Source organism: Scleropages formosus, chromosome 9 (assembly GCF_900964775.1).
Source record: "Scleropages formosus chromosome 9, fSclFor1.1, whole genome shotgun sequence".
NCBI classification, from domain to species: Eukaryota; Metazoa; Chordata; class Actinopteri; order Osteoglossiformes; family Osteoglossidae; genus Scleropages; species Scleropages formosus.
This window is the reverse complement of record NC_041814.1, coordinates 26,178,995-26,308,618: the sequence shown is the minus strand read 5'-3', so window position 1 is coordinate 26,308,618 and position 129,624 is coordinate 26,178,995. Positions and strand designations below refer to the sequence as shown.

Here is a 129,624-nt window from a genome sequence, read left to right as displayed (position 1 = left end):
AACTAGTGTAATTGTCTATGATCAGATTTATTTATTATAATATGGTCTAAAACCAGAATTAGTTTTTTCACTGCTCACATGCATTGGAAACTTTGATTTGAACTGATCAGTCACGCTACAGTATAACTGTGTACTGAATTTTTTACGCAAAATAATACAGTGCTAAAATATAAAACAGAGCAGGATCCTGTAGATACTGTCCTTACCCATGTAATGAAAATAAATTAAGCACAATTAGCATATATTTTAAAACCTTAAATGGATTATGCCATAAGATTAACTGTGTTTAATTGCAGGGTCAATCCATCTGACTTATTTCTCATTTTCTATTTATTGCAGTTTTGCATTTTCAAGACGCTTGTCTCCAAAGTGACTTCAAATCTGAATCTGCCTACAATTATCTACCCATTTTTAGAGTAATTTAGGATAAGTACCTTGCTCAAGGGTACTGCAGCTGGAGGCCGAATTCAAACCTGCAACCTTTAGGGCCAAAGGTGGCGTCGCTGACCATTATGCTACCAGCTGCCCCGTAATTAAATGTTTCAAAAAAATATTTGGAAAAATACATTCAATTAGACTTTTTTTTTTAAGTATCAAAAAGGAGTATAATTAGTGAGACTTTAAACAGTTAAAGAACATAGTGAAATGAAAATATGGACAAAATATTTTGTATGTCCTCAGCTGTAGAAAATCATCTGCTCAATGAATATAAATGTCAGTATTTGGAAGGAAAGTGAATAATCAGATGTTTATACACATGAAATACGCGTGTTTATACCCTGCTTTCTTATTTATTATAGAGGTGCCTTTTATTATAAAGAGTAATACAAACTTCCTGTCCTCTATCAAGGAGAGTGTGTTTTCACTGTTGTTTGTATGAACTTTTTTGTGGGTTACAGGAGCGGTGGGTTCAGTGCCACGGGGGCCGGGCCCTCGCTGTAGGCGTGCTCTCGCTCCCCCCTCTTACGATGAAGTATTTTCCTGTGCCGTGAGCCGCCAATAATACTTTACACACCAGCAGCGGCACATATTTACATGGCAGCGCTTGGCAGGCTGGCCAGATTGAATCCTTTCAGCATCACACTTTAAATAAATCAAGCCACAGGAAAGAAAGTACACAATTATTGTTTATGGGAGAGTGGGCGTCCTTATCTACAAAGCAGCAGAAATCCTTTTGTATGTGGATAAGGGCTGGAACTGCCGGCACGGAGATGAAGACAAAGCGCACAGATTTATATGTCTTAGGAGAGATTGCAGGGGAATAGTGAAATTTAAAAAAAGAAGAAAAAAAATCCCAGCAGGGTCAGTTTTACAAAAAAAAAGGCACTATATTTGATTAAGTGATTTTTATTATAATGAGATGCGGTAAGAGCGGCAGACGCTCTCTGATGTCATCAGGTGGATCCATGAGCCACAGTTAAAAAGATTTCCGAGATAAGGGCGTAGAACAAATAGCGACATCGGTCTTGTTCGGAATAATTTAATGTCGGCGTCTGAACACTTAACGCCGCCTTATCAAGCGCCGCGACGTCAGTGCCGGATTCATCAGATGGGCCTCTTCTGTGAACGCCTCTCGCACTGGAGGAGATTTTGTCGTGTCTCTCGGGTTTGGAGCCCCCGACTCCTCCCACCCAATAATTGAGTTATTTTGGAAGTACGCCCAAGGGAGACGGAAGGCCTGGGGGGCGCGGGGCAGGTTGTGGGGTCGAGAGGTGCAGGGGTGCAGGGGAGAGTGGTGCTGAGGTCCCGCGAGGACCTGCTGGGCCAACATCTCACCCCATCAGACCCAGTCTGCAGATAAGGCCAAGACACCTGACAGTGAAGGAAATCAGAGCCTGGAATACAGAGGTCGAGACCAAAGCGGCATCATTTGCAAATAATGGAAGTGCAGCTGCATGTAGGTGCATCAGGAGGTGAGGGGGCAGCAGGGGGTGTATAAACTGGGGGGGGGTGTTGCCCTGCAGTCGGCGGACCGGAGTTGGGAGCTCTGGTGGACCGGGTGGCTCTGTCAATGGACCAGTCTGGGAGCCCTTAAGAAAGGTACATACCCTGAAATCACTGTAAGTGGCTTAGAATACCAACTTAACACTGTAAGTTGCTCTGAAGGGACAGTAGGTGGCGTTGCGGTTAGACGTCCTTTCTTACGCTCAGAGGCCCTGCATCTGAATCCCACCTCTTGCCGTAGTACCCTTGATCATGGTACTTACCCTGAACTGATGCGGTAAAAATTACCCAGCTCTATGAAAGGGTAAATAAAAGTATCTTTGGAGAAAAATGTTGAATAAATATGAGTAAATGAAGGAGAACAGAGTAAAGCATCTGAGTAAATAAATAAGAGCTCGTGCTGATACTTCGGGCACCGAAAGCGTGTCCATGTAATCTGTCCGAAACTCGGCCCTTTGAGGGGGTAGATGGCCGTGGCGAACGGACCGATGATTTCGTTGTGTGAAGAGAAACGAAAGCACTTCTCAGCGGAACCCAGGCTGTACTGAGAGCTGCGCACAGCTTCAGCCGCGTCTTTCTCGCTGTAAACTAAAATAAACGGGTAAATAACTGTCGGTACCTTAACATCGTGAGTCGCGTTGGAGAACAGCGTGAGCGAAACGAATAAATGTAATGTAAATGTAAACTCAATTTGCGTTTTGCAGCTCTGTTATCTTGCTGCGTCAATCCAGCCCTGCTTGGTGGCATATCAGTGGGCGGGACCTTGCTCCCTGAATTCTGTACCTGCTTGGGGGGGGGTGGGGGGGGTGTACGTATTGTGTTCCACTAATGGGCCCCCATTACTAGGGGTCACGCTGGTGGGCTCGTAATCCGCTCAGCTTGCACTGGCAGCCTGCACCTCGAGGGGATTGGGTGGGGATGTGGGGGGGTAGGGGTATAGCCTCCAACCTCAGATTAAACCGGGGGCACAGGATGACAGGATGTAAATGAGTCCGAGCTGCTTTAACAGCCTGCTGACTCAATAGCGACCGGTCCCCGATCCAGGGGCCCCTCGGCCTTTGAGCACTCGGGGGGGGGACACCGGGTCGCGTCCATACAAGACTCCCCCCGCCGGCTCTCACATCACGGCGGGAAAAACACCACGGCTCCGCGTTTCGGAACGTGACGAAGCACTGTGTGAAAAGACGCCGTCGGGGCAATCCCTGCTTCGAATAAACCGAGAAGGATGTTTACTCGCGCCCTCAAACACAAAGGATCGTTTGCAAACAATGAGCAGGGTCCCTTCCACGATTAACTTAATCAGGGGCCCCTAATCTTTACTTCTCATTTACTGCACTTCATGACTCAAAAAAGTCTAAAAATAGACACCATAGTAAGTAAGTGGGGTAACGTAAAATAAATATTTCGCGGCACAGAAATGTGGTTTTCAACATGTTAGAATATAATACGTGTAACAGAGTGTAAGGTGAAGTAAAGCATTATTGTTATTTTGTTATATAGGACAAAAATATAACATTTAGCCAAAAATTTATTACATTTAGCTCATAGCTTTCTTCAAGATGGTTTGTACACTAAGCTTCTTAGAATTATTTACCCATTTAAACAGCAGGGTAATTTTTACTGTATCAGTTCAGATTAAGAAGCTTAGTCCAGGGTTTGGCAGCAGGAGCAGGGATTTGAACCCAGGATCTTCTGACTGTAAGGCAATGACTTTGTCAGCTAGATCATCTGCAGGGCCTGGAAAAGATGACACCACCCCCACCCCCCTTAAATACAGCTAGATGTTTTACTGGAGTGATTCATGGTAAGCATGCTGCTCAAGGGTACAACAATAAGCCTCAAACTGACAACCAACAGGTCACAAGTCTCCTTAAGTAACATGTAGCATCCAGGAAGGAGTTCACAGCACAGAGTCGTGGTGCTCAGGCGCAGAATGAGAAGTCCAAGGTGAGGATGATGTCAGTTAATCAGCGTTACATCCAGAAACATGAAGGAGCCTCGATGTCCCTTCCATTCAGAACAGCGTAGACAATTTCCAGTAACATCTATCGTGCGCTTCTCCTGGAACATCTCCCGTTTGAGCATCATCCCCGCAGCAAAGCTCTGCTCCCAAACACATCCAAACAAGAAATCAAACGCAGAAAACAGAACCCACTTTCCCCCAGCTTGAGGGATTCTCTGCCTTCTTCAGCACTGTAAAACCAGGTACAAGCTCTCATGTGGGAGATGGGACTAATATATGGTGTATCCAGTACAATGGCACATTGTGTCCCCAGGACTTCGGAGAACAATCCCCTTTTAGGAGATATAATGGGCATTGAAAAAGGGCCGTAATCCCTGATTGGGCTCCAGTTCCCTTTCTCATACGTGTGCTTCACATGACAGAGCAGATCAATGAAACCTCGGGGACTTTGTTATTTTCTGCAAGTGAATAAATTAATAAGTGAGTGAATGAAAGAGTGAATGACACTTCATTAATCAAAGAGGGAAATTCTCTTTGGATGCAGCAGGATACAATATCAATATACAATATGCGACATAAATAAACACATGTAAACACCATACATGTGCACACGGACACGTAACCAAACATATACAGAAATAAAAAAAATAAGTTCACAGGTCAATTAATTACTTAACGCTTATCTCTGTCTAGTTATTTATCCTTTTTAGAAGTGTAGGACAAAACCGCCCTAGGACAAAAGGGAGTTTTGTGTGGACCCCCCTCCCCCCGTTTAGCTTGTGATTATTTTTTATTAATTATGCTGCTATTATCGATTATTTTGTGGGTATAGCTTTGCACCTTTTTATTATGTGTCATTTTCAGCTGTCTACCCTGAATGTATCCTTTCCGTATTATTTATTCTCATCTAATATTAAGCTAAATGAGCTTCCAGTAGAGTGGAATGCATATTGTTATATTAACATTTTGTGTAAGACAGGTATGAAATATTAAAATATAAGAAGAAAAAACTACACCACGACTAAGTTAATATACTGGATTTTAGAATTAATTGTAGCATTTTAAAAACAGACCGGCAGTGATTTAAAACACAACAAATAATATGTTTATAAAAAGAATGAAGCAGGGTACAGTAAGTTGGCTGTAAATTTGAACCCAGAGCCCCCATCCCTATTTAATCAATATACAGGAAAAAGCCTCGGTGGAAACTAACATTTTTGTACTCATGCTGCGCTGATTTGGTCCATTAATTGCGCTCATTAGCGCTTCTAACAAGGCCGTCAAGTCCGCAGTGGGGGCCGATGTGAGCTTGTGGATTCCACTCCACCCCACTCCACCCCACTCCACCCCACCCCACTCCATTCCACTCCACTCCGTTCCATTCCGCTCCATTCCATTCCACTCATCCTCGCACTTCGACCGCAGTTACAATTTATTGAAGCGTCAGCTCTTCTAATAACTTTTAAAGGATTCGAACTTCCCAACCGTAAGGAAATGACCGAAACGATGGATCATGTCTGTTAAAAATATAATCTAGCAAGTTTTAACACTCTGACTTTTTTTCATCTAAATCTATATGAATGCGATCTTAACGTAATTAAAAATCGACAAGGTATGAGTTTTATAAACCAAAAAGATGGTAATCTGTGGCCAATAATTCTGTCTCTGATGAACCATCATTATATAATAGTAGCGCTGCTGTCTCACAGCGCCTGGGTGGTGCCATAGGACGTGGGTTCGATCCCAGCTGTGTGGAGTTTGCATGTTCTCCCTGTTCTGCGTGAGTTTTCTTCGGGTGCTCTGGTTTCCTCCCATAGTCAAAAGACATGCTGTTCAGGTTCACCCATAGTGTGTGAGTGACAGTGAGAGTGTGTGTGTGTTCCACTGATGTATGGATGAGTGACCCAGTGTAAGTAGTGTATCTAGCAGTGTAAATCACCACGGTGAATAAGCTGTGTGGGCTGATAGCACTACATAGAGTTCATTGGAAGTTGCTTTGGAGAAAAGTGTCTGATAAATAAATAAATAAATAAACAAATAAATAATACAGACACACACACATTTTCTGAACCACTTGTCCCATTCGGGGTCGCGGGGAGCCAGAGCCTAACCTGGCAACACAGGGCGTAAGGCTGGAGGGGGAACACACCCAGGACGGGACGCCAGTCCGTCGCAGGGCACCCCAAGCGGGACTCGAACCCCAGACCCACCGGAGAGCAGGATCAGTCCAACCCACTGCACTACCAAGCCCCCCTAAATAAATAAATAGAAATGTATAATAAAGCGATGGCACTAAGCATCGTTTAGCCCGCAGGACACATTTCTGTACACTGGACAGATGTTTCAGTCTATAACACATAACTTGACAGTTCATGAAAAAACTGATGTTAAGGGATTAATAATAGCATGTAGGAACGCTCTGTAATTACAGTTAAAATAACAGTCAAAAGCGCGGTAAAATGCGGCAGGAATTCGGGAGGCTTACAGTAAAATATAATAAGAATACAGGACTTAAATTCAACGCCTCATTTTCCTATGTTTGGCACCGTTAACATCATTAAAGTCCTTAAGCTGTCAAGTAAACATCCTCAGTAAGGTAAACAGCCCCGGTGGCGCCCGCGCGTAAGATAATCGAGTGAACGGCGCTCGCGCCCCCTTCGCGGTTTTGGAGGAGCGCGCGCCTCAGCATCGGCTGATTGAATTATCCCAGGTGCGAATCGCTTACACACACACACACACACACACACAGAAGTAGCAGGTGCACATCACCTGGGCTTTACCTGACACCAAATTACATATCCAAAGAGACATTTAGGCAGTACGTCGTAAATCGGGGGAAAATATCTCATAATACCGCAACAAAGTACAGAACAACTACATTATATAGAAGTAAACAAGCAAAGAAAGTCATTTCCATGAACCGCTTATCCTGGTCAGGGTCGCAGCGGTCCGGATTCTATCCCGGAATCATATAGTGTGGGGCACTGTACACTCCGGACGGTGTACCCCACCATGTGAGGACAATCTCACACACAGAAGAAATAATTTACAGCCTACCTTAAACACGTCTTTGGACTGTGGGAGGAAACAGGAGCACCCAAAAGAAACCCTCGCGATCAAGGGGCGGACACGCAAACTCCGCACAGTCAGAGTCAGATTCGAACCTACGCCGCTATAACACGAACGATGCATTATTACACTCCACTTTGACAGCTACTGTAGATCCAAATGGGAAAACAATAAAAAAGGTCTAATATTGAGTTCTTTCTTAGTGGATTATATGCAAATGAGTTGTAACGTCTCGCTTTTTAAATAGAAACAGCTGGTGGTCGGAAATCCGCGGTCTATCATAATCATTACAGCTGGGGCAGCGGGCAGTCGCTAAAGCTGCGGACTTCGACTTGCCCTGGAAGATCACAGGTTCGAATCCCCCTTCCTGTTATACTGCCTTTCACCAAGGTACTGAACTGATAGAGTAAAACTTTACCCTGTTATGTAAATAAGTAAATCACTGCAAGTCACTTTGAGAAAAAAGCGCGAGCTGAACATGTACATATAACGGTCATGAAACATCGGTATGTGTGCGGGTTTTTCTGGTGGGAAAACACATGAAGGACCTGAAGCAGCACGAGGGTGGGCTGTGTGTCTCCTGCCTCCCCCGTCCGTGTCCCAGAGATCCAATAAATTAGCCTATGATTTCATACAGAATGTGGATCTGCGTGGAAACAACATGATGTGCGGACCAAACAGTGTGTTTGTGCGAACACACACGGGCGTGGGGGGGTACAGCAGTAGCTCGGGGGGTAATTCTCAGCGTGGGCACCCTGCGCTCCAGCAGCATTTCTTTCCTTCCTGACCTTTCCCAGTTTCCTGCCCCAGTCTTATCGCTCCCAAAAACCTTACAGGGCACCGGGGACGCGCCTGAGGCCGCGCACTCTGCAGTACTTTGTTTTTACACCGTAGCTACTCTAAAAGAAGGAGGAGGAGAGTGAGCAGAGCCATTGCACAGCATCTGAGGATCCGTCCGGGACTGGAATGAATGAATGAATGAATGTACATATACACACGTGACTACACGTTCGAGTCCTGCTTGGGGTGCCTTGCGGCGGACTGGCATCCCGTCCTGCGTGTGTCCCCACCCCCTCCGGCCTTACGCCCTGTGTTACCGGGTAGGCTCCGGCTCCCCGCGACCCCGTATGGGACAAGCGGTTCAGAAAATGTGTGTGTGTGTGTGTGTGTGTATGTGTGTGTATGTAGAGAGGGGGCCATGGGGGGCACGGTGGTGCAGCGGGTTGGACCGGGTCCTGCTCTCCGGTGGGTCTGGGGTTCGAGTGCCGCTTGGGGTGCTTTGTGTCAGACTGGCGTCCTGTCCTGGGTGTTTCCCAACCCTCTCCAGCCTTACGCCCTGTTTTGCTGGGTTTGGCTCCAGCTCCCCGCGACCCCGAATGTGTGTGTGTGTGTGTGTGTGTGTGTATGGGGGCAGCTGGTAGCCTACTGATTACAGCAGCCTTTGGATCCAAAGGTCACAGGTTTTTATCCCCACCTCTGGCTGTGGTACCCTTGAGCAAGGTACTTACCCTAAACTAGTCCAGTAAAATTATCCAGCTATAAATGGATAAATACTTGTAAGCTTATAACTGTCCTAACTGTAACCTTAACATTGTACATCGCTTTGGAGAAAAGCATCTGCTACATTAATAAATGTGTGTATATAAATATATATATATATATATATATGACAGTGTGTAGGCCTATACTTACACCAGATGTGTCCAGTCCAGATGTATTTATTTAGTCGTTCTCCTTAAATTTTACCATGTTCCTCGGAAGTGGTTTAATCCACTTTGAATTTTCCATCGCCTTATCTGGCAATGTAACCTAATCTGCCCGACTGATACCTTTTTGCCCGGTAAATATTTGTAGGTCCCGTGGCCTAATAGAGCAGTAAAAAGGTGCCTTGATCATGTTTGTGAGAAGTGCTGTAAAATGGGCCTTGATGGGTTCAGCGGAGCCGCCAAAGGTTGAGGTCACCTGACGCATCACCTGCGATTTTTTTTTCCTTCTTCTTTTTTTTTTTTTTTTTTTTTTTTTTTTTTTTTTTTAATGTAATGGATAACCAGCCCCGCGAGACGCTTTGATGTCTCCGCTGCCATTGATTTCTGTTATTTAGGATATAATTAAACAGATATTCGTTTCCTGCAGACCCTCAGCTTTCTGGAAACGCAAAGACTTGTCATCCCTTATCATGATCATCCTCACCAGCAAATACATGTTCTGAACGATTGGGGAAAATAACGAGGCAAATGAAGAAATAACGAGACTGAAAGAAACTGTGAACGAAAACACATTAAAGAGGAGTAAGAGGGAGACGACGCACAAAGCAAAAATAATAAAGAAATGGTAATAAAATCGAAAATAGGCGTTATTATTATTGCGTTAATGTGGTCAATTCGTTGAAGTAGATTGCGACAAGAAGAAGAATAACAACAATAATAATAATAATAACAACAATACGTTTATTGTTATTGCTGATATTATTTATGTAATAATGCTTTTAATCGTTTGATAGCTGAAATAATAGCAAATGTGCTACATTTGAAAGTCCGACAACACATATAAAGTACAGGTTTAAAAAAATGTAACAGTTGCAGCAGGAAGCGAGACAGGTTTATTCTGTATTTAGTGTTAATTAATATATTTTATTAGACGAGGAAGTTTAAATATAAAAATGTGTGGACTTTACACTGAACAGGCAGATTGTCAGCCGAAACAGGGGCTTAAGTACTCCAAACTTTTCAGTCAGTGTATCATTTGACCAAAAAAAAACAATTAAAATGGGAAATGATTATGTAAACTGCCTTGTCGAACAGATAATACTCCGGGATTAAATTATTGTACAAACTGATATTTTTTTTCCTTTATTGCTAGGGGGTTGATGATAACGGGGTATAAGAATCCGCGGCGCCGTGGGAGAACTCCGCATTTCACACCTGCAATCCACTCCTACTTCTCTCCAATTGGTCACCTGTGGGTTTAAAGCGGGACCTTCTTCAGTGGGCTCCGCACTCATCTGCTCGGGATCAAAGGTGGACTGACCCACTCATCCTCCTCCTCCTCCTCCTCCTCCTCCTCCTCCTCCTCCTCCTCCTCATCATCATCATCATCATCATCCCTCCATCCCTCCACACATGTACTTTGACAGGAGCTTCTCCGGCTTCCACGTGGACGCGCCAAGCCTCTCCGGTGCCGCGGCGCCCCCCGGCGGCCCTTCCAGTCCCTTCTCCATGGACTCGGGATCGAACTGCTCCAGCCCGGAACCCAAAGCCGAACCCGAGACCAAGCCGTCGGAGCCCCGCGTGCGAAGGCCCTTGAACGCCTTCATCATTTGGACCAAGGAAGAGCGCCGCCGCCTGGCGCAGCTCAACCCGGACCTGGAGAACACGGACCTGAGCAAAATCCTCGGTGAGTGCAGCGATGACAGCTCCTTTGCTCATAAGGGGGTGGGGGGGCAGTGTGTGGCGCACGCGCGAACTGAAGTAAGTGCGTGAATACCGCTTGAAATAAGGCGCGGGGGCTCGTGCGCGTTCATGCGCTCGGCCCTGGTGGTGGCGCGCTGAGTTCCTCCGAAGCTATAACACTGACTGTTTTCTGAGCGTGGGTTTCCTGCCACAGTCCAAAGACAATGCTGTACAGGTTCACCATAGTGTGAGTAACAGAGAGAGTGTGTGTGTGTGTTCCACTGATGTATGGATGAGTGACCCAGCATAAGTAGTGTATCTAGCAGTGTAAGTCACCGCGGTGAATGAGGTGTGTGGGCTGGTAACACTACACACGGAGTTCACTGGAAGTCGCTTCGGCGAAAAGCGTCTGCTAAATAAATAAATGAAATGTACATGCAGTGAAAATGCACGGGCGAGCGTGTCCTCGACCGTGAACCGAGTGTGTGCCGCTGTGTCTCCGCAGGCAAAGCTTGGAAAGCCATGTCTCTGGCCGAGAAGCGGCCTTACATGCAAGAAGCGGAGCGCCTCCGCATCCAGCACACCATCGACCACCCCAACTACAAGTACCGCCCCCGCAGAAAGAAGCAGGCCAAGAAGACCACCCCGGTGCAGGCGACCGATGTGCCGTGCCCGGAAGACCCCCGTGAGCCGGGGTACCTGATCCCGGAGCAGTGCTGGCAGCAGGGCAGGCGCTACGTGCGTGGCTACGATGCAGAGACCCAGCTGTACTACACACAGGGCCCGCAGTTTGCCTTGGCCCAGCCCCCGCTGCCCCCTCCGCCCCCACCCCCACCGCAATACCCCCAAGCCGGACCCTCCGAGGGTCCCTCCCAAGGCGAGCAGAGTGGCTGGAAGGGCTGCGTGTGCCACATGTGCACAGGGACACCTCCTCTTGATCTCTATCTGGACCAGATGAAGGTGGACCTTCTCGACTTGGATGCCAGTGAGTTTGAGCAGTACCTCGGGAATGAGGCCCAGTCGGAGTCTGCCGACACCGTCCACCACATGGCTGCCACATACAGGCAGTTTTCATCACTGTCATGAGTTATTTCCTTATGTTGTCCCCCCCCCCCTTTTATGTTGTGCTATTTATTTAAATTATTAAACTTATGAAACCTGTTTGACAGTAAATTAATCTCTGGCCTCTTTTCACAATATGGCAGTATCAATAAATAATTTTGACAAGAGTTGGCCAGTGGTGTGATTTGTAGCCCTAAAATAAAATGTAGTAACTATAATGAAATATTGTGCTAAAGACTAACTCTACCTGTCTTCATTGTGCAGAGGTTTGATTATCTGTGCTGGTTTGATGAAATAATATTTACATATACAGTCACACTAATTCATAGTTGATAATGTTGGAGTGTACTTTTTACATGTTTACTATTCACTCTGTTGTATTACTGCTTGCTTTTATTACGATGAGCATGATTTATTTTTAATTATTCTTTATTACATTCTCATATCTGCGTGCGCTTCTTCTGTTGTTCCTGTGATACGGCCTGCTGTAGAGAGTTCTAGAACACGAAACACCTGTAATGTGGTACTTTTCCACAGCACTAGGGCAAGGAAGCTAAAAGAGCATTTTGATAGCAAGCGCAATACTGCATCATTCTCAGCTTCCCTGTGCCTTGTTATTGAAACTCCGAAGAACCTGCGATTGGAAAAAAAAAAAAAAAAACAAGAAAAAAGATCAATTCCAGCAGAAAGAACAGGTATAGTTCTTTTGAGGCCCTGTGAAACTAGCCTTTAAAGTGATCTCCCGCAGGATTTTTCGCAGTCACTCAGCGCAATTTCCAAATGATTACAAATGTTTATTGGCTGTGTCAACAGTTGTGCTCTACGGTGGGCCGTTGTTGAACTGAGTGCCCACCTATTGGCACAGGCTGCGATATTGTTTCATCCAAGTGAACTCCATCTTCCTTGGCCAGAGCAGAGGGACACAGGGTGGGTTCCCACTCTTCCTGTTTCAATTTTAAACATCTCACAAGCCTTCTAAAAATACGGTAAATATTGAAATGTCTGCCTGGCTTCGATTCTTCTGGCAGCTCACGGTCGGCTCTTCTTTGGGCGCAACGTTATTTTCCTGTCCTGTGCGCACTAGGGCCCACTATCTCGTAGGCCACGACTCGTCCCGCGGGCACCGGGCCGATTGTCCGAGCCAAGCGCTGACGGCTCAAATTAAACAAATTAAAGCCGTGTATTTATATATCAACAGGCAGCCTAAACAACCCGCAGTCACTCATCGTGTCCTCCATCCAAATGTTTTGCTTTCAGACAGCGCTTGGTTAATGAGAGGCTGTGCGGGGAAATAATGAAACAAGGAGAGCTCGACTTGGCTAATTGTGGGAGGAAGGGCTGGCGGGTGGCCAGGGGCGGTGCACTAGTGACTTCTGCTGGGATAGAATAAGAGTTCTCAGTTCTGGCCCCGTTGCGGTGGAACGACCTCCCCTTGTCACTCAGAACTGCTGAATCTCTGTTCACATTTAGAAAGGATCTGAAAACTCACCTCTTCCAGACTCACTTTGCCCATGATCTCTTAAGTTCATGTAAGGTGTAAATGTTCATGATCTAGAACTTAAAGTTCATATCCAGATAAACCTTCACACGGCTACTGCTGTAATATAACCTAAATGTTTATATGAATCTCAAAAAAAAAATTACTAGGAAAGTCATCAGGAATCGTGGATATTCTGAAAGCTTTATGCAGCTACTCATGTGATGAACATTGGTTCATGTGGTGAAAGAAACAAACTGACTGTACTTAAGAATCACACATCTGCAACTATGTCCCTCTTTTTCCTAATGTAATACAGAAATTATATTTTCTATGAGATGTACGTCGCTTTGGTGAAAAGTGTCTGCTAAATGAATAGATTTAAATGTAAGAGAGGGCAGGGCGATGGAGTGGAGTGCCGAGGGGGTGGGCTGGAACCCTGGCTACACGATTCTCTCAAGCGCAGAGGCCAAACTCACAAATGCGTAACCATAATGTGCTTCGTTCATCTCATGCTTTCGTAACCCTTGGCCCGTGTTTTAGCCAAATTTGCCCCATGTACAACTTTGATTTGCCCTGAATATTTTTTCTCTCACCTTGACTTCCACAGCTGGTATAAATTCCAAGAAGAATCGGAGAACCTGAGATAACAACGAGGGAACGAGTTGGTTAAAGGATATAGCTCAACACGAGTTACTCCTCCTGCTGTAGTACTTACCCTAACATTGCTCCAGTAAAAATCACCCTGATGCATAAATGGGTAAATAATTGCATTTTGCGTAGCACTGCAAGCTGTTTTGGAGAGGAGCATCAGCTAAATTAACAAATTTAAATGTGGCTCCAAGCAAGAGCAAAGATTGTCCGATAAAGTCATGTAGAATCGTATCTCCCATTTAATTCAAGGCACTATCCATAAGCACAGGTAGAGTACAACTCCGTAAAACCCGTCATGTTTCCAAATTGTGTTGTTCGTCATCAGTTCCTCTACGCTATTAAAAAATATTTAGCAGGATTTGTCCACAGGCCCCGTGTCAGGTCAAATGCTGAAACTCAAGTGTAAACAACATTTTTCGATTTCCTCTCTTCCACAGCATAAGAAAACGTAATAAGTGTACTTTGTTGTTCCCTTTTAGCAGGGACTGAAGGGTGCACTTCGTAAAATAATCGTACGATTCGTAGGAATGAGGAAAGTTATTGTTTGTAATCAGTGTTTTCCAGGAATATTAAAATATGGAATTTGAAAAAAATTGATTTCTCCTCAGCAGGATGTTTCCTGAATCTACAAATAGGATTGTGTTTGTTTGAATTCCGCATTCTTTGGATATTTTCAGCTGTTCAAAGCCATTGTCATATTTCAGCTTCAGCACTCGAGCCATTAATTATTTCCAGTTGGTCTCATGCTGAACGACCTGAGATATTTGATCACAGAGTGAAGGGTCATGATCAATTCCCTACTCCGAAGAGTGCATCAACAGTAAACATGGTAAAATGCAATGAAACCGATGACCTTGCAAAGTCCCTTGATAAACATGACAAAGCAAATCATTGGCTTGATTGGCTTAACCATGATCTGTGTTGATGTCATCATGTACCGCGTTACCTGGTCTACCACAATAGGGGCATAGCGAGAGAAAGGGGGATTAAAGGGATAGATTTTCAATGAAAATATGTCTTTTTGTGTATGAAACACCCAAAATATGACATCCAATTTTACTTCCTTGTTCCTTTCAGGCTTTTTCCAACTAATATTAACTAAAACCTTCTGTAATTTTTCACAAAATCCCACAATATAAATCCCTCAAATGGAATCTTCTTCAGTTTTTAGCCCTTTGTACCTGATCAATAAACCAAGTCTCCTTCTCCTCCTCAAGGTTATTGGTTCATCTGACACTGTTTGCTCAGTCATTTCCACACATGATGGTTTTTTTGCTTTGGTGAAATATCGATCATAGCTTATTGTCACAACATGGATAACTTGAGTGCTATTCTTTGACATTCCTGACATTCCTCTCAAACCCGATGAAAGCCATTAATCATCAGCATCTTGGAGAAACAATTCAGCGTTGGGGCGTGATAACATCGGACGGCGCTATTTAAATAGGCACTTTGCTGAGACCCCTCTGCTGAACTTCTTCCGATTGCGTGCAGCAGGATCTTGTCACCTCATCAGCGGGCAGCTCACTGCTGGGACACGGGACACTTCGCTGGGCAGCATCGGTCAGTCCGCTGGAGTCTTTGGTCTCACATGGCTCAGGTGCTTAAGAGTTTCTTAAGGTATAGATCTGATCTGATCTGATCTGATGACATCCAGGGGACCCCCAGTGCACTCTGGGAGAAATGGAGCATATCTAGGAAGGAGGGGGTACAAGGGCTTGAGTGATAAAAGTTAGCGATCGTTACCAGAACGAGGTGAACGAGACATAAGCTCATTAGGGACACATAGGGATACTCCCTTATATAGGAACACCTGGTTGTGTAGTGGTTAGAGCTGCTGCCCTTGGATTAGAAGGTCACAAGTTCTATTCCTGCCTCCTGCTATAGTACCCTTGAGTAAAGTGCTTACCCTAAGTTGCTCCACTAAAAATTACCCAGCTGTATAAATGAGTACATAATTATAACCTCAACATTTTCAGTCACTTTTTGAATAAAAGCATCAGCTAAATGAGTAAATTAAGATGAGTAGGAGAAAAAAGTTGTTAAGATATTATTTATCAGATCCTTTTCTTCAGTGTTAAAACATTTACAACTATTTATACATTTATGGGGGGGGGGGGGGTAATTTCATTGGAGCAATTTTTTGGGTAAGTACCTTGCTGAAGGGTACTGCAGCTGGAGAAAAGGCTCAAACCTGCAACCTTTAGGTCCAAAGCCAGCAGCTTAAACCCCTATGCTACTCACCACCCCACCTACACAATACCTGCCTCCAAAGTAACTTGTGTTAACTTTGTATACTAGTCCACTTACAGTGATTTACCCATTTATACAGCTAGGTAATTATTACTGTATTAGTATTATCAATTCAAGTTAGTACCTTGATCAAGGGCACTACAGCACGAGGAGGAATTTGAATGCAGGTGTGTGGAAGGTGACAACCCTAACCACTACGCCTCCTGCTGGCCTTTCAATGAAAGTTAAGTTGTGTGAGCTGGTTAAAGTGGACATGTCTACTTAGAGACTATGTCCTACAGTCCTGAAGCAGCACAAAACATTAAAAAAATCCAGTAGCATTTGCCTGGAAAGAAAGGAAGGGACATATCTGTCCTTTGTTAAGTCAGATCTATTTGCTGAAAGACAATAAAACATGAAAAACAATGTGCTAGTGTACATTTATTCCTGCAGGAAATGCAATGGGCCTTTACAACAGCCTTAGTTTAGCAGAGGCGGGTCGGGGGGGCTCTTGAAACGTGACCTCATCTGTTTCCTGCAAAAAAAAAGCCTTAGGAAACGTCTGCACAATCCACACCTTCACTTAATTACGTGTTTATTGACTTTTATGTAGAGTCCAGTCGGACTTGGACAACATCGCGAAAGAATACATTCAAGTACGGAATATTCATGGGTGGCTACATCTGTCGTTTCCATGGCGATTGCCTACCTACCGTCTTTTACAGCAACAATGGATGCAGAAGAGGATAGAAGTACATTTATTCATTTAGTTGATGATTTTCTTCAAATTGGTTTAAGGAGTTAAACGCTTTACACTGGGTAATTCTTACTGCAGCAGCTCAGGGTCAGTGCCGTGTTCAATGGTACAACGTCAGAGAGGGGGATTCAAACCGGCAACCTCCAAGTACAAAGGGCATGATTAATCGTTAGAACGTTTGCTGCTCCCGAAAGGAAGCACAAATTTTAGTGTATTTATTAGATTTGTTGTTCAATGTGTTTCAGCAGCTATTGGCACAGTGGAGCAGCAGGTAGCACTGGTGTCTCACGTGTACGCACTGGTACAGTGTGACTGGACAGGAGTTTAGTCACCATGTGCTTTACGAGGGTTTCCTCCCACAATCAAAGACACGTGTTTCAGGTGAACAAGTGACTTGGAATTGCACTCTATGACATGGTGGCACGGTGGGTATTGCTACTGTCTCACAGTGCCTAGGTGGTGTGAGAGAATGTGGGTTCGATCCCTGCCAAGTCTGTGTGGAGCTTGCATGTTCTCCGTGTGTCTGTGTGGGTTTCCTCTGGGTGCTCTGGTTTCCTGCCACAGTCAAAAGACATGCTGTTCAGGTTCACCCATAGTGTGTGAGTGACAATGAGAGTGTGTGTGTGTGTTCCACTGATGTATGGATGAGTGATCCATTGTAAGTAGTGTCTCCAGCAGTGTAAGTCACAACAGTGAGTAAGGTGTGTGGGCTGGTAACACTACAGAGAGTGTTGGAAATTGCTTTGGAGAAAAGTGTCTGATAAATAAATGTAAAATGTAAGTAGCAATAACCACTTGAGCCACTAGGTGGAGCAGCAGTTAAGGACTTTGGCTAAAGAGATACTGGAGAAAGAGGGGTGCACTTACTCCTGTCTGAGCTGGGCTGCCATCCTATAATGCTTCAGCAAAACATCAAAATGTACAAGACGGACAGGAATGAACCGATGAAGTTGTTTTGAATGAAAGTGCAGATGCAGTGAAACAATGAGTGCCGAGTCGCGTTGTCTTTGCGTGTGCTTGTTTTCCCGCTCGTCGGGGATATCGCCAGCATTCAGTGTCATAGCTTCCCTTGAGGGAGAGTTGTTAATACTCTGCTTGCTTGTGAGCACGCCACCCTGGTGGTCATGTGACCTCCGGGAGCTCTATTAAAATCAAAGAGCGTTCAAGAGGTTCGCGAAAGGGGCCGATGCACTGGGACCGGAGGGGGTTCGAGCGCTGAGGTAATGTTTTTTTCCTCGGAGCCATGCGCCATCTCCTCTGGAAAGAACGTCAGCCCTCATCCTGTGCGTCCGGCAAGGGGGCCGTGAGTCACTGTTGACGAGCCGACGCGGCGCAGATTGTCCCTCGGACACTCACTTAATGGTTCTAGCAGGCTGCCGGTCTTTCGAACCATCTTGCATAACAACCCCCGCCCCCCCCAACGGTCTTCTCCCCACCTTCCGTGAGCCGACCTGCATGGTCATCGGCGTTTTCTCCAAACAAACGCCCCTCAGTTTTCGGTGAGCCGCCTCAACGGCAGCTCTCGGAGACATTCCAGTGACGTCACGGGATTTCCCTTCGCACCCGCAGCCGGCCTTTGATGTCCCTGTTGTCCGCACCTGAGGCCGAGCTCGGCTCTCGGAGACGGCCGAGTCTGAGCGGTTTCAACGCGGCGTGGTCCCATCGCCGCTTTTCCATACAATGGCTGCCCTCGAGACCCCCGCTAGGAAACAGCCCCCCCCACCCATATTCCCATCAGCCCCCAGCGGCAGACGCTTGTCAGTTGTTTTATAGCCACGGGGCTTTAACACCTGCGCTATCAAGCCCAGCTAAGTAAACCCCGGGCGCTAGAGATTTCAGACTCAGCAGCGGCTGCTCCGCATTCCTGTCGGCCCCCTGTACGCAGCAGCGTAAAGCCCCCGTTTGATCAGCTCAAAGAACAATCGCTGGACCTGACCCCCCCCAACATCCAACTGTCCAGAGTCTAAACAGATCCAGTTTCACCTCCCACTTTTTACCCCAGTAACTCACATTCATTTCATTATTCGTTCATCTGCCACTTTTTTCCAGAGCGACTCACCATTTCGAGCTGCATACACTGATTTGCCTCTTTCTACATCAGGGTAGACGGGGGTGCGGTGGTGCAGTGGTGCAGTGGGTTGGACCGCAGTCCTGCTCTTCGGTGGGTCTGGGGTTCAAGTCCCGCTTGGGGTGCCTTGTGGCGGACTGGCGTCCTGTCCTGGGTGTGTCCCCTCCCCCTCTAGCCTTACGCCCTGTGTTGCCGGGTTAGGCTCCGGTTCCCCGTGACCCCGTAAGGGACGAGCGGTTCTGAAAGTGTGTGTGTGTGTGTGTGTGTGTGTGTGTGTGTGTACGTACATCAGGGTAAATTTTACTGCATCAATTCAGGGCAAGTACATTGCTCAAGGGTACAACAGCAAGAGATGGGATTCGAACTTGGGTCCTTTTGAGTACATGGCCCCAGCTCTCACCACTACACCACCTGCTGGCGGTTGACAGTTAATCGGAGAGTTTGCATACGTGTGTCCGGTTGTGGTAAATTCTCGCAACGCACTGCACCACACTCAAATGTTAACTTCTTGTTTGTTGACACGGTTGCCTAAGGCGATGTACACTGTTAGGTTGGAGTATTGTGTCACTTGCGGTGATTTACCCTTTTGTAGGGTAGGGGTATTGCCACATGGTGAGCGCTCCCATCACTACCCTGGTAGGGAGTGGGTGAGGAAGTAGTTAACCATTGTCTTCGAACCCGTGTGCAAAACACACTGAACTCCTATGCAAAGTGAATTTACAACGCTGTCGGATTTTACCTGTATCATTTCACGGTAAATACCTTGATCAGGAATTCTAGAGTAGTGGAATTCGAGCAGAATTCTTCAAGCTCTAACGATTACCCCCCCGCTGTTGGATTCCAGTTACGACGACCAGCGTCCCCTTCGTTTAACACGTGTTGCACGTCTGCATAAGAGAGCTGTGGGCAACAGCACTTAGAAATTAAATATAAAAGAAAAATCAAATCCATTTATTCAGCAGGAGGAAATGAGGTCAAGTAGCTGCTTGACGGCTCAGCAACTCCTGGGACTTGACCCTACAACCATTTGTTAGAGAGCGGCGCAGCTTCTCAACCTCCACTCTTCTTGCTGGTCCTAAATCTTAAAACGGGCGACCCTGACGGTACTTTTTGTACTGTGATTGTACTTTTCTGTACCCTGTTGTCCCTCTCTCTTGTCCATGTGTAGGAAGTCGGTGCAGCTCCTAGATGGTGATAATAAGGTACGGGGGGGGGTGAGGTCAGCACGTCCGCTTCGATAGAAGATGATCCCCATGATGGAGATGAGCCTTTGGCCCGAGGGGCGCGGGGGGGGGTGCTGCTCCGAGGCGACTCCTCGCCGGTGTTCCCCGGGCTGCAGGACGTGCCCTCACTTCCCATGATCTGAAGGGGCAGCGAGAAGGTCCTGCGTGTCCACCTTTATTTGCGCAGTGTTTATAAAGTCCTCGCTCTATCAGCGGCCGGCAATGCTTGTTATTCTTCCTGTGGTGTTTGTCGGCCCACAGCTGCGTGGTCGCATTTTTTTCACATTTATTTTTATTTTTTTGTTTTTTTTTCGTGTTTTTTTTTTTCTTTTTTTTTTTTTGCAGCAACACAGGAAAGCCAATCTGGAAAACTTCTCCTTGTATGTCATCGGTGATGGCCCAGCCACTGCCAGGTCCCTGGGGTGGCATTTGGTTTGTGGGCTACCGGTGTTAATGGAGGAGGGGGGGTCCCGAACGGACCCCCCAACCCGAGGGATCGTGCAGTGGGCTCCGCTCAAGGCCTCGGGTCCATTATTCGGGCCCCGGTGCGTCCGACTGCTCCCCGTCCACCTTCTTCCTGTGGATAAACATACGAGGAAACGATCCGCCCTGAGGTGGTGACCCCCCCCCCCCCCCAAAGGGGGAGCCCGGCGCTTTCCGAGTGCCCCTTGTTTTCTCAGCGAGCCTTCAGAAAATTCGAGGCCGAGATTTGCACGCGGATCTCCAAATTATTACCGTTTCCATCTGAAATCGGCATCAAGAACACTGTGTTTACACTTGGAGTGCTGGAGACCCGCCAGCCCCCCCCCCCCGCCGCAAACGCTGTCGCACGAACGCCGTTGACACTTCCACTCAAGTTTGAGCACACTTGCTGGAAGCAACTTTTTCTAATCTTCAGCCTTTGGTGAACAACACTGAGCGGGAAATAAGGTACCTCGCCTTCCCAGCTCTTCTTTACCAGGTCCCAGAGACGCAAGAGACTTGTCTGTTGCTCCTCTTTTGCTCTTCTGTCCAGGTCCCCCCATACAGGTGGACCAGGTGGACTCACACTTAGGGCTAATACTCTAAGTTTTAAGGACCTGTGATGGATGGACTTGTGTGCCATCCACAGGGTACCCTGACCCACACCATATGCTTGCTGGATAGGCTCTGGACTGCCATGACCCAAGACTTGCTGATGATGGCTGGATGGATGGATGGATGGAAAGTGAAGTGCCTTCAAAGATCAGTGATCAATCCTAACTGCTCTTAACAAATTTACAGATATATACACTTGGAGGACACAGTTAAGGACACGGCCTTCTAGAATCAAATGATACTCTTAGATCCAGAAGAGGGTCCCCATTCTACCTCTGAGAAGTATAACAAGCTCACTAATGTTTCAAATTGTTTTACCAGTCATAGGTTCTCTTGGAGGAAAAAAAATAAATGTTGTCATGGAAACAAAACAATAACAATTCCCAAATCTGAGAATTTCAGAGAAACTGCACGTTGCTGCAGCCGATGAAGTCCTCAGGCAGGTTTCATCGCGGGGCTTGGCACGCCAGTGGTGCCACGGTTCTTTCTCAAGGTGTGCCCTCCTCTCCCCGCGGACCCCCCGTTCCCATGAAAAGAAGGAGAAATTTCTGGAGAACTCCGGGGGATTGGGAATGACATAACGGGCCAGCCTCCCATTGTATGTCTGAGTTTACAGAGCACGTGAGAACAAGGACAGTAAGCCCCTCCGCTGGAATACAATGGGCTCATATTTATTTATTGCTTAGCGTGGCCCAGGGAGGGGCACCTAGGGCTGATAGTGGCGCAAGGCTTAAGAGATGATGGGGGGAAGGTTCTACCCTCCACAAACCCACCTGGGATAAATCCTCCAGCTCTCAGCCCCCAAAGAAACCCAAACCTCATCCGGTAACTCAAGGTGACCACCTCGATCATTTCTTCGAATTTAGCCAACCGACCATTTACAGAGCATGTGGTCAACATTATTATTGCTCTTTGACCTGTGATCCATGAAGAACTTAGAAGATATAAAAGTTTTTATTGAAATGTGTAAACCTTTCTCTCTCTGTTGTTTTCTTTCCCTTATTGCTCTCGCCCCCCTCCGCCCACCCAGTACTAATGACTGACAGCCAAATTATTAACGAGTAATTCTGAAATGACTTTCTTCCCTCCAGAAAAACAAGTTGTGGGAAAGCAGCAGGGACCCAGGCTCACCAGAGGAGGGAGCTCTTCAAACTCCCGAAACACTTCTGCTTCCGAGCTCCGACGATCGTTATGTCGCCACTCTCCTTCCCTTTCGGTGGAATTGCACATAAAATACAACATATTGATATAAAATGTTAAGGACGATTACAAGTCACGGGGGAACGGCTACTCCACTACACCTCCCGTCTTGAAGTCCATTACGCTTGATAATAACTGATATATGTTTCACCGATCTTTTTCCCATGAGGACTTAAATGCAGAGAGATATAATATATACAGACATTAATACACACACACACATTTTCAGAACCGCTTGTCCCAGATGGGGTCGCGGGGAACCGGAGCCTAACCGGCAACACAGGGCGTAAGGCCGGAGGGGGAGGGGACACACCCAGGACGGGACGCCAGTCCATCGCAAGGCACCCCAAGCGGGACTTGAACCCCAGACCCACTGGAGAGCAGGACCCGGTCCAACCCACTGCGCCACCGCACCCCACAGACATTAATATTTTCAAGGAAAAGGAGGAGCTGTCATGATTACGGTAATATAGGGCAATGTTGTCCCAACCTGTCAAAATACCAACACTTCACATTGTTCTCAAAAAACACCTGTTGCACAGATATCGGTGAAGAGCCATCGTCAGCCTGGGCTGGAGATCCAGAAGATGCAGCAGAGCTTGTCATCGTTATTCCAAACCTTTATGACCCGCTGCAAGTTCTCGGCACACGGCTGGGGTTCGATGTGTGACTGTCACATCCCAGCTGCCTGTTCTGTATGTGTGGTGGAACTCAGCTCTGTTCCAGGTGTGGTGAGAACTCAAACACCTCTATTGGCGCTGGCATGGGGGGGGTGGTCCTACCCCTTTACACCCAAAGTTTTCAAAAAAGATTTTTATAATTTTTTTTGTGTCAGTTCTCATGTCATTCTTCACCTTTCCAGGCAGAGAAACACACCCCGCAGTAATACGTGCTGGAGTAATAAAGTAGTATCGACTGCCACGTGCCCTCAGCCATGCATCCTCCAATCGCACAGAGCTTGGGGAACATGTGTGTATCTCCCAGTGAGTGAAAAATACTGCACATTGCCAGCCTTTCATTTTTGTCCACTGTAGACGACATTTATTTTTTAAGCATATCTCCAGACCTGTACATGTTACAGTGCTGGGTCCAAAAGTGCTTTACAGAGGACATGCTATGGGTTTAATTTATGTCACATGTTCCTTGGGTGGGGCTGAACAACCTCCTAGATATCACAGAAATATGTACAAAAATGGTTTTGCTGGGTCTCAGGAGGATATACACTGACAACTGAACTGAGAGTAGTGAATGAATGAATGAATGAATGAATGAATGAATGAATGAGCGAGCGAGCGAGCGAACGAATGGACGAACGGACGCTGGTCTGTGACCTACATGTGAGATGCCCAAAGCGATCCAAAATTAATTTTGTATGAGAGGTATTACGTGACCCTTATTTACAGGTTTGCGTTGATTGTTTGAAACGGGAGAGGTGGACGTGGAGTGGAGGCTCCTCCGAGCGCAATCCTCCAATCGCAGCGGTGGGCCTCGGAGATTAACGAAAAACCCCAGATTAAATTCTCAAAATAGAGAAATCCTTTTCAGACGAACGCGTGAGATTAGGGAGGGAGAGTTGAGGATAGCAAGCGGGTTGTGCTGCGAAACGGGGGTGTTGCATTCTCACCTGTTCACACCGAGCCAGGCAACGGACCTACAGGACCTGATCGCTTGCTGCACTCCAACCAGACTGCTCTGCTCCTCTAGCTCTGGCTGCTTGGTGGTCCCACGTGCAACAGGTCCAAAATGAGAAGCCTGAATGTTCTCGGTTCTGGATCCAGCGTGGTGGAGTGAGTGCCCTCTGTTCCTCGGAACTGTCGAATCCCTCTCAGCAATCAAGAAGGGTCTCAAAACACATCTCTTTCAGAACCAGCTCTTTTCTGATCTCCTATCTACTCCACAAATTTGCATGATGTCATCTGTCACCATTACCTTTGGATTTCCTACCAATTCGATACGATGCTACCCTCATCGGCGGTGGAATCGGACAAACTGGTTGTACATCGAGAATCAATCGTCTGCATCCAGACCAGTCCACCTGTTGGTGAAATGTACTTTTGCACGTTACCTTGGAGGAAAGCGTCTGCTAAGTGAAAAAATGTAAATGTAAATATAGCCAACAACCCCTTTTAAGGACACCCCGAACGCTGCCCCCCACAACTGTGCTTATTACCTAACGTCAATGTTTAGGTCACAGGTCATCTGGGGGAAAAGCATCCATGAAAAACATTACATGGCACTTCCACGTCATTAATCTTCATATTCATTAAATGCGAGAGTAAAGAATAGGCTGCTAGAAACAAGACGATGCCAAGAGTTTGGCAAAGCGGGGAAACAGGTGTCCGCTGGCGTTCGGCCATTTACAAATACATGGACCTCTCAGACCAAATATAGTCATCCTGCCACTTCCTGTTGCTCACGCGGTTCCCAGTAAGTTCCCCGCCAAGGGCGAGAGCTCGCGAAAGGGAACGTGGCGCCGCGCACATGCAGCTGCTCGGGTCCGAACGCAAAAAACGAGAGGTCGGGTCACGTCAGACCAAACCCCCTCGTTACAAGGGAAACGAGCGGCACGGGTGCGAGAGAGGCGACCGAGAGTTCGACTGCCCCGCTTGGTCCCCCAGCCCCAGGGCCACCTTCCCCCACCTGCAGCTGTAGCCCCTCCACTCAAGCCTGATAGCTCTTCCTTCCTGGCTGCTCACGGCTTCCTGCTCCCGACCTTATCACGGGCGAAAACGTGACACGGGTCCGACTCAGCTTGCCCTCTGCCACCAGCTCCTTAAAAGGAAGCGATCGGCCTGGAGAAGGGGTTAGGGGGTGTCACGTATGTGTGTGTGTGTGTGTGTGTGTGTGTGTGTGTGTGTATGGGGTGTGGGGGGGGGGGGTGTTTACTCGTTGCCAGTTGTCACCTGTGAAGCTGGTCTCATGCAGTTATTTGTCGCAAACAATATGGTTCCCATTTCCCAACCCAAAGAGGAACAACAAATTTTGCGAGTCGGGTTCCATTGGCCGTTCTGGTTTTTCTAACGAAAACACTCGTCGCACACACTGGCAGATCGCCGGCCTTTTCTCATCACCGCCTCTTTCCTCTTCTCTTTTTTTGCTGGCTACAGATCGATGAGGGGACTCCTGGCTCGTTCTTATGCCAGAATAAAAAGCATCCCGATACATCTTGCCTACTCCCCCCCCAAGGGTGCTCTCCCTCCGAGGCCTGGGGCACTGCCCGTGACGGCCAAATACAGGCATAGCAGTAGCATGCAGGTTTCACCTGGGAGGGGTCAATAGCTGAACCCTATCCAAACCACCCAGTAACTCCTCTCCTGGAATACATTTATATTTATTTTCCTAGCAGATGCTTTTCTTCAAAGGGACTTCCAATGAACTCTATGTGGTGTTATCAGCTCACACACCTTATTCACCATGGTGACTTACACTGCCAGATACACTACTTATGCTGGGTCACTCATCCATGCATCAGTGGAACACACACAACCTCTCTCTGTCACTCACACACTATGAGGGAACCTCAACAGCATGTCTCTGAACTGTGGGAGGAAACCAGAGCACCTGGAGGAAACCCACACAGCCATTGGGAGATCATGCAACTCCACACTGAGCAGGGATCAAACCCATGTCTTCTCACACTACCCAGTTTGCTGTGATACTGCAGCATTACTCACTGTGCCATCGTGCTGCCCATATGTACCTAGGTGAAATACCACGCTATCTCAGTCACTTTGGCAAAAGGGTTCTGATTGCCGCTGACGATCGCTCTTATTAACTCTTCACCTGGCAGCGGAAAGTCCTGCACTCATCGGTGGGCATCATGTTAACATCTATTAATTTTGGTGAAGTACCATGATTACTCACTAGTATTTAGCTGACACCTTTATCCAAGGTTACATACACTACTAGAGACAGTAGAGTACACTACCTACTGTCATTCAGACATCAGAGAAACATAACACACAAAAAAATGCAGTTCAGGGTCAGCAATTCACCGGAAACACACGTCTAAAGACTGTGGGAGGAAACCAGAGCATTCACTAGAAACCGATGTAAAGGCATTTGCTATAACGTCGATTAATTACTATTATAGCTGTTAATTAGCAAGCACCTGTATGACACAACTTGCATTGTTTTAACAATTTTATTGCTGGGTAAATTGTACTGTATCAGGTCAGGGTAGGTACCTGACCTGGTACTACAGCAAGAGGTGGGATTTCAACCTGTGTGTTGCAGGGTGATTCTTGTCTGCAGTAAACAATACACCCTTGCAAAGCGATAAAAACCACGAGAGATTAAGGACACTTTTGACTGAACATGAATTCTACAAATATTTAAATTATGACTGATAAATGAAATCAGTCACATCTCTGGTCACTGGGCCACCCTGTATAACCATGGCTATTTACAAAGGCAATACATAATTGTAAAAAAAAAATATCTCAGGGCAGTTTAAATGCACCAAAGAAAATATATTAAAAAGAGACAAAAAAAATTATAAAATGTTAATTCTCCTCCAGTCTGGTGCAATTTGTTGGAGCTTTTTAAGGCAGCATAGTGTTTAGCGCTGCTGGCTTTGGACCCAAAGGTTGCAGGTTTGAATTTCACCTTCAGCTATAACCCCCCTTGAGCAAGGTACTCACCGAATAAAATTGTTCCACTAAAATCACCATCGCTGTATAAATTGGTAAATAATTATAAATAGATTAACACTGTGAGTCACTTTGGAGAGAAGTGTGAGCTAAATGTAAAATGCAATAAAAGATATTGTGTAAGGGGGGAAAACTGAGAATGACTGAAATATACCTTCATATTTGTCTATGTGGTACATTAAAATATTTTAAATTTGGCTATATATATATATATATACAAAAAATATATGAGCGTAATATAAAAATGGGTGCATTCGTAATGGACCTTCTCGTCGTTCCATACAGCAAAAATTCAGCACCTTCATATTTCATATTTTTCCCACACTTGATAATGATGTGTGTTGGGATGAGGCGTGGGGATTTCTGTCGGCGTGCCCCTAGGTTGGCGTCGGGGGCCATCCCCGCCGTGTTGCCGCGCACATCCCGTCCCGGTGCGTGCTCCGAGGCTGCGAGTCCACCGCGTACCGGCCTGCTCCTCCCTGATAGGAGCTGTGTTATTGTAAGGGCGGGGGGGCAATCTGATAAGACCGCGGGCCGCGGTCTCCTGCGATAAGCCTCTGTTTCAGAGGGGAGTGAGCTAGAGGGGGAGTCGGGCTGAGCAAACTCAACAATAAGAACGAAGTTCAAGGTCCAGTCTTGGGAGCTCCGGGACCGAGGAGCCAACCCAGCACCCCCTACACGCTTGCCCTGGTGCTCAGACGGCACAGTTGAGGAGGAGCGGATAGCTTTGCGGACATAGACTGGGGCTCCGTGTGTGTGTGTGTGTGTGTGTGTGTGTGTGTGTGTCTACATGCCAACAGGGCAATGGGAAACCATTCAGCTGAGCCATGTCAGCCCGGTTATGGGTCAGGTCAGCTGGAGAATCCTTCACGGAAAGAGTGCGACCCCCACACTCAGTTCGTAGCTCCCTGCAGCGTATAGAATATCGAACACCTGAAGATGCGGAATATTATTTCTATTTAATTACTATGTTATTTATCATTTCATTCATTTTCTCACTTTAACATATGGCTCAGGAAGCCCTGATTTCATTGATCGGTGGTATCCGTGTTGTTACAAAGTGTGTTTTTCACTTACTTTCATTTCGGAAAGGAAAAAGGAGAAGCGTGTGTTTGCGCGGCTTTCTGTACGCGGGTTTGAGCGAGCGCATGCACAGCTGTACTCTGATTTACTGCGAGATGCACGCCGTTTCGGAGAACAGCGTGCGCTGAATGAAAAAATGTGAATGTAACGTAATAAACTCACACCTCCCTTGTCTTATCACTCTCGGGACTTGTTGGGGGTCCTTGGGGAAGGGGACAGTGGCCCGTTTAACAGCTGTCCAGAGCAAACACAGGCAACTGTGTGCAAATGCCGCGGCAGGCCATTGTCCTCGGAGCACCGTAAAAGCACTGTAAAACCGAGAATGACTGCTCAGTGCTTTGCTTTGATGTTAAAGGGCCGTCGGTCAGTCAAATAACATTTTATTCAGCCGAGTGACTGTCAAGAATAAACCATCACATTTGCTTGATGTGGGGAAAAAATCTGAAACCCCTGGGTCTTGATAAGGAAGTGGCTGAACAGAGCTCCGGGAAAATGCAAAGGAAAAGATGCTGTTTTACAAATTTTTTTTTTTTTTTTTTTAAATTACTCTGATTTATTGATATGTGCATGCATGCATGCATGTCTGTATGTATGCATGTATAAATAAATATATAAATATCATTTTCACATCACAGCACAACTGGGCCAGAGTCTTTGCCTACAGTATCCAGGAATGTGTACACTGTCTCACACCCTGTGCTTCCAGGAAAGGCTCTTGACCATCACAAACCTGTACTGGACAAGTGATTATTGATAATAGATGGAAAGATGGGTTGGTGGATAATATTAATAATATGCAAGAGTGCAGTGATCTAAAGGGAATATTTACATATTTACATGTATTTTTTTATGTATTAGTGGGGTGTGGTGGCACAGTGGGTTGGAGTGAGTCCTGCTCTCTGGGGGGTCTGGGGTTCGAGTCCCACTTGGGGTGCCTTGCGATGGACTGGCGTTCCATCCTGGCTGTGTCCCCTCCCCCTCCAGCCTTATGCCCTGTGTCGCTGGGTTAGGCTCTGGTTCACTGTGACCCTTCTTGGTGTGTGTATATTTATTTATTTAGCAGACACTTTGCTCCAAAGCAACTTACAATGATCTCTACGTAGTGTCATCAGCCAGACACCTTATTCACCGTGGTGACTTACACTGCTAGATACACTACTTACACTGGGTTACTCATCCATAGATCACTGGAACACACTCTCTGTCACTCACACACTGTGGGGGAACCTGAACAGGATGTCTTTGGACTTTGAATAATGTGGGAAAAGATTTTTAATGGGTGAAACTATGAGTATGTGGGAATTGCAGGTCTCTAAGGAGGGACCGGGGCCCAGAAAGTCAGTAACAGGAATAATGAGACAAAAGCCTCATAAGAGACGTGTGGGACCGCAGAGTTCCGCAGTTCTAGGAACGTGAGCGTAAGAGGATGACTGCAAAGTATAAAATTCCATCTGGAATGAAGAAAGAACTAAAAAAAAACTAAAAAATAAGATTATACTGAGACCTCCAAGGTGAAAGCACAAAACATCATTTCCTCACATTGTGGGTGCTGACAGCACAGTGGGGTGGGGCAGGTGAGCGTCCCATCAGCAACATGTCTCGGCCCTGGACGCATTCCCGTTAGCGGTGGATGTCGACCTGTCGGCCTCCCGCCCCACGGTACGCGGAACTTCAGGTGGAGGAAGCTGGGCACGGCGCGCATTTCCTCTAATAGGACAGAGCGGAGGAGGAAGAACGGGCTTCGCCGCCATCGACAGGCTGCTGAGGAGGAACCGCCAGCTCCTCTGCTGTGTGTTACAGCAGGCATTGGCCGGTCATTATGACTCAGAAAAAGATCTAAATTGTTCTAAATTCAAAAGAAAATCCATCGATTTCATTAGTGCTTCCATTGTAATGTGAATATTGCAGGCATGCAAAACATTTTACAGCACTGTAATTAATTATTATGTAGTTGTCCCATCTGTCCAATGCAACTTACACTGTTAAATAAGTGACTGTACAGGGATTTACTCATTTATAAAGCAGATTATTCTTACTTAATCAATTCAAGAGAAGCACCTGTACTAAGGGTCCAATAGCAGGAGTATACTGTACCACCTGCTGCCGCTATTATTATTATTATTATTATTATTATTATTATTATTATTTCATTTAACCAATACCCTTCTCCAAGGAGACTTGCAATGTTTGCAATGTAATGGTCTGTGCACTGAGGTACTTAAGGTTATTTACCCATTGAAACAGCTGAATTATTTTTACTGTGTCAGTTCAGGGCAAGTACCTCAGTCATGGGTAAAATAAATATATATTATATGTTTCATCCATTATGAAACATGTTGAAGGTTATGCTTGGTTTCAGTACATTTATTTGTTTAGCAGACAATTTTCTCCAAAGTGGCCTCCAATGAACTCTATGCAGTGCTATGAGCCCACACACCTTATTCACCAAGGTTACTTACACTTCTAGATACACTACTTAGACTGGGTCACTCATCCATACATCAGTGGAACACACACACTCTCTGTCACTCACACACTATGGGTGAACCTGAACAGCATAATTTTGGACTGTGGGAGGAAACCAGAGCACGCAGAGGAATCCCGCACAAACACAGGGAGAACACACAAACTCCACACAGACTGAGCGGGGACCGAACCCATGTCCTTTTGCACCACCCGGGTGCTGTAAGACAGCAGCGCTACACACTGTGCCATCAGCAGTAAACCATATGCATGTGGACTTGTGGGATTAGGGGGGCTGGTCTTTCGAGCACTGAGAACAAACTGTCAGTAAAGAGGAAGTTGTTGCTTTTACTATACAGAAGTACTATTTAATATCAAAATGTCAGTAAAAATTTAGATGTTTTTTGACGTTGATTGAGAAATCACACATATAATTCATGCCTGTTACTTGAAGAGATTTTTGGCAAATAAATAAATTCTTCTCATAAATACTTCTGAGGTGTTCTTGAGTGCCAAACATTTAAAGATAAATGAAGAAAAAACTAAGTAAACCATCCTGGGCTGTTCATTACATGTGGAATAAAACATTTATTAGGTTATTGGACTGTTGGAAAATAGCACTTAATTGATTTAGATTAACCTTTTGTGAAGATCATAATAAGTGCTATATTTGAAAACGATACCTCCGTTCCAACTGTGGTCACTTGGTGGCCTCACTCACAAGGTCCGTAAAGTCTCAGTTTTTACCCCACTCTGGTGGAATGAGCTCCCCCTGTCCCTCGCAGCTGCTGAATCCCTCTAAGAATTCTAAAAGGTTTTCAAATCCATCTCTTTCAGACACTCTTCTCTCCCAATCTAATGACAGCTGCAGGAATGAATCCTACACTATCTGCTATGATTATCTGTTTATTTGCAATTTGAATGTTACCAGGAGTGATGTGAACCACCAACATGCTGGTGTCAGACAAACGAAATGTGACAGAAAATCTGTGTTGACCCAAGGGCCCTTTTTATGGTTGTTTGCGGGCCTAACTGGGGAGCGGGAGCTTTCCTTATCGCCGAAGCCACGGATGGCTCTTCGTCTCAATGCCCGGGTTTGTCCTGCATCGATTTGAGATGGGAGGGATTTCCTCCCACCCGCCCGAAATCAGAGCTAACCTCTCATCATTGATCGGAGCCTATCCTCATGGCTGGGCACACTTAGCCCCCCCACCTTCAACATTCACGCCTTGGCGAGGCAAAGGCAAGGAATGAAAGGGTGCCGCACGCGACCGACACCTGCGGCATCGATCAGGTGGTGTCCAGGAGGGGACACACAAAGGGCCATTGATCCATCCAGCCTGAGGGACAAGCACTGGCCACTGTCCTGGATTAGCCATTAACTGGGGTGGGTCCAGGAGTGTGTCTGTGTGTTTTTGCGTGTGGGTATGTGTGTGCGCACACATGTGTGTGTCCATGTATGTATGAGTGTGTTTTTATCACAACACAATGTCACAAAGACACAGACAAAAAGGGCCATTAAGTCCTGAAAACTAAAATGTTTATATTCTTCAATGGACTGATTTGGCTTCACACTAAATTGTTTCAGATACAGTTTTGCAAAAAAAGAAAAAACATAAATCTATTATCTGAAATCAAAAAGGGCAAAGAATTTAATCCCTAATCTTATGCAGTTCTTTGCTACTCCTATGACAGAAACTATTGAAAATATACTGTATATATGTGTATACATATATATAGAGAGTTTTTTTGGATTAGCATGGATTACCAGGCCACCAGAGATGTCTGGTTCCATGCACCGTCCAACTTGACAGGTAAAGATTTCTCCATTCATCATGTCTGATGATTAAAATCTTTGTTCAATAGATAAATCCTAAAAACTGTCATGCCAATAATAAAATTTTATTATAATATACAAAATATATACCCTCCAATCGGCTGAATATTCAGCACAAGAGTATTTGGGGCATTATGAGGTTGTTTTACTTCCTGTACAGGTATTTTATTCTGTACAATGGGTTGTATCAGATTTTTGGATCACAAGTTTTAGCACAGCGATTAAAACTTGGGGTCTCAAACACAAAAAGGTTTTCTACCCTCAGTGGCATCACTCTGGCTTTCTTTCTGCATATCAGCACCACAACTGAAAGAGAATATTCAACTGAAAGTTATTATTATTCATATTCAATTCATTTAGCTGACACTTTTCTCTAGAGTCACTGACAGCATTGAGATACTTTCAATTATTTATCCATTTATACAGCTGTGCAATTTTTACTGGGGTAATTCAGGGTAAGTACACTGCTTACTACTTGCTTTCACAAATAAACCACAGACATGTAATTATTAACTCAGCTATTTAAAGAAGGTTAATAATAAAATGAATTTATAAACACGAGTATCCCCACACTAGTGTAAATAAAACCTCACGATTAAATGAAGATCTAGTATGGGACTTTTGTTAATTATGCTAAACAGCAACATTCTGTGACCAAAATGTTAGTGTCTCTGTCTGGGTTTACGCTTCTCCACACTCTATTCTTCCTGCACAGACTGTGGACCTGCAGACCCCACATCGAACAAGTGGTGGATGTGCAGTGTTGCTTGAACGTATGTGAAGCTTGTAGGGAAGGTCATTATTTTGTGGAAAATATTAAAATAAACTTACAAAATCTAAAAAAAAAGAATAAATTACCCTGATTTACACACCTGATCCCACTTACTTGGTATAAACAATACAACTTGGGCTTCACTTATTTTTACACCTGAGCTACTGGTGTGTTTCTACTACACACATTATTTCCTCTAAAGAAACATATGGAATTGTTCATCACACACCTGTTACGTCACACGCAAAACACTGATTCTCATTAAATACCCATTTCGTGGTAAAACGAAGGGACACAAAGGCTTCGCATACTTTCAAGCAGCACTGTATAAATATACAGCAGTAAAGGCAAACTAGACAATCATTTCTGTTTCAGAGTTTATAAAATATTTGACTGTTACGATCATCATGCATAAAAAGATCTTTTGTTTTGGTATTTTAATTAATTTTAATGTGAATACATTTTTTTGAAATCTGGGAACCAACATTTTTTCTAATAGGATAAAAGGGTAATTCAGACCTTCAGAGCAGGAAATTGCCCAACTAGGTCACTTCTTGCCGTAAATGAACCCTGTTACGTGAGGAATGGATCTATTTAGATATTTATCGAACTTACAACAACTGTCGTAAGGCATATTTTAACCGGAATGGGGGTGGCACAGTGGCACAGCAAGCAGCGCTGGTGTCGCACAGTGCCTGGGTGGTGCGAGAGGATGTGGGTTCGATCCCTGTTCAGTCTGCGAGGAGTTTGCATGTCCTCCCTGCGTCTGTGTGGGTTTCCTCCAGGTGCTCTGGTTTCCTCCCACATTCCAAAGACATGCTGTTCAGGTTCCCCCATAGCATGTGAGTGACAGAGAGAGTGTGTGGATGAGTGATCCAGTGAAAGTAGTGTATCTAGCAGTGTAAGTCACTGTGGTGAATAAGGTGTGTGGGCTGATAACACTATGGAGAGTTCATTGGAAGTTGATTTGGAGAAAAGTGTCTGCTGAATAAATGTAGATGTAAATGGATTTGATCCAGGACCCAGATTGCAGGGTGACAGTCCTCACCACTACATCCACCCCTGACCCTTTAACTGAATCCCCACCTCTTTGCAGTTCCCTGATTTGAAACCTTGTCCTTTACAGATCAGTTGTGAAACAGCATTGTGGTCCTTCCTGTTGCGCTGGAGTTGAACTTGATATTGATTTTCTCCGCTTGACTCATTATCCTGCCACCATATTCCCACACACACACACACACACACACACACACACACACACACACACACACACACACACACAGACACACACACAAACCTCAGTCTGCAGATGACATCCCCCATCCCCGGCTCTCTCCAGGTGCCATTTCCCCATGCCTTCTTGCAAATTCTTATCAGCCAAGCGTTCGGTGGAAGGGAAGACTGGACATGCCGGCAGGGTCGACGCGAGGTCAAGTTGCGGCGGACATCATTCCTGGATCCCCTCTCCCACTGGAGAACAATGGCGCCGCTGCGGCAACATTTATGACTTGTTTCTCGCCAGCAGTGAGCCGGGTTGCCGCACAATGAAAAAAGCTGGATCATTCCCTTTTTTACCCTTTTTCATTGTATCTTAGAGCCTTCCACCAAAACCAGAACTTTGTCCCCAGAGGGTGGAGACACATGGAGGAGAGGAGAAGGGAAACACCCTCACTGTCAGAAATGAGTGGACAGATGAAAGATTTTATCTTTTTTCTTTATTGATCAACAACAGAAGAGAACAGCACCGGGTCACATAGAGACAGGAACGGTACACCGAGCGATAACAAATATCCACTCTTACGTAAGGCAACATGCAAATTGTTCTAGCAGGAGAAAGTTCAATACTTGGGTCATCTGCATATTTATAGAAAGAACTTATGATGTCGACCATGCAAATGAAATGCATTTCCTTGCCAGATGTGTGTGAGTAAGCAGCCTGTATTCCGTAACTTCATCAAAAAACAAATCCGGGTTTTCGGTTCCACAAGAAGATAGGCGGGGAACAAGGAAATCTTGCGTTAAAGATTTCCGGAACGTTTTTTAACGGTTGTTCTTTATTTTTATTAACCCCAGGGGTGGGTTTGGGTGGGGAAGGGGGGTGTTCATAGGATGTCATTATATTCACTGTTCACTTTGAACTGATTAAAATAATAATAAAAAAAAAAAATTTGAAAAATTAATGACAAAGAAAGGCTTTTTCTGAACAGCTCAATGAACACCATTCCTCTAACCTTGTATTCCCATTTTCACCATGTTAATGTTCATCACTGTCTCGGCGTCAATCGGCGTGATGTTAAAAAGCAAACCTTCTGAGTAGCTGTTTTAACGGAATGCAAATCATTCCGTTAAAACGTAGACACCGAGAGGTTCCTCCCCTGCTGTAATTTATATGGTAACATCGCATTTGACGCAGAATTTATTTTTTCTCCAGGCCTACTGTATGTTATCGGACGGCGAAAGTTCAGTGCATCCCTGACAACAATACAAGTTTCAAACAGGATCCTTTGTGTGACCCCAATAATGTGATAACGTCCTAAAACAACGGCCCCGTCGCAGGAAGCCAGACATGGTTCTGTCTTCGCGGATAAAGCCATAAAAATGATAAACATGTCACACAATTAGCCGCTATGAAAACAAAGCCACGTTGCTGTGAGGAGCGCCGTCGAGGTCACGGTAGTAAAAGTGAAAGATTAGAAAAGGGAATATTCTGCCCTCAACCCCGTTCATTTTAATAAGGAAGCAGCGTGCTTCCTTTTCGCTCCCAACTTCTGCCTAGCGTGGTGATTTCAGCGCTCGATCGAGTTTCACTATTTATAGCGTTTGATTTACGAGAGGAGGTGTCTCCCGGTGGTCGCTGGGAAAAGCAGGCCGATGACAGATCCGCCAGTAAATCACTGCACGTCTTTAAGAAAAATAATGCTCTTTATTAAATATGCTTTGAACATTATTCCAGAGCTAACCCTCCATAACCCCCCCCCTCCAGCAAAGCTGGAAACGTTGGACAGCAACACACTCCTGGACACACTAGAAAATGGGCCACCTTTCAACCTTGTGATGATTCAAACGAAATGCCCTGGCGTCTCAATTTTGACAAGGTGCTGACAAATTAAACTGTAATTATTGCTTTTATTATTCTTACTATAACTGTATAATGAGCTGAAAGGCCAGTTGATAATAGATAGTTAGATAGATACCCAACTATAGTTAGATAGTTGATAGATACTCAAAGATAATCAACTTTACAACGATTTACCATTTTACAGTTTTATTATTTTTACCGCATCCATTCAGGGTAAGTATGATGCACCTAGACAGTGAAGCACCTGAGGTGCAAATGAACACCGTTCATACCCACAGTCGGCGCAGATGAAATAAAAAAAATATCTTCGGGACAAATATAGCGCCCCAGGAAAAGTGTTAATAATTGGATATTAGATTCCCCTTGGAATAAATAAGAGAAAGAAAATGATTTTTTTCTTATCCCCTTGCTGCAGTAACGCATTGTGTCTAAGTCTCAATAGCAAAGTAAAACTGTAGAACAATAATTGTTTTGTATCAAAATCCTGCATTAAATGTATACATTTACAGTATATTAGCATAGTTTTACATTAGAAAATGTGGGGTATTTTGCTTTTTATGTGATGGTATTTTGTAGTGTTTCATTATGGAAGTACAGATGGTGCATCTACCGTCTTGCAACCTGAAAGTTGCTGGTTTGAATCCCTCTCCTGCTGTTGTACCCCTAAGAAAGGTATTCACCCTGAAGTGATACAGTAAAGAAATTACCCAGCCGTATAAACGGGTAAATCACTGTGAAAGTGCTTGTCTATTATTATGAGTCACCTAAACACAAAGGCAGTGTTCTTATAATAAAAGAAAACATTTCTCTTTTTTTTTTAAAAACTGTCCGTCTGTGACTCATGAACGCCGTGTCATCCCAGCGCAGTCCCAGACACTTTTGATTCTATGTGTTAAGAAAACCGGGATGAGCCCGAAGCAGCCGTGCCAGAAATGTCTTCAGGAAGCTGATTATTTGATTATTTTGCTTAGTGTTTCCTTGTTTTTACTCGTTGACCTCTGGCGGTTCACAAATTCAAAGGCCACCACAACTTTGAGTAGAAGTTTCCAAACAGGCCTGTATTGGCACCACTGGGGGAATATTTGAGCTGTGATGGCAGCTCGGATAGCGCTGTCAGGGGCAGGAGTGCGCGTCCCGCTTGCTGATGCCGCCCCGGCATGTCGACGGGTTTAACCCGCGGGGATTGGCAGGGCACCCAATACCCCCCCCTGCCGTCGCCGTCAGACGGCCCGCGTCGCAACAGGGAACGCTTTGGAGCAAATTCCTCTCCTAGAGCACAATGAGAGGAGAATGTTTTCTTTGGTGTGGGGGTGTGGGGGTGAGGGGGGGGTCGGGGCGCTCACATCCTCACGCACTCCTTCCTCAGGTCTGGAGCGTGCGTGTGCGTGCATGTGCGTGCGTGTGTGTGCGTGTTCGTGCGTGTGTCCTTCTCAGCGCGGTCCCTGGAACCGCAGTTGCCCAGAGGACGTGACCGCAACACCCAGCCCCCTCCCCCCCGGCCCAAGACCGCAGAGGAGTGGCAGCGGAAATTTCCTTTTTCCATTACTTACGGCGCAAGTTTGCTCCTCACTTTTCCATCCGCATTTCTGCATCTGAGTTGTTACATTCTAATTACAATAATACATCCATTTCGCTCTCCAGTGCACCAACTGTAAAAGCTTTAAATACCTGAGTGTGATGTTCTACGTACCGTCGCTTTGAGGCTCTTCAGCCGTGGGTGCGAACCTGCTGTTTGTGCTTGGACCTCCATCTGTAGGTGCATTATGCCACGGATTCCACGGCCACGCGAAGACAGTCGCTGCTTAGAATCAGCAAATCGGACCCGCGCTGGAATCTACAAGCGCTGCTACGTGCGCAATAACTACAGCGAACACGTTTTTGCAGTTAAGATAAGGACCATTCAAATCTGACATTCACTTCAAGTCTCCTGACACCAAGACATTCATTTTTTGTTCTCTCCAGAGCACACGTGTTTTTTCAATGTATCTCCCAAACTGTTCAAGCTACAGCACCGAGTCTTAATGCGCCCTATAGAGGACATTCTACGCTTTCGAATGATACCACACATTAGGAGGTGGGGCTTCCAAGAAATCCCAGAAATATGTCCAAACCCTTTGTTTTCTGGATCTCAGGAGGCTTTACACACATAGGTCCAGGTGAACTGTAACCTCAGTGCAAAGGCCTCTACAGAAAGATTAACAATCATATGGTCCTGAGCGTGTTGTCATGCAGCGTGTGCAATGTACACTGTGACTTCATGTTATATGTCCATATTGATATGAATAAACCACTCAAAGCATCTTGCACATTGTAGGAGGGTTTAGGTTAAAAGCTGGCTCGAATATCTAAAGTTTGAGATGTGGGGGGGTGTCCTTCTAGTATGGAGCAGGATTCATCTTATTCAGTTCATCTCAAACATCACACACCTGTCTCAATCAGTGAAGGGCAAACAGTAACAGCAAGCTGATTACCAGGGTAGAAATTAAAAAAAAAAAAAAAAACAGCAGCTGGACTGCAGACCAGAACATTGCAAGTTCTACTTCTTTTAATTCTTTGATTCCTCTGTCCATCTCACACGAGATTTGTTGAGAATAAATTGCTCACAGTTTTTCCTCATTTAGACTGCTGGGTAATTCTCACAAAGTGATCCAGGGCAAGAACTTTGATCAAGGGCGGAATCACTTGAACCCACGACCTTCTGACTGCAAAGCAAAAGCTCTCACCTATAACCTGGCAGCTGAGTCACAGTGGCTTGCGCTCCCTGAAGAAAAAGTTCATATGTGCCCGCAGATGTCTGTGCACTGTTGAAAGCAGTGGTCCAGACTTATGAATTATAATATATAACAAGAGAGATTAAACTGGGGGTTAAAAATGACCTCAGAGAAAACGTGGTCGGGGGGGGGGCAGCTCCATGTGAGCCCTTGAGAAAAGGTGCACAACTGGTGTATGAGCGGTCAACTTAGAGCACAATGGACCCTTTGGTCCGAGAAAAGAGAAGGATCTCGAACGGTAAACGATCACGGTCCTCTCACATGCACACCAGGCTGAGGTCATACCTCTGCTTCTGATATCACAGCCCGAACCCGACCCCCCCCCAAACGAGAGTGCTGCGTCTGCTGGGAAAGCGGGCCTCGGCAGTTCTGCTCTGCGGTCGTGAGCACTTCCACTCTGTTTGTGGAAGGTGGGGCTGTAGGTGAGTCGCATGCAGGGGGGTTTGAAAGAGGGTTCGAGAGAGTGGGAATCTCAGCCCTGCTGCTCTGCCAAATGTGCTTTAAAGCGTTGGATGCATTCAGATATGAGCATTAGGAGAAGCTAATGCAAGCAGCCATCTGGGAGAGCTCTGAAGGACCTGGGTTTGATCCCCCGCCTGTTCTGTGGTACTTGTGGTCAACGCACTTACCCTAAGTTAATATGGTAAAAAAAAAAAAATCCCTTCTTTGCTTAGGATACAGATCGAACATTTGAAGTTGTGCTGGAGGAAAGCGTCAGATAAGTGAATAAATACATTTAAAAACACATAAATACACACCCACATCATCCAAAACTGCTTGTCCCATGCGGGGTCGCGGGAGCCTAACCCAACCGCACAAGGCTGGACAGGGAGAAGACACACTCAGGACAGGATGCCAGTCTGTCGCAAGGCACCCCAATTGGGACTTGAACCTCAGACCCACCGGAGAGCAGGACCTGGTCAAACTGACTGCTCCACGTCACCCCAACACATAAATAATAAATAGATAAATAAACAAACAAACACACAAATAAATAAATAGATTATTATTATTATTATTATTATTATTATTATTATGTTTTACCACTCTTGCTCCTCAGTGCTCTTGTTAGCAGATATATTGGAGATTACATTTCATACTGATGAGATGGAAAAGCATTCGTACAGTGATACACCTCTAATTCCTCTCACTATATTTAGAACAATACTTTTTAATTATGCACGATTTTCTGTTAATGAAATCATGTTTTGGTTTTAACAGCTGACAGTTATTTGCCAGGCTGCTGTTATTGTTCTTTTTTTCTTTTTTTTTTTTTTTTTTACACATCAAAGTGTGATATTGCAGTAAAGGCGAGGGAAAGAAAGGTAATGTGCGCAATGTCACTTTTCACATGTACGGCCTGGTGTTAAAACACGGTCATCGGCAGGTGCGACAGGAAGTGATTGGCAGGTTGACTTACCTCACGTAAGGTACAATTATAGATCGAGCTGTGCAGCTTTTTCCGCCGCTGGGGGTGTAGCCGTTAATACGCCAAGAACAACTCGTATCGCATTTAAATACACATCGTAGTCCTGGTAAAAATAAAGGTATTGTCACTTTCCCTTAAATTCATTGAAAAAGTCTTGTTATTATGTATTTATTAATTATCAGTTTTTTTTTTTTTCTCCAAAAGGACATACATTGTTTGGGTTGTGCACTAAGCTGGTTGTACTTCATTGTAATGAGTTGCCCATTTAAAGCAGGTAATTTTTACTGTGTCGGTTCAGGGTAAGTACCGTGCCCAAGGCTAGTAGGTAGAGAGACACATGAGATTCAAACCCGAGTTCGTAAACTGCAAGATAGGAGCTCTAAGCAGGACACCACCTGTTGGACCACGCATAACGTAGCTTTAACATATACTGAAAAATCACTTTCAAAATTTTCTTATTTATTTATTAGTTTATTTTGTTTGTTTGTTAATTTGTGATCAGTTAGCCGATGCTTTTCTGCACGGTGACAAGCTACTTACTGTTATTAACCCATTTAAAGAGACAAATTATTTTTACTTTGTCAGTTCAGACTAAAGAAGTAGATCAAGGGTGAAATAACTATATGGAAATCTTTAAATATAATAAAAATTACGCAACGTGTCCTGTTTACAATTGTGTAAATGGCCCAATGGACAGCCAGATTTTCCTTCATTTCATTTCTTAAATGTGATCATGAGTCACCTTAATCTCACAAGCATGCACACACACACACACACACACACACAGAGAAGCCCATATGTAGTATATACATGTGTGTACAGTATGTGTACAGATGCAGACACACCGAAGACCTCCTGCGGTCAATGCCCAACATTCCACTTCTCCTGACCAAGTTAGGAATGCAGAGGTACACGGCCCCCCGGGATGTGAATGGAGTGCGAACACATATACGGCTTCCCGGTGGGCAGCGTGGACCCGCTCCCTCTCCCCCGTGCCGGCGGGGCCGGTGCCATTGTGCGGCTCCCAGGGCACTTCCTCCGCACGCCTTCGTATATGTGTGTAAGAGTGTATATATAGCCGGCGTGGCGACTGGTGGGCCGCGAACGCCAGTGTGTCACCGCTCCCCCTGGAAGGAGGACGGCCCGTGCAGTCGAACCCGGGGCAGGAAGCGCTGGCCCAAGCAGCGGCGCTGGCTGGAACTGAGATAATGCCATTGTATAAGCAATCCCGGTGACCTCTCCCTGCGTCCAGGGCCCAGCGCCTGGCGTCTGCTGCCCCTGGCCCCCACCCAGCCGCGGGGCTCCCCAGGCGCTCGAGGGAGGGGGGCGCCGGGAGGGGTGCGGGGTGGGGGAGGGGCCGTTCCCCGCGGCAGAAGCCGAAGCTGCGGCTCACCTTGCAGAGGAAATCTGGCTGCAGCTCCAGACTTTATGACTTCTCCTTCAAAAGTGCGCCTCCGCCCTGGCCGCCGCGCCCGCCGCTGCGAACCCGAGCACATGTGCGCGTGCACGGGGGGTGGGGGGGGGGGGGGGGGTTATTTAAAGGTACGGTGAGCAAAATGGACGATGACAGCATTATTGTGGAGATCCTGTGCCCTTTTCCAGAGCCTCCTCTCCGTCCAGCTCCCCAGGGGGCGTCGTGAGAGGGCCCGTATTTGTGTCGCCCCACCAAACCCCTCCGCCACCCCCGCCTCGGCTGTCAGAGGAGCGGCCGGCGGCCCTCGACCGAGTTCGCGCTGCGTGACAGGAACTGTCCGAGGACAGACGAAGAAAGCGGGTTCATTTCTGCGCAGGCTGATAAGGGCCAATACGCTCTTTGGGTGCTTTCCGGCCCCCTCGCCTTCCACTACATCAGATGTGTGTGTATGTGCATTCGCGTGTGTGTGAGACACGGCGCGTCGTCGCGTTTGCGGCATCTTACAAAAACAGCGAGCGCGGGGGCCACCTGGGCAGCGCCGGGGATCAAGTGCTCCACTCTCCTGCTGTTGTTTCCTCTCCTTATCAGTGTGTCCTTCATCACGACACCCCAGACAGTGTGTGAGCAAAAACAGTGTCTCACACACAAATACACACACACACCTTCCGCAGAACAGGGCCAGGTCAGGTCAAGGCTGTGACCCCGCACAGGCTCGGAGCTCACATGGCCATAAAATAGTACCAAGTATTGATGGAACCCACTTCTGTTCTGTCACTAATTAAAAAAAAGAATACACACACACACACACACACACACACACAGAATAATGAAAATTTCTTAGTTTTATTTTTTTTTTATCAGCTCAAACCAATATGTTCTGGTTCAGACAGAAGCTGTTTCGGTCGGGGATTTGCGCACGTAACATTTAAATCTGGGAAATACCACAAAGGCAGAAGTGATATTCGCGATATACCGACACTTCCTATATCGGCGAAAACGTTCTCAGCGGTCAGAACGCTGTCTGAGATTACTCTCTGATACGATCGCCGTGGCGACGCAGGGTTTGCAGAGGTGAGGCCTCCCGTGGAGCGTGCCTCAGTTCCCGGGTCATAACGACGGCGTATAGAGATGAGGATGTACCAGGGTAAGGCCTGGGTGAAGCGCGGTACAACCATAGGAGTTGACAATATCAGTCAGTAGCGATGTCCCGCAACTTCTGATACACACAGAATAAATTGTTCTTAATTTTATGAGGGATTAAAAAGGAAAGGGAAAAGGAGAGCGCCTAATAAAAGCACAAAATTAAACAAGAGCGATGCAGGTGGAAGTGTTTCACAGTTAATGTCACTCTCAGGTGAGAGATGTGGTGGCGCTCGGGTGTAAAGTTTCCTTTCGTTTTCTAAACTTATTTCTTCTGCATTTTTATTCAGGCCAGAATTTCCCCTTTGGCTGCACGGGCTGCACTGGAGTGGCTGTGTGTCACGTGTTTGTGTGTGTGTGTGTGTGTGTGTGTGTGTGTGTGTGTGTGTGTGTGTGTGTGTGTGTATATGTGCATGTTCTCCATTTACCGGCCCGATCTGGAGCCTCGACGGCCGAGATCTGAAGTGACACCACATATCTGTAGTTCAGCAGCCAAAACTGCTTTTGATTGGACCGATGAGTTGCAGTTCAGGTGATGCACAGACAGGTGGCGTAGCGGTTAGTGTGTCACATTGCCATCTGAAGGGCCTGGTTTTCAGCGCTGCTCCTGCAATAGCGTTCTATCTTCTATATAGCATTCTTGCTCTACTTATCGCTCCAAACTGACTTACCATGTTAGATTTGTACACAGAAGTTCTTACAGTGATTTACTCCTTCACGCAGATAGATAATTTTTACTGTTTCAAGTCAAGGTAAGTACCTTAACCAAGAGTGCTATGGCGGGGGGTTCAAACCCAGGTTTTTTTCTTGCAGGGTGATGGCTCTAACCGTGCGCTTCCATGTGCTGCGTGTAATAAAGACACATTTTGTATCCTATATGATACATTAAAAATTATGCAGCTGCATAAATTGGTAAATAAATGTAACATAATTACAGTGCTTTTGTAGGACTGTAATTCACCTAAACAAGGGTGTTGACTAAATACTACTACTACCACCACTAATAATAATAATAATAATAATAATAATAATAATAATAACATAGAGGGGGTGCGGTGGCACAGTGGGTTGGACCGGGTCCTGCTCTCCGGTGGGTCTGGGGTTCGAATCCCGCTTGGGGTGCCTTGCGATGGACTGGCGTCCCGTCCTGGGTGTGTCCCCTCCCCCTCCAGCCTTATGCCCTGTGTTGCCGGGTTAGGCTCCGGTTCCATGCGACCCCGTATGGGACAAGCGGTTAAGAAATGTGTGTGTGTGTATGTATAATAACATAAAGCCTTCTAATTATTATTCTGCTTACCAAATGACCACTAATGAGATGTTCATCTGTGAGATACCCACTGTACCCTGGGATGGACTGGCATCCCATCCAGGTTGTACCCTGCCTTGCACACTGTGTTTTTTCAGGACAGCCTCTGGACCACCATGACCCTGCACTGGACAAGCAGTTATTGATCATGAGTGGAAATATGATCAGCTATTGTTTGCTTATCTATTGATTTATCTTTATGCTGCATGTTATCAGTATTGACCTTTGCTTGAGGTACACTGGACCACGGTACCTTCGGAACCAGGTTTGCGGCATTTAACCTGATCTTCACCTGCGGTCTCGTTGCTTTGCGAGAAGCCTTTGAAGAGGCAGGCCCCTCCCCCCCCCACCTGCCCCCCGCCCACGGGCCCCTGTACCATTGTTCTTTCTGTTTGTTTGTTTGAACTGCCCCCTCCACCGATCGAGGGCCAGCTTAGGACACAGGGTGTGTGAAGTGCTGTCACAGAAGGGCTCAGGCTTGTGTACAGGCTTGCAGGGAATTGGGATGGGTTGGGGGGGTGCACACCACGCAGGTGTGTAACAGCAGTGTAATACAACACACTGGGTGCCTTATCTGTCCTGGTTTCCCATATGGCACATTCACTGGATCCTGCCTTTATTAACTGCTAATATCAGTTTCACAAAACTATTCTCTTTTTTTTTTTTTTAGTTACAGTAGCATTTATATGAAATGCTTTCATGTGTTTAATTGTTTAGTTTATTTTTTCAGTATCATTTTATTTCTTGTAAGGCATATAGCATATAGCTCTCCTGTATATGAAAAACTAATTGCAAAAATAATTACTTTAAAACATTAATTATTCATCTGACACCTTTTTCGCAAGGGGGTTTATAACTAGAGGGTCTGACAGCGGCATTCGAACCTACAGCCACTGTACTGTGAACCAACAGGCGCTCACAGGAACACTAATGTGTTTATAACAGAACTCCAACATGAAACAAAAGACATATGAAGAATGTGACCATTTTCGAACTGTAACGATAAATAGGCCTTGGGGTGAATTTACATATGAATGTGTGTTTCTGATAATGTTCCATACATCACCGTGGTTAATTACACCACTAACGGCCTCCGTTGCACCGGCCGATTGGATCAACCGAAAATCAGAACACGAGTCACACAGATCTCCTTGTTCCGCAGTGTGTTCTTCACCGATGGCCTGTGCAGGAGGTGCCCGTCAGCCTCATCTGAAGGGTGTCGCTCTGCAGCGTGTTTAATTTCTCAAACTCAGTTTGCAGATGGGTCCTGTTAATACACCCAGCGGTCAGTGTGACCGTCAGTCCATCAGTGCACTGACCGCTGGGGGTCACAGGGGTCATCATCATCCAGGCCAGCTCCTGCGATCCTCTCACTGTGCATCCCAGCACAGCAGCGGGTGTGATGGTCATTTACAAGTGAAGTGAAACACGCGCAGAGAACACACCCTACTCCGAAGCACAGGGTGGTGCGCTTTGTCGTGCGCGCGCGCGCACGCACGGAAGGCATGTATAATCTGCTTACTTATTTAAAAAGCATTCCTCCATTTTGCCTAATGCAGAAAATAATGATAATGATAATAATAATAATGGCACCCCGGTGTCGTGGGTTTGTGACCGAGTGAGTGCGCGCGCTCCTTTCCCGCCGCTGCGTCCGATGATTTATTTTGTGTTAAAACGCGCAAGAAAGACACCGCAAGGTGGTCACGATCGGAGGGTCGCGATGCGGTGACACGGCGGCGCTGGTGACGCCTCCCTCCGCGGGGGGTCCACCCCCACCCCGTACAAACTCCTCACACCTTCGCGGAGGGAGATCCTCCCACCCCCGCGCCCATTGGCCGCCCGCGCGCTTTTAAAGCGCCTCGAGCCTTTCTGCGTGACAGCGAGGAAAAAGGAACTGTCGCGCGGACCGTCGGCTCGCGCTCGCGCCGCACGCCGAGCTTTGATTCAGTCCGATCGGAGCCGTAACGAGGACTTGTTCTTCTTCGCAAAGATCTGGCAACTTTTTCAGGTTTATTTTCCTTATCGTTTCACGTTTTTTTTTTTTTTTCTTTCTTTCTTTCCTCATCACTCAAATTTTTTGATCTCGGACACAAAGTTGCCCTTTTGCCCCGGGGGTTCTCAGCCGGTCCGACATGAGCAGCCCCGATGCCGGGTACGCGAGCGACGACCAGAGCCAGTCCCAGTCCCAGGCACGGTGCGCGCCCCCGATCATGATGCCCGGAGTCGGACCCTGCCGCTGGACGGACCCGCTGAGCCCGCCGGGCGAGCCCAAGGTGAAGAGCGAGCCGTGCCCGTGCCCGTCGGGCTCCGCGGGCCAGAGCCGTGCCAGGAGCGAGCCGCGCATCCGGCGGCCCATGAACGCGTTCATGGTGTGGGCGAAGGACGAGCGCAAGCGGCTCGCGCAGCAGAACCCGGACCTGCACAACGCGGAGCTCAGCAAGATGCTCGGTGAGCGCGGCCACCCTGATCGGCCACCCTGATCGATACCCTGATCACTTGTCATGGGGAAAATGCAATGGCGCGAGAGCGCGCTTTTTTCGCCGCATTTCATTTAATTTCATTTCGTTTGTTACGTAACTTTGTGGCGCTCATTAAGGAGATGGATTTTTCCCAGGAGCAGAGACTCAATTATTAAATGAATACCGGCGGTGGGGCGCCTCTGCTCGTGAAGGGCTTCACAGAGCAGTGAGTGTAATAACTCTGGTAAAAGCTGGAAATTAACTACAAGAGAGAAAATAAGATCAATGGAACATTAAGTAAAGTAAAGAGTTCGGATGAGGTTAAGCTGCTGGTAGGAAGACACTTGGTGTGGAATGACAAAAAGTTACAAACGCCACCAATCTTCTCTGTCATTTCCATTGATGAAAAGTTCACGTGTAAAAGTCTATATGTTAAAATTATTTGGAAAAAAATGTACGTTAACAGTAACCCTCGTTGTAATATTGCGGTTATTATTCGTTACGGTTGTGCCGTTGTGTGTAGAGGACCACCGCAAGCTGCTTGACGCTCTTGTCTCGTTGTTCCACAGGAAAGTCCTGGAAGGCGCTGCCGGTTGCCGAGAAGCGTCCGTTCGTGGAGGAGGCCGAGCGGCTCCGGGTGCAGCACATGCAGGACCACCCCAACTACAAGTACCGCCCTCGGCGGAGGAAGCAGGTGAAGAGGATCAAGCGGCTGGACTCGGGTTTCCTGGTGCACGGGGTGCCGGAGCACGCGGGCGCGACCATCGGCGGCGATGGGAGGCTCTGCACGGACGGCCTGGCTGCAGCCGGCTACCACCAGCACGACTACCAGGTACCGGGCCAGATCCCTCCGCTAGGGCACTACCGTGATGCGCCGGGGATGGCGGCGCACTTCGAACCCTACAGCCTGCCCACCCCTGACGCGTCCCCACTGGACGCCATGGAAGGCGACCCGGCCTTCTTCCCACCACACGCCCAGGAGGACTGCCACTCCGCGCCCGCCGGCTACTCCTACCACGCTCCGCCCGCCGACTACGCCCCCCAGGATCCCCACAGCAACGCCATGCTGCACAGACACCTGGCCCCGGTGGAGCAGCCCGGGCCCGTGGGCCACGGTGGCCCCCTGCCCGGCTTCATGAGCTGCCCCAACCCCCTGGCGCTATACTACAGCCAGCACTGCGGCCCCGTCCACCCGAAACGGCCGCAGGGCCACCCGGTCGGACATCTGTCCCCCTCGGGCGACGGGCATTCCTCGGAGGGGGTGGAGCCGATGGGGCAGCCCGACTTGCTGTCTGACGTGGACCGCAACGAGTTTGAGCAGTACCTGAACTCCTCCGTGAGGCCCGAGCTGGGCGGCCTGCCTTTCGGGGGCCACGAGGCCAACATGGGGCCCCCCGAGGGCCTCATCTCCTCGGTGCTGTCGGACGCCAGCACGGCCGTCTACTACTGCAACTACAACAACGCCTGAAACCGCGGGGGGGGGGGGGGGGGGGGGGGGGGGGGGGGAGGGCGCCGCCCTTCTTGCCGTGGTCTCGCTCCCTGTCTGCTGCCGGGACTGTCGGCAAAGCACAGCGACGCGATAAAAAAAAAAAAAAAGTTGTGCCACTTTTCTTCCCTCTACGGCAAGGGAGGATGGACGATGTAAAGTGTCGCTTTATGAGTTCAAAGCCTTATACTGCAATGAAAAGCAATAATGTATAATTGGCCGTGTCAGGCTGCGCATGTGATGAAATGTCTCTTCTGAAGCCAAATAGGATGATGGCCTCATAAAGTATTGTAAATAGCTTTTAACTAAGGAAACATGTACAGGTGTATGTATAGTTTTATACTTTTTGCACTTTTGAGCAATAAAAACTCCATGAAAGTGTCTTTGCCTTAAGTCATTCTAGGTGTTTGGTCAAATATATCATTTATGCAAAGCAGTAATCGTTCTCGTCGGTGCCCTTTGAGGGAGTGTGGGGGGGGAAATTCATCTCCCTTTTCTTCACTATAAATCCTATATTATAAGGAGGCAGAAACGTGCTTTTAAATTTTATACGGAGCATAGATAGCGAGATTTATTAATGCCACAGGAAACTACGCAGCATATAATGTGTAACCCATTCTTAAAGACAGGGATATAATGTGGTAAAACAAGGTGATGCATTCTAACACTGTGAAGGGCAGCAAGTAGAAATAAAAGTAGGTTCTTTACTATTGACACAATTAGATCCGAACACGAACTTCTACATTATACATTCTGTTTCATTCTCTCACATTAATATATACATAAAATAATAACTCTACACCTTGAAAATGTATAAATGATTTTGAACATATATAAATATGACAGTAAAGAAGTATCTTACTAACTGAACTGCAATCACCTTGAATAAAAGGTGTTGCTAAATCACAAAAAATAGTAATTTACATTAATATGTGAAAAGTTTATATGTCACCAGTTTGCGGTGGACTTTCTCGGATATGACTTGTAGCTGACGGTGTTTTTGTGGCTACAGGTATTTTTGCGGCTGAAATAAATTTTTTTTTTTTTTTAACGTCATTTTCATCTCTGTCCCATATACAAGTGTCAGGCCTGCAGCTTGTTTTTTGAGTGATTCTTTTTTTTTTTTTTTTTTTTTTTTTTTTTTGCACTGGCAGCAGAACTTGTCCGTGGGGATTACTGCTCAAAGCCTCTGCGCCTACTTCCTGTCCAAGGTATTGTAGAAAGTCATTTCTGAGTCCGATTTACACTCCTGCTTCTTGTTTTTACAGCTTGCAAACACAGTTTATCTCACAGGCTTCCTATGTGAAATATTTTCTTCTTTCCTGATAAATACATGTGGAGAATCAAGTGTTATTCCAGTCAACACACCTATGTTAAACAATACACTCTTGTCACACTCAAAGTCATGTTTTTCATAAGGATTTTGTATTTTAAAAGTCAATACTGTGCTGGCTATAAATTCAAATTTAAGAATATTGCTTTTAAATTGCTGTTGCCCATGTGGCATTTAGAGAATACATAATCTGATAATTAAAATGTAATTAAAAGTGGTGGGAAACAATCCCATCAGAACATTTAGAGAAAATAAATGCCACCACATATAGTACAGTAATTATATATGATTAATTGCTATTTATAATTGTTTTTTTACATCACAACGACATTTTTCAGTTGAAAAAAAAGTGTTTGCATGTTCGGAAAGGGGATTGGGGGTCACTTGCTGTGAGAATCAACATCATTTGTGTTGCTGCCGGTAACTTTTTTATGCCCGTTTTTAAAATTTAACACAATAAATATTGTGCTTGCACTTTGACAGCAAATCGAAACATTGCATTTCCGCCGCTATGAACCTGTATTCCGAGCAGTGCAAATTATGATTCTTTACGTTGAGACATTAATTATAAATACATTTTCTTACACACACATGCCAATAAAATGATGACACAATGACTGACAATTAACAGAAAAAAATGACTTTAGAATTTAGCGTAATAAATCATATACGGACGAAAATGACAAGCTGATCCAGATATATAGATGAACCATTTTAGTCCTGTTAGGGTTACAGGTTATTCCTCCGAGAGGAAGTTCAAAAGGCCCTCCTCTGTCAGGTGACTGACCTCCACCCCCCATCCGATCCTTTTTTAGCATTTTGACAGGAAATGTTCCAGAAACATCTTTGTCTATGCTTTTTGTCACACGTAACGCTTTGAAATCCCCAGAGTGGAACGGGGCAAATAAGTTGCGTTTCTCAGGATGGATTCTGCACGTCCTTTCGGGAGAGCGGGGCGAGAAGAGCAGCGTGACCAGCGCCATTCCCACAGTGGCTCCTCACCAACAAGACCCCTGAATACACAGAAGAACAGAAAAAAACACACTCGAGCAACACGATGCACAACAAGCGCCTGGAACACACAGAAATATGTAAGACTCAAGCAACCGCAAATTAAACTCAGCTCTTTCGACAATGTCGGATCAAAGCGTTACAAGGTCAATACATAATTTCGACTTAACTGATGCTTTCATCCAAAGCCAATTACTACGTTACATTTGTACATCAAACGATCTACAGCAATTTACCCGTTTAAATAGCTGGGTAATTTTCCCCGTATTAATCCGAAGGACCTTGATCAAGCGTACAATAGGAAGTAGGATCCAAACCTGGACCACAGCAGCCCTAAACTCTACTGCAACTTGCTGATAGATAGATAGATAGATAGATAGATAGATAGATAGATAGATAGACACTCTCCAAGTTACTAACCCTAAAATTGCTCCAGCAGAAATGATCCAGCTGTAAACCTGTGTAAATTAGTACAGGATCATAATGGAAAAAGTATCAGGCAGATCAGTGAATATTCACCTTTGGGCTATTTTCCTGCGACTGAGCTGAAGCGGTTTGAGGGGAGGTGTGCACCTCCAAGTCAGAGGGCTCTCGGGACGCCGTGACGGCAGTGTAGACACCACTCTGTTACGCGTTACTGCCGCACGCAGGGGCCCATCCGCACGCCCCACAGGTAAATCTCAGCCCACCCGGAAGGAGGACGTCCGCCCGAATAACCATCGTGTGCGTAGTGTGAGGTTCAAATCCCCAGGCAGCTTGTGGGTGTGCCTGCTGTCACCTGGATCAGGGCTGTAAGACAATCTCCCTCACGGTTCCACCCCCCTAGCAAGGCTGTGAGTGGCAGCGAACACTGATCTTATCAGGTGGGGGCTAATTCAGCTGAGGAAATCGCCCTGAATAAATTTACCAACCTTAACATGGAGCGGATGGGGGAGGGGGCGGGGGGGTGGTGGGTATCTCCAAGACAAACACAGGTAGGAGAAACAGGTGTTAGACAGTACATTCTGCCTGGGCGGCTGCATTCCAGCGGGGCCGCGGACAATGGATGGACACACAGAGCCCAGAGTGACCAAGCTCCAGGCTGGTGGTCTGCCCTAACAGCCCCACCACCCCCACCCTCAGCTCCACCCCCGAGGAGACGTGCATCCGATATGCCCCGGAGGCAGAAGGTTGCGGGTAGCAGCACCGAGGATTACCGCTCGAGTCGTTAGCGCCTGGTTTCACATAGTCACCCCGCGGGGGCCGGAAGCGGTAATCTCACACACCTGCCTTTTACAAGTCCCGGCAAGTTGCCGCCGTTTCCCAGGCTTCGTCCGCGCCATAACGGCTGCATCTTTATTTCTATCTTCCGCAGTCGGGAGCGGCCAAAAATCAGCGCCCACACGAGGGTAGACAGCGAGAACGTGGGATGGGATTCGTCAGGATGGAGAGAGTCGGGTGGCTGGAAATACAGTCGCTGCAATTGTCTAATACAGCGAAACGGTGAACAATTGCAATACAATAAAATAAAATACAGGAAAATAAGAGCTTCCTCTGATGCCAGATGCACTTTTGTTTGCCCCGAGTACTAGGTCACTATCCATGCATTTTCACTAACTGCTTGTCCCAGTCGGGGTTGCGGAGGTCTGGAGCCTATCCTGGAATCACAAAGCTGATGGGTGGGGGGTGACACCCTGGATGGGACACCAGTCCGTCATGGAGCACTTTAGAGAAAAGCATCAGCCAAACTCATCAATGCAAATGGGAATATAAGATGAGTTTAATCAGTAATGCTAATAATGATACCGTCATTATCACAGGCATTTAAAATGGACACATTTGACAGGAGGCACAGGGCAGAGGCTGAAAGAGAGGTGTTGTGTTGACAGGCGCCGAGACAATGTGAGACACAGCCAGCGAGGACAGTCCAAGACGTGGACTCCGTCCGAAAAGCGACGGATTGGCGTCAGGCTCCACGCGCTGAAATTTTTTGCACCATCTCACAGTGCATTTTAGAAGCGTTTCCATGGCGATCCCGGTGCCAGCTTGTAAACATTGGAGGGCTGAGTGGCGGCGAAGGGGGAATGGCAACCAAATGTGGAAACGCGCGCCGTTTGCGTGGATCCATCGGCCAGCCACCTGACAAAAAGAAAACCAAAAAAAAAAAGAATGTATTTTAAAGCAGAGACAGAAAGGGGGTAAAAATCCAAATTGGAACCATGACGTCGTGTTTTTGAGGTAACTGATGACACAACGTAACAAAATTTTTTGCAGTTCTTAGTTGCATTGATTTCTGCGTTGATTTTGATTAGTTAAAGTTTACCGATCACAAAAATGCCAATAGTTCTTGCAGTGTCAGTTTTAGTTTGGTACTTTACAGCCATTGGAAAATTCTAGAAGGCAACAGAACATTCTAGAAAGCACCAGATCCTAAAAGGTACTGGTTTATTTGGGTCTTGGAACCCGGTGCCAAAATTCGCCAGAATTAGCTAATTTCAAGACTGTGGAATATTTTCCCACAAACGGACATACAGTACAAACTAACACCAAAAGTATGATTAATCTCACAGAACTGAATGAAAAATGCAAAAAATGGACATAATACAATTTTTTATTCTGTTTCTGTAACCGGGGTTATGGTCTGATCTTGACCATCACTAGCAAACAGAAGCGGACGCGGGGAAGGAGGTCCGGCTTTGGCTCCGCTCCCTCGGCAAACTAAGAACTAGGCTTCGGATGGAAGGGCACTGCCGAGGGCCTCGAGCCACTCTGCCGCACCTTCATGCACGAAAGGCTCCTCGTTCGATCTAATTTTTTCTACGTATTAGTCGTCGAGAAGCACACCTCCCCCGAACCCTGTGACTCAGTTTGTTTTTTAAGGCTTCGGCTGTCTTGTCTCACAGCAGTATAAATAGAGAAATGAGAAGGGTGTGGGAGGGACAGCAGCGGGGACTCCTCCACCCCCCCAGCCCCCACGAGTGCACCATGCCTGTCCGGTCGCTGGGGTCATCACATTTCGAATGATGCCAAACTCTCAGACATGAGGGTGGGGGTAGGGGGCGCAGATGCGTGATCTCACCAGCTATGCGGGGTCTTGCCTTGCCTTGCGGTGCTTGAGTGATGCTGAGAGCCAGGTGCATGCTGGGTAAGGGCAGCACAGCATGTGGAGGTTAGGGCCATCGCTTTGCAATCAGGAAGAGCTGGTTTCAAATCACTGTTCCTGCTCTAGTACCCTTGATCAAGGTACTTACCCTGGACTGATGCAGTGTACTAAGCTACCGGGGTAAGTGGGTTGAGGATAGGGAGTCGTCTCAGTGAACTCATGGAAAAAATGAGATCTGGGTGTGTGAAAGAGCGGTAAGGTAAAGGCAGGGGTGTGAGACCACACTCATGATTTACATTTACATTTATTAGTCTGGCAGATGCTTTTCTCCATAGCACTCAATGATAGATGAAGAGCTGTAGATGGAGACACGGGAGGTTGTCTGATACCACCCTGATGTTGGTTCACATCACCTGGATGATTATAAATGAGGGGTATTGGTACTGGGGTATTACAAGATTGTATAAGAGGCACATCAATAAGTGGGTATTAATATTGTGTGTGTGTGTGTGTGTGTGTGTGTGTGTGTGTGTGTGCACGGATATCCTTTTTCATCACCTAAATGGTGTTCATCTTTACTCAGATTGACATTCGTGCCTTTTCTTACAACCAACATCATTCGCTTCGGTGCCTTTCTCTTTGTTCTAGTTCTGGAAACACTTGAATTGCGGAACTGAAAGGAACTGGAAAAAGAAAGGAAAAGAAATTGCTCCCAGTTCTTGCTTGACGTGTATTTTTTCCCACAGTCCCGTGAGGGCGAAGGAGAGGCTTGGTGTGAGTAAAGCAGCACCCCCAAAACCCCACCCACCCACCCCCCCCGATCGGAGGGCCAGCTCTCTGGTCGGGACTAGCGGGCACCGTGGTCAGCAGAGGGCTGCTTAGGAGCCGTCCGGCCCGGCGATGATTAGAGGATGACTGCATCAGCGCTGCGCTTCCTTTCCAGGGCGTTTTTCTTCGGAAAGCCTGGGACGCGTGGAGAGCGAGAGGAGGCTCCGGCCCAGTCCTCCTGCTGACCGCTGCGGGGTGGGGCGGGACCCCAGAGAAGGGAAGCGACCTCCCCGGCCCTGTGACCTCCGGTGTCGAGACCCTGCTACTTAGAGAACGTCCAGGAAGCCGTTCCCAGCAGCAGCTCAGGCGCCCGTCATCGCGCCGCGGCCTCACCGTTTACCACTGTCCACCTCCAGGATGACTAACTGGTGCCAGGAACGATGAGCGAGCGCAGCGCCGAAATGAATCATGGGACGCGTGCCCAGAGGGAGCTTCCACAAGCTGCGTTACCTCTTAGGGCACCAGCAACCTGCACACACAAGAATTCGTGCAGTGAGTCCGTCGTCAACCCTCAGATCATCGGAAACAGGATAAGATTGTACATTATTTTATTTTATTATTTAATTAATTTATTTATTTGTCTGTTTATTTTTAGGCAGCATTATATGGGAGCGAATCCATACCATCTGCTCCCTCTTTTATTCAAGCAGTGCGCAAACTGCTAACACCTCCCCCACAGCCAGGAGCAGAGCGGCTGCAGTGGGAGGACCGCGTGCGCATCCATGGCAGCCCTTTAATAAGCGCATGCGGTGCTTCGGGGAGCCCGAGATCCTAGCCGAGTGATGTGTGAGCGAAGGCAAGGCGGCGCTGCGGGGTGGGTGGGGTTAGGGGGAGTCAGTGGTGACCGCGGGCCAAGACGGGACGGCCCCGCCGGGTTCCCTTCGGCTCTCATGTGGCGCAGACGGGGCGTGCGGCGCAGCCTGGGGTTTGGCGGCGGTGCGGACGACGGAGGCCCCCGGCGGCTAAAGCTCGGTTGGGGGGGGCTGTGAACAATGAACACTGCAGAGGGAGAAGTCCCGCAAAAGCAGTTCCCACCAATGTGCTCCGTTTGTTGTTGCCCTGGACATTTTGGCTGACACGTCGGAGCCTTTCCTTCAACTCCACGGCGCTGTTTCTTCACCATTTTCATAAGTCATAACTTTGGTTTGTTCACTAAACAGCTTGCGGTGATTTACTCATTTGTGCAGCTGGATCATTTTTACCGCATCATTTCAGAGTAAGGCCCTTGATCATGGGTACTACAATAAGAGGTGGGATTCGAACCCAACTGCAACGATCCAACCATTGTGCCCCCCTCAATACTATATATTAAAATTCATCACTTCACATGCAGTCCACATTAGAATTACTGCAAAACATTAAATTTTTTTTCCAGAATTTTCAGCTTCATGTATGTGAGCTGATATATCAGGGTCGACGGGCAGCCAATAGTGATTTATATGCCACATCATCTGTGCATTTATGCTACTGTTACTGGTAAATATGTAATGGTGGCCAGCAGGGGGCGAAGCTGTTAGAACCCTCACTTGCCACTTAAAGTACCCACTTTCAAAACTTCACTCTTGCTTTACTGTCCTTGATAAAGGTATTTACCCTGAACTCACACACACACACACATTTTCAGAACCGCTTGTCCCATACGGGGTCACGGGGAACCGGAGCCTACCCGGCAACACAGGGCGTAAGGCCGGAGGGGGAAGGGGACACACCCAGGACGGGACGCCAGTCCGTCGCAAGGCACCCCAAGTGGGACTCGAACCCAAGACCCACTGGAGAGCAGGACTGTGGTTCAACCCACTGCGCCACCGCACCCCCCCAGTTTACCCTGAACTGATAGAGTAAAAAATTAGTACTGGGATTGTGAGAGATGAATGAATAATAAGCCTGGGTGCTAGAATCTGAAAAATATGTTCTAAAAGTAAGTTAGAAAAAAGAGGGGGAGAGCATGCGCAAGCTTAGTGAAATTAGTACTTTAAATTGTACCGTACAGATGCGATTTGGTAAGATGTCGTCCTCAACGTGTGCATACACATCACAAGGAGTGACAAAAGTACAATATGGGGACCACGTGATCATTAGACCGACAGCCGCGAGAAATAGTGAATTTTAACTCTACTACAAAGATAGCGTCAATAATATAAGCGTTACGAGTCCAAAAATAGCAGAAATAGCAATAGACATGAATGGAACAAAGACGACAATGATTGAAAAGTTACTCAGCTGTATAAATGGGTAAATCACTGTAAGGAGCTTAGCGTACAAACCCAACGTTGCAAGCTGCTTTGGAGAAAGGTGTCATATATAATAATAATAATAATAATAATAATAATAATAATAATAATAATAATAAAACATACTGTTCTGAATAGGGGGGTGCGGTGGCACAGTGGGTTGGACCGGGTCCTGCTCTCCAGTGGGTCTGCGGTTCAAGTCCCGCTTGGGGTGCCTTGCGACGGACTGGCGTCCCGTCCTGGGTGTGTCCCCTCCCCCTCTGGCCTTACGCCCTGTGTTGCCGGGTAGGCTCCGGTTCCCCGCGACCCCGTATGGGACAAGCGGTTCAGAAAAAAAAAATACTGCTCTGTTTTACGAGACTCTTAAATTAATACACATCCTGAGAGAGATTTATCACAAAAAGCTAATACATCAGTCAGCCAGAATGAGTTATAAGATGTCGCAGGGACAATGGAACGGTTGTGGGAGACTTTGTCGCTGGGGGACGAGAGGCCCGTCCAGCACACGTGCGCCATTGTGCTCGATTTTGCGAATATCTGCGACTGCGAAACCTTTCCCAGCACACCTGTCCCCGCTTCCTTGGACTCGTGCGTCCTGGTGAGGCCCCCGCACATGACAGATCGCCTGAGAACATCCTCCATCGGAGAGGAAGTGGCCCTCTATAAAATTCACACCACTGTTTCTAAATTCGGAGCGGCCGGTAGGACTGAAAGAAATAGATAAACACAAAGAACGGGGATCTAAATAAAGCGGGGAGGGCAGGGTGTCAGGGCTTCTGCGGTGTCACGGGGGGCATCCTCTGGCTGCTCAGGTGCGGCGCACACGACATCGCGGGACAAACAGGAATACACTGTCAGCCCGGCATCAGACTCGGCGCTAGACACATCTCTGCCAGGACACTTGGACACACGAGGACATCCAAATGACGTTTTTTTTTTTTTTTAAATTTTATTTCAGAATGCCCCCTCTCAGATTTCTAGGTAACATTCATGTTAATAGTCTGATCTTGAATAATGAGCAAAAATACAGAAAGTTTAACTGGAAACAGATCTTGATCTAACAGGTATTGACATACTGGGAATACAGGGAAACATCATAAGTGAATAACTTTCTCATAATTTGATTAGACGATTTTGATTATTAAGTCCCACCTGTAGCCTGTGGAAGTGAGCGTTTCTGATTCAGAGGAAATAGACGGCAAATTTATTGAGAAAATATTACTAATTTCCGTATATGTGGTACGCCGCCCTATCTGCTAGACTTTTGTGCATGATTAAAAGTATAGAAGGATTAAACATAAAAACAATGAAATTAAAATAGATGAAAAGAGAACTGTTTGCTTATGGAATCTGCGAGTCCACCTAGTTTGCTGTTCTCACGTGAAAAACAAGGGCTTGCAGATGGCGAAGAAAATAAATAAATAAGAAATATCTGGATGTCTCCGCGTTTGCTTTTTCGGCCTTCATTAAAGACAGTGGACTTCAAACAAGTCTCCAACACAATAACTGTCATTAAAATAGCAAACAATAAACTTCCACTTCCTTTATAACAGACAGCAGTTTCCTCCCCTCGCCGTGACGGCGTCGCGAGACGTTTCACAGGCCCGCGACTTCACAGGATACGACAAACAAGTGTCTGATATGAGAAATCGTTTCTCAGCTAATTGATCTGAGGACATAAAAGAAACACGGTATTGTACTCAGCGTCTACTGTAAATTACATAGGAGATTATGAGAAAGCAACAGTAAAGGGCAAATACTTTCTTCATGATCTCTCAATACTATGTTATTATTGTTATTACATTGTTCCTTCATTGGAATTTATAAAAAAAAAAAAAACAGCAAACAGGATTTGGCCCATTTTTCCAGTAATTTCTTTTGTAGTAGTTCATGGTAAATACCTTGAACCTTGAACACTGGAACTAGAGCAGTGGGCCTTAAACAGGCAACCTTCACGTCACACATCCATATTCTTCACTCTTTGTAGTTTAACTGCAGTAACTTGCTCATAATTTAATCAGGAACTAAGTCAACAATAATTAAGAATGAGGATATGAAGTTATGATACACAGGAATGATTAGATAAGAAGGGCAAGGTAAACATCAGCTGTTCTTCATGGTGTTACATCTCACCTTCAGAGAGCAGCAGTCTGCTCTTTGCTACTACTGGTTTGCTTTGTCTGTGTACAAAGTGTGAATTTATACCGTAGGACATGATTTCTTGCGTTCCTCTTTATTCATCTCGGGAATCTTTAAGTGAGATGGAACAGAATTTAAGGCACCACCAGCAACAAGGTGGAACATCTAAGTCCGTGTACTTTTCAGGTCATCTTTCCACACAAATGACGTTTCTATCATTTATTCTTGGGAAGACAGTTCCGCCACACGTCGTTTTAGTCTGAGACGCACTTTTGGTCCATGTTAGCACAGAATAGCGGAGAGCAGAAGTACGAAGAGCGGCACGGTTGCGCAGCGAATAGAGCTGCTGTCTCACGACACCTGGGTGATGTGAGAGGACGTGGGTTCAGTCCACGTGGAGTTTGTTTGTTCTGTCTGTGTGAGTTTCCTCTGAGTGCTCTGGTTTCCTCCCACAGTCCAGAGACATGCTGTTCAGGTTCACCCATAGTGTGTGAGTGACAGAGAGAGCGTGTGTGTGTTCCACTGATGTCTGGATGAGTGACCCAGTGTAAGTAGTGTATCCAGCAGTGTAATTCACCGCGGTGAATAAGGTATGTGGGCTGATAACACTATACAGAGTTCATTGGAAGTTGCTTTGAAGAAAAGCTTCTGCTAAATAAATGTGTAACGGCGGCTTTGCGCAGGAGGCGTTTTTCCCGTTGGCCGCCAGGTGTCGCTCCTGCGCAGTTTGCGCGCTCCCTTCCGCTCTTCACATGTTTGCAGCGGCGCTTTAGACGGACCCTAAAAGCGACATAAATCTCCACATAAAGTGACACTAAACACCCCTGGTTACGCTCCGTGCCTCTAATTTATGGCCCCAATTAGCATTTAACAGACTTTGCGAAATGACACAGCCGTGTGTGCCTATTTCTACCAATGCCTGTCTTAGAAAGAAAAAGCAGTTTTCTTAGAACAAAGTCTCAGTTGAATTAAATGGATGTGCGCCGACACGCGCCTGATCTCGCACTTACTGCTGTCAGTCAGTGTGAAAGATCCCGCTGCAGGTCGTAGGGACCCTGGAGCCACTAATGACCCAAAACAATGCCTTAAGGTGGTCTTTTATCAGTCCTTTGAGAGAACACACTGGAATGAACATTAGATCATGTGCTTGTATAGCGAAAAATATGACCTTTTGGCTGATTTGGAAAAGAAAAAGTTCGTGTATTAATTGCAACAAAGCTAGTTTGATAATAATAATAATAATAATAATAATAATAATAATAATAATAGCGCCTGGGTGCTATGAAAGGACATGGGTTGATCCCTGCTCAGCCTCTGTGGAGTTTGCATGCTCTCCGTGTCTGCGTGGGTTTCCTTTGGGTGCTCTGGTTTCCTCGCACAGTCCAAAAGCATACTGTTCAGGTTCCCCCATAGCGTGTGAGTGACAGAGAGAGTGTGTGTGTTCCACTGATGTATGGATGAGTGACCCATTGCAAACTGCTTTGGAGAAAAAGTGTCTCATAAATAAATATATGTAAGAATAACAATACATTTGACAATAAATACATGAAACATAAAGCACTGTGGTCTCAACGTAATCCCTGAAGGTGTGACTCAGGTATATGTCGTTTACCCAGTTTATACACCATTTAGACATTTGTGGCCAGTAGACACACTTGTAGCTCTATAAAAGTACTATTAGTGTCACTGCGTGAGAAAAGCGTTCTATAAAAATAAACTGAATTGAATTTGCGTCACATTTGCCACTTTAATTCCTCTTAACAGACGCGTACTTTCCACTCACTGACTCACTCCGCATGTACCGTGCAGTCCGTTTTTTAAAATCGGTAAGTATACGGCTTAATTATGGATCATTTCAATCAAAGCGATTCGAAGAATTGTCTGTGCGCGTGCCGCGTTATTACATGACAAAATGTATCAAAGCAAAGCCTTGGCAAAGGGTGTTTAACTTAGGGAAGTGTAGTTTATATGGAAATACAGGCAGCGGTCAAAGTCCTACATTTCTGTTGGATTATTATATATCAAATAGCATAATAAAAAATTAAGTATGAATGTTCTCTCAAAGGATGAAGAAAGCCCTCAAAAAAGTCATTTTCGGGTTCCAGTCTACAGAAGCGAGACGGTGACTAAATGTGGGAATTTAACAGCACTAAAACACTACAGAAGCACTACAGTACAAATCATGTGCCGTGTCCCCTGTCCCCTGCTCTTGTACTGTGTTTTACCACAGGCGCGCTAAAGTGCGCTGCCTTCACAACTACAGAATATTATCGGACAAGTAGAGCAGGAAATTGTATATATACTTCGATAACCAATATAGACAAAAAATACACAGTTTATTCAGTTTTGTTCGTATTATTCTTATTCTTCTTCTTCTTCTTCTTCTTCTTCTTCTTATTATTATTATTATTATTATAAATAAAAAACAGAAAGTTCCTTTGGAAAACTTGAGGAGGTCAATTCTTTATTGTCACATTTAGTTCAAAAACTCCATCATGACGAATATAATGTTGGAGCTGTAATTAACATAAAGCACCGCATGAAAACGTATGAAACGCTGCGCTCACACTGATCTAGCGCGCGACCCGCTACAAAACATCCAGAAAGTTCTTCACCAAACGGCAGCGCGGTGCGGGGCTGCGCTTTGAATTCCCTCACATAATATATAACTCAGCTCTCTGTGAGACAATAAGCTCCTTCCCTTTTTTAGATTTTTATTTTTACTTTTAGAAATTCTTATTTTCTTAATTCTCTCATATATACTTCTTTGAATTAACACATCACATCATTGTAAACAATGTTATTCAAAAGAACCACATACTGTAGTAATAGTAAGTAAAGCACAGAAGCATAGAAGTTTAACCGAGGGCAGCATCGCACAATGTTGTAAATTAGCTCCGGAAAAAAACGAATAATAATAATAATAATAATAATAATAATAATAATAATAATAATAAGCGGTAGTAGGTGACTTTAACTGCAATGTTAGTTCAGACCCAAAGAGTTCAGTATGTCACAGGTTCATAAAGTCATGATATTCCGGGATGAAATATTTCATCACACAGTCAACAAAAGCAAATCATACCCAGTGGAAATGAAGAAGAAAAGAAAAGAAAAAAAAAAAGAAAAGAAAAGAAAAGAAAACTACTGTCGGTTACATTGAATCAGTGCAGATTATTCATTTTGAGCCCCACGTCACTCGTCCAAATCCACACACTTCAAGGGCAAAAGAGTCGCTCGACAAACACTGTACAGTTTAATATTTCTTGTTTTGTTGCTTAAAAACGTGGAAATGTACGTTTTTTTGGGGGGGGGGGGGGGGGGGGCAGGATGCAAAATGTAAGAAAGGGCATGGAAATATTTGCACGACAGCAGATAATATATAAGGGCATAAAGATCATTGTAGACAATAATTAAACAGACAGCAGCCTGTCTGTTCCACTGCACTCTGCATCCAACCAACTGAACTCCAAAAATTGACAAACAGTGTTATATTTAAAGCGTTTAAATGTTACATACTATAAATACCACTTCGGCCTGAACAGAATCATTTTGTATTTTTGTTTTTCAGAAATGCTTTTGTTTTTTCTCCCACCATCTACAGCAATGACTTCTGGGTCAAGGTGACAGGGTCACGAAGAAACTGAAGTCCCATTACAGTCCAAATATATATAGGCTTCTTAGAGTCCCGTTACAGTCCTATAAGAGTCGCAGCAGGGTCCCGTTAAAGTCCCATTACACTACATGACAAATCCAGTACTGTCCCGTTGCTATCCCATTATAGCCGCACAAGGTCCACAACAAACCAGTTACAGTCGCATTGAAGACCCAACACAACCCCAATACAGCTATAGTCCAATTACAGTCCCATTACAGTCCCATTTCAGACTCAAAACAGTCCAACTACAGTACAACTGCAGATCCATTACATTCCCATTGCAGTTCCATTACAGTCCAATTAAAGTCCCATTGCAGAACCTAAACAGTCCCATTGATGTTCCTCTATAGTCCAACTACAGTACCACTGTAGACCCATTGCAAACTGATCGTAGACCAAAAACAGTCCAATTGCAGTTCCTCTGTAGTCCAATTACAGTCCCATTACAGTCCCATTGCAGACTCAAACAGTTCAGTTTCAGTTCCATTATAATCCAACTACAGTACCATCGCAGACCCATCTCAGACTCAACATGGTCCTATCAGAGTTCCATAGTCTAGTTGCACTCCCATCGGACACCCAATACAGTCCTGTCACAGTCCGGTTCAGACCTGTTACACACTCACTAGAGTCCAGTTACAGTGCTCTACAGTCTCACTAGGCTCCCACTGCAGTCCTTTCACAGTGCCATTCAGGAACTGGGGTCACACAGTTGACTGTCGCTCCAGCCTCGCCGGCGGTTACGCTAATTGGAGTCATGACCCCCCCCAATTAAAGGAAGGTTGTCTTATTCTCCCCGTGTCCTGACCAGAAACGGATAAATCACTCCTCACCTTGACGCAGCCGCCCAGTCCGGGGAACCGCACTCACTTTCCGCCCTCTCGTTCCAAAGCCAACAGCGGCTGGATGCGGGACTGCGGCGCTCTGTTGTATCAGCTGGGTCCCCAGGGCACGTCTCAGCCAAGTGGAGACAAAAAGGATGGACTATTTTTAAAGAGACGGCCGCGGGCGAAAGACGAGAGCAGCCCGAAGGGAGGGCGCTCACCTGGAGAGAGCAGAGGGAACATTCCGAGGGGTCAAGGTTGGCGTTAATCATGTCCTGGGAACGACATGCCGGTATGTCTAAATTCTGAGAGGAAGTGGAAGTGCGATCCACTGAGCCTGCAACACGCTCTATGAAATATTAAAAGACATCTTTTTTGTTGCAGGGAGTAGAGCACTAAGCCATCTTAAAATTCTATGCGATCATATTCAAGGAAACAAACTATACAGTTAGTCAAAAAGTATCAGCAAGAATGTGTGTCACGGAGTTCAGATATTATTGTGGACTCTTTTTCACTATTCCTTGTATAAATAATGCCATGCAATGCACCGGTATCTCATCCAGGGGGTACCCTGTACAGCCGTGCACCCTGTGCTTCCAGGATAGGCTCTGGACCATCGATACTGAGTGTATGAGAGCGAAAATTGGAATATTAAGATGCCGTACAAATATCGTCTCAGAAAATCATCTTACATCTTCATTGCAATACCGGAACCCAGAATGGTGTTGCAGTAGTGCTGTTCACCTTGCAATCCATAGGATTCCATCTCATGTATGTATGTATGTTAATATGTGTGTATATGTATGTTGTGTTTTTTTGTCTACCCTACACTATAAGCTATTGGAGCTATTGGGAACCAAATCCAAATTCCTAGTACGTGTGTACATACTTGGCCAAATAAATCAGATTCTTATTCTGATTCTGTACCTTTTACCCAAGGTACTTACCCTGAGTTACTCTCGTGAGTATATCCTGCCGTATAAACGGGTAAATCAATGTAAAGTTTCTTATTTGACATTTTAAATGACTCTCGGAAAAGGTGTGAGATGAACAAAGGTTAATAATAGAAGCAGCCTGCATGCAGTCAGTGAAAGTACCGTGGTTGGTACCACGGCTGACTGACGGTTGTTTATACAGCCAAGGGCCTACAGTTGTGCCACGTTTTGAGTCAGTTTCCTCTCTTTGGTTGCACAATGATCTCATTAAATGTAACGTTTCATAAAGTGGTGCGTGCCATGCTGCTCCCTCCGACCGCACGTAAACGGCCAACAGCTGACCGCTCCGTGAGGGGTAACGGCACCAAGCGTGTCGAAGACATCCAATCTGTGGCGCTAATGAGAGGAAGCTAATTGAATCACGTCCGAGTGGCTGAATGAAAGGGCCGTGCGGAGTGATTTACCGCAGCCTAGGCGTGTGCTTATCTCTTTCCAGTCCTTCTGCGGAAAGGCATGGGCGACCCGGGGCAGATTAAACGCTTGGCACCAGCGACAGAATGCGCCCGCGATGGGAGAGGCGGGGTCAGTTCTGTGGACTTTGGCAGGCCCGTCGAAACGGTGTTCATTCAAAAGTTGCACATTCCACTGGAAAAAAAGGTTCTGCCCTTACCACAAAGTATTTGGGAGGAATCTGCAGTGCCCGACATATTTGAGATAATACAGGGGCTATGTCAGCTGTTCTGAAAGATTTATATTTACTTGACAATGTACCTCCCCTGCACCATTGTTGAAGTGTTATCGAAATCACGGCGGTACACCTTCGAAACATATTGTGCGGGTCAAGCGCGTGGATCGTCTCTCTGAAAGTGCTTAAACTTTCAAAATGTAGAGCTAGGCTCAAAATACTGTGCTGCGACGCTATATTTACCGTAACGTGATGAATGCAGTTGTAATTTATGATAGTCCTGTGTCTTTATCATTCATTTTTGTATCTGAACAATGAATTCTGCCACAGCTTTTCCCTAAACACATAGAGATTTCATAAGAAAGCTGATATTTGACAGTACGGATGTGTTCGTATTGGCATGAGGTGAGAAAAAGCGAGGTGTCAATGAACTGCAGTAGTAGGTGGAGGAGTCGCTGGCTGTTTGATATGAGATATGCAGCAACAGCTGGATGAGGAGATGAGAAGATGAAGCCAAATATAGAAATGGGAACAATGCCTACAAATATCAGGCATTTTCTTTTTCCATTAGCTGTAGATGACTTTACGTGAACTCAGCTCTGGTAAGCCATACGTTTCTTGGGGAGATGATAAATAGAGTATGATATGGATTAAGGCAACTAGTAATGCTGGAAAGAAATAATAATAATAATAATAATAATGATGGTCACATTAACTAAATAATTATAACCTAAGTATTATATTCCATTGTTACATTGTTACATTTTAAATATATTTTCGAATGACAGTGAATACAGCAAAGTCTGTTGAAATATACCAAATTTTTTTTTTAGAGGCTTATAAATAACTGATTCATGTAATTAAAATATTTCAAGGCGGATCTGTTATTAGTATTTCTTATTAAAAAAAAATAATTTCTGTGTGTATGATCAGGGTGCCCAAAAAAGAACTTTTAAAAATAACTTAATTTTTTCTTGCACATTGCGGTTGCGAAATTAAACAAACGAAAGCCAAACTGATTTATAAAACATATTGTCAAACTAAAGCCAAACTTGAGTCTCTGTGGTATCCTGTAGTTGTGAGGCCAGGGGAAAATACCCCTGACTTTCCTGTTTACCCCATAGCTATGGCAGGAGTGTGACATCATCCATAAGACACTGGCAAAACTCCCATATCTACCGAATACATAAAACATACTGTTTGTATCGGGCTGTTTAAATCATATTGTTGGCCTCAGTATTTTCCTTTATTATAAACCTTGTCCCTTCTCGTCTCGAACCTAACCCCAACTGTAAACATTGCAGATATTTTCCCTTCGTCTCATGCCCTGCTGGCCAGCAGGTTTCTGGCTGGGCTTCCGGCAGAGTAACTCTTGTTTTACCCTTGAGAAAGGTATTTACCCTACCTTGCCGAGCAGGAGCTGTATTAATTGTGAGAAGCAGAGAACTGTTAGCGCTGTGAGACAAATGCATTAACAAGGTGAAAGGGGGTGGCCCAAGGGTATGTGTGAGCTTCCTGTGTCACAGCGGACTGGGAGGCACTGTACTGGCGTCTATGGGCTTATCCCTGACATCCCGGGAAGCCCAGGCTTTCCAGCCGCATACCATGGCGATGCTATTCAGGCATGAATATTGCAAGCCACAGGATACAATACAAAGTTATGAAGTTTTGCATGATCACTAGTTGTACAAAAAATGAAGGTATTGGGTAATGATGAAAGAACTCCTTCTTCTTATTCTTCTTATTATTATTATCAATGTTATTTGCCATGCAAGGTTAGATTTATCCACTGTTCTTCTTCACATGGCTGCACATACATGCAGTGTGCACATACAGTTCATAAATACATACATACACACATACACACATACATACACCCATAAGTGGCGCTTGTGCTCTGAGCCAATGTCCGGGACAAGAACTTCCTCTGGATGACATCATCTTCCGTCAAGGTGTGTGTTCAGGGTTCTTTGGAATGTGGGGTGGGCGAGTCAGGGGTAACAAAACAGTCACGTGGGGGCTGATGCTGCCTTCCCCTCTGAGATCCGTCCCTGAAAGTCCCTCCCGGTCACCCTGGCAGTGAGGATGCTGAGGGTGCACAGGTCACAACATTCAGACCTGGAATTACAGTGTATGGAAAAAGCCAAAAGAATGGATGGTAAAAATAACTTGAAATTATGGATACATATAAAATGTCTCATACATCTTTAATAGATGCACAAGCATTCATTTAGCTGATGCTTTTTTGCCAAAGGAGCTTACAACGATTTACCCATTTATACAGCTGGGTAATTTTACTGGAACAATTTAGGGTAAGTACCTTGCTCCAGGGTACTGCAGCCAGAGATAGAACTTGAATCTGCAATCTTACTCTACTACTGCTCTAGTGTATGGGGGGGGGGGGGGGGGGGGGGGGGAGGGTATATGCATGTACCACACTGACTCCTACATTGTCATCAGAAATTGGAAAAAAAATACATTATTTCTAATTAAATTTTTTGAAGAACTGTTTCAAAATCAGGCTGAAATTTGTTTTCTGCCATTCGAAAATTCATGAGAATGTCTACATTTTTTTTTCTGCATCACAGAATATCTGGACTTGGTCCATCTTGCTGATGGTTATGTAAATTAGTATATTGGAGATGTGTGTTTCAGCTTGAACATATTATCTGGAACATTACATTACATTTACTTACTTTTTTACATTTACATTTTTTTACATTTTACTTTACATCTACATTTACACTTATTTACATTTATTTACATTTATTTACTTAGCAGACGCTTATTTGAACCCATTAACTCGCAGAACTAGGGGAACAAACAGAAATTTATTTAGAAATTGCCATCTTCACAGGTCTTTTTATTATTCTTCTTCATCTTCTTCTTCTTCTTATTATTATTATTATTATTATTATTATTATTATTATTATTATTAGTGGTGGTAGTAGTAGTATTTAGTCAACACCCTTGTTTAGGTGAATTACAGTCCTACAAAAGCACTGTAATTATGTTGCATTTATTTACCAATTTATGTAGCTGCATAATTTTTAATGTATCATATAGGATACAAAATGTGTCTTTATTACACGCAGCACATGGAAGCGCACGGTTAGAGCCATCACCCTGCAAGAAAAAAACCTGGGTTTGCCCCCCCCCCCCCCCGTAGCACTCTTGGTTAAGGTACTTACCCTGACTTGAAACAGTAAAAATTATCTATCTGCGTGAAGGGGTAAATCTCTGTAAGAACTTCTGTGTACAAATCTAACATGGTAAGTCAGTTTGGAGCGATAAGTAGAGCAAGAATGCTATATAGAAGATAAGAATGCTATAGCAGGAGCAGCATTGAAACTCAGGCCCTTCATGTTGCATTAATATGGGACAAATGGCACTTTTTATACGATTTCTAACCAGGGCAAAACTTGCACCTGTTTTTTTTTTTCAAGAGAATCGCACATTACATTTTGTTTACATTCATTTAGCGGACGCTTCTCTCCAAAGCAGCTTACATTGTTAAGTTGCTAACTATGATTTACCCATTATACATAATTGAATAACTGAAGGGTAAAAGAAAAATATAAATTTACATTTATATTTATAAACTCCATCATTAAAACAACTGTTTACAGTTTGGTTTTAGAATTTTCCTTTTTATACAACTGAGAATAACACAGGAGTAAACTTTGCACAGGTACTATAATTTTATAATTATTCTAGTAAAGCTGTGGAGTTCAGCTCAGTTCATCCTGTAGTCTCCGCTAGAGTCAGTAGGTGTCGCAGTTGCTCAGAAATAGACGTCGTGTTAAAAGCTGCAGATACATTTAGCTGATGCTGTTTTTCCCAAAGCGACTTACACTGTTAAGGTCATAATTATCACAAACTTACAACTACTTACCCATTTATACAGCTGAGTAATTCTACTGGAGCAAGTACCTTGCTCATGGGTGCTACAGCCAGAGGTGGGGATCAAACCTGCAACCTTTAGAGCCAAAGGTAGCACCTCTAACCATTACCAGCTGTTCCATGTACATTACTTCCTTTAGCAGACACTTTTCTCCAAAGTGACATACATCTCATAGAAAACACAGTTTGTGCATTACATTAGCAGGAAGAGAGATAAAACAAAGATCTCCTCATCTGCCTGGTGTTGTTCAGAACCAGTGGAGGACCTCCTTTGCCCTGGCGAGTTTATAGCCAGTAGAGGGCCTCCTTTGCCTGGTGGTCTTCATGGCCACTGCACAACTGCCTCTGCTGTGGTGTCTTCAAGGCCGGTGGAGGATCGCTTCTGTCTTAGGTTGTTCATGGCCAGTAGAGGGCCTCCTTTGTCTGGTGTTCCTCATGGTCTACTGAGGACATCTTCTGACTAGTGGTCTTCAGGACCAAAGCAAGACTTTTTTTTTTCCAGGTGGACCTGTGGCCAGTGAACAACTGCCTCTGCCTTGGGGTCTCCATGACCAGTGGAGGACCTCATCTGCCTTGAGAAGTTCATGGCCAGTAAAGGACCTCCTTTGCCTGTTTCTCTTCATGACCAGTGGACAACCACCTCTGCTTTGGTATTTTCAAGGCTGGTGGAGGATCTCCTCAGCCTTGGGGTGTCCATGGTTAATAGAGAGCCTCCTTTGCCTGGTCGTCTTCATGGTCTACTGAGGATCTCCTCTGCCTGGGGTCTCCATGGCCAAAGGAGGACCTCCTCTGCCGGGGGATATTCATGGCCTCTTTCAGAACGGGCAAAAAGCTGATTAATATTCAATGAAACTGAAATAGTCGGTGGCCAGATATGTGTTTCTAGTGTTGAACAGTAATATCCACCCTGCTCGGGACATGCTTAAGCATAGAAGGTTATGTGAACTTCAGACACGGTAACTTTGTTCTGCCAGGCACACAGTATAATATTTATAATATGTTTGTATCTCAGTTAATTACAATGATGTGCAAAGAAATGAGACCTTAACTGATGATAAATAATGTAGAAATAATAAACTGAGTCGAGTCAGATACATTTGACGCCAACATGTGTTTAGTGGAGGGGCTTTGAAGGTTTAACAAATTTAATACTTTCCCCCAGATTTGTAAAACGTAACTGTGAATTGTCCATTTATTTTAGCAAGTTTCACAGTCCCCCCTAGAGTGCTTTCATTTTCAACTTTTACAAGAATTGGAAGAATTCTTGCACAAACTGAGACATGATGCTCAAAAATAGAGTCTGGTTTAATTTAGCCTTTGGCAACATTGCATAACAGGCCCAGTGTTTGTTATGCGTTTCTGTCAGTGTCGATGTGAGATGCTATCAGCATGAGACGTAGTCCTCAGGAACTGCTTATTTTCATTATCATTCAGTTTTAAAACTCAGATAGTGACAAAGAAAGTGTGGCAGCAAATTTATGCGGAGGCTTTTAAAAAGTCAATTTATCACCTTAAATCTGGTCATGAATGGTACAGCATGAGCTTCCTACAGTATCTTACAAAAACACCTGAAAGATTTTATAAAGTAAACCTAACTGTAAAACTGATGGATAAACTGGCTTTATACAACGTGTGTAAAAGTGTGTTTTATTTTATACATTTGAATTTCATTTTTTTAATCACCAGAAAGATTTGACGGAAGAAAATCTAAAAGTAAAGCTTACGGTTTAAGCGGCATTACAAAATATTTGTGCAAATATGCATTTCATTTTTTAAATATTTAGATTTATTATTTGTCCATCCATCCATCCATCCATCTTCCTCCGCTTTTATCCGGGGCCGGGTCGCGGGGGCAGCAGTCCGAGCAGAGTCCTCCAGACTTCCCTCTCCCCGCACACCTCCTCCAGTTCCTCTGGGGGAACCCCAAGGCGTTCCCAGGCCAGCCGGGAGACATAGTCTCTCCAACGTGTCCTGGGTCTGCCCCGAGGCCTCCTCCCAGTGGGACAAGCCCGGAACACCTCCCCAGGGAGGCGTCCAGGAGGCATCCGGAACAGATGCCCGAGCCACCTCAACTGGCTCCTCTCGATGCGGAGGAGCAGCGGCTCTACTCCGAGCTCCTCCCGGGTGACTGAGCTCCTCACCCTATCCCTAAGGATGCGCCCAGCCACTCTGCGGAGGAAACTCATTTCTGCCGCTTGTATCCGCGATCTCATTCTTTCGGTCACGATCCAGAGTTCATGACCATAGGTGAGGGTAGGAACGTAGATCGACCGGTAAATTGAGAGCTTCGCCTTACGACTCAGCTCCCTCTTCACCACAACAGACCAGTACAATGACCGCATTACTGCGGACGCCGCACCGATCCGTCTGTCAACCTGCCGCTCCATTTTTCCCTCACTCGTGAACAAGACCCCGAGATACTTAAACTCCTCCACTTGAGGGAGCAACTCCCCCCTAACCCGGAGGGGGCAATCCACCTTTTTCCGACTGAGAACCATGGCCTCGGATTTGGAGGTGCTGATTCTCATCCCCGCCGCTTCGCACTCGGCTGCAAACCTCCCCAGTGCACGCTGCAAGTCTTGACTTGATGAAGCCAACAGGACCACATCGTCGGCAAAAAGCAGAGACGAGATCTCGCGGCCACCAAAACAGACACCCTCCGTTCCCTGACTGCGCCTAGAAATTCTGTCCATAAAGATAATGAACAGAATCGGTGACAAAGGGCAGCCCTGGCGGAGTCCAACATGCACCGGGAACAGGTCTGACTTACTGCCGGCAATGCGAACCAAGCTCCTACTCCGGTCATACAGGGAACGAACAGCCCGTAGCAACGAGCCCCGAACCCCATAATCCCAAAGTACCCCCCACAGGATGCCACGAGGGACACGGTTGAATGCCTTCTCCAGGTCCACAAAACACATATGGACTGGTTGGGCAAACTCCCACGAACCCTCCAGCACCCTAGTGAGGGTATAGAGCTGGTCCAGTGTTCCACGGCCAGGGCGAAAACCGCATTGCTCCTCCTGAATCCGAGGTTCGACTATCGGTCGGATTCTCCTTTCCAGTACCCTGGCATAGACTTTCCCAGGGAGGCTAAGGAGTGTGATCTCCCTGTAGTTGGAACACAATCTCCGGTCCCCCTTCTTAAAAAGAGGGACCACCACCCCGGTCTGCCAGTCCAGAGGCACCGTCCCCGAACTCCACGCGATGCTGCAGAGGCGTGTCAGCCAAGACAGCCCCACAACATCCAGAGACTTGAGAAACTCGGGGCGGATCTCATCCACCCCCGGAGCCTTGCCACCGAGGAGTTTTTTGACTACCTCAGCAACTTCAGCCAGGGTAATGGACGAGTCCCCCTCCAAGTCCCCAGCCTCAGCTTCCTCTACGGAAGGCGTGTCGGAGGGATTGAGGAGATCCTCAAAGTACTCCTTCCACCGCCCGAGAACATCCTCAGCTGAGGTCAGCAGCGCACCACTTCCACTGTAAACAGTGTTCGTGGAACACCGCTTCCCCCCTCTGAGTCGCCGGACGGTTTGCCAGAATCTCTTTGAGGCCGACCGAAAGTCTTCCTCCATGGCCTCGCCGAACTCCTCCCAAGCCCGAGTTTTTGCCGCGGCGACTGCCAGAGCCGCGCTCCGTTTGGCCCCTCGGTACCTGTCAGCTGCTTCAGGAGTCCCATGAGCCAGCCAGGCCCAATAGAACGCCTTCTTCAGCTTGACGGCATCCCTTACTTCCGGTGTCCACCACCGTGTTCGGGGATTGCCGCCGCGACAGGCGCCGGAGACCTTATGGCCGCAGCTCCAAACCGCCGCCCCGACAATGGAGGCACGGAACATAGTCCATTCAGACTCAATGTCCCCCACCTCCCTCGGGACCTGGTTGAAGCTCTGTCGGAGGTGGGAGTTGAAGACCTCTCTGACAGGGGCCTCCGCCAAACGTTCCCAACAGACCCTCACTATGCGTTTGGGCCTGCCAGGTCTGTCCAGCTTTTTCCCCCGCCATCGAATCCAACTCACCACCAGGTGGTGATCAGTTGACAGCTCAGCCCCTCTCTTCACCCGAGTGTCCAAGACATATGGCCGAAGGTCAGAAGAAACGACTACAAAGTCGATCATCGACCTCCGACCTAGGGTGTCCTGGTGCCAAGTGCACTGATGGACACCCTTATGCATGAACATGGTGTTCGTTATGGATAAACCGTGACTAGCGCAGAAATCCAATAACAACTCACCGCTTGGGTTCAGATCAGGGAGGCCGTTCCTCCCAATCACGCCCCTCCAGGTATCACTGTCGCTGCCCACGTGGGCGTTAAAGTCCCCCAGTAGAACGACAGAGTCCCCAGTGGGAGCGCTTTCCAGCACGCCCCCCAGGGACTCTAAAAAGGCCGGGTACTCTACACTGCCGCTAGGCGCATAAGCACAAACGACAGTGAGAGACCGTTCCCTGACCCGAAGGCGTAGGGAGACGACCCTCTCATTCACCGGGGTAGACTCCAACACATGGCGGCTGAACTGGGGGGCTATTAATAAGCCCACACCAGCCCGCCGCCTCTCACCTTGGGCAACGCCAGAATAGTGGAGAGTCCACCCTCGATCGAGAAGAGTGGTTCCAGAACCCAAGCTGTGAGTGGAAGTGAGCCCGACGGTATCTCTCAACTTCCCGCACCAGTTCAGGCTCCTTCCCCGCCAGTGAGGTGACATTCCAAGTCCCAAAAACCAGAGTTGGCGCCCGAGGTTTGGGTCGGCCGGGCACTCGGCCCCGACCACCGCCCAAATCACAATGCACCGGCCCCTTACGGTTTCTCCGGCAGGTGGTGAGCCCACCGAAGAGCGGCTCCACGTCGTGGCTTCGGGCTGAGCCCGGCCAGGCCCCGTGGGCATAGACCCGGCCACCAGGCGCTCGCATGCGAGCCCCCCCCCCAGGCCTGGCTCCAGGGTGGGGCCCCGGTGACCCCATACCGGGCGGGGTAAACGAAAGCCTTGATTTTTTCTTCATAAGGGGTTTTTGAACTGCGCTTTGTCTCGTCTGTCATCCAGGACCTGTCTGCCATGGGAGACGCTACCAGGGGCATATAGCCCCAGACAACATCGCTCCTGGACTCATTCAGGCACTCAAACCCCTCCACCACGGTAAGGTGGCGGTTCACGGAGGAGTTTATTATTTGTATTTACATAATATTTACATAATTTTAATACGTTATATAATGTTATATATGTAATATATTAATATTAAAAAAAAATATATATTATTTGTATTTACATAATTTTAATATTTTGTACATGTGTCTCTAACATTCCTTTTCCACTGAAATCAAACTTGTGTTAAGTAGCGGTGTTGCGTTCTGTTCTTGACCATATGGAGACGCTCAGTGCAGTGGGCGTGGCCTTGCAAGTGAGGTAGCTCTATCAGGTTGGACGAGTCGGATGGGACACTCCTGCTGTGAATTAACTGTCCTGCGTGGTGATGTCTTTCTTTACTCTGCCAGCAAACGTAAATTCCCTAATCCTGATTAAGACCTCTCAAATCAGATTATGGCTCGAAAATAAGAAGGAGCCCTGAGCATCTGTGCCTGAATTTAGCAGGCCTCTGAGTTTAACCGCACAGTCCTTGGGTCACTCTATCATTCAAACATGTGCACGAGAACGACCAGCCAACTTGTTGAGTTTTACGCAAGGTGTGGTTACATTTAGATGATTTGTTGCTGCGGGTTTCTGGAGAGAAGCCAAAATGCATACATTCGAATTGATACGCACCTCATAATTTATAACTGAAACACCTGGCACCACAGGTGAGTTGTAATGCAATTTTAACAGAAAATGAGATAGTTAACATAATTTCTAACTTTTGGTGCAAATTTGCTGCGATAATAGAATGTCTAAGTCTAAATTTGATTTTATTATTTATTGATATAAATTTATTCCATTAACGTTTGTCACAATGTATCGATCTATTATTTAATTTACATATCTCAGACTGATTTGGTCGTAGATGACCAAAAGGACCCTTGCTCTCCTATACACCGCCACTCTGATATGAGACTGTTTGCAGTCAGTGCTGGGAGGTGGTGCCATCTACGCCTGCGCCACATTTCCTCCAAAGCCCCCACGGTTTGCAGGCCACGCTTGCATGCTACGCACCGGAGTCGCCGATTAGCGCGAAGATTAAGCCAATTGGTCCCGAAGGGAGTGGTCCTAAAAATAACAGAGCTACATCTGTTTTTCATTACCTGCGATGTCGCTTGAGGGGTGAATACTTGATCAGAACATTTGACTGTAAAATGTGGATTTAGGTAAGTTTTTGCCTTTTTTTTAATCAAAACTACAATTAGTTATTATTGTTATCACTGCATGAGTGCAGGCCTCATTCTGTTTTATTCCAGTGACAATGTACTTATTTGGTGATAAACTTGTACTTTTTTGTAATATTGATATTTTCCCAATTTTATCAATTAACCGATGATAATAAAAGGACAAACAGTTTAATAGAGAGCGAGAATGTTTCTAAATTATATATCTTGGATATAAAATTTCACAATAGCACATCAAGTTGTAAAAGGTACAGTGGGTACATTTTTAGAGTGTAAAGTGTATAGGTGAGTGTGGAATCTCTTTATACAAATCACTATGACAGGGTAAGAAATTTATGAGGAATTAACAGAGATGTGTTAAATTGTGTAAAATTACTGCTCAAGAATATTCCACCTGGAATACTGCTGTAACAGAGAAATTTGGAAAAGGTTTAGTAAAATTTTCCGCAGCTGGAAAACACTAATAGTGACAACAGAAGCACAGTGTTCACAGCCACTTTCTGCTTTTCGTCGTGGTGTCCAGTTCTTATTGTTACTCTAACTTGATGAGGTGAAAGTGAAGAAATAATCAATTAGCACTATCACCAGAAAGCTGTTTTTTCTGTTTAACAATTATAAAATTTGAAGGAGCAATATTTACATTTTTGTCATTTAATAATGTCATAGAATATGTCAGAGTTGTGGCTCCTTGTCAGTCCTGTGAGTCAGTAGCAAAGAAGGTCTAGAGTAAATAGCAGGGAGGAAAACAACATCTGCTATACAAGACGGCATCAACTAGTCACATAAATAATAAACAAATTATTTTCATTTTGCCATCTTCGAATTTTGCTTTGTGATGTTCAATTGTTGTTTCAGGGACCTCAATGAAATATCTTTAAAAAAATGCTATATTAATATAAAACATTGCCTTTAAGTATTCTTTATTGACATAGAGAATAATTTACATTTAGCTGATACTTTTCTCTAAAGTGACTTACAGTGTTAAGGTTACAATTATTTACACAGCTGGGTAATTCTACAGGAGAAATTTAGGGTAGGTACCTTGCTTAAGGGTACTATAGCCAGAGTAGAGGAGTATTGAACCTGCAACCTTTGGATCCAAAGGAAGTAGTGTTAACTATCATGCCACCAGCTATCCCACTGAATTAGTTCATATACTCCAGTCATCAAAAATACCAACTGCATATTACATCAAGCTTTAGTGACATTGCTACACATAAAAGTGTTCATATGTTACATCTCTAAGAACGACAATTTACGTAATTCTACATCATTGGCTTATATTATCGTTTTCTCTGAGAATACAGCATTTTTTTTAACCTGAACCCTCAGTTTTGCTGTCAACTCTCTAAACAGCCCACCTGTGATCATGAGTGACAATGGACCCCAGAACCCACCCCAGCAGGACCAGTTGTCTGGGAGCGGGCGCACTGCCGTGTCCAGACACCCGTACCTCAAGGACTCCATCGCCTCCAAGCGCGTGTCCTTCTACAAGAGCGGGGACCCCCAGTTCAATGCCCTCCGGATGGTCATCAACAGCCGCACCTTCAGGACATTCGACGCCCTGCTGGACAGCCTCTCCAAAAAGGTCCCGCTGCCTTTTGGGGTGAGGAACATTACCACTCCCCGTGGGGTGCACGCCATTCGGACCCTTGAGGAGCTGGAGGATGGCAAGTCCTACATTTGCTCAGACCAGAAGAAGGTGAAGCCCTTTGACCTGGAGATGGCCAGCAGGAAACTGCCCCCTTGGTACAACGCACGGCCAGTGAGCGCACGCCGCAGGGTGATACAACTTGCACGCCAGAACATGAACCGTCCGCTGCGGCGGGATACTACTGCAGCGGTGCGAACACCTAAGAAACTGACGATCTTCCGAAATGGTGACCCCGGGCGCAGACATACGGTCATACTACAGAGGAAGACAATGCCCACATTTGAATCCCTGCTGGACTATGTGTCTGAGCTGCTGCAGTTCCATGTTAAGAAATTGCACACCCCGGATGGCAGGAGGGTAGGTGACAATTTTGGCGTTTCAGTGAGTATATGATGCCGACACCTAAATAATGACCCTGATATGGTGATATAGTATTCCGAAAAAAATCTATAAAAGGCCAATAAATAAAATTAGTCTGAATATAATGTAGAGCTACTGGGCTGAGTGACCTATTACTGTTCTAAAGAGTTCTGATATTCTTAGAATGATAAAAAAAAGCCTGAACATTACAAAAGAGTGTTGAATTGAACTTTGGACAGGGTTAAAATTGAAGTGCTTTTCTTATGTATCATATGACTAGAAAACATCATATCCAGTATTTGTTGTCAGAATTATAAAGATGCAAACAAAGGCCTTGGTCTGCTTTTAGAGCAACATGAAGTGTTGAATAAATATTTGAAAATACTGCATCAGTCATGAAGTAGTTATTAAATGCAAATGTTGTGCGATTATTTATGCATATATTATGCAAAATAATATTGCATAAACACCAAAATGAAAGTGTTGATTATTGTAGGTTATTATGTAACTACGTGACAGATGCAACAAATCGCACCATACATTAAAATACACTTGTGCTGCCTCCATCTGTCAAAATGACAGCTGCAGGTATGCAGCAGAGACAAGTCATGCCCTCAAGGTATGGCAACGCGTGGTACGACCCAATAGCCTACAACAAATGCCATAATCCATAAACGCGCATAACACTGAGAAAACTTAAGCTCTTGGATTCAGGTCTCATCCTATTACTGGTAGCACCTCTCTGAGATGCATGGGTAAGTCATGGGGCTAAGGTGGGAAACTGTGGTAGCACAATGGATCCCCTCATTCAAACATCAGTTGGTTAACACCTAGAAGCCTGCTGCCCGGCCTGTTGTTGATCACATGCTAACCTGGTATGGAGCTTCCTTAGGCTAGTCAGGTACTCAACTCATTTATCTCATCTTTTGCAAAGCTACTCAGTGTTAAGTTACTTACAATTATTTACCCATTCATATAGCTGGGTAATTGTAGTGAAGCAATTCAGGGCTAGTTGGCACATATACAGTGGTCCAGTGGGCTGGACCGGGTTCTGCTTTCCAGTGGGTTGGGGTTCAAGTCCTGCTTGGGGTGCCTTGTGACAGACTGGTGTCCCGTCCTGGGTGTGTCCCCTCCCCCTCCGGCCTCCTGCTCTGTGTTGCCGGGCTGGGCTAGGCTCTGGCTCCCTGCAACCCTCTATGGGACTAGTGGTTCAGACAATGTGTGTGTGTGTGAAAATTTTACAGGATTTATTTATATTTTAATATACCTGCATTTCTTTCTGCAGGTTGATGGCCTTCCAGCTCTGATTCTGTGTTCTGGGGTGGTTGTGGCTGTAGGTCGTGAGCACTTCAAGCCAGCTAACTATGACATTCAGAAACCTTCTTCAATGACACGGCTGTCTGCCATCTACAATCCAATGAAACCCAACCGGCTCCAGCTGATGAATCGTAAGTGTGGTTGTTCATAACAAGTAAAAGCAACCTTTTTCATGCATTTTTTTCCATTCCTCCTTACACATTTTTTTAAAAAATAAAAAGCAGTTTTGGAAAGAACAACTGTGGCATGAGAAAAGGTTACAGTAAAGATAACTATTACACATGCTGTGAAACTGAATGTACAGTATTGCCCAGTGTATCATTTTTTCTCCATGGCTGGAGCAGGAGATTAGGTGAAGCAAAGGGGTGGGTTATTAATAACATCGGTAATTCCATACATGACCCAGTTACTTTGCTCCAGTGAAAAAGTTCACGACGGGGTCACATAGTTTAAACCTTTGCGTTCATATTTTTTCTTTGGTTCTGTTCTTTATTACCAAATGCGTTTATTTCATATTTTCAGTTTGTTCAATGGTTTAACGCATTTTCTAATGCTTTTCAATACTAACACAAACGCTTTTATTGCTTTCTCAATGCGTTTGGAATATCACCTCCCTGTCAAAAACAAACACACCTGTTCTTCTGAATATTTTTAAAATTAAACATCTGAAGGAAAGAAGAAATTCTTATCTACGAGTTCGAAGTCGAGGAACTTCTCCCCATCATCAGAAAGGTACCTGGTAAGCCAGATCAACAATTCGATTGCAGGAAGCTTGTACGACTTTCCTAAGAACCCTGTGGGTTCCCTGGAGACAGGAACCAACAACTTTCTGGGGTCCATGGAGGCCGAGACATGTACAGAAAACGCAGGAGAGGACAACACCACCACCATGCACCCAGACGATGACATTGAGAAATCGTTCCGTATCAACCAGGATGGAAGTATGACAGTAGAGATGAAAGTGCGCTTGACCATAAAGGAGGAGGAGATAGTGCACTGGACCACCACACTGAGCAGAACCAGTGTGGCCAATCAGCTGAAAGCAGGCTGTGATCCCGAAACAAGCCCCAGTGCTGATACACCGGAGTCCAGTGTCATGCTGTTTAAGGACTCTGACAAAGAGCTAGAGACAAATGGGTATGAGTCCAAAAAGGAGAGTGACCTCTCACAGAAAGAAAACTGGGATCCTTATGCCGAAGAAACATATGATGCATATTGCACAGATGTGGGCCAACTGTGTTTGAAAAGGGTAAAAACTCCAGGTGTCAGAAGTGTCCACAGGAGGCAAGCTTCAGTGGAGAGTGTCAAAAACATCTCAGAAACAGAAGTTGGGGAAGGTATAGTTGGCACATATGCCTATGTGGAAGAGAATAGAAATGGTGAAGTAACAGAAGAGTACTGCATGGTTAGGCAGCATTCCAGCAGACCCATTCCCAAACCTAGGAAATTTGGTTCCGTGGAGGTAAACAACAATGGCACACAACCTGGTTTCAAGTCTTCCAGCATAGCAGAGGTGCTTCAAATAAAAGACAATGGCGAGGAAATCTCAGAAACCATGTTATACATATCTGAGGAGCAGAGCTATGATGAGAATTTCTTTGCCAACACGCAGTTCAGGGTTCGGAGTCGGTCTATGTATGGCACCCTATATGGTCAGCAGTCATCCTCTGACACTATTTGTGGTTTCTCAAGCGATGAAAGTGAGGTAGAGCTGCACAGGCCATACACAGCTTCAGAATTCATTGCTGTGAGAAAGGCCGACAGCTTGTCACTGCCCTTAGATGTAACTATCCCACCACTTATACAAAGAACTAAAGTAACTTCTTTGACTAATATGTCAACCAATTACCCTTCCAAAATTACAGCCAAAGACAAAACGTTTTCTGAGCTTGGCTTGAACAAAGCTAAAGATATTCTAACTGTTCACATGATTAATCCCGATAGAAAGGCCAAAACCAGGAAACTGAAAACAAAAAAGAAAAGTGTCCCCTTGAGTAAAAGTTCAGATAAAAAAAGAAAGGTTAGTAGCACGGATGTGTTGAAGACGAGCACAAAGGTGAAAAATGATATTTCTGGTCGCACAGCATCAGGTAAACGGGTGGAACTCTCAAGAATAAAAAATACCCAGCAAATGAGTGAAAGAAAACAGATGAAGGAAGAGAATGAGAATGGAAAAGGAATGACTAGCCACCCTTCCTTGTCTGAGAACACATGTACACTAACCGTTGAGAATTCAATATGTTTAGAGAAAGAACTAAACTTAGCTCCAGAGAAACCTGAAAACCCCTTCAATATAAACACAAAAGAGACTTTGGTCTCGATGAATAAAAATGTTCTGGATGTCTTACCACCCTTTGAGTTGATGCACATCAGAAAGCCACCTATGAGACAAAAGTCAGTGCTTGAGGAGTGGAGACACAGAGAAACTCTGCAAATAAGTGAAAGTATATCAATGCCGGATCTCCATTCTTCATCTGTCAATAAATATATAGAACACTGGCTTGAAAAAATACCTCCTGAAAAATATCTGGATAAGGAGATGCATGCCGAAGTAAATGTGGAACCAAAGTTAGTCTTACAACAGGGACGTGAATCAAAAAAATCTCCACAGGAGTCAGATATGAACAAAGTTCATGAAATGACTGATAGAGAGGAGCATATTATTTACAAAGAAAACAGAACCAAAGAGTCTGAGCCACACATTCCAACAGCAGAGAAGCAGGGTGCAACCGAAATGAAAACACATGGGATATCTGACATGTATCAAGCAACAATGGAGAAAGCCTTGACCTCTACAATGACTGAACAACCAGACATGAAGTCTGTATTGGAGCAGCTGTGTCAGTCAATTCAAGCAATCAGACAAAACTCTCAAAATAGGCATCCATCCTGTTTAGAAAAGTCAAACAGCTTGCCAGATTTGTCTCCTCATGTGACATCTACATTTGGGTCTTACTCCAAGATGCTTCGAGCTTTTCTGTTTATAATGAATGCAAGAGAGGACATTTATAACCTAAACAAAGGTGACACAATCACAAAAAATGCAAGCTGTACTGAAGCTTTGAAAATGATGGAGGCTTTGAAAAAAATTGCCAGTATTGAAGATGCAAATGAGCTGAAAGCTAATCTGACTGAGTTGCAAAGGTCTATGTCATCCCAGCTAATGCAGAATTGGAGGTCTTTTCAAGAATTTGGGGAGAAAGCTCAAAATCAAATACTGTTAAGTAGTAATTCTGATGCTGAACTTACATTTGAGCCACAGCCAGAAGAGAGCAATAATATGGAGGAACAGCCTTTAGATATGCAGAATTTATTAGAGCAGCTTGGTGTTTCTGAAAAATTCAAAGAGAAGTTGTCCTCTCTTGTTAATGAGATTACCAGTGATGTGACTGATGAACTGTCAGAGAAATCTGAGGAAGTTGACTTCATTACTGAATCGTTTACCAACGGTGACATAAATGACAACCCTGAACTAATTGTAAATGAAGCGGCCAGTTTCACAAAATCGAAACTTATAGACGACCCATTAAATGGCTTTGATGAAGACACAAGTTCAGACCACGGCATTGTCGTCAATGTAGAAATCTCTGAAGATTCTTTCACAGGACCACAAACAGGAAGTCACAAAGAAGCCAGTGACACTCGTCTAAATTATGAGATTAGCCATGCAAAACAGCAGGCTAGTTGTGCTGAAAAGAGGGCTAGTTATGTGAAAGAGCGGTCCTCTTGCTTTGAGGATGATTCGATTTTTACAGAAAAGCAAGACAGCAACACAGAGGCAAACTACACAGAAGAGGCTACCTACACAGAAGATCAGGATGACTATTCACAAGAGGGAACTGTCTCTGCAGATGAACAGCATAGCTGTGCGGAAGAGGGTGTCTGTCTGGATCAGTCCTGTTGTGTGAAAGAGGCTATAGGCACAGAAGAAATGGCTTCCCACTCACAAAAGGATGTTATTCAGAAAGAAGAACAGACTAACAATGTAAATGACAGGACTACCAATACAGAAAAACACATGCTCTGTGAGGATAGAGAGGTATTACGTTCAGAAGATGAACAAAGTTTTTCTGAAGTAAATGCTATCTATTCAGAATCACAAGATTTCCATTTGGAACATGAAACAAATTCTGTAGAAGAGCAGGGTAGCTGCAGTGAGCAGGACACAATTTATACAGAACAGCAGACACATTTTGTGGAAAACACAACAGCTAATGTAACCAGTCTTGCAAAGGAAACAATACAGGAAAGCACTTTAGAAGACAGTAAGGCTATTGATGAAGACCAGTCTGGTACCTCCAGAGAAAATAAAGCTAGCTGGGTCAAAGAGCAAGAAAGTTCTTTGGAAGAAGGTGTTAGTAGACAAAATCAAGGTATCACTGTACAAGATCAGCATAGCTGCAGTGAAAATAAGGATAGCTACACAGAAGAGCAAACTTACTACAAAGAAGAGCAAGGTAGTTGCAAACAAGGTGGGAAAAGTTATGTGGGATTGGAGGACAATTATGAGGAGCGGCAGTATGGCTTGGAATTGCGAGAGGACTGTCTTACCAAAGTAATGGCTGGCTATCCAGAGCACCAAATGGGCAATACTGAAAATGTGGACAGCTGTATGGATGGGGCAAATAGCTGTGTAATGAAAGCAGCTAGCATTCATGAACAAATGGGCAGTGACAATGAAATGCAGCAAAGTTCTGCAGAACAAACACTTGTATTGAAAGAGGCAACCGAGAAACTTTCTTGCTGTGACAACAAATGGATGGTCTGTAGGAAGGAGGAGACCAACTGGAGATGCAAAAACAGAAACGAAATGCCGAAACTACATAGGTCTACAGAAGACTGGGCAAGTTCTGAAGGACAACTGGCAGGCTCAGAGGAAGAGATGGATAACTATGAAGAACCAAGCTATACAGAAAAACAGCTTAGCTTTGATGAAAAACAGGGTGTTAATGCAGAGGGTTCCTTTTCAAACCAAAATAGTCAAGCAGAAGAAGAAATTAGCCTGGGAAACAAAGGGACAGATGAAGCAACTCAAGTTAGCTATGTTGAATCGTGTGCTAGTAATGTGAAAGACTGTGTCACGCAGTTTCACCATATGCAAGAAAAAGTTCATTTTGCGACAGACAGGGATAGCATTCTTCAGGTGGATGTGCCTAACATATTAGTGGCTAATGTTGCTCACCTCTCCAAGGAGCAAACCAAGATGCAAGAGTACATAAAGGGAGCCTCTAAAGTTTTTGCGAAATATAAGAAGAATGCAAATGAGTTACATTCCTGCACTAAGGACCCTGAAAGAGTGATAGATTACAAGAAGCACCACAATAACAGGGTATCTCATTTATCTCATTCATCTCATTCAACGGAAACACTTCAAAACTTAGCGGACTCCCAAAATCCATTGTCTTCTTCTTTAGCTTTCAGCTATGAATCTAGTGGCAGCTTAAAGAAAGACCATGAAGGTGCTAGGATCAAGATGATAAAGGAAATGTTTTTGGCAAAGAGCAATTTCGACCAGTATGGTCATAGACAACTGCCTAGTCCCAACTCATCAGACCAGTCTGACAACCGACCAGAAACATCTGACAGTGGAGGCTGCAAGTCCCAGATGTCCATGGATATGTCCACAGAAAGTGGAGAAGATGATCCTGGTCGACAGTCTATTGTCAAGGGCTACGTGAGAAGGACGATTGAAAAACTCTACGGGAAGTCTGATGCAAGTGATAAAGAAAACACAAGCAAGAGAACGCTCTCGCCACTGAAAGGCCGACATAAAGACAGTCCAGGAAATAACAGTGTGAGCAGCCTTATCTCAGGCTTCCAAGAAACAAAGACTAAAGTTTTGACAGATCTATCTTACTTCAATGCTACAAGTGCATGTGATGTGTCTAATGAGGACCCGCAATCCATTGCTCTAAATGCACCTGCAGATTTAAGTTCTGAAGTTCAATTTGACAAAGGATGCTGGCTACTCAAAGACAATCAGCTTGAGCCAAAGCCAAGTGGACTACCTAGGGTTATAGACATAAAGACAAAAGATAACAGAAAGGAGATTGTAAGTGATGACGTTCCTTACTCCCATTTCGGAAGCCACCATTGTCCCTTGGAGGTCATATCGTCTTCAGACTTGGAGGATCTCACAAGACCATCGGTGCCAAAGTGCACCTACCTCAACCTGCCAAATGGCTGTGACTCTGACCCCTTCCAGGATGACCTAAGCAACAAAAGGAAGGATGATACAATAAAGGATCCCAAGCCTCCACCAGCCACTGAGGTGCCCAAATCATGTGGGGAGCGAAATGGCATTTTACCATTGGCACCAATGGACTTCAAGATGCCAGACAACAAAGTGCATCCCATAGAAGGGCCATCAACGGCACAAGCCATCACCACACAGCCTTCTCGGGCACCAGGCAGCATCCCCAGGCCTGTGTATGAGCAGGACTCTTTGGAAATGCTGCACCTTATATGTGGTGAGCACTGCCCTATACTCTAGTGCAGCTGTACAAGGACAATATCCCTTTCTTTAAAAAAAAAAAAAAAATCAAAAGGGTAAAATGCTGTTTTATTAGTACAAAGCAAACTGCTAAAAAGGTTTCAACACATACGTGGTGCCTAAATCTTTTTCTGTGTGCACTGGCAAAGTTCTCAATAAACCATTCCAAGAAAAATTATGAACTTTTATACCTATTAAAAAAGTACTAAAATTAAAGTTGTAAGTATATTTTATATTGGTTTTGACTGGCTTTTAATATTAAAATGAAACATTGAAAATAGTATTAAGCATGTTTATTTTGTATATTTTTACTTTCCACACCTGTCAACATAAGTTATTGATCTTTAAAGCTATCAGTTTTAAAAACCATTTAGTTTTACAAACACACAAATGGAAGTCAATTTTATTCATGCAACATTGTAACAGCATAATTCTATGCAAAGCTTGCCTACTAGTCACTAAAGCATTTAGACACTCTAGTATACACATCTGTTCCTGTCATACTAGAACTCAACCATCTATTGATGTACATTTTAGATATCTAGCTTAAGTTTTTTTTTTTTTTTTAAGCCTAATATTTTAGGCTAACATTTCAGTTAAATAGGTCTTAACCAAGGACACTAGAGAAGATTGAATTTGAACCAGCACCTTCTGGTTCCAGGTGTTAGATACTGGATCTATTACAAAAACCACTGCACAAAACCATAAAGAGGGACTTCAGCTTGATCATATAGGATCAATAGGTCTCCTATTCTGCTTTTTTTTTTTTTTTTTTATAAAAACCACACCACTACATTGCCATCTTGACAAGTCAGCTTCCTGTGACACTGTTACCCAACTTTACAGGTAAGTTCAGGCCTTAGCCTAAAGGCTAAGGACAAGTTAAAATTCCAGTCAAATATTTATCTGAGGCTTCTCAGCTGGCTAACCAGCTTACTCAGTCATTTACAGAACCAGGTAATTTTGCTGACAGTTTAGGTTAACTACCTTACAGGAAGGAGTGAAAGGTAGAGGTGGAATTTCACACTTAAGTTTGACACAAGGCAGGAGCTTTAGTATACTACCAGCTGTCCCTCACAAATTCATATAACCCCCCCCCCCCCCAAGCAGTTCACAGAAAAATGAGTGAGGGGCTTAATTCTAGAAGAAATTAAAGCCAAACAGTTTTGTTAAGATGCTTTATTCTGAATCACCAGCACTAAAAAGGGACAAGTTTTGAAACCATACACAACTACATGAGCCTTCACTTCAGGCAGTAAAGAAAGATCCTTTTAGATGTACACTGCAGAGCTGCTCCAACTTGCAATATTGTCATGGTGCAGAGTTCCCCTAGAACCAGCTAGCCTCATGATCTGGCTAATAGTGATCCTGAATAAAGATGGGTCCAGCAACAGCTTTTCCTTTGAAATCTGGAAAGGAAAAGGATCATTTAGCCCCAAGTTAAAGTAAAGGAGTTATTAGTCAATGCAAAAAAAAGCAGTCTTACCCGCTACACTTCTTCCCCTCACATTACAGGTTGTGTCACAACAGCCACATACTTGGTCATCGCCATCTGCAGATTCCCACCTACAAACAGGAGACCACTGAAGTGCCGTAGCATCTACAACAGAACTACAGACACAGACATTCAAGTGAACTGACCTATTTGCCAACACAGAATAGGAGCAAGCCTTGTGCTGGGGATCAGGTCTTTTGGAAGCCATGGTTGCTTTCAGAATGCACGTGATGTAGATCTGGAGGAAGAAAGGCTGGACTGCATGACAAGTTGCATAAACACTCCCGGATGAAACATGCCGAGCCTGCTTTAAGAGCAGTCAATGACGACTGCCATGTACTCACAGAGCTCCTGGGCTCCTGCAAGAACCTGAAGGCATCCAGTTGCATTTGGAGTTTGTTGACCTGCTTCCTGGGGAGGAACTGGGAGCGGGACGCAGTCACCTTGGCATCAGTCAGGCATCTGAGTACATTAGGTATTTGTCATGATCAGAGTACATGTAGTCTGTAACACATGCAGGACTAGAGGGGGAAGGGAATAAATTCATTGGTCATGTTGTTACCACACAAAGCATTTGTCAGAAGACTGCATCATAGTTATTGCTGCTCAAGTTCATTCAGCTCCATGTCCTGGAGGACATTCCCTCCCATGTACAATGAGACAGCCAGCTTCTGGTTTTTTGTTCCAGAAAGTGTTCATGTGGATAAGTTCTACAAACACATGAACATTAACTGATGTTACCCAGAACACCAGTCTCCTTGAAACAGGAAGGCTCATGTGGAACACTGGACAAGACATACTTGCATGCAAGTACTCACCCATAGTTGCCCACAAAGGCATATCTGGGGAATGATGTCACATCAGGATCCAAGGTGGCAACACAGCTGTCCACGAACACCCGCAAAGGCTGATGGTTGGCCACAACTACAGAAGCTTCAACGTTCAGGACGTCTCCCAGAAAGTAGATGTTTGAAGCCCTCTCCAGTTCCCAGTTGTCTAGAGAACAGACAGGAACCATTTAGATACACGCACACCCCCACCCCGCAATTTAAGCAAGTTGGGCCATTTTACCCACCGGTCATGAGCTGGAGTGAGAACACCAAACGCTCCTCAGCAGACAGAGCAGCAGAGAAGGGTACCCATGCTGGCATCACAGCATTGCTGCTCACATTGATCCTCCTACAAATAGGAAGCAGTAGCTGACGGCAGGGTAGAGCAAGTCCTGCCTGCTTCCTTATGGATGGAGTTGCTCAGGTGTAGTTAGTTACTCATTTTAAGCAAAGCTGGCTATACATATAGCAAAAGGAGGTGTCTTCTAGTTCTCATTAGACTTGACCCACATCTCACCTCAAGTAATGACACTCAATATCAATCACTGCACCATGAGACCGCACAATAGGGGTGGAATCGAGTCCCTCGGGCACATACGCCAACGTGAAAGTGTAGATCAGGGAATCGGTCATCTGTATAGACGAGAAAAGGCTCGTTTACCCAGTGTAAACCCGTCCTGAAAAGAAAGGAAGAATTCGGGAGGTCCCATACCGTCACCAGCGTACTTCCACAGCCATGTAGCTCTGACACGAACAGCAGAACCCCTCTGGAGGGATCCTGTCCAACTGGCGCACAACCTCCCAGGGTGATTTCTGATGGCTGGATGAGCTGGCCATTACTCAGCATGTCCTGCTGTACCTCCACCACAACTGAGTCTTCCCTGCATCCAACCTTCACACCAGAGGGAGCAGCCAGAAACTGGGATTTCACAGCAGGTGGAGCCTGGGCTACTGGTTGCACCAGGGAAACTGGTACAGAGGGCTGCCCTTGGTGAACTGGGAGCACTGCAGGAACCTGGCCAGAGGCCTGTCCATAGTGAGCTGGCAACACTGGCCCTACCGATTCAACCTGGACAGAAGGCTGGCTGTAAGGCAGCTCAAACACTGGCTCAACTGGTGGAACAAGGTTAGAGTTCTGTACCAAGGGAACAAACTGCACTGGCCTCATTGAAGAAAACTGCTGAGAAGACACTCCTTGGGGTAGCTGGAGAGAAGGGTACCTTTGAGGAACTTCACTTGCTACCGAAGAAGACTGCTCCTGGGCAGCTTGTTGGATTGGCTGTAGCAAAGACTCCTGACTTGACAGCTGGGGAAAAGGGCCCATCTGGGAAGCTTGGCCATTACACAAACAACCTAACAAGGCAAGCGCCACAAGCCGATAGAGAGAGCCCATTGTGCTAGTGTTAGTGACCAAAGGATCATGAGAGCATGAGTGCTTCCAGCCAATTTTATACCAAACAGAACAGCTGTTGCTTTTCCCAACAGCTGAACCGTCTAATAATTTGACAAAATTTCGTTCCATCCCTGAAGCGTTACCAGTTGTTTCACTGACTGATTCTTGATTGCCTTTAATTGCCTTCAGTTGCCTGTTCAGGTCTCCACTGTTCAAGGATGTTAAATGTCCAGGATGTCTCAAATGCCACTGATGTCTCAGTGCTCTCAAAGCTGCCAGTCATCTGTGATGATCCAGACTTGCAGGCGAAGAGAATTGTCCTTGTTGAAACATATTTAGTGGCCACGTTGAAGGTGGCTGCTTCCTGATTGGAGAACTATTTGCGGTAGCTGAATGGAGTCTTTCCAGGGACCCTGTCCATTGCATAAGCGGTCTGAAAGTACAAGCAACACAAGACTGTGCTGTGATCTCATTGTACCACTTCTGGCAACCAAATGACCTGTTCTTCTAACAGTGTTTTATACCAGATTGATTTTCCCCAAAATAGGCCAAACCTCTTCCGGTTTTAAAAGTTTCAATGATTTTTTTTTAAAGTGTTGCCTGATTCATCTGGATTGCCTTCCTTCAACAAATGAAAGCATTTTTCCCAGCGTCTTGATTTACATTCAATGGGTGGTTTGTGCACCATCTGTTAACTGCCTGGTCAAACTTAACAGTCAGCTAGCTAATGAGCCCACATATTTACCAATTGGCATTGAACTGAAAACATTGTGGTTTCACTTTGCATGTTTCGAGCTTTGTATAGTAAATGTTACCTGAAGCTTAATTTTTGCATTCATGTAACAGTGACACTAAAATCGGTGTATTCTAAAAATTGTCGTCACGGTAGTGTTTGCTGTATGGAACTCTTGGCAGTACTAGTGTAATGACTTGCAAGCAGTTGTCAACATAGGAACTAGCCAAATCAACAGCCATAGTTCGTTTAGATCTTATAATGAACGGATCACTTCATGAAGGGCTTTTTCTGTAACAAATTGCATACATGGGGGGAAAGACCATTGGCTTTGCAAGTGTAGCAGTAAGAGTCTTGAGCAGCTCATCTGACCTGTCTACAACCGCTTGTCCCAGGCAGGGTCACGGCAAGCCAGAGCCTAACCCGGCAACACAGGGCGGAAGGGTACACACCCGGGACGGGACACCAGTGTGCTGCAAAGCACCCTAGGCAGGATTCGAACCCCAGACCCACCACGAAGCAGGCGCTGGCCAAACGCGCTGCGCCACCATGCCCCCTAAGAGTGGGGGTAGTAAAGGGTCGCAGTGCTAGATGAAAAACTACTGGCTGTTACGTAGTCTGATAGTTTGAAAGTAAAAGCTGGTTTTAAGTCTGGTTGTCCATGATTGGATGCAATGGTAGTATCTGCCAGATGACAGTGCCACAATCAGGCGGTGAGCTCGGTGAGTGCAGTCCTTAACGATACTGCAGGCCTTTACATTTACATTTATTCATTTGGCAGACGCTTTTCTCCAAAGCGACGTACATCTCAGAGAAAATACAATTTGTGCATTACATTAGGAGAAAGAGAGATATAGTTGCAGATGTGTGATTCTTAAATAAACTTTATTTCTTTCCGCTTCATGCACCAATGTTCATCGCACGAGTGCGTGCATAAAAGTCAGAACTGACGAATCCTGATCACTAGTCTATAATTTTTTTTTTTTTTTTTTTTTTTTTTTTTAAAAAAGGTGCACAAACATTTACGTACATTACAGGAGTAGCTGCGTAAAGGATTCTCCGGGCATGAACACTTACACCTTACATGAACTTAAGAGATCACGGGTGAACCGAATCTGGAAGAGGTGAGTTTCAGCAGTTCTGAGTGACAGGGGGAGGTCATTCCACCACAACGGAGCCAGAACCGAGAACCCCTGTGCTTCAAGCCCTTTCGCGCTTGGGACCACCAAGTGAGCGGATGTGGAAGAACGTAGCGGTCTGGTGGAGCTGTAGCGGTTGATCAAGCCAAGTTCAAGTTCAGGTTGTTTTTATTGTCATTCCTCCACATGGCTTGTATACAGTGGAACGAAATGTCGTTTCTCCGGAGACCACGGTGCAACACAGAACAGAGTAGAAGACAGTAAATAAATACGCGGGGCAGGACGTGTACGCGGACATAGGCTGTGAACCGTAGGCAGTTTGTAGTGTATGGAGTCATGCTGGGTTACCTGTTTGACTGTGCCAGGTGAGCGTTGGGAGGCAGCAGGGTGTTGAGTAATCCGACTGCCTCAGGGAAGAAACTGTTGCGGAGTCTGCTGGCGGTGGCGGCACAGATGCTCCTGTACCTTTTGCTAGATGGCAACAGGGCGAAGAGTCCATGAGAGGGGTGAGAGGGGTCGTCCGCTATGCTGGTGGCTTTGCGGATGCAACGTTTTTTTGTATGAGGTGTCGACGGCGGGTAAAGGGGCTTCGATGATCTTTTCAACTGTTCTCACGACTCGCTGCCGGGTCTTGCGGTCAGAGACTGTGCAGTTGCCGTACCACACGGCGAGACAGCTGGTCAGGACGCTCTCCCTCGTCCCTCTGTAGAAGGTGGTGAGGATGGGAGGGGGGGAGTTTACGTTTTACATTATTTACATTTGGCTCTCTTCAGCCTCCGTAAGAAGTGGAGGCGCTGCTGGGCCTTCTTGGCTAGGCAGGTCATGTTGAGAGTCCAGGAGAGGTCCTCCGTCAGGCGCTCACCAAGAAACTTGGAGCTTTTGACTCTCTCCACAGTTGTTCCGCTGACGTGCTGTGGTGAGTGGTCTACTCGAGTCCTCCTGAAGTCGACAATCACCTTTTTAGTCTCATCGGCATTAAGACGCAGACTCTTGTCTCTGCACCATTCTGCGAGCTGGTTCACCTCCCCTCTGAATGCTGACTCGTCATTGTTGCTCATCAGGCCCACAGCTGTGATGTCGTCAGTAAACTTGATGATACGATTTAAATTGTACCTTGCAGCACAGTCATGAGCCAAGTCGGGTAAACAGCAGTGGACTGAGCACACAGTCCTTGGGAGCACCGGTGTTCAGTGTGGTGCTGCTGCAGGTGGAGATGCCAATCCTAATGGACTAGGCTCTCCCAGTCAAAAAGACCAGGATCTTTTCGTAGAGGGAGGTGGTCAGACCCTGCAGGCTCAGCTTAGCTGTCAGTTTCTGAGGGATGATTGTGTTGGATGCTAAACTGAAGTCAATAAGCAGCATCCTTACACAATTGTCCTTTTTGTCCAGATGGGTCAGAGAAAGGTGGGTGGTAGCAGATACGGCATCCTCTGTTGAACGGTTGGGACGGTAGGCATACTGGAATGGGTCCAGCGTGGTGGGAAGACTGCTCTTTATGTGTTTCGTGACTAGACGACGATAGGTGTGAGTGCAACCGGTCGGTTGTCATTCAGGCAGGACACAGATGATTTCCTTGGCACAGCGATGATAGCGGTCATCTTGAAGCACACAGGGACAACTGCCTGGCTCAGGGAAGTGCTGAAGATGTCCGTGAAGACATCTGCAAGCTGAACAGCACATTCCCCGAATACCCGGTCAGGTACGTTGTCAGGAACGGCAGCTTTCTGGCGCAGCGGGTTCAGCCGGGTCCTGCGCTCTGGTGGGTCTGGGGTTCGAGTCCCGCGCGTGGTGCCTTGCAACGGACTGGTGTCCCGTTCTAGGTGTGTCCCAGCCTTATGCCCTGTGTTGCTGGGTTAGGCTCTGGTTTGCCATGGTTTCAGCAAGTGCGTGTGTGTGCAGCTTTCTGTAGGTTAACTCTGGACAGAGTCTTCCTGATGTCTACTGCAGACAGACAATGTACCTGATTGATGGGAGTGGGGGTGGTCTTACCTGCTGGCGTGTTGTACCGCGCTTTGAACTGTGCGTAGAAATCATTCAATGCCTCTGGGAGCGAGGTGTCACCATGACGGAGAACGACGTAGCTTTGTAGTCTGCGATGGCCTGAATGCTTTGCCACATGCGCTTTGCGTCCTTGAAATGTACAAAATGACGATGGTGGATTCTTCCTGCGTAGTTGCACTCCCCCTCTTTGATTAGCCGGGGCAGGTTGGCCCTAGCTGTGCGGTATGCTGCCTTGTTGCCAGACCCGAAGGCAGCGTCTCAGGTTTTCAGCAGCGAGCGCACCTCAGCAGTCGTCCACGGTTTCTGGTTTGCACGCGCGGTGGTGGTGGTGGTAGTGGTGGTCTTGGAGGAAGTCGCGTCATCTACGCACTTGCTGATGTAGCCAGTAACCGATTCTGCGTATTCCTCCAAGTCTGTGGCGTTAGGGTGTGTAACAGCCTCTCTGAACATATTCCAGCCTGTGTGTTCAAAGCAGTCCTCAGACCAGGTTCTCACCTGTTTCAGGAACGGCCTGTATGTTGGGAACGTTTGCGTAAACAAGGACTAAAGTGTTTGCGCCACGGGTCGCGAAACCAACATGCGGGTAGAATTTTGGCAACGCCGATTGCAGATTCACGTGGTTAAACTCCCCGGCGACAACGGAAATTCCGTCCCGAGGTGCTGTCTGTAAATTGCTGACGGCCCCGTGGAGTTCGCTTGGCGCCTCCCTTGCGTTAGCCACGGGTGGAACGTACACCGCGACGATGAGCACGGGCGTAAACCCTTTGGACAGGCAGTATGGCCAGCACTTCACGATCATAAACTCCACCAGCGACAAACAGGAGCTAGAGACTACAACAGCATTCTCGCGCCCTTCGTTGCTTGTGCAAACACACAGACCACCCCAGCGTGTCTTAGACCGTAAAACCGAGAACACGGCAGTCCCCGATTCCGCGCTGGGCAGTTACCTGTAGTCTGAGGAAGTCCCGTTTATTGTTGAGACAGAGAACATTGGAGAGGAGAACGGATGGTAAAGCCGGGCGGCTAAGGTTAGCTTTTAGCATAGCACGAATGCCGGCTCGCTTACCAGGTTAAGTCTCGTAGATGGCTGGGAGCAGTTCTATTGATGTATTTGTAGGCTATAACCAGGCTGATATAGGAAGCCAGTGCAGAGAAACGAGTAGAGGAGACACACGCGAACGCTTGGACAAGTCAAACGCAACTCAAGCGGCAGCATTCCGCATCCGCTGTAGAGGATTGAGGGCAGTGACGGGAAAGCCAGGCAGGAGAGAGAGTCGCCGTAGCCTGGACAAGTAGCTGGGCAGGGTCTGTCGCGAGATCAGGATGGATCCTGCAGATGTTATGCAGAACGCCTGTGCCTCCACCTCTACTGGAGGGACGAGGGGTGTATGAGAAAGTAGTTGGTGAGGAGAGCTGCAGCCGTGTTGGCTGGGGTAATCCAGGTTTCAGTTAGGTCCAGTGAGTGATGGGAAGCATTGGCTGGTATGACGTTGGCCTTCCTCACAGCAGACTGGTAGTTCCAGAGACCTGTGGAGAAACTAAAGCAGGGTGGAGGGTTTGACAGATGAGGGTAAACCAGGTTACTGTAGCAGCAGGAACAATCGGCATCTCTGGCAGTTGCGTCGCTGTAGATACCTTTGATGGTCAACCTACTTGATGCATGAGCCCTGGCAGAACTTGCGTAGTGAACACTTCCCTCAGGTAGACTCCCTTGTCTTTGCACCAAGGGGCTGCTGCTACAGGTCACCTCAGCCTTTCTTAAACGGCATGTTTGAGAAACGTCCTGTAGGGCTAGAAGGACATTTCTGGTGCTGAGCGCAGCTGTTGTCACCACTCTCTGAAGAGCAGCAGCAGCCGCCGCCGCCGCCGCCATCCCATATGCGATGCAGCGGGTCAGAATGCTCTTTATGGAGCAGTGGTAGAAGTTGACATGGTGCCAGATGAATTACCAAACCTCTTAAGCTCCCAGAGGAAGTAGAGGCACCGACAGGGTGCTCTCACTGCCATTTCTGAGAGAAGTCTCAAGGAAAGAGCCTGAGAGATGCACATCAAGGAACAAGTACCTTGCTTACACTTACTATACCCAGAGGTTGTTTCCAATTAACAGAAGCATTTTGCTACTGTAAGTGCATTAGGAAGGGCTTAAAGAACAAAGTCAAATCAAACCATTTTGTTAAGAAGCTTTATTCTGAATTGTCAGTTCAAGAATAAAGGACAAGTTTCAAGATGTCACAACTGAGGCATGAGCCTTCACTTCAGGCAGTAAAGAAAGATCCTTTCAGATGTACACTGCAGAGCTGCTCCAACTTGCAATATTGTCATGGTGCAGAGTTCCCCTAGAAGCAGCTAGCCTCATGATCTGGCTAATAGTGATCCTGAATAAAGATGGGTCCAGCAACAGCTTTTCCTTTGAAATCTGGAAAGGAAAAGGATCATTTAGCCCCAAGTTAAAGTAAAGGAGTTATTAGTCAATGCAAAAAAAGCAGTCTTACCCGCTACACTTCTTCCCCTCACATTACAGGTTGTGTCACAACAGCCACATACTTGGTCATCGCCATCTGCAGATTCCCACCTACAAACAGGAGACCACTGAAGTGCCGTAGCATCTACAACAGAACTACAGACACAGACATTCAAGTGAACTGACCTATTTGCCAACACAGAATAGGAGCAAGCCTTGTGCTGGGGATCAGGTCTTTTGGAAGCCATGGTTGCTTTCAGAATGCACGTGATGTAGATCTGGAGGAAGAAAGGCTGGACTGCATGACAAGTTGCATAAACACTCCCGGATGAAACATGCCGAGCCTGCTTTAAGAGCAGTCAATGACGACTGCCATGTACTCACAGAGCTCCTGGGCTCCTGCAAGAACCTGAAGGCATCCAGTTGCATTTGGAGTTTGTTGACCTGCTTCCTGGGGAGGAACTGGGAGCGGGACGCAGTCACCTTGGCATCAGTCAGGCATCTGAGTACATTAGGTATTTGTCATGATCAGAGTACATGTAGTCTGTAACACATGCAGGACTAGAGGGGGAAGGGAATAAATTCATTGGTCATGTTGTTACCACACAAAGCATTTGTCAGAAGACTGCATCATAGTTATTGCTGCTCAAGTTCATTCAGCTCCATGTCCTGGAGGACATTCCCTCCCATGTACAATGAGACAGCCAGCTTCTGGTTTTTTGTTCCAGAAAGTGTTCATGTGGATAAGTTCTACAAACACATGAACATTAACTGATGTTACCCAGAACACCAGTCTCCTTGAAACAGGAAGGCTCATGTGGAACACTGGACAAGACATACTTGCATGCAAGTACTCACCCATAGTTGCCCACAAAGGCATATCTGGGGAATGATGTCACATCAGGATCCAAGGTGGCAACACAGCTGTCCACGAACACCCGCAAAGGCTGATGGTTGGCCACAACTACAGAAGCTTCAACGTTCAGGACGTCTCCCAGAAAGTAGATGTTTGAAGCCCTCTCCAGTTCCCAGTTGTCTAGAGAACAGACAGGAACCATTTAGATACACGCACACCCCCACCCCGCAATTTAAGCAAGTTGGGCCATTTTACCCACCGGTCATGAGCTGGAGTGAGAACACCAAACGCTCCTCAGCAGACAGAGCAGCAGAGAAGGGTACCCATGCTGGCATCACAGCATTGCTGCTCACATTGATCCTCCTACAAATAGGAAGCAGTAGCTGACGGCAGGGTAGAGCAAGTCCTGCCTGCTTCCTTATGGATGGAGTTGCTCAGGTGTAGTTAGTTACTCATTTTAAGCAAAGCTGGCTATACATATAGCAAAAGGAGGTGTCTTCTAGTTCTCATTAGACTTGACCCACATCTCACCTCAAGTAATGACACTCAATATCAATCACTGCACCATGAGACCGCACAATAGGGGTGGAATCGAGTCCCTCGGGCACATACGCCAACGTGAAAGTGTAGATCAGGGAATCGGTCATCTGTATAGACGAGAAAAGGCTCGTTTACCCAGTGTAAACCCGTCCTGAAAAGAAAGGAAGAATTCGGGAGGTCCCATACCGTCACCAGCGTACTTCCACAGCCATGTAGCTCTGACACGAACAGCAGAACCCCTCTGGAGGGATCCTGTCCAACTGGCGCACAACCTCCCAGGGTGATTTCTGATGGCTGGATGAGCTGGCCATTACTCAGCATGTCCTGCTGTACCTCCACCACAACTGAGTCTTCCCTGCATCCAACCTTCACACCAGAGGGAGCAGCCAGAAACTGGGATTTCACAGCAGGTGGAGCCTGGGCTACTGGTTGCACCAGGGAAACTGGTACAGAGGGCTGCCCTTGGTGAACTGGGAGCACTGCAGGAACCTGGCCAGAGGCCTGTCCATAGTGAGCTGGCAACACTGGCCCTACCGATTCAACCTGGACAGAAGGCTGGCTGTAAGGCAGCTCAAACACTGGCTCAACTGGTGGAACAAGGTTAGAGTTCTGTACCAAGGGAACAAACTGCACTGGCCTCATTGAAGAAAACTGCTGAGAAGACACTCCTTGGGGTAGCTGGAGAGAAGGGTACCTTTGAGGAACTTCACTTGCTACCGAAGAAGACTGCTCCTGGGCAGCTTGTTGGATTGGCTGTAGCAAAGACTCCTGACTTGACAGCTGGGGAAAAGGGCCCATCTGGGAAGCTTGGCCATTACACAAACAACCTAACAAGGCAAGCGCCACAAGCCGATAGAGAGAGCCCATTGTGCTAGTGTTAGTGACCAAAGGATCATGAGAGCATGAGTGCTTCCAGCCAATTTTATACCAAACAGAACAGCTGTTGCTTTTCCCAACAGCTGAACCGTCTAATAATTTGACAAAATTTCGTTCCATCCCTGAAGCGTTACCAGTTGTTTCACTGACTGATTCTTGATTGCCTTTAATTGCCTTCAGTTGCCTGTTCAGGTCTCCACTGTTCAAGGATGTTAAATGTCCAGGATGTCTCAAATGCCACTGATGTCTCAGTGCTCTCAAAGCTGCCAGTCATCTGTGATGATCCAGACTTGCAGGCGAAGAGAATTGTCCTTGTTGAAACATATTTAGTGGCCACGTTGAAGGTGGCTGCTTCCTGATTGGAGAACTATTTGCGGTAGCTGAATGGAGTCTTTCCAGGGACCCTGTCCATTGCATAAGCGGTCTGAAAGTACAAGCAACACAAGACTGTGCTGTGATCTCATTGTACCACTTCTGGCAACCAAATGACCTGTTCTTCTAACAGTGTTTTATACCAGATTGATTTTCCCCAAAATAGGCCAAACCTCTTCCGGTTTTAAAAGTTTCAATGATTTTTTTTTAAAGTGTTGCCTGATTCATCTGGATTGCCTTCCTTCAACAAATGAAAGCATTTTTCCCAGCGTCTTGATTTACATTCAATGGGTGGTTTGTGCACCATCTGTTAACTGCCTGGTCAAACTTAACAGTCAGCTAGCTAATGAGCCCACATATTTACCAATTGGCATTGAACTGAAAACATTGTGGTTTCACTTTGCATGTTTCGAGCTTTGTATAGTAAATGTTACCTGAAGCTTAATTTTTGCATTCATGTAACAGTGACACTAAAATCGGTGTATTCTAAAAATTGTCGTCACGGTAGTGTTTGCTGTATGGAACTCTTGGCAGTACTAGTGTAATGACTTGCAAGCAGTTGTCAACATAGGAACTAGCCAAATCAACAGCCATAGTTCGTTTAGATCTTATAATGAACGGATCACTTCATGAAGGGCTTTTTCTGTAACAAATTGCATACATGGGGGGAAAGACCATTGGCTTTGCAAGTGTAGCAGTAAGAGTCTTGAGCAGCTCATCTGACCTGTCTACAACCGCTTGTCCCAGGCAGGGTCACGGCAAGCCAGAGCCTAACCCGGCAACACAGGGCGGAAGGGTACACACCCGGGACGGGACACCAGTGTGCTGCAAAGCACCCTAGGCAGGATTCGAACCCCAGACCCACCACGAAGCAGGCGCTGGCCAAACGCGCTGCGCCACCATGCCCCCTAAGAGTGGGGGTAGTAAAGGGTCGCAGTGCTAGATGAAAAACTACTGGCTGTTACGTAGTCTGATAGTTTGAAAGTAAAAGCTGGTTTTAAGTCTGGTTGTCCATGATTGGATGCAATGGTAGTATCTGCCAGATGACAGTGCCACAATCAGGCGGTGAGCTCGGTGAGTGCAGTCCTTAACGATACTGCAGGCCTTTACATTTACATTTATTCATTTGGCAGACGCTTTTCTCCAAAGCGACGTACATCTCAGAGAAAATACAATTTGTGCATTACATTAGGAGAAAGAGAGATATAGTTGCAGATGTGTGATTCTTAAATAAACTTTATTTCTTTCCGCTTCATGCACCAATGTTCATCGCACGAGTGCGTGCATAAAAGTCAGAACTGACGAATCCTGATCACTAGTCTATAATTTTTTTTTTTTTTTTTTTTTTTTTTTTTAAAAAAGGTGCACAAACATTTACGTACATTACAGGAGTAGCTGCGTAAAGGATTCTCCGGGCATGAACACTTACACCTTACATGAACTTAAGAGATCACGGGTGAACCGAATCTGGAAGAGGTGAGTTTCAGCAGTTCTGAGTGACAGGGGGAGGTCATTCCACCACAACGGAGCCAGAACCGAGAACCCCTGTGCTTCAAGCCCTTTCGCGCTTGGGACCACCAAGTGAGCGGATGTGGAAGAACGTAGCGGTCTGGTGGAGCTGTAGCGGTTGATCAAGCCAAGTTCAAGTTCAGGTTGTTTTTATTGTCATTCCTCCACATGGCTTGTATACAGTGGAACGAAATGTCGTTTCTCCGGAGACCACGGTGCAACACAGAACAGAGTAGAAGACAGTAAATAAATACGCGGGGCAGGACGTGTACGCGGACATAGGCTGTGAACCGTAGGCAGTTTGTAGTGTATGGAGTCATGCTGGGTTACCTGTTTGACTGTGCCAGGTGAGCGTTGGGAGGCAGCAGGGTGTTGAGTAATCCGACTGCCTCAGGGAAGAAACTGTTGCGGAGTCTGCTGGCGGTGGCGGCACAGATGCTCCTGTACCTTTTGCTAGATGGCAACAGGGCGAAGAGTCCATGAGAGGGGTGAGAGGGGTCGTCCGCTATGCTGGTGGCTTTGCGGATGCAACGTTTTTTTGTATGAGGTGTCGACGGCGGGTAAAGGGGCTTCGATGATCTTTTCAACTGTTCTCACGACTCGCTGCCGGGTCTTGCGGTCAGAGACTGTGCAGTTGCCGTACCACACGGCGAGACAGCTGGTCAGGACGCTCTCCCTCGTCCCTCTGTAGAAGGTGGTGAGGATGGGAGGGGGGGAGTTTACGTTTTACATTATTTACATTTGGCTCTCTTCAGCCTCCGTAAGAAGTGGAGGCGCTGCTGGGCCTTCTTGGCTAGGCAGGTCATGTTGAGAGTCCAGGAGAGGTCCTCCGTCAGGCGCTCACCAAGAAACTTGGAGCTTTTGACTCTCTCCACAGTTGTTCCGCTGACGTGCTGTGGTGAGTGGTCTACTCGAGTCCTCCTGAAGTCGACAATCACCTTTTTAGTCTCATCGGCATTAAGACGCAGACTCTTGTCTCTGCACCATTCTGCGAGCTGGTTCACCTCCCCTCTGAATGCTGACTCGTCATTGTTGCTCATCAGGCCCACAGCTGTGATGTCGTCAGTAAACTTGATGATACGATTTAAATTGTACCTTGCAGCACAGTCATGAGCCAAGTCGGGTAAACAGCAGTGGACTGAGCACACAGTCCTTGGGAGCACCGGTGTTCAGTGTGGTGCTGCTGCAGGTGGAGATGCCAATCCTAATGGACTAGGCTCTCCCAGTCAAAAAGACCAGGATCTTTTCGTAGAGGGAGGTGGTCAGACCCTGCAGGCTCAGCTTAGCTGTCAGTTTCTGAGGGATGATTGTGTTGGATGCTAAACTGAAGTCAATAAGCAGCATCCTTACACAATTGTCCTTTTTGTCCAGATGGGTCAGAGAAAGGTGGGTGGTAGCAGATACGGCATCCTCTGTTGAACGGTTGGGACGGTAGGCATACTGGAATGGGTCCAGCGTGGTGGGAAGACTGCTCTTTATGTGTTTCGTGACTAGACGACGATAGGTGTGAGTGCAACCGGTCGGTTGTCATTCAGGCAGGACACAGATGATTTCCTTGGCACAGCGATGATAGCGGTCATCTTGAAGCACACAGGGACAACTGCCTGGCTCAGGGAAGTGCTGAAGATGTCCGTGAAGACATCTGCAAGCTGAACAGCACATTCCCCGAATACCCGGTCAGGTACGTTGTCAGGAACGGCAGCTTTCTGGCGCAGCGGGTTCAGCCGGGTCCTGCGCTCTGGTGGGTCTGGGGTTCGAGTCCCGCGCGTGGTGCCTTGCAACGGACTGGTGTCCCGTTCTAGGTGTGTCCCAGCCTTATGCCCTGTGTTGCTGGGTTAGGCTCTGGTTTGCCATGGTTTCAGCAAGTGCGTGTGTGTGCAGCTTTCTGTAGGTTAACTCTGGACAGAGTCTTCCTGATGTCTACTGCAGACAGACAATGTACCTGATTGATGGGAGTGGGGGTGGTCTTACCTGCTGGCGTGTTGTACCGCGCTTTGAACTGTGCGTAGAAATCATTCAATGCCTCTGGGAGCGAGGTGTCACCATGACGGAGAACGACGTAGCTTTGTAGTCTGCGATGGCCTGAATGCTTTGCCACATGCGCTTTGCGTCCTTGAAATGTACAAAATGACGATGGTGGATTCTTCCTGCGTAGTTGCACTCCCCCTCTTTGATTAGCCGGGGCAGGTTGGCCCTAGCTGTGCGGTATGCTGCCTTGTTGCCAGACCCGAAGGCAGCGTCTCAGGTTTTCAGCAGCGAGCGCACCTCAGCAGTCGTCCACGGTTTCTGGTTTGCACGCGCGGTGGTGGTGGTAGTGGTGGTCTTGGAGGAAGTCGCGTCATCTACGCACTTGCTGATGTAGCCAGTAACCGATTCTGCGTATTCCTCCAAGTCTGTGGCGTTAGGGTGTGTAACAGCCTCTCTGAACATATTCCAGCCTGTGTGTTCAAAGCAGTCCTCAGACCAGGTTCTCACCTGTTTCAGGAACGGCCTGTATGTTGGGAACGTTTGCGTAAACAAGGACTAAAGTGTTTGCGCCACGGGTCGCGAAACCAACATGCGGGTAGAATTTTGGCAACGCCGATTGCAGATTCACGTGGTTAAACTCCCCGGCGACAACGGAAATTCCGTCCCGAGGTGCTGTCTGTAAATTGCTGACGGCCCCGTGGAGTTCGCTTGGCGCCTCCCTTGCGTTAGCCACGGGTGGAACGTACACCGCGACGATGAGCACGGGCGTAAACCCTTTGGACAGGCAGTATGGCCAGCACTTCACGATCATAAACTCCACCAGCGACAAACAGGAGCTAGAGACTACAACAGCATTCTCGCGCCCTTCGTTGCTTGTGCAAACACACAGACCACCCCAGCGTGTCTTAGACCGTAAAACCGAGAACACGGCAGTCCCCGATTCCGCGCTGGGCAGTTACCTGTAGTCTGAGGAAGTCCCGTTTATTGTTGAGACAGAGAACATTGGAGAGGAGAACGGATGGTAAAGCCGGGCGGCTAAGGTTAGCTTTTAGCATAGCACGAATGCCGGCTCGCTTACCAGGTTAAGTCTCGTAGATGGCTGGGAGCAGTTCTATTGATGTATTTGTAGGCTATAACCAGGCTGATATAGGAAGCCAGTGCAGAGAAACGAGTAGAGGAGACACACGCGAACGCTTGGACAAGTCAAACGCAACTCAAGCGGCAGCATTCCGCATCCGCTGTAGAGGATTGAGGGCAGTGACGGGAAAGCCAGGCAGGAGAGAGAGTCGCCGTAGCCTGGACAAGTAGCTGGGCAGGGTCTGTCGCGAGATCAGGATGGATCCTGCAGATGTTATGCAGAACGCCTGTGCCTCCACCTCTACTGGAGGGACGAGGGGTGTATGAGAAAGTAGTTGGTGAGGAGAGCTGCAGCCGTGTTGGCTGGGGTAATCCAGGTTTCAGTTAGGTCCAGTGAGTGATGGGAAGCATTGGCTGGTATGACGTTGGCCTTCCTCACAGCAGACTGGTAGTTCCAGAGACCTGTGGAGAAACTAAAGCAGGGTGGAGGGTTTGACAGATGAGGGTAAACCAGGTTACTGTAGCAGCAGGAACAATCGGCATCTCTGGCAGTTGCGTCGCTGTAGATACCTTTGATGGTCAACCTACTTGATGCATGAGCCCTGGCAGAACTTGCGTAGTGAACACTTCCCTCAGGTAGACTCCCTTGTCTTTGCACCAAGGGGCTGCTGCTACAGGTCACCTCAGCCTTTCTTAAACGGCATGTTTGAGAAACGTCCTGTAGGGCTAGAAGGACATTTCTGGTGCTGAGCGCAGCTGTTGTCACCACTCTCTGAAGAGCAGCAGCAGCCGCCGCCGCCGCCATCCCATATGCGATGCAGCGGGTCAGAATGCTCTTTATGGAGCAGTGGTAGAAGTTGACATGGTGCCAGATGAATTACCAAACCTCTTAAGCTCCCAGAGGAAGTAGAGGCACCGACAGGGTGCTCTCACTGCCATTTCTGAGAGAAGTCTCAAGGAAAGAGCCTGAGAGATGCACATCAAGGAACAAGTACCTTGCTTACACTTACTATACCCAGAGGTTGTTTCCAATTAACAGAAGCATTTTGCTACTGTAAGTGCATTAGGAAGGGCTTAAAGAACAAAGTCAAATCAAACCATTTTGTTAAGAAGCTTTATTCTGAATTGTCAGTTCAAGAATAAAGGACAAGTTTCAAGATGTCACAACTGAGGCATGAGCCTTCACTTCAGGCAGTAAAGAAAGATCCTTTCAGATGTACACTGCAGAGCTGCTCCAACTTGCAATATTGTCATGGTGCAGAGTTCCCCTAGAAGCAGCTAGCCTCATGATCTGGCTAATAGTGATCCTGAATAAAGATGGGTCCAGCAACAGCTTTTCCTTTGAAATCTGGAAAGGAAAAGGATCATTTAGCCCCAAGTTAAAGTAAAGGAGTTATTAGTCAATGCAAAAAAAAGCAGTCTTACCCGCTACACTTCTTCCCCTCACATTACAGGTTGTGTCACAACAGCCACATACTTGGTCATCGCCATCTGCAGATTCCCACCTACAAACAGGAGACCACTGAAGTGCCGTAGCATCTACAACAGAACTACAGACACAGACATTCAAGTGAACTGACCTATTTGCCAACACAGAATAGGAGCAAGCCTTGTGCTGGGGATCAGGTCTTTTGGAAGCCATGGTTGCTTTCAGAATGCACGTGATGTAGATCTGGAGGAAGAAAGGCTGGACTGCATGACAAGTTGCATAAACACTCCCGGATGAAACATGCCGAGCCTGCTTTAAGAGCAGTCAATGACGACTGCCATGTACTCACAGAGCTCCTGGGCTCCTGCAAGAACCTGAAGGCATCCAGTTGCATTTGGAGTTTGTTGACCTGCTTCCTGGGGAGGAACTGGGAGCGGGACGCAGTCACCTTGGCATCAGTCAGGCATCTGAGTACATTAGGTATTTGTCATGATCAGAGTACATGTAGTCTGTAACACATGCAGGACTAGAGGGGGAAGGGAATAAATTCATTGGTCATGTTGTTACCACACAAAGCATTTGTCAGAAGACTGCATCATAGTTATTGCTGCTCAAGTTCATTCAGCTCCATGTCCTGGAGGACATTCCCTCCCATGTACAATGAGACAGCCAGCTTCTGGTTTTTTGTTCCAGAAAGTGTTCATGTGGATAAGTTCTACAAACACATGAACATTAACTGATGTTACCCAGAACACCAGTCTCCTTGAAACAGGAAGGCTCATGTGGAACACTGGACAAGACATACTTGCATGCAAGTACTCACCCATAGTTGCCCACAAAGGCATATCTGGGGAATGATGTCACATCAGGATCCAAGGTGGCAACACAGCTGTCCACGAACACCCGCAAAGGCTGATGGTTGGCCACAACTACAGAAGCTTCAACGTTCAGGACGTCTCCCAGAAAGTAGATGTTTGAAGCCCTCTCCAGTTCCCAGTTGTCTAGAGAACAGACAGGAACCATTTAGATACACGCACACCCCCACCCCGCAATTTAAGCAAGTTGGGCCATTTTACCCACCGGTCATGAGCTGGAGTGAGAACACCAAACGCTCCTCAGCAGACAGAGCAGCAGAGAAGGGTACCCATGCTGGCATCACAGCATTGCTGCTCACATTGATCCTCCTACAAATAGGAAGCAGTAGCTGACGGCAGGGTAGAGCAAGTCCTGCCTGCTTCCTTATGGATGGAGTTGCTCAGGTGTAGTTAGTTACTCATTTTAAGCAAAGCTGGCTATACATATAGCAAAAGGAGGTGTCTTCTAGTTCTCATTAGACTTGACCCACATCTCACCTCAAGTAATGACACTCAATATCAATCACTGCACCATGAGACCGCACAATAGGGGTGGAATCGAGTCCCTCGGGCACATACGCCAACGTGAAAGTGTAGATCAGGGAATCGGTCATCTGTATAGACGAGAAAAGGCTCGTTTACCCAGTGTAAACCCGTCCTGAAAAGAAAGGAAGAATTCGGGAGGTCCCATACCGTCACCAGCGTACTTCCACAGCCATGTAGCTCTGACACGAACAGCAGAACCCCTCTGGAGGGATCCTGTCCAACTGGCGCACAACCTCCCAGGGTGATTTCTGATGGCTGGATGAGCTGGCCATTACTCAGCATGTCCTGCTGTACCTCCACCACAACTGAGTCTTCCCTGCATCCAACCTTCACACCAGAGGGAGCAGCCAGAAACTGGGATTTCACAGCAGGTGGAGCCTGGGCTACTGGTTGCACCAGGGAAACTGGTACAGAGGGCTGCCCTTGGTGAACTGGGAGCACTGCAGGAACCTGGCCAGAGGCCTGTCCATAGTGAGCTGGCAACACTGGCCCTACCGATTCAACCTGGACAGAAGGCTGGCTGTAAGGCAGCTCAAACACTGGCTCAACTGGTGGAACAAGGTTAGAGTTCTGTACCAAGGGAACAAACTGCACTGGCCTCATTGAAGAAAACTGCTGAGAAGACACTCCTTGGGGTAGCTGGAGAGAAGGGTACCTTTGAGGAACTTCACTTGCTACCGAAGAAGACTGCTCCTGGGCAGCTTGTTGGATTGGCTGTAGCAAAGACTCCTGACTTGACAGCTGGGGAAAAGGGCCCATCTGGGAAGCTTGGCCATTACACAAACAACCTAACAAGGCAAGCGCCACAAGCCGATAGAGAGAGCCCATTGTGCTAGTGTTAGTGACCAAAGGATCATGAGAGCATGAGTGCTTCCAGCCAATTTTATACCAAACAGAACAGCTGTTGCTTTTCCCAACAGCTGAACCGTCTAATAATTTGACAAAATTTCGTTCCATCCCTGAAGCGTTACCAGTTGTTTCACTGACTGATTCTTGATTGCCTTTAATTGCCTTCAGTTGCCTGTTCAGGTCTCCACTGTTCAAGGATGTTAAATGTCCAGGATGTCTCAAATGCCACTGATGTCTCAGTGCTCTCAAAGCTGCCAGTCATCTGTGATGATCCAGACTTGCAGGCGAAGAGAATTGTCCTTGTTGAAACATATTTAGTGGCCACGTTGAAGGTGGCTGCTTCCTGATTGGAGAACTATTTGCGGTAGCTGAATGGAGTCTTTCCAGGGACCCTGTCCATTGCATAAGCGGTCTGAAAGTACAAGCAACACAAGACTGTGCTGTGATCTCATTGTACCACTTCTGGCAACCAAATGACCTGTTCTTCTAACAGTGTTTTATACCAGATTGATTTTCCCCAAAATAGGCCAAACCTCTTCCGGTTTTAAAAGTTTCAATGATTTTTTTTTAAAGTGTTGCCTGATTCATCTGGATTGCCTTCCTTCAACAAATGAAAGCATTTTTCCCAGCGTCTTGATTTACATTCAATGGGTGGTTTGTGCACCATCTGTTAACTGCCTGGTCAAACTTAACAGTCAGCTAGCTAATGAGCCCACATATTTACCAATTGGCATTGAACTGAAAACATTGTGGTTTCACTTTGCATGTTTCGAGCTTTGTATAGTAAATGTTACCTGAAGCTTAATTTTTGCATTCATGTAACAGTGACACTAAAATCGGTGTATTCTAAAAATTGTCGTCACGGTAGTGTTTGCTGTATGGAACTCTTGGCAGTACTAGTGTAATGACTTGCAAGCAGTTGTCAACATAGGAACTAGCCAAATCAACAGCCATAGTTCGTTTAGATCTTATAATGAACGGATCACTTCATGAAGGGCTTTTTCTGTAACAAATTGCATACATGGGGGGAAAGACCATTGGCTTTGCAAGTGTAGCAGTAAGAGTCTTGAGCAGCTCATCTGACCTGTCTACAACCGCTTGTCCCAGGCAGGGTCACGGCAAGCCAGAGCCTAACCCGGCAACACAGGGCGGAAGGGTACACACCCGGGACGGGACACCAGTGTGCTGCAAAGCACCCTAGGCAGGATTCGAACCCCAGACCCACCACGAAGCAGGCGCTGGCCAAACGCGCTGCGCCACCATGCCCCCTAAGAGTGGGGGTAGTAAAGGGTCGCAGTGCTAGATGAAAAACTACTGGCTGTTACGTAGTCTGATAGTTTGAAAGTAAAAGCTGGTTTTAAGTCTGGTTGTCCATGATTGGATGCAATGGTAGTATCTGCCAGATGACAGTGCCACAATCAGGCGGTGAGCTCGGTGAGTGCAGTCCTTAACGATACTGCAGGCCTTTACATTTACATTTATTCATTTGGCAGACGCTTTTCTCCAAAGCGACGTACATCTCAGAGAAAATACAATTTGTGCATTACATTAGGAGAAAGAGAGATATAGTTGCAGATGTGTGATTCTTAAATAAACTTTATTTCTTTCCGCTTCATGCACCAATGTTCATCGCACGAGTGCGTGCATAAAAGTCAGAACTGACGAATCCTGATCACTAGTCTATAATTTTTTTTTTTTTTTTTTTTTTTTTTTTTAAAAAAGGTGCACAAACATTTACGTACATTACAGGAGTAGCTGCGTAAAGGATTCTCCGGGCATGAACACTTACACCTTACATGAACTTAAGAGATCACGGGTGAACCGAATCTGAAGCTCTCAAGTGTTCAAGGATGTTAAATGTCAGGATGTCTCTCAGAACAAACATGTCGGGAGCCTTCTAAAGCTGCCAATTGTCTATACAGGCGAGACGATTCTCTGTGATGATCCAGACTGGCAGGCAAAGAAAAAAGTTCCTGTTGAAACATGTTCAGTGGGCATACTGAAAGTGGCTGTTTCCTGATTGAAGAACTATTTGTGGTAGCTGAATGGAGTCTTTCCAGGTATCCCATCCACTACCTAAGTAGTTAACAAATACTAGCACCACAAGACTGCTGTGATCTCATTGTACCACTTCTGGTAACCAAATCACCTTCTCTTTTAACAATGTTTTATATCATACAGATTTTCCTCAAAATAGGCCAAACCTCTTCCAGTTTTAAAAGTTTCAGTTATTTTTTTTTATTTTTTTTTTTAAAAAGTCTTGCCTGACTCATCTGGATTGCCTTCCTTCAAAAAATATAAGCATTTGTCCCACCATTTTGGTTTACATGCAATGGGTGGTTTGTGCACCATCTGTTAACTGACTGGCTTAACTTAAGTCTCCTAGCTATGAGCCCATGTATTTAGCAATTGTTATTGAACTGAAAACACTGTGGTCTCACTTTGCATGTTTAGAATTTTATATAATAAAGGTTACCTGAAATTGTTTTTGTACTCATGTAACAAGGGCACTGAAATCAGCGTATTCTAAAAATGTTAGTGATAGTAGTGTTTGCTATGTGTAACTCTTGACAGTACTAGTGTAATGACTTTTGCAAGCAGTTGTGAACATAAGTATTAGCCAAATCAACAGCAGTAGTTTACGTCTTATAAGAATGGATCAATTCATGAAGGGCTTTTTCTGGAACAAATTTCATACGGGTGTGTGGGGTACGGGGAGCCCATTTGCTTTGCAAGTGTAGCAGTAAAAGTCTTGAGTAACACATTGACCTAGATATGAAGAAACTTCTGAAACTTGCTTCTCCAAGAAATGAAGTTGGAGTGACACTGCACCCTGCTCCCCATATTTTTTGCTGCAGTGTCTGTAGTAGGTTTGTGTTCAGAAGTTTCCTATTGATGTAGGAGAGCTGAAATAAAAATTTCCATCCAAGGCCAGTTAAGTTTACATGTTAATTATAAGTTGTGCAATATGTACTTGCAACATTCCCTCTTTTTAAGAATATACAAAGCCAGGCTCTGTCTCCATTGTGATGGAATAACCTCCTCTTCTCAGAATTGCTGAAACTGTCTGTATTCAAGAGGTGTCTAAAAACTCACCTTTTCCATATTCACTTCACTCATGATCTCAAGCTCATGTATGGTGTAAATGTTCATGCACTGTAACTTTATGATCTTGACCAGATAAGCTTTTACACAGCTGCTATTCCTGTTTTGTGTACCTTTCAAAACAAAGTAGTAAAATGATCAGAATTTGTCTAGCCCAAGTTTTATGCACATACTCATACAATGAGCAGCAGTGCATCAAGTGGATGAAACAATCTAGGCTGAAGAGTTATGTCTGCAACTGTCTCTTTCTAATATAAGTTATCTGAACTATTATAGAAAGTTATCTGAGTGTAAACAAGGTATTCAGGTCTTTGTGAGAAGACAGTAATCAGTAATATTACTGAACAACAAAAGGATCAAGGGAAAGTGTATAATCTTCAAAGCTGAGCTGGAGTTATTTAGATGGGCAGTTGTGGACATAAGCCTCTTTGAGGAGAGGGGAAGAAGGGAAAAAAAAAAAAGCCTTCAATACTCCTCGGTCCTGTGGTGTTCCATCTTCAAATGGCTTTCTCAGTACATTTGTGAGTGTGGTCCTAGAGAAGCCTTCACCTGGGGAAGTATTGACATTATACTCCCCCGCCCCCCAAAAGTGAAATGTTAAGCATTTCTACACCTACATAATTTTAAGGAAACAATTTAGGGTCAGTTCCTTAAACAAGGGCACTACAGCCAAAGCTTGAACCTCTGACTTTTGGGTCCACAATTACTTGCTTTGAATCAGCAAGTTTCCAGCTGATCCCCATTTTTCAATCAAATTGTACTGCCAATACAATCCAGCATTTTGCTACTATAGTAGTACAGTGGGCAGGCACCTTAACCCCAGAACAGTCAAATCAAGCTGAGTTTTGTTAAAAAGCTTTATTCTGAATTCAGTTTTGCCACCACACCCCAAGGAAAACTTCTAACTTCACACAACTGCATGAGCCTTCACGTCAGGCAGTGAAGAGAGATCCTCTGAGACAGACACTGACGAGTTGTTTCAACTTCAGATATTGTCATAATGCAGTTTTCCCCAGATGCAGGTATCCTCATGACCTGGCTAATAGTGATCCTGAAAAATGGTGCGTCCAGCAACAGCTTTTCCTTTGAAATCTGGAAGGGATAAGTTCATTTAGCCCAAAGCTAAGTAGAAGAGTTATTAGTCAAGTCAAACTGAGTCTTACCTGCTACACTTCTTCCCTTCACATTACAGGTTGTGTCACAACAGCCACATACTTGGTCATCACCATCTGCAGATTCCCCACCTATGAACAGGAGACCACTGAAGATCTGTGGTATCTACAGCATGACAGTTGCCATTCACCTGCACGGACCTATTTGCCAACACAGAATATGAGCAAGCCTCTTGCTGGGGGATCAGGTCTTTTGGAAGCCATGGTGGCTTTCAGAAAACATGTGATGCAGTCCAGCCTTTCTTCCCCCAGATCTACATGACAAGTCCCATAAACACTCCCATATGTTGAGCATGCTTTAAGTTCAGCCAATGAAGACTGCCATGTACTCACAGAGCTCCTGGTCTCCTGCAAGAACCTGAAGGCATCCAGTTGCCTTTGGAGCTTGTTGATCTGCTTCCTGGGGAGGAACTGGGAGCAGGATGCAGTCACCTTAGCATCAGTGAATGTTAGATATTCATAATGTAGAGGGGGTTGTACAACCACAGTTCTTCATTTAGCATGACATACTGGAGGAGTTTCACACATTACAATATGAATTCCTGGTTTTGTTTTGTTCCAGAGCATGCTCATTCCAGTTCTACAGGTGTAAATGCATACATTTTCCATTTCTAAAAAGGAACTTAAGTTACCAGTTACTCCTTGAGTCAGTTGCTTCAGTATGACTTCTCACACTGCCATGACATTCTGGAGATGATTATCAGCAAAAAAAAAAAAAACAATGTCATCCAAGTGCCTTGCTCAAGGGTACTATTGGCAGAGGACACATTAAAACCTTTGGGTCCAGAGGTAGTAGGTCTAGCCACCACACCATCAGTTGTCCTCATTAAGTGGGAGATGACCAGCATGTATTTGGAACACTAGAGAAGTTAAACAGTATAGTGCCCACATGCTCTTAAGCAGCATGGCTGTGTTCTTGGCCATAATTTTATAAGCCCTAAGCCAAATTGTCACCATCCAAGGACTTACCCTGTAGTTCCAAGGTAGAGTTTGGATAAGTGTTATTCGTACTGATGTCACACTGAAAGAAGCAATTTCCTTGCTTGAGGTATATTGACACACACACACACACACACACACACTTTCGGAACCGCTTGTCCTATACGGGGTCGCGGGGAACCGGAGCCTACCCGGTAACACAGGGCGTAAGGCCGGAGGGGGAGAGGACACACCCAGGACGGGACGCCAGTCCGCCGCAAGGCACCCCAAGCGGGACTCGAACCCCAGACCCACTGGAGAGGAGGAGGAGGACCAGGTCCAACCCACTGCGCCACCACGCCCCCCTCTATTGATACACATTTACTCAAAATTGCATTTCATTTTTTAGTTTTACGGAACTCCTTTGGGATACAGAGTAAATCATTCCCTCCACAGTGGGGGGGTGGGGGAGGACCCTCAACATGGCAAATACATTACCACAATCAACCCTGATTTAACGCTACAGCCAATATGTAGAGGGAACAAAAGCAGCTTCACACTGATGTGAACAGCATTGGACAAAACATACTTTCCGGCAACTACTCACCCATAATTCTCCACAAAGGGGTATCTGGGGACAGATGTCACATCAGGTTCCAAGGTGGCAACACAGCTGTCCACAAACACCCGCAAAGGTTGATGGATGGCCACAACTACAGAAGCTTTGATGTTCAGGATGTCACCCAGAAAGTAGATGTCTGAAGCCCTCTCATGTTCCCAGTTATCTAGAGGAAAGACAGGAACAATTTACACACACACACACACACACACACACACACACACACACACAAATTTAAGTAAGTTAGACCATTTTACCCACCAGTCATGAGCTGGAGTGAGAACACCAAATGCTCCTCAGCAGAGTAGGGTACCCATGTTGGCATTACAGCATTGCTGCTCATATTGATCCTCCTACAAATAGGAAGCAGTAGCTAACGGCAGAATAAAGCAAGTCCTATATTATGCCTTATGGATCAGAATCAGCTTTCTTAGCCAAGTATACAAGTAATTTTTCCAGTTTAGAGAAAACCTATAGTGCACATTCACACATACAGACTACTTAAGCACATACTGAAGTAGAGACATGGACTAATATAAACATTATTACCAATAATGCAGCAGAGAAGAACATCATTGCTCAGGGGTAATTACTCATTTTAAGCAAGTTTGGATATACATACATAAAAAGGAAATATTTTATTCTTTAGTCCAGAAAAAGAAAAAATCTGTAATGAGAACATCTCACCTCAGGTAATGACACTCAATATTAATGGGTGCACCATGGGATCGGACAATAGGGGTCAAATCAAGTCCTTTGGGCACATAGGCCAATGTGCAAGTGTAGATCAGGGAGTCAGTCATCTGCATTAAATTTAAAAAAAAAAAAAAAAAAAAAAAAAACCCACACTCATTTACTCAGTGTAAACTCATTACAACAAGCAAGGGAGCACTGCAGGAATCTGACCAAAGGCCTGTCTGTAGTGAGTTAGTAGCACTGGCTTCACTGATTCAACTTCAAGAGAAGACTGGCTGGAAGGCAGCTCAAACACTGGTTTTACAAGGTTAGAGTTCTGTACCAGGAGATCAAACCAAACTGATATCATTGAAGGAAGCTGCCTTTGAAGAACCTCACTTGATAGCAGAGAAGACTGTTCTTGGGCAGTTTGTTGGACTGGCTGTAGCAAAGACTCCTGACTTAACAACTGAGCTAGAAGGCCCTTCTGGGAAGCCTGGCCATTACAGAACCAAAACAACAAAGCAAGTGCCACAGTCCCATATAGGAAGATCACACGCACACACGCGCACGAACACATCTTCAGAACTGCTTGTCCCATACAGGGTCGCGGGGAACCAGAGCCTACCCAGTAACACAGGGCGTAAGGCCAGAGAGGGAGGGGACACACCCAGGACGGGATGCCAATCCGTCGCAAGGCACCCCAAGCGGGACCCGAACCCCAGACCCACCAGAGAGCAGGACTGTGGTCCAACCCACTGCACCACAGCACCCCCCTATAGGAAGATCATTGTGCTAGTATTAGTAACAAAATAATCATGATAGTAAGAGTTCTTCCAACCAATTTTATACCAAACAGAACAGCTGTTGCTTTTGCAACAACTGAACTGTCTTACAGTTTGATAAATTTCATCCCATCCCTGAAGCATTAACCATTTGTTTCATTGACTGATTTTTCATTGCCTGTAATTGCCTCTACAGTTCTCCACTGTTCAAGGATATTAAATGTCCAGGATGTCTCCCCGAAGATACATTTTGGAAGCCCTGTAAAACTGCCAGTTATCCTTGCAAGAAAGAAGATCCTCCTTGATTTTCCTGATTTGTAGCTGAATAGTCCTTGTTGAGACATGTTCAGTGGATACATGGAAGGTGGCTATATGCTGATTGGAGAATTATTTGTGGTAGCTGAATGAGTTTCTGATGGCTGGTTTGGTTGCTGGCTGTGATCTCATTGTACCACTGCTTGCAACCAAATCAGCAGCTGTTTTGTACAAGACTGATTTTCTCCAAAATAGGACAAACCACTGCTATGAAATTAAGACATGCCTCACTTATCTACCTTGCCTTCAACAAATGGCTTTCTTCCCCTGCATTTATATGCAACAGGTGGTTTATGGACCATTGGTGTACTACCTGGCTATAGCAGCTCAACTAATGTCATGGTGGGTTTTACTTTTGTGTGCTTGTTACCTGAAACTTAATTTGTATTCTTGTAGCAACAGCACAAAAGGTATGTTCCAAAGATATGTACTAGTGTTTGCAAGATGCAGCTCTTGACAGTACTAGAGTCAAGACTAGGGCAGTTCAATGGCAATAATTTGGATTGCTTTGTGATAACAGCTTATTTTGGTAGCCATTACATGTATGGGGGGAGGGGGAAACTATTCGCTTTAAGTACAACAGAGGGAGTCTTGACCACTAGCTTGCTCAGCTATGGTAGTCACTACTGCTATGTAGTCATGAGGGTTTATGAAACCTGCATCTCTAAGCAAGGAGATTGAGTTACACTGCATCCTCCCCAAGCATTCACAAAGTAAAGCATTCCATTAGTAGTCTTTATTCAGACACCAGTAAGTAATAATGTTGCTAGGAATGAAAGGCTCATGGATGCACAATAATATTATTCCAAGTTGACCTGGAGCCGTTTACAGGAGCAATTACAGAAGTAAGCCTCTTGACAAGGAAAGAGGCTTCCCTCCTCACTTGGAGTTTATATCTTAGGCTTTCTGGTTACAGCTGTCCTGTTGGCTGATACGGGTCAACAATTATGACTGGTCCCACAGAACCCTTTCCTTGGAAATCTGCAGGGAAAAGTATATTTACATTAAATCATTCTCTCGCTCAAGGTTACAAAAGCCTGAAGCGAGATTCAAACCTACAGCCTTTGGGGCCAAAGGCAGCAGTACTAGTCATGCTACCAGCTGTAACACCAACACTCGCTAGTTCTGATGCTTACATTAGAACAGTTACCTGCTACTTTCCTTCCCTTCCTGAAGCTGCAAGTAGTGTCACAACAGCCACACACCTGGTCACTCCCATCCGCAGCTAGCCACCTGCAGAGGTGGACCAGTCAAGTCCTGCAGCACCCTGGATGTGCCAACATTGTAATAAAGAGTTAACTGACCTATTTGTTGCAACTGAATAGGAACAAGCCTTGTGCTGGTCATCAGGTCTTTTAGAGGCCATGGTTGCCTTCAGAATACATGTGATGTAGAGCTGAAAGCAGAAGCTTGATTAGTTATTTTTTTCCCCCCCAGCTGGTAGAAAAAGTTGCTTGATGGCAATAGGTCTGGACTCACTGCATTTCTGGTGTCCTGTGAGAACCTGAAGGCATCCAGCTGCATCTGTAGCTTGTTGTCCTGTTGCCTGGGCAGGAACTGAGAGCGGGAACCCAACAGCTTGGCATCAGCCAGGCATCTGAGTCATTCAAGAGGAGCAGTATCATTTCAGTAGCACATCATGCCAGTACTGAAATGCATAATCATTTGCTCTTGGTAAATGAATTTGCCATTTGTTTTCTGCCTCACCCATGATTGTCCACAAAATTGTATTTCAGGGCAGAGGTCACATCAGGCTCCAAGGTAGCAACACAGCTATCCACAAAAACACGCAAAGGCTGATGGTTGGCTACAACAACTGAAGCCTCGATGTTCAGGAGTTCTCCCAGAAAGAACATGTTTGAAGTCCTCTCAAGCTGCCAATTATCTGCAATTGGAGAAGAGTTTCAGGATTTGTCAAAAAAAACCCTTAACATTGAGGTTTTTTTTTTTTTTACCAGTCATCAGCTGCAGTGAGAACATAAGATGCTCCTCAGCAAACATTGTAGCTGAGTAGGGAATCCATGTTGGGATGACTGCATTGCTGCTCACATTGTACCTCCTAGAAGTCACAAGAACAGCTGGCTGTAGGTTATGTCAAGGCAACTCTACACCAGTAGAAATTCAGAAACAAGTTAGCCAGTAGTGAATCCACTTTCAGCATTCTATTTATCTCAGGTAGGATTCACTGGGAGAATCTAGTCTTCCCGGTGTAGAAGAAAAGAAAGCCTTTGTAACCATTCTGTATTGTAGGAAGATTGATTCATTCCTCACCTTAGATAGTGGCACTCAATATTGATCACAGCACCATTTGCTCTCACAATTGGTGCAGAGCCAATCCCTTTAGGTACATAGGCCAATACAAAAGTGTAGACAAGGGAATCAGTCATCTGGAAGAAGAGTGTACAACATTAAAGCAAACATAAGCCATTCCGATGCCACAGGAGAATTTGTTTCCCCATACCATAAGTGTACTTCCACAGCCCTGCAGCTCTGACAGAAATATCAGAATCCCTTTGGAGGGATCCTGTCCAGTTGGAGCACAGCCTCCCAGAGAGATTTCTGACGGCTGGATAATCTGGCCAGCACCCAGCATGTCCTGCTGCACTTCCACCAAAACTGAATCTTCCCTGCATTCAACCCTCACACTAGAGGGAGCAACAAGCCATTGGGACTGAGACATCAGTGAAGATGGGTCTTGAACAGAGGGCTGCACCAGGGAAACCTGGTGAACAGGCAGCCTTCGGGGAACCTGGATCACCGGCTGCACTGGGAAAGTTGGAACAGAGGGCTGAAAGGGTTGTGCCATCGGCAACAGCTGCTGGGAAGCCACCTTCTGGGGAACCAGGTACATTGGGCCTTCTGGTGCAAACTGCCAAGAGGACTGCCCTTGGAATGCCTGGAATGGTTTCCTTTGAGGAAGCTCAACTTCTGCCACTGAGGGCCAGCCTTGTGAAGCCATGTCTACAGGCTGCATCAAAAAGTTCTCAGGTAGCTGGACAAATTGGCTTTCCTGGAAAACCTGCCCATTACAGTCAAACCCTAGCAAAAGAAACAGCACAAAATTATAAAGTGATCTCATTGTGCCCATACTAACAACAAAAAACCACAATAAATGAGGTTCTTCTTACATCTTGTTTTATATCAGACTGAATAACCTTGCTTTTGCAGTAACCCAGCCTCCTTCCAATTTGACAAATTGCATTCCAGCTATGAAGAGTTAATCATGTGTTCTTCCCACTTATTAATTGCTTTTCTAATCTGAAAGCAATCAGTGTATCTCCTAACGGTTCCTTTTTTTAATGTGATTTGGTGGCCCAGGGCAAAAAGTAGGTTTTCAGGAAAATATCTCCTCATCCATGTTTAATCTATGGAATCACATTTTTATGAGAGTTGATAGACACAGGAACCACTGTCAGCCTTGGATAGCCTCATTCTCCTCCAAATCATAGTCCTTGTTAGTGAAAAGACCCATTTAGCAGAATGAGTCCCAGCTCCAATCTAATGCTTCTTACTGTGTACTTTACAGATAGTTCTGGAAAAACAAAGCTTTGTGACCCACATGAAGAAGTCACTAAGCAAGATTCATGAAGTCATTTTGCTTCTTGAATTTAAGACTTATTCATGGCATATCATAAAAAGTTTTGGAATTTTTTTTTGATAAACACAACTAGTTGTTGATTTTTAAGAAGAAAATCAGCTCCAGGCAGTTTTTCCAGGTGACAACCATGATATTGTGTCCAGGAACAATTTGAAAAAAAAATTAAACTTGTTTAAAACTGTAGTTTCTACATTAAATTTAAATTAAATGGCATATTTTTCAGAATCACTTCATAGCCATTTAATCTTATCTTTTGGAGAATTCTGGCGATGTGATCATTACACTTGTAATAGATCAAGAAAAAGAGTTGAACGTAAAAGAGGTGAGTGTTGCTGCTTAAAAAGAAATTCATTCCAGCATTTACTGTTTGCAGTTTATAAGGTGAAACGAGCTGAAAGGAGTTACTTTTATCTCATGTTCAATAATAAAGCAAAGCTTTCTTCGTTTTCTTGTATACCCAGAATGAGGAATCATCTAAGATCAATGTTTTAATCAACACAGCCACGATCATGTCAACAAAATTGTTCACAAACTGTACAAATCATATTTCTGCTGGTTGAGTTACATCCATTTTTATTGTAATATGAGACAAGATACACAATGACTTTTACTTCAGAAATGAAATACATAAGGATAAGAATAAACACAGATGGGGAAAATCTGAGGACAAAACTTGGTTTGAGACAATATGACCTGTTATTATCATCAGTAGACATTAAAGGACGCTGAAAGATCTGAAGGAAAGTGAGAAGACAAAGCCATCAGTCAGTCACAATCAAGCTTCACTGATTAAATGAAGCTGGACTGATATTTTCATCTGCATTTTTTTCATTTTTCATATGCTTTTCTCCAAAGATTTCCATTTCCCATAGTGTATCAATGTATCAGCAGACTATGAGGAGGACAGAAGCATGTTAACACAGACAAGTTTTTTCTTTCTTTGCTCATTTTTAAATTTTCATCCTAAAAATTCAAAGTATTATAATAATTGCAACCATTATAATGAAAGCTAAAGAAGTATAAGGAATTCATTGGAAAAGTTTTATTCCCTATTTTAACAGGGAAGTAAACCATATACTTTATGTTTCTTGTCATTTCTTTTTTTCACGGTTATGTTAGACTACAGCAGAAGAGTCTAAGGGGCCACAGGTGGTGCAATGGCTAGAGTTTCTGTCTTGTACTCAGAGAAACCAGGTTCAAATCTCATCTTCTGCTGTATTACCCTTGAGCAAGGTACTTACTCTAACAAATGCTTCAGTGAAAAAAATACCCAGCTCTGTGAATAAATGCAAGTATCTTAACAATGTAAGTTGCTTTGGAGAAACACATCAGCTGCATGAAGTAATGTATTATTCAATAGTTTTGATGAACTTTTCAAACAACAGCCTGTGATCTGCCTTTTATTTAAGGTTAATCCGTTTATAATTTTGAATGATGTGCATATTTTATGCCATTGACCTTACAGCAACTCTCAGGAGGTAGTTATCAGGTCATGGATCACTGCATGTCGGCATGTGTTCAGTGTCTAAAACTTTCAGCAGGTGGCAGTACAGACCGAGGAAATAGAACTCCACCAGTTTTCACCTAGCATTTTCACCCTATCTATCTATCTATCTATCTATCTATCTATCTATCTATCTATCTATCTATCTATCTAAGGCATCCTGTATAGATGCATTATGTTGTACCTTAAAGTGCAGCTCCTGTCCCATCAAGGTTGGGTTGACACACCCCTCACCCTCCATTTCAGTCATCTTAGCATTCCCTTAGTCCTTCTACTATGGCACAAGCTCACGTGGCATTTAAATATGCATGGAAATACATGCTGCATACACATACATGTCTCAGAATAACATTGCTCTTCTAGTCATGCCAAAGCCCAGCTATAAGTGTAGCCTTTTACTCAGAAAGAAGCATGAAAAGAAGTAAAGAAGTAAAATATATATATATATATATATCTGTAGCGGTACATAAACTGAAATTGAGTGCACAGTGATGGGCTTATTTCATCTAGACTAAAAAGAATATATTTAGTAACCATACAAACCAACCAAAAAACCATTAAAAAGATAGATAGATAGATAGATAGATAGATAGATAGATAGATAGATAGAAAGTGCAGCCTAGAATCTGTCACATGCAGATATGTATTATTTAAATCTTCATTTCTCTTTGTTTCCGTTGAGTGTCTGCAGTCTTGTCAAAAGATATGTAATATTTGTGTCAGTCTCCTGCATTACTCCAGAAGTTACTCCAATGAATACATATGAATCATCTGAAAGATCAAAGCAAATCATTTGTTTAATTGATTTGTGCTTTTTCATTTTTCACAACTAATTGAGATTAAACTAAACTGACATGTCTGACTTCTTGTTTTGATCATTTCTGTGCTCTGACAGGTGACAACTGGAAAATATGAAGATGGTTGTACATTTCAGATTTCCTGCCAGTTGCTTGTTGTTTAATGTCATGTTCCAGTAATTGAAGAAGATTAACAAATTGATTTGTTTGTAAAAAAAAAAAAAAAAGAAAAAAATTAAATTAAATCTAAGTTCTAATAAAGTGGAGAAAAAGATAAATAGGTTCATAGATAACATAAAAATAAGGGAAATAAAAAAACTTGTAAACAGAAAGTGGTCCTCTTCATGTTTATGGAGTGACTCTGGTGTTGGACTTTTGATTGCTTATAAATACCACTTGTTATACTATAACATAAATTGCTCTTGTGAAAGATCCAGTAGTTTAAACGGAAAAATTTGAAGGTCGCTTTAGAGAAAATCTTTTTCTAAATCCATTTATTTGGACATCATTTCTCTGCTTTTCTTTATGTTAAAGTGTAGGTGTGTTTTCAGTATTTGTCACAGTATGAGGTTTTAATCAAAGAACCTGGGTCCAAACCCACCTTCTGCTGTGGTATCCTTGAACAAGGTACTTACCTGAATTTATACAGTAAAAAATGCTGTATAAGTGAGTAAACTACAACAATAATAATAATAATGATGATGAGAAGAAGAAGAATGATAATAATTGTTGTTGTTGATGCTAGCAGATGTTCAGTTTAAATTTCTTTCTTTTTCCCATGCGATTAGTATATTTTAATACAGTTTTGTAATTGTTGTATTACTCAGGTCCATGCATTGTTTTCTTATTTTGACTGACAGCTGCAGAGGCCTCAGATAAAAGGTTTCATACATTTTCAGTGCATTAATCTGCATGATGTTACCCCATAAAATTTATTTAAAAACCCAATCATTATAAAGGGACAAAAAGTATTTAGGAAAGTGGCCAGATTTAAATGCCAGCATAATAAACTGCAACTTTTAGAGCTTTTCTTTAAAGAGTAAAGTGTGGAAGAACTTCACGGGGGTCCTGCTGGTTTGCCTCATTCCCTCTGTTCACATCTTTACCTTGCCCGTGGAACACAGTAAAACTGTTAAAATGTGAGCACCTACGCAGTTTTCATCTAGCAGCTACTTGTGAAAGAAGAGCTAAATCTAGGTTTCAGGCTTAGTTTTTTTTTTTTTTAGTAATTGAAATTTCACCAATGTTTGCTAAGACTCTCAGAGCTGTTTTTTAATGCATTCATGGCTTTCTTACTCCCCCCTGCCTGATTTCTTCATCATCCGAAGACTGAATGGAAGGTAAGTGTCATCTCAGGAGTTCTCAGTCCTCTTTGAGAGCTCGTCGGTTCTTAGCTCGTGGACAGCAGAACAAATCCAGTTTCACTATTCTGGGCTGTGGACAAAACTATTCATTTAACCCCAGCAGCAACAAATAAAAAGGTGGCACAGGGGGTTCTGCTGGTGTTTCACACCTCGTGGGCTGTGGATTCAGATGTGGCTTTGAATCCAGCTCATTCTGTGCTCTTCACATGGGTAGTTTCCTCCTTTGGTCCAGGCATATTTCACTGATTTGGTGTCTCCTAATGGCCCATTGTGTGTGTGCGAGTGTGTGAGCGAGAGCGTTTCCTGTGCATAGCATTCCATGCAGACTGTTCTCTTCCTTGCTCCTTATGCTTCCTAGGATCTGAACTACTGTGAGCCTCTGCTGAATAAGCAGCTCTTGAAAAAGAGTGCAAGGATACAAGGACACTACCCCCTGTGCCAAGGATGGAGCACCACTGTGGCTCTGAATTACACAGCATAGAAACAAGAGAGGCTCGGAAACATACTCTCACGCTCTCAGGAGGATGCAGGTCTAGAAGGTGAGAAGCTGGACTGGAGGCTGAAAGGCTGTAGGTTCAAATCCAATGATTGTTGAGAAGCACATTAAGTGGAACATGAGTTGATTTGGTAGCTCAACATCGAACTCTAAAAGAAATCAAATCTCTACAAACTGATGTTTAGAAAAAAAATACTCTTCTGGAAGAACACACACACACACACACATTTTCAGAACCGCTTGTCCCATACGGGGTCACGGGGAACCGGAGCCTACCCGGTAACACAGGGCGTAAGGCCGGAGGGGGAGGGGACACACCCAGGACGGGACGCCAGTCCGTCGCAAGGCACCCCAAGCGGGACTCGAACCCCAGACCCACCGAAGAGGAGGACTGCGGTCCAACCCACTGCGCCACCGCACCCCCCTCTTCTGGAAACATCCATTTACATTTAAATTATGCAAATTCAGTTTATAGCTGTACAATGAGGATCAGAGTGAAATATGACTAGCAAAACTTTTCGTTTCTCTCAGATGATGGAAGTGATCAGCTTTGGAATGTAATTGTGGCATTCATCAACCCAGGCACAAAATCGATTACCAGAATCTTCTCATGATAACGGCAGCAGTCTGGGCAAATATCTGGGTCACCAAAAACGTAACAGTATGAACTGAAATTCAGCGCCAGCGGAAGTGAGGCACTTAAGGCTGTTTCCTTACAAGTCAAAAGCCCACTGTTTGAATCCCTACACCTGATTTATCACCTTAATTAATGACCTTGATCAAGGACCTGTAACCTATGACCTTGTTCACTTGTACTTGATTGATTTCCACCCTTAATCAATAAAGATTACCTGAACTGCTGATATAATTTGTGCAGTGATTTGACAGACAAGTGTTAGTCACAAGGTAAAATTAGATGAGCACATTAATTTTAATTTCATGTATATCGGTAATGCATTAAAAGAAAAACCTCAGTGCTGTTTATGTGAGAGGACTCAAGGCAGATGGTATCTGGAAATGAAAGATAAATAACCTGAAATGTTTTCATTTGTGCACATGGCACATTAACCAGAGAGAAAAGGATGAGAGAGCAGAACACAGCTGTGGTAAATAGTGATGACGTTACCCACTATGCACATGGTGTATTAACAAACCGCGCAAGTGCTGTTTAAAAAGTAGAAGAAAATAACTGAAATAAGACCGGTATTATGGGCACTTTCTTACATGTACAATATTGGAGTACAGTTTTTTTCAACTTTTAACAGATACCTAATAATTTTCAAACTACAGCATTAATTCATTTTTTTTATTAATTGCTAAGTTAATCATTTTGAAAAAAAAAATTGCCTGGGATTGAATTTAATTGAATCTAATTCAATATTTTTTTTATAGAGCATTCTTGTCACCATAGTGACAATATAAATACTTTAAATATACAATACAGAAAAGTAACATTATAGGTAATTATTAGATTAAGGCAGCATGTAACTGAGGAGAGGAAAACAAAAAAACTGCCACATGCAAAGAAGGTGACAAAACAAAACCTCTGAAGGTCCAGGTATGAGTTGGTGCCTGTTGCTCCTGAGTCTTCCAAAGTGGTGACAGTGTGCCTGTGTGGATGTGTCTAGAAAAAAAGACCGGTTTATCTCCCAGGCAGAGGTATAGTCTGCAGAAGATAAGCGCTATAGAAATAAAAGTTTTATAGAAATGGGGTTGCTGGAAGCACAGCGGTTAGACCCAAACGTTGCAGGTTCAAATCCCACCTCCAACAATAGTAGCCTTAGGCAAGGCACTTACCCTAAATTCCTCTAGTCAAATTACCCACCTGTATAAAAGAGTCAACAATTTTCAGTTGCTTTGGAGAAAAGTGTCAACTAAATGAATAAATGTAAGGTATCCCAACCCCTGGTTGCTGATCCTGTGGGTTGAGGTCAGCAATCATCAGCTCCCAGCTGCTGTGGGCCTTGCTGTAGTTCTCTTGGAACCAAGACACCTCACGGAAAAAAAGTTTTACATTCTTTTTAAAGCACACATGCCTCTGTTCTGACCTTTTTCCTATAAGCCTTGCCTGAATGTGACCTGATTTATCTGGACCATTATTTTTTCCATTTATCCAAATTAATTAATAAGTTGACTGGATTAGAAACAAGTATGCAAAGCTGCTCCCCAGAGCTGCAGTTGAAAAATCCCCCATTACAGGATGGTATTTTGTTTACATGTTGTTCTATTTGTATCCAGTGCTTGCAAGAATCGGCCATTATTGCTATTTGCATGAATGTGCTTGCAGTTTGATTGGAGTTGGTATTGCAAGACTGATATTTTGCAATTTACAGCAAATATTGTATGATGTAATCCTTTACATAAAAATAAATTTGGACTGAATGAGATGAAGTATACTAGGAAAATGCACTGTAACTGTAAAGGATCCAACAGGACAGAGCACCACTTTTTGACTGGCATTGCTCACTGTCCTCTGTGCATCCCCAGGCAAATGTCCAGCGGATCACAGAGCAGCACAAGCTGAGAATGCTGGAGTGGTCCTAGGAGGGTGCCTGGGGAAAGTGCTGCTCCTTGAACTGGACACGGGGTGAGAGGAGGGCACAGTGTGGGTGGACGGTTTCCTGTTCCCTTTCAGTGAAGACTGACAATGCGCAGTGCCAGGATCCCACTTCAGGAGTACATGAGAACGGTTCCCTGCCACTGGGCCGGAGCGGGCCACTCTTGTCAATACGCATAGGCTTGGCTTGGATCCTTTGGCTACAGACAAGCCCTTTGGGTGGAAGCCAGTCTTGCTGTTCTTTGTTGCTGTCTTTGGTCTGTGAGCAGAGCGAGAGAACAGCGTTTAATGTCAGAGCTTGGGACGGCAGCTGGGGGGAGTTGTCATTTCACTCCATCATGCTGAGGATGTACACCGTCTCTGCACAGACTCGGGCAACGTGTGATTCAGGGGCTGGGGGCGACTATCGGCTGTTGTCCACGAATTCTCCATGGCACCTCGAAAACAGCGAGGGAGCGAGCGTGTGGCGTGTCCCCAGCGGGCGAGCGTGGGACCTCGATCTTCTGTGACTGAGTGTCTGGTAGCACGTCACTAAAGCACCTCCACTGACTGATGCTCCTCCCTCAAGTCCAGATTACATTTTAAGAGCCGGATATTGTGGCTTCATCTTTTCAACGTCATGCCCAAAGGGTTCCAGAGTAACTTTAAAGCTGGATTTATTTACTATTGTAGAGGAGTCAAATCCATTTCCATAACAGCAGAAGGGCCAAATGATAGAAAAGTCAATGATTGTGTTATGATTCCCCCAGCAGCTTTGCCAGTTTCTCTCACGCAGCGGTATGAACTCCATGCTCTATAAAGCTTTATGAATCAAAAAAGGACTTGATTTAAGTAGCTCACAATCCAGCATCTGTTGTTTGATCTCAGGTGTTTAGGGTCAGTCGATTCCATCATTTTATTTCCCCCTCGGCCCGAGTGCCTGAGGAAGGGGCAGCAGTTTGCTTTAAACTCTATTCTAACCAGATGGCTTTGGAAGATGGTTAGAAGACCATTTTGAGACTGAGGTAGCCATGGCCGTTAAGTAATTCAGGCTCTAATATCATACGCAAACAAAAGAGTGCAACGTTTTATCATTGCAAATAGTGATGGGTTTAGCTTCCTAATGGGCACATTTCAATAATCATATTTCAGTAGAAAGATGATGAACTCAAAATCATCTTAATGCTGCAAAGGTTTTGGAAATAGACCTCAGTTTGTTTCTCTGCTCAGCTCCTGTGCGGTGGATTGATGTATGAATCCAGCTCATTCTGTGTGCAACATGTGTGAGTGAATAAATATGTATGATTGCCATAAAATGCACTGGTGTCCTGTCACCCTGCTTCATACCCTGTGATTTCTAGACATCCTCTGGATCACCATTACTCTACACTTGTCAAGGGATCAGTAATGATGGATGGATGGATGGATGGATGGAATTATTCAGGGCTGAGTTTTTAAGAGTTGTTTCCTTGTGTCCACCGTGACATTCATTGATGTCTAACGTCATAATGTTTATTGGTTTTAATGAGGCCTGGCAACGTGTCATTATTCTCCAACGAACTGTGGGCGCGTGTCACAAGTTGCGGTCTTTGCCAGTCTTGAACTGCACTGACATTTTTAAACTATGATAGATCCCTCAGAGATCTGGGAAGGGTTACAGCAGGACATTGTGGGAACAATATCTGTCAGTAGGATCCCTGCCTCACATACCATGCCGTCGATTTGAGATGGTGGGAAATCAAAAGCGACTGGCTGTTGCATGACGTAATAACTGAACGATGAAAGTTGAACGTGTTCTTTCATTGCTTTGCAGCAATGCAAAAACAAACACATAAACATGATTCATGTGTCTACTTGCAGTGAAAGAGTTTCTCAGGATAAAGGGCATTAATATTATTTTATTTCTTAAGCTGAATATTTGCTCTCCCTGTGTCTGTGTGTGCTTCGTCTGGGTGGTCCGGTTTCCTCCCACAGTCTAAAAATATGTGTTTCAGGTGAACTGGTGACCTAAAATTGTCTGGCTACAGTGTGGATGTGAGAATAAATAGTGTATGTTTATAATTGCCCCATCATAGATTGGCATCCCATCCATCGTCTACTCAATGTCATGTCCTAGGCTTCTGGGATAGGATCCAGACGACCATAACCCTGCACTGGTTATGAAACACTTCTTTTCATTTAAACAGACACAAGCTATAATATCTTTCTTTTGTGTTAAATGTAACTCTCCTTGAAAGTCATTGACCCTAAACATGAAATGCCATATACTTCACAGTCGATCAGGTGTCATTATTTCATGATGTCTTTACAAAGAAATCCGAATGGACATTGGGTCTGCAGGAGCCGTTCTGTGCAGTTTCGGTGCTGTAGATATTTTCACATCAAACAGTTGCAGTAATGTGGCAAGACGGTGACAGAGGCTGGTAAGAGGCTCCAAACAAAACAGGACCTGCTGGTTTGCTTTCATCTCCAAAGCCTTGTGGGAAAGAACATTCAGTTTCAGGTGTAAGTCGTCTCATTTCATTATTACTCACAAATATAGCGCGACTTCATTATTTATTTGCTCAGTGTTAAATTTTGCTTGTTTTTCCACCGGGGTGGTTAGGAAAGATATGTTATATCTTGTTCGTTGGTATAATAGTGTCTCCTTCACGAGTAGTTCAACCAGCAACACACCCAGTTCTTTAACCGCTGCACCACCTGCTGCTGTCACTGCACTTTTGTAAGTCATTGGACTGCTGGGCTGTTTAGGGATTGAAAAAGAGCTCTTTAATTCCACTGTGAAGGACACTGTGCTACATAATTTGATCGAACGATCGATTGACTGATTAAATCTGACCGATAAGAGGACAGCTTGCAGCTGCAGTGTGCTGTGTGTGTAGAGCGTATGGGGGTGTGTGTTGAGGGACACACCGCACTCCTAGTGTAGGAAGCAGTGCCAAGAGCACTCACTTTAAGCAATGGTTGACTGGACTCCACAGGGGGACTTTCAATGCTGGACCTGGTCTCTATTTGAGTGCAGGTCAACGGAGTACAGCTGAACCTGGTGGTGTCCTCAGGGCCCACACATCTTCCTTGCTATTCTTCCCTGCCCCCACTCCGTGTGCCGATCTGCCTTTTTACCTCCAGACCCTGAGTTGTCTCCTTAAATGGTACCTGGGTAACTCTTGGGTCATGTGATCATTGAAAGTACAAAAGTGTATGTTGATAATTTCACCACTGCTGGCAGTCCAATTCCAATTGTTTTTGTTCTTGTTTTTGTTCTTGTTCTCGTTCTCGTTCTTGTTCTTAGTAGTTCTCATTTAGCTAATGTCTTTGCCCAGTTTACATCCCAAAGTCAGGAGTTCTGGAGTGAATTAGTATTTCTAGGAGAAAAATTATGAATCTTAGAACAATACCGTAGTTAACATAGACAAAATCAACCTTGTAACATAACTAAACCAAACAAAAAAATCTAACAAACTAATTAAAAGTTATTGCCGGGAACACTGCTAGAAACGTGTGTTATGTAAAGACGAATGAATGCCACACTTGCCCTCAAGATTTGCAGTCCTATGGTGTAGTGTAAAGTTGAGTGACTTCCAGAAGTTTCCGGAGGCCAGGAGAGCAGGAGCAAGTATGGTGTTTGGAGGAAGGTCATTCCACAGATTTGTAGCAAGGAGAGGGTTACAGTTAGGATGGGGGATCATTCCGGTGCACGTGCTGAGCAGAGGAACAGATGGTTGGTAGCTAGGGGAAAGAATCTGAGGGTTTGGAGTGAAATCTAGTAGCGTGCATGCCAAGGAGTACCCAAGACAAGTAGCAACATTCTGGATGAGTTCAAGCTAACGGCAAGCAGATCATGGAAGTCCAACCAATAAGGAGATGCAGTGGTCCACAGCAAAGCAAGAGCATGAAGAAGAAGCTCACACACACTGACTGAAATCACTTGTTCCAAGCAGGGTTGTGGTGAACCAGAACCTAACCCAGAAACACAGGGCGCAAGGCTGGAGGGGACAGACCTAGGATGGGGCATTAGTCCATCATAAGGCACCCCAAGTGGGACTCGAACCTTAGACCCACCAGAGAGCAGGCACAGGCCAAACCCACTCCACCATCGCATCCCCCGAAGAAGAAGCTGAATGGTGTATTTCATGAAGACTTTGTGGTTTATGTTTATTCTATAGAGAAAGAAGTGGCAATGCTGAGTCAGCGAAGAGATGTGATGATTGTAGGTGACAGGGTTATCCTGGGTCACACCAAGCTTCTTTGCTGTAGGCGAGGGCAAAGAGGTGATGACTTTGAGAATAAAATTTAGAGGAGGATTTGTGCAGGAGAAAGAAGAAGGTAAGTACAGAATTATACAGAATATTGGATTTAAAGAATTAGAATTTTAGGGAATGGTCATTCACCAGTGAGGAGGAGGGAAATGGGCCAATGGCTGGACGTTCAAGGACATCTGAGATATCTTGAAGAGTTTGTGGATGTTGACTGCAACAAAAGAAAAAGGGAAGTCATCCAGAGAGATGGATGATGACAGGAAGGAGCATTCTGGAGCCAATTGAAAATCAGAAGAAATGATGAGGGCTCCGTTCAGATGATTTACTGGTGTACGGGAAACGTTATTTCTCTGAAGATGAGAGAAGATGAAAATGAAGAAAGGCACTTTCAGCTGTGATCATTACCCTGTGAGAAGGTAGAGGAATAGAAGTTAGGAGGATGCAGGGTGTGAACTGGATGAGGTAATAGTGGACAGTGGAAATTTCCAGAAGAGGAAATGGAAAAGGAAATAACACCAATTGTAGAAACCACAGAAAGACTGGCAAAGCAATCAAGGAAGTGGAAGACAGAATGACTTAAACAGAAGAGGAGCAGAGTGAGGATGTGTAATGTGGGATGGTAGTAGAACATGGGGGGGATGGACAAACAAATAAAGTTGTCCAGGAAGTGTAGAGGAGTGTCCAAAAGGGTGGGAGGGGGGATTATAAGTTTTGTATGAAGACAAGATTTAGCTGATGAGTTTGGAAAGTCAAGATAGATGTTGACATTCATGGAAAACCGACAGGCTCAGATTGTGACGACAGGAAAAAGTCCAGTGATTCCAGGAGTTTCTCAGTTGTCACACTATTCATTGAAGGTTATGTAGTAGGTAGAGTCAATACCTTACAATCAAAAGACCCAGGTCTGATTCTTCGCTCCTGCTGTAGTACCTTTGATTCAGTAAAATGACCCTAGTCTATAAACAAGAAATGTATTGCATTGTTAGTACACTTACATCCGATGCTTTTCCCTTACAGTGAATTACAATAATCTACCCCTTAGTATTGCTGGGCAATTTTTACTTGAGCAAATGGCAGTAGATACTTTATTTATACACACTAGAGCAGGCAGTGGGAGTTGAACTTGAGTAAGTCTGGCCCAAAGATGAGCGCACTAATCACTACACCATCTACTGCCGAAATGTGGTGTGAACATTTAACATTATAAGTGACCTTGGATAAAAGTGTCTGTTAAATTAATTAATATTAAGAAGACAATATATAAATTGTTAAGGGGGGCGTGGTGGCACAGTGGGTTGGACCACAGTCCTGCTCTCCAGTGGGTCTGGGGTTCGAGTCCTGCTTGGGGTGCCTTGCGGCGGACTGGCGTCCCGTCCTGGGTGTGTCCCCTCCCCCTCCAGCCTTACGCCCTGTGTTACCGGGTTTGGCTCCGGTTCCCCGTGACCCCGTATGGGACGAGCGGTTCTGAAAATGTGTGTGTGTGTGTGTGTGTGTGTGTGTATAAATTGTTTCTGTTCTAAAGAGCCCTGATTGTGTTCAACATGCCAGTGGAAGATTCCTTAGTTGTAAGGAATTCCTTACTTCAATTTTTATTTGGCAAGGTAAATATTTACAACAAAGTCAACAAAATGAGAACCCAGAGAGAAAATGAGAATCAGTCCAGACTTAAAGACAAAAACTTCAGTAAGCTTATGAATTGACGAAACAGTATGATACACAAGGTGCAGAGCAGACACAGCAAGATACAGTTCACATGTGACTGAGAATGAGAAGAATCAACTTTCACA

At 45.3% G+C, this 129,624-nt stretch overlaps 8 protein-coding genes across 11 annotated transcripts; 3 read left to right on the top strand and 5 right to left on the bottom strand.

Annotated features, from left to right (window-relative positions):
• Positions 1–9,834: 9,834 nt before the first annotated feature.
• Positions 9,835–11,451, top strand: sox32 (SRY-box transcription factor 32). The gene is made up of 3 exons (XM_029254857.1): positions 9,835–9,993; positions 10,110–10,369; positions 10,871–11,451. The coding sequence occupies exons 2-3, from the start codon at positions 10,192–10,194 to the stop codon at positions 11,449–11,451; spliced, it is 759 nt and encodes a 252-aa protein (XP_029110690.1). The 5' UTR covers positions 9,835–9,993; positions 10,110–10,191.
• A 34,499-nt stretch (positions 11,452–45,950) lies between these two features.
• On the top strand, positions 45,951–47,996 carry sox17 (SRY-box transcription factor 17). The gene is made up of 2 exons (XM_029254919.1): positions 45,951–46,509; positions 47,090–47,996. Exons 1-2 carry the CDS (start codon positions 46,194–46,196, stop codon positions 47,986–47,988), a joined length of 1,215 nt encoding a protein of 404 aa, XP_029110752.1. The 5' UTR covers positions 45,951–46,193; the 3' UTR covers positions 47,989–47,996.
• A 28,315-nt stretch (positions 47,997–76,311) lies between these two features.
• Positions 76,312–84,766, top strand: LOC108931932 (oxygen-regulated protein 1-like). Its single transcript, XM_029254856.1, has 5 exons — positions 76,312–76,953; positions 78,242–78,413; positions 78,945–79,978; positions 81,236–81,417; positions 83,695–84,766. Exons 1-5 carry the CDS (start codon positions 76,312–76,314, stop codon positions 84,764–84,766), a joined length of 3,102 nt encoding a protein of 1,033 aa, XP_029110689.1.
• A 1,163-nt stretch (positions 84,767–85,929) lies between these two features.
• Positions 85,930–88,492, bottom strand: LOC114911238 (zona pellucida sperm-binding protein 3-like). 2 transcript variants are annotated; one of them, XM_029254555.1, is made up of 8 exons: positions 87,804–88,492; positions 87,609–87,724; positions 87,337–87,440; positions 87,080–87,257; positions 86,606–86,723; positions 86,408–86,499; positions 86,253–86,332; positions 85,930–86,175 (listed from the first exon to the last, which is right to left on the bottom strand). In XM_029254555.1, the coding sequence occupies exons 1-8, from the start codon at positions 88,482–88,484 to the stop codon at positions 86,123–86,125; spliced, it is 1,422 nt and encodes a 473-aa protein (XP_029110388.1). In that variant the 5' UTR covers positions 88,485–88,492; the 3' UTR covers positions 85,930–86,122. The 2 variants fall into 2 exon arrangements, with proteins under 2 accessions (XP_029110388.1, XP_029110389.1); XM_029254556.1 differs by having other exon boundaries at positions 87,609–87,709.
• A 6,033-nt stretch (positions 88,493–94,525) lies between these two features.
• Positions 94,526–97,089, bottom strand: LOC114911235 (zona pellucida sperm-binding protein 3-like). 2 transcript variants are annotated; one of them, XM_029254548.1, is made up of 8 exons: positions 96,401–97,089; positions 96,206–96,321; positions 95,934–96,037; positions 95,677–95,854; positions 95,203–95,320; positions 95,005–95,096; positions 94,850–94,929; positions 94,526–94,773 (listed from the first exon to the last, which is right to left on the bottom strand). In XM_029254548.1, exons 1-8 carry the CDS (start codon positions 97,079–97,081, stop codon positions 94,721–94,723), a joined length of 1,422 nt encoding a protein of 473 aa, XP_029110381.1. In that variant the 5' UTR covers positions 97,082–97,089; the 3' UTR covers positions 94,526–94,720. The 2 variants fall into 2 exon arrangements, with proteins under 2 accessions (XP_029110381.1, XP_029110382.1); XM_029254549.1 differs by having other exon boundaries at positions 96,206–96,306.
• Positions 97,090–103,116: 6,027 nt separating this feature from the next.
• On the bottom strand, positions 103,117–105,681 carry LOC114911307 (zona pellucida sperm-binding protein 3-like). Of its 2 annotated transcripts, none has more exons than XM_029255010.1 (8): positions 104,993–105,681; positions 104,798–104,913; positions 104,526–104,629; positions 104,269–104,446; positions 103,795–103,912; positions 103,597–103,688; positions 103,442–103,521; positions 103,117–103,364 (listed from the first exon to the last, which is right to left on the bottom strand). In XM_029255010.1, the coding sequence occupies exons 1-8, from the start codon at positions 105,671–105,673 to the stop codon at positions 103,312–103,314; spliced, it is 1,422 nt and encodes a 473-aa protein (XP_029110843.1). In that variant the 5' UTR covers positions 105,674–105,681; the 3' UTR covers positions 103,117–103,311. The 2 variants fall into 2 exon arrangements, with proteins under 2 accessions (XP_029110843.1, XP_029110844.1); XM_029255011.1 differs by having other exon boundaries at positions 104,798–104,898.
• A 4,299-nt stretch (positions 105,682–109,980) lies between these two features.
• LOC108929605 (zona pellucida sperm-binding protein 3-like) lies at positions 109,981–112,311 on the bottom strand. The gene is made up of 5 exons (XM_029254855.1): positions 112,196–112,311; positions 111,770–111,861; positions 111,494–111,674; positions 110,305–110,425; positions 109,981–110,043 (listed from the first exon to the last, which is right to left on the bottom strand). The coding sequence occupies exons 1-5, from the start codon at positions 112,309–112,311 to the stop codon at positions 109,981–109,983; spliced, it is 573 nt and encodes a 190-aa protein (XP_029110688.1).
• A 1,698-nt stretch (positions 112,312–114,009) lies between these two features.
• Positions 114,010–116,296, bottom strand: LOC108929618 (zona pellucida sperm-binding protein 3-like). Its single transcript, XM_018744283.1, has 8 exons — positions 115,745–116,296; positions 115,555–115,670; positions 115,239–115,342; positions 114,991–115,168; positions 114,763–114,880; positions 114,588–114,679; positions 114,434–114,516; positions 114,010–114,264 (listed from the first exon to the last, which is right to left on the bottom strand). The coding sequence occupies exons 1-8, from the start codon at positions 116,255–116,257 to the stop codon at positions 114,194–114,196; spliced, it is 1,275 nt and encodes a 424-aa protein (XP_018599799.1). The 5' UTR covers positions 116,258–116,296; the 3' UTR covers positions 114,010–114,193.
• Between the last annotated feature and the right edge of the window lie 13,328 nt (positions 116,297–129,624).

Bases quoted from the DNA above. Each gene is read 5' to 3' on its own strand.
- sox32 (XM_029254857.1), top strand. From the start codon at position 10,192: ATGGACTCGGGATCGAACTGCTCCAGCCCGGAACCCAAAGCCGAACCC. The intron at 10,370-10,870 runs GTGAGTGCAGCG...GTGTCTCCGCAG, and splicing joins GGACCTGAGCAAAATCCTCG to GCAAAGCTTGGAAAGCCATG.
- sox17 (XM_029254919.1), top strand. From the start codon at position 46,194: ATGAGCAGCCCCGATGCCGGGTACGCGAGCGACGACCAGAGCCAGTCC. The intron at 46,510-47,089 runs GTGAGCGCGGCC...GTTGTTCCACAG, and splicing joins GGAGCTCAGCAAGATGCTCG to GAAAGTCCTGGAAGGCGCTG.
- LOC108931932 (XM_029254856.1), top strand. From the start codon at position 76,312: ATGAGTGACAATGGACCCCAGAACCCACCCCAGCAGGACCAGTTGTCT. The intron at 76,954-78,241 runs GTAGGTGACAAT...TTCTTTCTGCAG, and splicing joins ACACCCCGGATGGCAGGAGG to GTTGATGGCCTTCCAGCTCT. The intron at 78,414-78,944 runs GTTGTTCATAAC...AAACATCTGAAG, and splicing joins GCTGATGAATCGTAAGTGTG to GAAAGAAGAAATTCTTATCT.
- LOC114911238 (XM_029254555.1), bottom strand. From the start codon at position 88,484: ATGGGCTCTCTCTATCGGCTTGTGGCGCTTGCCTTGTTAGGTTGTTTG. The intron at 87,441-87,608 runs GTGAGATGTGGG...TCCTATTTGTAG, and splicing joins ATTGAGTGTCATTACTTGAG to GAGGATCAATGTGAGCAGCA. The intron at 87,258-87,336 runs GTGGGTAAAATG...TCTGTTCTCTAG, and splicing joins CTCACTCCAGCTCATGACCG to ACAACTGGGAACTGGAGAGG.
- LOC114911235 (XM_029254548.1), bottom strand. From the start codon at position 97,081: ATGGGCTCTCTCTATCGGCTTGTGGCGCTTGCCTTGTTAGGTTGTTTG. The intron at 94,930-95,004 runs GTCAGTTCACTT...TCCTGTTTGTAG, and splicing joins TATTCTGTGTTGGCAAATAG to GTGGGAATCTGCAGATGGCG. The intron at 94,774-94,849 runs GTAAGACTGCTT...TTTCCTTTCCAG, and splicing joins GAGGGGAAGAAGTGTAGCGG to ATTTCAAAGGAAAAGCTGTT.
- LOC114911307 (XM_029255010.1), bottom strand. From the start codon at position 105,673: ATGGGCTCTCTCTATCGGCTTGTGGCGCTTGCCTTGTTAGGTTGTTTG. The intron at 104,914-104,992 runs GTATGGGACCTC...TCGTCTATACAG, and splicing joins GTGGAAGTACGCTGGTGACG to ATGACCGATTCCCTGATCTA. The intron at 104,447-104,525 runs GTGGGTAAAATG...TCTGTTCTCTAG, and splicing joins CTCACTCCAGCTCATGACCG to ACAACTGGGAACTGGAGAGG.
- LOC108929605 (XM_029254855.1), bottom strand. From the start codon at position 112,311: ATGACTGACTCCCTGATCTACACTTGCACATTGGCCTATGTGCCCAAA. The intron at 111,862-112,195 runs GTGAGATGTTCT...TCCTATTTGTAG, and splicing joins ATTGAGTGTCATTACCTGAG to GAGGATCAATATGAGCAGCA. The intron at 111,675-111,769 runs GTGGGTAAAATG...TCTTTCCTCTAG, and splicing joins CTCACTCCAGCTCATGACTG to ATAACTGGGAACATGAGAGG.
- LOC108929618 (XM_018744283.1), bottom strand. From the start codon at position 116,257: ATGCAGCCTGTAGACATGGCTTCACAAGGCTGGCCCTCAGTGGCAGAA. The intron at 114,881-114,990 runs GTGAGGCAGAAA...TGAATGACTCAG, and splicing joins AATTTTGTGGACAATCATGG to ATGCCTGGCTGATGCCAAGC. The intron at 114,265-114,433 runs GTAACTGTTCTA...TTTTCCCTGCAG, and splicing joins GAAGGGAAGGAAAGTAGCAG to ATTTCCAAGGAAAGGGTTCT.